The 137,108-nt window shown below is 31.3% G+C and overlaps 14 protein-coding genes, 1 non-coding gene and 1 pseudogene across 19 annotated transcripts; 3 read left to right on the forward strand and 13 right to left on the reverse strand.

Moving 5' to 3' along the window:
• Positions 1–4,648: 4,648 nt before the first annotated feature.
• On the reverse strand, positions 4,649–7,321 carry LOC114178385. The gene is made up of 3 exons (XM_028064251.1): positions 6,832–7,321; positions 5,095–5,233; positions 4,649–5,018 (listed from the first exon to the last, which is right to left on the reverse strand). Exons 1-3 carry the CDS (start codon positions 7,201–7,203, stop codon positions 4,834–4,836), a joined length of 696 nt encoding a protein of 231 aa, XP_027920052.1. The 5' UTR covers positions 7,204–7,321; the 3' UTR covers positions 4,649–4,833.
• Positions 7,322–7,907: 586 nt separating this feature from the next.
• On the reverse strand, positions 7,908–11,186 carry LOC114178386 (ras-related protein RABC1-like). 2 transcript variants are annotated; one of them, XM_028064253.1, is made up of 7 exons: positions 11,037–11,186; positions 10,777–10,921; positions 10,619–10,687; positions 10,318–10,383; positions 9,915–10,036; positions 8,665–8,793; positions 7,908–8,289 (listed from the first exon to the last, which is right to left on the reverse strand). In XM_028064253.1, the coding sequence occupies exons 2-7, from the start codon at positions 10,910–10,912 to the stop codon at positions 8,182–8,184; spliced, it is 630 nt and encodes a 209-aa protein (XP_027920054.1). In that variant the 5' UTR covers positions 10,913–10,921; positions 11,037–11,186; the 3' UTR covers positions 7,908–8,181. The 2 variants fall into 2 exon arrangements, with proteins under 2 accessions (XP_027920054.1, XP_027920053.1); XM_028064252.1 differs by having other exon boundaries at positions 10,777–10,948.
• Positions 11,187–13,008: 1,822 nt separating this feature from the next.
• On the reverse strand, positions 13,009–18,767 carry LOC114177783 (mitogen-activated protein kinase kinase kinase 3-like). The gene is made up of 11 exons (XM_028063305.1): positions 18,169–18,767; positions 17,055–17,381; positions 16,593–16,680; positions 16,370–16,432; positions 16,078–16,238; positions 15,916–15,991; positions 15,380–15,439; positions 15,163–15,270; positions 14,833–15,072; positions 13,704–13,807; positions 13,009–13,593 (listed from the first exon to the last, which is right to left on the reverse strand). The coding sequence occupies exons 1-11, from the start codon at positions 18,501–18,503 to the stop codon at positions 13,329–13,331; spliced, it is 1,827 nt and encodes a 608-aa protein (XP_027919106.1). The 5' UTR covers positions 18,504–18,767; the 3' UTR covers positions 13,009–13,328.
• A 6,653-nt stretch (positions 18,768–25,420) lies between these two features.
• On the reverse strand, positions 25,421–27,712 carry LOC114176149 (60S acidic ribosomal protein P0-like). Its single transcript, XM_028061088.1, has 3 exons — positions 27,181–27,712; positions 26,985–27,053; positions 25,421–25,927 (listed from the first exon to the last, which is right to left on the reverse strand). The coding sequence occupies exons 1-3, from the start codon at positions 27,424–27,426 to the stop codon at positions 25,676–25,678; spliced, it is 567 nt and encodes a 188-aa protein (XP_027916889.1). The 5' UTR covers positions 27,427–27,712; the 3' UTR covers positions 25,421–25,675.
• A 564-nt stretch (positions 27,713–28,276) lies between these two features.
• LOC114175828 (callose synthase 5-like) lies at positions 28,277–42,757 on the reverse strand. The gene is given in 40 exon segments (XM_028060645.1): positions 28,277–29,094; positions 29,290–29,475; positions 29,589–29,639; positions 29,893–30,690; positions 30,979–31,224; positions 31,226–31,397; positions 31,739–31,822; positions 31,897–32,012; positions 32,099–32,218; positions 32,301–32,412; positions 32,518–32,707; positions 33,099–33,167; positions 33,241–33,366; positions 33,438–33,547; positions 33,851–34,002; positions 34,113–34,230; positions 34,319–34,410; positions 34,893–35,016; positions 35,522–35,682; positions 35,754–35,838; positions 35,951–36,045; positions 36,127–36,249; positions 36,783–36,869; positions 36,975–37,024; positions 37,101–37,182; positions 37,281–37,341; positions 37,441–37,493; positions 39,169–39,503; positions 40,353–40,467; positions 40,551–40,676; positions 40,752–40,830; positions 40,917–40,993; positions 41,095–41,232; positions 41,371–41,497; positions 41,578–41,669; positions 41,869–41,961; positions 42,052–42,180; positions 42,263–42,373; positions 42,480–42,576; positions 42,666–42,757. Coding segments are annotated over 38 exon segments (5,220 nt in total). The 5' UTR covers positions 42,278–42,373; positions 42,480–42,576; positions 42,666–42,757; the 3' UTR covers positions 28,277–28,863.
• On the reverse strand, positions 33,090–33,170 carry LOC114180062. The gene has a single exon (XR_003603637.1). It is a non-coding gene; the product is annotated as a small nucleolar RNA J33 (small nucleolar RNA).
• Positions 42,758–46,713: 3,956 nt separating the features above from the next.
• Positions 46,714–48,212, reverse strand: LOC114177437. The gene is made up of 3 exons (XM_028062774.1): positions 47,977–48,212; positions 47,819–47,881; positions 46,714–47,123 (listed from the first exon to the last, which is right to left on the reverse strand). The coding sequence occupies exons 1-3, from the start codon at positions 48,064–48,066 to the stop codon at positions 46,953–46,955; spliced, it is 324 nt and encodes a 107-aa protein (XP_027918575.1). The 5' UTR covers positions 48,067–48,212; the 3' UTR covers positions 46,714–46,952.
• Positions 48,213–50,642: 2,430 nt separating this feature from the next.
• LOC114178734 (BTB/POZ domain-containing protein At2g13690-like) lies at positions 50,643–53,185 on the forward strand. Its single transcript, XM_028064793.1, has 2 exons — positions 50,643–51,386; positions 51,873–53,185. The coding sequence occupies exons 1-2, from the start codon at positions 50,808–50,810 to the stop codon at positions 52,803–52,805; spliced, it is 1,512 nt and encodes a 503-aa protein (XP_027920594.1). The 5' UTR covers positions 50,643–50,807; the 3' UTR covers positions 52,806–53,185.
• Positions 53,186–53,455: 270 nt separating this feature from the next.
• On the reverse strand, positions 53,456–56,694 carry LOC114178735 (NAC domain-containing protein 82-like). The gene is made up of 4 exons (XM_028064794.1): positions 56,034–56,694; positions 55,430–55,707; positions 54,710–55,054; positions 53,456–54,083 (listed from the first exon to the last, which is right to left on the reverse strand). Exons 1-4 carry the CDS (start codon positions 56,188–56,190, stop codon positions 53,856–53,858), a joined length of 1,008 nt encoding a protein of 335 aa, XP_027920595.1. The 5' UTR covers positions 56,191–56,694; the 3' UTR covers positions 53,456–53,855.
• Positions 56,695–58,132: 1,438 nt separating this feature from the next.
• LOC114178681 (phosphatidylinositol 4-kinase beta 1-like) lies at positions 58,133–71,776 on the reverse strand. Of its 3 annotated transcripts, XM_028064727.1 has the most exons (16): positions 69,726–71,775; positions 66,632–66,820; positions 66,450–66,498; positions 66,134–66,266; positions 65,546–66,035; positions 64,241–64,321; positions 64,046–64,165; positions 63,284–63,353; positions 62,226–62,323; positions 62,038–62,142; positions 61,068–61,121; positions 60,808–60,951; positions 60,639–60,692; positions 60,462–60,536; positions 59,040–59,123; positions 58,133–58,954 (listed from the first exon to the last, which is right to left on the reverse strand). In XM_028064727.1, exons 1-16 carry the CDS (start codon positions 71,214–71,216, stop codon positions 58,853–58,855), a joined length of 3,339 nt encoding a protein of 1,112 aa, XP_027920528.1. In that variant the 5' UTR covers positions 71,217–71,775; the 3' UTR covers positions 58,133–58,852. The 3 variants fall into 3 exon arrangements, 2 of the variants coding, with proteins under 2 accessions (XP_027920528.1, XP_027920530.1); XR_003603364.1 differs by lacking the exons at positions 58,133–58,954; positions 59,040–59,123; positions 60,462–60,536; ... (1 more) ...; positions 60,808–60,951; positions 61,068–61,121 and having other exon boundaries at positions 62,121–62,142; positions 63,284–63,324; positions 69,726–71,776; XM_028064729.1 differs by lacking the exons at positions 58,133–58,954; positions 59,040–59,123; positions 60,462–60,536; ... (4 more) ...; positions 62,226–62,323; positions 63,284–63,353 and adding an exon at positions 63,439–63,599 and having other exon boundaries at positions 69,726–71,776.
• Positions 71,777–76,693: 4,917 nt separating this feature from the next.
• On the reverse strand, positions 76,694–79,727 carry LOC114179573. The gene is made up of 5 exons (XM_028065963.1): positions 79,276–79,727; positions 78,629–79,130; positions 78,182–78,383; positions 77,452–77,943; positions 76,694–77,177 (listed from the first exon to the last, which is right to left on the reverse strand). Exons 1-5 carry the CDS (start codon positions 79,691–79,693, stop codon positions 76,830–76,832), a joined length of 1,962 nt encoding a protein of 653 aa, XP_027921764.1. The 5' UTR covers positions 79,694–79,727; the 3' UTR covers positions 76,694–76,829.
• Positions 79,728–81,911: 2,184 nt separating this feature from the next.
• Positions 81,912–86,294, reverse strand: LOC114177266. The gene is made up of 5 exons (XM_028062539.1): positions 85,788–86,294; positions 83,685–84,186; positions 83,368–83,569; positions 82,539–83,048; positions 81,912–82,442 (listed from the first exon to the last, which is right to left on the reverse strand). Exons 1-5 carry the CDS (start codon positions 86,194–86,196, stop codon positions 82,029–82,031), a joined length of 2,037 nt encoding a protein of 678 aa, XP_027918340.1. The 5' UTR covers positions 86,197–86,294; the 3' UTR covers positions 81,912–82,028.
• Positions 86,295–91,682: 5,388 nt separating this feature from the next.
• On the forward strand, positions 91,683–92,688 carry LOC114177364 (cell wall / vacuolar inhibitor of fructosidase 2-like). Its single transcript, XM_028062674.1, has one exon. It carries the CDS (start codon positions 91,765–91,767, stop codon positions 92,299–92,301), a length of 537 nt encoding a protein of 178 aa, XP_027918475.1. The 5' UTR covers positions 91,683–91,764; the 3' UTR covers positions 92,302–92,688.
• A 7,832-nt stretch (positions 92,689–100,520) lies between these two features.
• On the forward strand, positions 100,521–104,673 carry LOC114176304 (chromatin assembly factor 1 subunit FAS2). The gene is made up of 12 exons (XM_028061290.1): positions 100,521–100,881; positions 100,958–101,066; positions 101,289–101,315; positions 101,405–101,477; positions 101,924–102,027; positions 102,116–102,327; positions 102,416–102,512; positions 102,841–102,913; positions 103,027–103,124; positions 103,369–103,507; positions 103,603–103,703; positions 103,781–104,673. The coding sequence occupies exons 1-12, from the start codon at positions 100,717–100,719 to the stop codon at positions 104,275–104,277; spliced, it is 1,695 nt and encodes a 564-aa protein (XP_027917091.1). The 5' UTR covers positions 100,521–100,716; the 3' UTR covers positions 104,278–104,673.
• Positions 104,674–105,077: 404 nt separating this feature from the next.
• LOC114179092 (protein trichome berefringence-like 7) lies at positions 105,078–111,727 on the reverse strand. Of its 2 annotated transcripts, none has more exons than XM_028065305.1 (4): positions 110,651–111,727; positions 107,105–107,263; positions 106,542–106,852; positions 105,078–105,679 (listed from the first exon to the last, which is right to left on the reverse strand). In XM_028065305.1, exons 1-4 carry the CDS (start codon positions 111,478–111,480, stop codon positions 105,528–105,530), a joined length of 1,452 nt encoding a protein of 483 aa, XP_027921106.1. In that variant the 5' UTR covers positions 111,481–111,727; the 3' UTR covers positions 105,078–105,527. The 2 variants fall into 2 exon arrangements, with proteins under 2 accessions (XP_027921106.1, XP_027921107.1); XM_028065306.1 differs by having other exon boundaries at positions 105,176–105,608.
• A 10,276-nt stretch (positions 111,728–122,003) lies between these two features.
• Positions 122,004–123,595, reverse strand: LOC114179676 (annotated as a pseudogene).
• Between the last annotated feature and the right edge of the window lie 13,513 nt (positions 123,596–137,108).

Consider the following 137,108-nt stretch of genomic DNA (forward strand, 5'->3'; position numbering starts at 1 on the left):
ATTGAAATTTAATTATATATATATTAGATATATAGATACCCCAGTACTACAAATTACTTTCAACATTATTGAAGTTTTTTTCTTTGCTTTAATATTTATAGAAAGCTTCATTAAAGCGAGTGTAGTATCAAAAGTAATCTGTAGAACCACCTTTAGTTAGTCACGTAACCAATTACGCCATATAGTGTGATAGCATGTCGTTGCCCAATCATTTTTATTGTTTCTTATTTAACAATAAAATGCTGGGGTTTTTTGCTGTTGACACCTCTACTTCTGATGAAACTCACCCCTTAACCGTATTTTTTTAGCCCAAACAAGCTGAAAAACATTTCGTATAACCACCACCCATGCTTCTATTCTCACTCCCCGTTAACTTAAATAATTATCCCACTAAACTTAAATCCAAAACAAAACCACATACATAATATTAAATTAAGTCTAGATTTTTCAGTCTATAAAAATGGCTTATTTTTTCTTTCTAAATCTATATTTTAAAAAACTTGATATAACGTTATTTATGCATTGCGTGGTGTGAAGTTGTTGTAGACGTGTGTTCTTGAAACACGCAAGCATAATAAGATAATGAACAACTCAATCAGATGATGCAATAATCCTTTGTCCCTTTCATTGTATCTGTTACACACATCACTTTCAAAATTAAATATACAAATTCAAAACCAACTTCCCTACCACATACATCACTAACTTTATACAGTTTTCTGGTAAATTTATTTGGTCTTATTTCTTTATTGAGTCTAATATATTAATATTGATATATTAAAAGAACTCTTAATATACATTTAATAGTTTCTTATAATAAAATAATAGTTTAAATATATCCAGAAATATTATCTTCACCAACTAAAGATCAAAATATTTTAAAATATATATACCAATATATTTTGAAGAAATAGTAATCCATCAAATTTTGATATTTGTTAACCATCTGACGTCATAAAATGGTTCGGAAATTCTGCACCAATTCCTTTACCATGTCTTTTTTCCTGCATAACTGGCACCACGTAGGTAATGATGCTAGATTTATATTTATCCTTTACTTAGTATTAAAAATTTTAGATTTGTATATTATTGTTTTTTTATTTACTTTTGTTTTAATTAGTAATTTAATTTTTATATTTAACTTTTTAATTTTTAAATTTTTTTATTACATTTTTTATTTAATTGAGTGTCACTTTTTTAAATGATTAAATTGAGATTTTTATAAAAAACACTTAATGTATTATTTTCTTATAAATTAACGTTATCTAAAAAGGTCATATATTAAAATTTAAGTTTATGACGTATTAAATATAAATTTGTTACGTGTTAAAATTTAAATTATTTTCCAATCGAAAGAATTTAGATGTCAAAATTAGAAAATTTCCAAATATAACATAATCCAAATTTTAACACCCAACATATATAAATTTTAACACATAACACTTCAACTAATATTAATATTAATTAAATAGCAGATTGTATTAAATCTTTTTAAAAAGACGGTTAAAAAAATATAAAAGTTAAAACAAATCAAAGAATAATTAAACCTTTAATTTTAAACGTCTTTCTCTGTTTATATGGTATAAAATTTTAGGTTTAATTATATTTTTGTTTCCATTTTTATTCCAATATTTTAATTTGGTCTCTCTTTTTTAGAAATCTTTATTAGGTCTCTAATTTTGTTAAAATATATCACAGATTCGCTTTCTGTTAAGTTGTGGTAAACGTAGTTTGTGAACAGTGACCTGATATGGTAAGACAATGCTGAAATAGTGACAAGGACCATAAACGCCATAGAGAAATAAAAATTAGATTTAATATTCAAAATTCATTTTTGAAATTAGGGTTTATGTTCAAAAAATAGATGGGGGATTTTGATCGTTTCTCTTATTCAAAGTTTTATTAGGATTAGAGTGATTACGACAATATGCATACTAATAGTGTTATTTTTTTCCAATGGACTTTTTTGGAGGGTTAGCACTTGGTTTGATAACTGTAAATGAGATGAACCTTGTTTTGGTAATGCAAGACTTGATTTTTTTATTGACTTTGGATGAAGGATAGTGAAATCAGGGAACTACTACTGTTGTTACAATGTGTTGTGTTTGTTAAAGTTCTTAGGGAAAAATGATTGATCCTATTTTTTCACTTCACAAAAATGTGTTGGATTATTCTTTGAATTTTGAACACCCTTTTTTTAATCAAGTACAACGTTGATTTAGGATAAGATGAAATGACTTTAGTTAGTTACTTTGAAAAAGGTTACGTGATGACCAAATATTGAAATAGTTTTAGTCAAATAGAAGAATGAAATGGCTAAGTTATACTCACTGCTTTTCGGCAAGAATAATAATCATGTATGAATTATACTTTGAGAACCAACATAATCCACGAAATGGTAAACACTAAAGAATGAATTTTCGAGTGAACTATATGGTGCCTGAAGTTTAACTTGAAGGGTGCATGATACAACGCACTACTTCAAGCAAAATCGCATCTAAATGGTGACAGAATATTGTTAGCCTTTAATGTCTAGAAGACTCTTTGATAATCTCAACTAGGATGTCTCCAATGAGGAAACATGCTATAATAGCACTAATTACCCACCATCTAAATCTGATTTTTCCTTCTCAATCTCTCTAATACTTCGTACTATAACAGCAATCATCTAAGGAGTGGAGATCTTATCAATTCAATCAAAACATACTTAAATGATGTCCAGCTCAATCAAAACATACTTAAACCTAACATTGTAATCACCATCAACCTCTATGTAATCCCAATAAAACTTCAAATAAGAGAAACAATTAAAATCCTCAATCTGTCTTTTGAACATAAACCCTAATTTCAAAAATAAATTTTGAATATTAAATCAGATTTTTATTTCTTTGCACGTCATTATTAACTTTGACGTTTATGGTCTTTGTCAGTGCTTCAACACTGTCCAACTATGTCAGGTCACTGTTGATAAAGTGTTTCAGCATTGTCCAACTATGTCAGGTCAATGTTGATAAACAATGTTTACACAACATAACATAAAAGACATTTGTGATATATTTTAACAAAATTGAGGATCTAATTGGGACTTCTAAAAAAAAGAGACCAAATTAAAATTTTGGGATGAAAATGAAGACAAAAACATAATTAAACAAAAATTTTACTATTCTAACTTTTTCTTTTAGGATCTCACTAATAATTATGAAACCTCTCGCTAGAATATATGATATCATTATTATAGTAAGATGACATATATTATTTAACAAAAAATGTTAATATTATCAAAACAAAATATATATATATATATATATATATATATTATGAATTAAAATAGCAAAATTTTTATATTACATAAACTAAAATGATAAAATAAATATATGAATTATTTACATATTTTTATTTTATACCTAATTTTACATTGATTACGAATATTGTTGTTAATTAAACTAATTTAATGTTATCAATTTTATAAAAGAAAAAATGAATATATTTTTTAAATTGTCTTAAATCAAAATAATTAAAACGGTGTCCAAATTTAACATGATTTTTTAAAACTAAAAACATTAAATAAGAATAAAATTATTAAGACTATATATATATATATATATATATATATATATATATATATATATATATATATATATTCTCTGAACTAAAAAAAACTCAAATATATATAATGACAAAAGCTAACATCTATAAGTAAATTTCAAAACTATATCAATCATTCTTAATCATAACTCTAAAAATATCTTTGTTTAAATATCTACATCAAAAATAACTTAGACATTGTAGTTTTTTTTTTTTTGTAAAATCAAGAACATTAAACAAATTTAAGTAACACTATCCTTTTTAATCAATATGAAATTAGTTATAAAATCTAAGGACATGGTTCTTATGAGTATTAGAGAAGAGAGTTTAAAGTTGATGAAGAATGACAGTTACATTTTGAACTAAATTTTAAGGGTTATAAATAGAAAAGTAAATTATTTTATTCTCTAATTTCTAAAATATCAAATTCTTTAATTTTGTCTTACTTCTCTTTAAATTTTCTTAAAGATATTTTTTTTCTTAGTCTACAAGCTTGGGGATAGCTAATAGTAGACTTAATTCAACTAGAAAAAACTTTGTTTGGGATAAATTTTTCTATTCTCTTATGAAAATCGGTTTTTGAATCGGATTTTACACGTTTTAAATACACTTTGAAAACTTGAGACCAATTGAATAAATATAGGTTTGATTTGGAATATCAATGAAAGGAAAATATTTGAAACTGAAGAATGTTAAGCTTTGATTATTTGTAACTATTTTTTTATAGTAATATATATCACTCAAATGACAATTTGGTTACTAAAGTGAAGTGATATATATCATTAATTACAACGTATGAACACCCTAATCAAAATTATTGGTTGGCTTAAACCTTGTGCTTTTATGCCATTGTTTTGCATTATGCAGAGTTAACAATGTTATATTGAATCTAATTTGATCTGGTATTAGTATCAAACCTTTATATTATTATTGAAGCATGCACTTTGAAATATTAAAGAAATTTAATGATCATAATCATTATCTAAGAATTCTAACATTTTAAATAATGTCTCATCCTTGTCATTAGATGATAGCTTCTGAATTAGAAACAATGTCACAAATCTTGGGAAATACCTTTCTGTGCTGTATTGTAGGAAGCAGTGAGAGGATTTATATCAGTGTTCATTTACATTTCAGAACCAAAAGAGTTAAAATTCGAAAAATTAAACAAAGTTACATATTTGAAAAGTCATAAACTGATGAAGCCTTTATATTGGGTCAACCAAAACGTAAGAATATTGTGAGGTCTTAAGACAGTGTGATGAAGTGCTGCAGAGAACTGATCAAACTTGGAGGCCAGTGCTTTGTGTCTCTAACATATGAAAGGTCTGTAAAATGAGGATCAAGAAGAGTTGCAATGGCAAACTGGTTTTCAGCAAGCAAAGCGGCGTGCTTATCTGCATACAAGGCTGCTGCAAGAGCTGCATGTATTTCTGCAGGGGAGGTGTAGGATTAGAGAAAAGTGAGAATTTTTTCCATTTGCAGCATGCAAAAATCCTAGGAATATACCTGGATATCCTTTTAGAGATATTGAAACGTCCTCCATCTCTGCAATGGCTTCTTCTCTGTCACCAACTTCATACAGGGCCAATGCTCTTCCTACCCTTGCATACTCTGAGAATGCCAAGTCTTTGTAGCTTTCAACAACCTGAAAATAACAGGCTGGGAAGTATTTTAAGAAACATGACACAGTTCAAGGAAGAAGAAAATAAGTGAGAGAATCATGAAATTGTATTATTTGGAATGCATAGGGAGAAGTTTATACAAATGAGGGTTAATATACTAATAAGCCAACAATGCTAACCGACCTCTATCTCCACTAACTATATTTCTAATAATGTGTATCAGATTACTCCATTCCTTCAAGCCTGTGCAAATCACACTTTACCAGGTTTAGTAGGTGATGGAGGAAGGTACGCTAAACCTACCATTAACATAACAATACTGCATTTGTTTCAACCTAAACTCATCTAATTTCCAATTCTTGGTATAAAATTTGCACGATACTCGGTCTATTATGAGTAGTACTTCATAAAATTGAGACTGTGTGGTCCATTTGCCTTGCTTCCAATTCGATATCCTTTTTTTTTTTCTGTTCCAACATTAAAATTTGAATCTGTCAGGAGTGTAGTGATACCCCACAATGCCTACATAATGCAAGGGTTATATTTCAAAAACCACTGCGTAGCATGGCCTAGAGTGGCAGGTCAAATATAATATAACTATGAAGTTATGACTAACCCTTTACTTCTCTGTATCTCCGAATAAATAAAACTGGCTGGCATATTCAGTTTCCAAATTGAACCTAGAATAACCCAACCACATAATATCTGCCTTGCCTTCCATTTCCATGTGTATGTGAAGTGAAAGTAGTCTCATCTATTATTTCACTCTTCAAATTTACAAATATGGAGTTGTCATTCAGAGAATGCAAAAAAGTGACTGATTACATTTCATGTAAATGATGTGGCAAGTTGTAACCTAATGATCAATGTCACTTCTACGCTAACTAAACAACATGATCATACATAAACAATCAACAAAGTTGAACAATAAGAGGATAATTTTTAACTTTCAAAAAATAGTATTTGTTGTTGGTTTTAGCATTACTAGCTGCAAAACTTTACTGGGGATACCCTGATTTTTCGTTGAAATAGTTTATTTCTCAATTAAGGTTTTGATCAGCCAAGACAGATACAATTCAATCTTGCTGATCAAATAAAAAAGATACAACTCAATCTTAAAGAGAACACACACTTTCAGGGGAATCTCAATAAATGTTGTATTTTTCTCATTAAAAGAAGATAAATGAAGAACAGGAACAGTCCTATCATATCCATCAGCGAATTTTATGGAAAGCCTGAGACTCATCACTACTCTGGAATTCAAAAGGAACAACCTAAATGGAGTAATCTAAATTAGTTATCAAGAAGTACAGACATTCTACTCAATAAAACCTCTGTTGGTTCCTAGTTTTTTCAAAGAGTAAATAGTCTATACACTGTGCTATCTACTCAGAGATAATACCACAATATTGCTTCTGATAATGTATAGAAATTAAATAGTTTTCAAAACATAATTTGTTTTTATCCCTTCTTAGTGTGTAAGACAATAATAAAAAAAAGTAAAAAAATACCGGATAAATAACTTTTAAATGAATACAGATTAAATCTGAAGACGAACCCTAAGCCATATAATATTAGAATGAAAGAACATAAGGTAGCTAAATAAGTGCACTTTGATTACCTGAGAAAAGTAACCAAGAGCAGCAGTAAAGTCTCCCTGAGCCTGCAATTCCCTCCCTTTCTCCAACAAATCCACTGCTTGAGAGACTCTCTGTGAAACTGAAGCACTTGCTTCTCTTTCAGCAGCACTTAGAGGGTCATACATTGTGGCAGCGTACGAGGAAGAAGACCCATGTTGAAATTTATCAATTGCACCGTTACCATCACCAAAGCTGGGAACGGGAAGGAGAACGAAACTAGATAGGGGCAGAGAGAAGAGGAACAAACGCCTATTTGGAAGTTGAAGAACTCTGCTCTCAGAATTATAGATTCTGGTTTTGGGGTTCCGCAGAGGAAGATGGGAAATGGGTGCTCTGCTGCATGCACCCGCCATAGTTGTGTTGTGAGTTAGGAACCAAACTCTAATCTAAGGAATCTCAGAAACCATAACTGAAGTGAAGTGAATTATGCGCATGAGATCAGATATTTTGGACTCCTTATCAAATAAATATTCAATGGTTAACAAACGATTCAATCTTGTATTTATTTTACAAGTTGGTGGTGCCATTTCATTTTAGATATATTTCATTTACTCTATAAATATAGTGCTTTCTTAATCTATTGAATTGAGATTTATTTGTAAGTATTAATTTTGACTCCCCTACAGTTTACAATACGAGTATTAATATAAGTATTAAGTGACCAAAACTATGAAAAATCATATATATTCCGTTCAATTACAAATTACAGTGTAAAATAAATTTGATAGCTTTTATAATAATTAATTTTAAAATTATAAAAAAAAATCTGTATTAATTGGCAGTATAAAACTGTTGATATTATTGACTGATAAAAGTTATCTTTTATAATATAAATTTTAAGAAAACCAGTATAAAAGTAAATTTATTATGCATGTCAATTTTTATTAGATACCGATAAAATAAGAGTTTTACAATATAAATTCCTTTATTATTTATTCATTTTTAGAGTTTAATATACATGCCGTCTTTGCCAGGACATATTGCTCAAGCAAAGCCAGATCAACATTATATACAATTTATAGTGGAACCCTATATAAAAACTATCAGATCTACGACATTTTTTTTTTAATTTCCACGTCTATATGAGATTAAATTTCGGTCAGACAAACAAGAAATCCACAAAGAAATAAAACTGCAGACAACCAACCATCATCATTAGGTTACATCGAATATTCAAGACAAAGCAGGAACCTCAAAATAAAAAAATGGCTTCCTATGATCCTAGACAACCAGCAAAGTATGTTCAGATTCTTAAAATGGATGCAGAGCCCTTCTCTTTGAGATCCTCATTCTTAAAATGTAGGTGTTTTTAGTGAAATAGCTTCTTCAAATCAGCAACAACTACTTGTAGATGCGTCAGATTGGGGTGGCCTCTCCTTAAAAATGTTCTTTCGTACACCCTTTGAGCCATCAGCTAAAAGGCTAGGTGTATCGAGAATCTGCACACACACAAGGAAAACAAAGAACAAAGCAACGCCATGGTCACCATCAGCTATTGGTCATCACAATTCAGAAAATGCAATTCATTTCAACGTGTACCCTACAACCAAATTTTCTTTAGTTCTCAACCAGTGTCTATTATATCTATATATCGTCAGTCATTAAACTTGTGAAAAACTACTCTTTTTGTATCTAAAATATCTATATATCTAAATCAAACAGTTTTTGTTCAGACCACACACATAGAAAGGGTAAGGACAAAAATTACCATAGCCTTTTAAATAATGGTGACATTTTTACATGCATAATGAATTTGTGCAGAACACGGATTACTGCTCAAATGTTCGGAAATGGGTATGCGTCTCTTAGCATACCTTCAAAACAAGCTCTTCAAAGCATTGCTGAACATTAACTCGAGTTTTAGCACTGCATTCAATAAATAGGCAACCATATTCCCTGGCGAAGTCTATTCCCTCTTTCTTTGTCACAGCTCTATCACCCTCCTGAAAAACAAATATCACCATTATGCATATCCAAGCACTCTAATGGAAGGCAAGCATCAGTATAGAACAAGAAAAAATTAGGACATGTAGCTAACTCGAGATTTGCAAGAGCTTAAGCTAGATTAGTATAGCTAAGTGCCCAAGATGGGGTTCATGAAATTCAGGATCTGTATTTCAATAAATACCATAAAGAAGCAAGTTAATTAAAGTAGCCTCCTTATCTTGTTTTAGTACATTCTAAAACACTTTCCACTTATGATATCCAACAGTCATTTTTTGACATTACTTAGAAGAGCCAAAACCAAAAAACACATTAAATAAAGACAAGTACTTCAGATCAAAGAGCTCTCAAATCCCTTTGTAAATATGTAATAGAAACTTCTCTACAAAGATATGCTGACACCCTTCTATAATTTGATTAAGATCTAGCTTAACTTTACAAAATCAATTAGTAAAGTGAGATATGCAACCCTACACTAACTAGATGTCACTGGTTGTTGTGAGATATCCAACACACCTCTTCATACCGAAAACTAAATATCTTGAGTATGAAGTTTGAAGGACTGTCCCTCTGTGGCTGACCCTGATAGGAAGTCTTCCAGGAGTGAGTGACCCAATAAACTAACAACAATCTCCGAGATAAGCTCTTTATAATTTGAATTTTGGCCCCATTCAACTAATAGTCATATCATTGGTCGTTAAAAGATCTCTCACAACCCCTAATGGATGACAAGAAAAAAAAAAAAAAACTACGCTGTGTAATTGGAATGGAGGAAACTTTTGATTAAAACAAGGGTACTAACAACACATCATAGAACACAACGACTCCCACAAACAGAAAACAGTAGCAAAGGCTTTTGCCCCTTACCCTTGCAGAAAAACTCGACAATGAAAACAACAAAAACTGGTTCAAAGACATTTTATACATTAAACATAAATATGTTGAACATTAAACATAAATGTGTTGAAATATACTCGATGTTGTTTTCTGTGTAAAAATTTTCCCAATATTTGAATTGAATTGCAATACCAGAATACCATGGATTAGGAACAACTCACGCACGGAAATTCAACACTATATAATGGGAGCATACAATTGTAAACCTCTTAAATAAAGATACCTTGTCGACTTTGTTTCCGACAAGCATCTTGATGCAATCTGGATTTGTTGAATAAAGGTCTATTTCCTTTGCCCATATATCAGAAAGATTTGTAAATGTATCTCGCCGGGTTACATCATAAACTGCATCAGTTAGGGAACAAAATTAACAGCTAACCCAAAAGTCAAATTTCAACACTACATTAGCTTGGAAGTGGCACCTCCCGTCCAAAGAGCATCAAACACATCACACCTAATCAAATATCCAGCCATTTCATGGTGAACCAACAAATTAGAGAATGAAAATCCAACAAATATACATTGCGGTCCAGGTTCTCATTGAAGGTAAAGCACATTTTCACCAAGTCCAGTAAAAGCACAATTGGGGAAGAGGGAAAGCCAAAAGAAAGAAACGGGAAACTTGCCCATGATGATTCCTTGTGCCCCTCGGTAGTATGAACTTGTCAGTGTTCTGAATCTCTCCTGACCAGCTGCATTACATACATACATAAATATATAAATATATACATATAAATATATATATATATATATATATATATATATATACAAAAAAATATAGAGTCAGTCAAATAAGGTATTGGCCTCAATAACACTAACAAGGCAAAAATCCTCCATGACTGCCACGTCTAGAATTCAGCAGCACCAATAGGCAATAGCTTAAACAAAATGAAACAATAATTAACAAATAGCACTATATGTGAATACCAGTGTCCCAAATTGCAAGCTTAAGCGTTTTACCCTCCATCGTCACATATTTGACCTTAAAATCAACACCTGCAGGAGGCAGTATCAATTTAAATAAGATGCAAAGGTGCAAATAAATGGCTATTGTAATATACAAGTCAAAGGAGAAATAAAAGGACCAATAGTGGGGGAAAGATCTTCAAAAGCCTCAGTGGTGAAACTGAGAAGAAGACTACTCTTGCCAACCCCAGAATCTCCGATCATCAACAACTTGAACAAATAATCAAATTCTGGAGGCCCCGAACTCAAATCCATCGCATTTAACTGAATCAATCACACGCGTCAAGAACCCTTCATCGCCGACAGAATAAGAATATAAATTGATTTCAGTTCATGAAGAATAAAAAATGTATCGAGCAATTCCTCATTTGTAAATTACCTAACGAATGAAATCCAAATGAAAAAAGCAAATTGAAGAAGATAGGTTAGCCCGAGTGTCACGAGTCAGAAAGAAGAGGTGCGTGCAATGCAGTTTGTTTCTCCGAGTATCTCTTTCTGATTAAAAAAACCACCACTGTAGTGTATTTACTTCACCAACAAGCATCACAGAAATTGAAACGGCACTATTTATTTTTCTACTCACAAAAATTACACCATTTTTTTTAAACTTAAATAAAAAAAGACTTAATTTACTTTTTTACATCATAGAAATTGAAACGACACTATTTAAAAAATGACACTATTTTTTTAAAATTTAAAAGACTTCATTTATTTTTTTACTATAACTTTTATAATACTTAAAAGTATAACTCATAATTACTATTTAAATAAATAATATTTAATAGTTTGAATTGTCAATTTCTATAAATAAATGCTTATACATTAAGAATGTCCAAGTGGAATTATAAATACTATTTTCGAACCAAACTTCATTCGTTATACTAAAGCATAACTGGAATACTAAAATAAATTTAACTATTATCAATTTACAACGTGTAAATCAAATGTTAAAATAAAATAATTAATTATATACAAAATTTTAAATATTAAATTTAACTAAATCAAATAAAAGAAGAAAAAAGTCTAGATTGATAAGAACCATTCAAAATATTGAGATAATTCACTCTTAATTTTAAAGATATTTCACACATTACTATCATTTAGTTTATCATAAAAAAATAATTAAAAGTATATATAGAAAAATATAATCATTCAATCATAATTGATTAGTCAAAATCAATTATAGAAGTCTGTAGTTAATTTAAACATAGTCAAATCACATAAATAGCCTTAACAATTGACTATTCTAAGCAAGATAAAATTCCTTAATCTTATTACTACATTTAATTGATTATTTTTAAAACAATTGATGAAATGAACACATAAGTTTCAAAATCATTCAATGTAATAGATTATTAATTATAAAAACTAAAAATAATACATTATCTTGTAGAATAATCAACTACTTGTGTGTTCATAATTTAAAATAAGTTCTAAAAGTATAAAAGAAAGACACATATTTGTACATTTCGAACATGAATATATATATACACATTACTTATACATCATTCAACTTCACATACAAAAAGAAAAGTCCTCCATAGATTGACTTATGTGAAATGGTTTTAGGAATGCAAATGTTGGTTGCAGAAAAAACTAAAATTTATCCTCAGCCCAACTTATTCTTTATACAGTTTAAAACTTTACATATTTTAGCTTGATGCATAGTAGAACAACATAGTGTAATTTAATTTGATTGTTAATTGATTTTCTATATATACTATCATTTCAATTAAGTTTTAAATTTTCAAAGAAACAATTATAGCATGAAATAGTATTTGATTTATCTAAATATATTACCACTGCTGTTAAGTTTTAAATTAAAAAAAAAAAAAAAGTTATCACATAAAATGTTGCATAAGGAATAGTATATATATACTCAAAATTAATATAAGAAATTGCTAGTATATACAATAAACATTAATATTTATTTAATTCTTAAGTTAAAAAATTTTGAGTCTCACAACGTCTATTTTTATTTTTTACTCTTTTATTATAATACATGTGTATAATATTAAACGATTAGGAATATATAAAAATTTAACAAAGAATAGGAATTAGATTATTGTAGTATTCTGTGAAGAGAAAACAGTTTCTCAAGTTCAGTCACTTTACTATATATTTCATAACTAAATATCCTTACTTTTTTTTTACCATAAATTAAAAAGTTTAAATATATATTACAGAACAATTGGGTGAGATGATACTATCTTGATAGTCCTATACTACCAGTTTTTCAAAATATCAAATGAAGGTGAATCAGATCCGGTGATGCTAATGAGCTAATTTGTCCAAGCTCCCGTACATGCATCTAATCTTAAACAGAATGTCTATTTCAAACATGAAAAGAGTGGCTATAAAAGTTACTTTTTTTATTATTTTTTTTATTCTGCCATGAACTAGCATTATACAACATAAAGTTACTACAAATACAGTAAGACATGGGATTTACAATAATCAAGAAATTGTTACAAGCAGCAGAGTCTCCCCACCCCAATCCAATGCACCCAGAGCTTAGGGCCAGAATCATTTTTTTCTGTCATCTGGTTTTCATGTATAAAGAATGGACCAGAATCTTTTGGATAGTTTGTGCTTCAGAGTCCACAACAAGGTTCATCCACAGACCACTGGGGAGACATATTTTAGTCCTATAGCTATTTACAATTTCAACTCAAATGAGTCTCATTCTTGGAGATCCACCAGGTGGTGTATTGGCTTTGAACCGAGATGTTTCATTCCAAGGATCAAGAGTCAACGTGGCATTTGACCTTATGGGATACGAGCATGCGTCATTCAAAGTGTAACTACTTTGTCCCATTACTGTGTAAGCTGGATGAGGAGGAGAAAAGTAACAGCTCTGGTGCGTTGGCCCATACCGTCGCAATGGACTTGAAGAGGGAGATACCGGTAAAGATATGATCGTTCTTGTGTTATCTCTGAACAAGGGAATCACAAAAGAAATTCAGTCCATATATAACATAAAAATGATGATTGTATCAATATCTAAATTCGTTTCTTAACTATGATTAACAGGTGGATAGTTTACCTTGGACTTCTTAATGCACGTGGGGCTGCAAGAGCTGGCTTTGATGCATAATCCCCATCAAGCGAAGTTATACTTGTTCGGTTCGAATGGGACTCTAACACAGGCTGCAAACAGATAAAAATGATGAAAACGTTAACTCCAGTTCAAAATTTACTCAGAATGTTCAACTTTGAAACCACATCATTCAGGGCAAGAAATGTGTAAGAATCTGGACATCTTTATTTGTTTTTGTTAGAAACAGGCCGGACATGTTACAGGGAGGTAACATACAAGACAAAGAGTCCTTTTTGGGGTTTGTTCCCCAGATCAACTTCCAAAGGGACTTGGTGTATTCCTAAAAACGAGCATTCATGCTTCAAAATTTTACTAGAATTTGGACAAACTGATATGACAAGTTTATAAATCTACAAAATGAACCTTATCATAACTATTCGAGAAAGAAAAATCTTGACTCAAAAACTAGTGGGATCCTCCACATAATTCTGACTACATTTAAGTCCCCTGCCCAGTAATATATACTCCACTGCGATGGTATATTCATAATTTTCCTTTTCACTAAAAACAAAGTAATGCTTCCTTTGTTTATTGTCCACCTTCAACTTTTTCTGGAATTTCTGCCACACGAACTTAACCAATACATGTGATATGCATCAAAACAAGTCAACATCATTCAAAAGCAGGAAGAAGATCAAATTCCAAAGGAAATCTGTGTAGCCTAACTTATTTCGTAAACAAACACAACAATGATGTGGACAACCAATTAGGCGAGGTTAATTATACCACTTCAGTTACTTTACTTTAGAGTTTATTAGTACTATACATATGATGGAGTGGAGTACAAAATGTATCATGACTAAAAGACCTAAGCCAGCCAATAAATGATATCCTAACATTGAATCATGGTGATTTGGCTTATAGTAACCAGGTCAATTGATATATCAAATCAAGTAATTGTCCATCATCTTTACATATTATCAAATACTTTATAACATCTTGAGTCATCCAAACTTCAGGACAGTTGTAGCATGCCCGGAACTAGTATGTAAGAAGTAACACAACACATAAAAATACACACACACACACACACACACACACACACACACACATATATATATCCAAGACTATTTACCGGTGTCCGACTTCCATCAAGCATGTAAGGGAAAGCTTCTCTGGTTATGCTGACATTTGCAGCTTTTGTTGCTGATTGATCTTGAATGAAGGGGTGCTGGTCTAGTAACATTTGGGCCGTCGGGCGAGCCGATGGGTCTCTTTGTAAGCATAACTTGATGAAATTCTTTGCATCATTGGAGAGATGCTCAGGGATTTCAGGCATATCTTTGCTGTTCCCAATTTTAAATATGGCAGCTACCTGTTCAATCCATAACGAAAACAATTTTAGCCATTCATACTAATCAAACAGAATCATACAAGGCTAGTTCTGAAATATCCATTATCTTACCCCTTCATACTGATTCCATGGAGGTTTAGATGTTGCCATTTCAATAATTGTGCATCCCAAGCTCCATATATCAACCGGAAGACTATAGCCATTTGTATTCATCACAACCTGAAAGGGAAATATCATATAAAGTAGTTAAGGCGAGAAAGAAGGGAAAATATGCTGACTTCAAAAGAAATTTTAACATTGCAGAAGAGTAGCAAAAACAACTTATTACCTCAGGTGCCATCCAGTATGGACTTCCTTTGAATGAAAGCATCGAGGCAGAAGAATTTATCTGGTCAGAACCATAAAATGTAAGAGACAGTGCATTAGAAATGAATAAAGCATACAAAATCATTTTTCAAGCTCTCTAGATTATATTTCCTTTGTAGCAGTAAAATCTAATAGAAAATTATAAAACACTTCAGAGAAACAGAATTTGTGTTCAAGGGAGTGGATGCATTGTGTAAGGGTGAGATTCGTTCGTGTGGTGCTATGCCAACTCTCCTGCTCAATTCTAGAGACTGGGAGTGCACAAATGTGAGATGGAGCATGCACATCCAAGAGAGAGGAGAAGATGTCTCAGCTACTAGGAATCAGTAGACTTGCTACTTTTGACCTTGAGCATGCAAAATAATTTTAAGTAACAACTTTCACCTAATTTTACTATCACATGCATAGTTAATTATTTTTCTGACAAAACAGTAGATGCAGTTTACTTTTGAAGTGAGCTAGAACCAATTTGTTGTTGACAGGATAAGATGAACATACATGTTTAGCCATTCCAAAGTCGGCCAATTTAATTTCACCATTAGGATCAACTAGTATGTTTGCCCCTTTAATATCCCTGCCAAAAGGAAACTAAGCTGATAATATGAAAGAATAAAGAAGCTTAAACGCAATATTACAAATTCAGTAGGAATAGCCGATTACCTGTGTACGGTATTTCTTGCATGCAGATAGGCAAGTCCAGAGACAATCTGCCTGGTATAATTTTGAATAACAGGCTCCGTAAATGGACCATACTCCTGAAGTAATTTCTGGATGGAACCACCAGAGACAAATTCCAAATATACGGAAAGTGATTCTTCTACCTGAAAACGGAAAATCTATTAGTTGCATACATGTCGGTGAAATTCTTCACTTTTTCTTTTCTGAGTGCACACAGGAGTATTGGGTATATACATGTTTAAAATGGTTTTAAACTGTGAGTATAGTAGCCTACCAGTTCACTCCCATAGTATTGAACAATATTAGGGTGTGAAAGCTGATTTAGCAAATTTATCTCCTGCAATCAAATAGAGAATTTGTTACAACCTAGTGGACTATAAATAATATAATAATTAGACATATCAAAGCAAACACGAACACAACAGTGAAAAAGCTGCAAAATTGCTATATAACGTGTTAGAGCATCATGTTTAAATCTAGATAAAACATCAGATTACCTGATTAAGTTGTTTGAGGCACTCTCTTGATGTTTGATCATCAGATACAACCTTGACTTCTTTTATTGCACACATCTGTCCATTTTCACTGTCAAACGTAGGAAGTGGAATATAAATTGTTTCAGTAATTTGTACAGAATATGGACATTGGGGCAGAGAGTATGCATTCCAAAGGATCAATGATGAAATAACTTCTAAATATAGTAGCACAGTAATTGTAAATTTGAAAATCAAAGAAATAACAAATTCGTAATTTATTTATTATACTTTAAACTAAGCCATTAATTTCTCAATCCGTGGTAATAACTCTGTTTTGATTATTGGTACAAACATAGGGTAGCAAAACCAAAAATTCAAACACTGCAAATTATGCATGCCACAAAGCTGTTTCAGGTTAACCCAAAAGAGTATTGACGGTAAATTTCCTTTATTTGAAGGCTAAAAAATAATAAAGTTATTTACCTATTGAATCCCAGATACACATGCCCAAATGTTCCTCGTCCAAGAAGCTTTCCTTTTCTCCACTTGGACACATTGCTGGTGGCATTTTCCAACAGTCCATTTGGCCGTGTGATGGAATTGGAAAGCACAGAAGAAGGACTAGTTGGAGAACCAGGAGGAAGAGGCAACGGATGACATTCACTCCTTCCCTCGTCTTGCCTCCCCGTAGGAGAGTCAAGACTCAAAGCATGCAACCTTGGATGAAGCGGTGAGGTAGGACTAGTAGGTCCTCTTGACCCAGGACCAGGACTTTTTGACCTCACATTGAACCTCACCTCATCTTGTCCTCTGCACAATAAACAAAACATGAATTAGTTCAGCACCAGATTAGAAAAACACCATCCTAAACACTCCATATTCTCTCTGTTCCTCACACCATCAGCACGAAGAATCACAGACTACAATCTCAACCATTTGTCAAAGCCACATGGCTTACAATTCCTAACAACAAAGGTTTTCTAAATCGGTTTGTCGCAGTGATTTCATCCTCTAAGTTATGGGCTCTTTAAAACGGTATCAGCTTCATCTGTCGGCTATTTCCTACTCTGTCAAAGATTAGGACAAAAGTTGTAAACTATGATCACAACCATGATCCTAATATTGCAATAAAGTTCAGATAAATGCGACTGATACGACTACAATTGAGACACTGAAAAGCCTTAAAGTTGCAACTGAAACCGCGATCTCGACCACAATTTAAACCCCCCATAATAACTAGGAAGTTCAAAAATAGAAATAAGGCAGAGGGGGATCCAGTAGATAACTTTCTATCTTTGAACAAAATTTACCATACGTATATACACACGCATAAAGAACGAATAGTCACTTTTCAATCACAACCAAGAAAGAAAAGAAACAATCGTTAACAAAAATAACCAGCAATTTTATTTATTCCAATTTTAAAATAAAATAAAAAAGCAAAAGGCAGAGGAGAGAGAAAGGAAAGGGAATGGATCAGTAATCAGTAATCAGTGTACTTTATGCAATCAATGATGGGAAATGGTTACAGCACTACCACTCCTACCAAACACGGTGTCGAAAACCGAGGAAGGAAAGGAATCAGAAGCGGAAAAACCTGTTGGCATTAACGTGAGGCGAAATTGGGTGATCGTCGAAGGAGGTGGAGGAGCTGACGCTGGAACCCGACATCGAGAGAGATCCAAACGTTTGAATTTGATCGCTGTGACTGTGCGTGGGACGAGGCAACGGAACCCCTTTCAGCTTGTCGTCGAAGCTCTTCGGCTTCTTCTTGTCCCTCTTACTCTTGCTGACGTCACCCCTCCTAACGGCCACCGGAGATTTCAAGAAACTCAACTGAAAGCCGCCACGTGGCTCTTCCTCTTCCTCCTCCTCGGCCTCCTCGTGCTCCTCCTTGCTCTTGCTCCACTTCCTACTCCACCACGCCGGCATTCTAATCACGTTCCCAGATTTCTCAGAGAAAAGAAGGGTTTTTGTGCGATGATTTGTGAGTTATCAATAGAAGAACCAGAGAAAGGAGACACACCCGGTGGAGGTGGTGGTGGTGGTTGGATTAGAACAAGAAAGAGAATAGAAAATTAGAGTAATTATTAAGTGAGTGGATGCCATAAACGACCGTGTTTTGGTTTAAGTATAACCCGTGTGAGGTTTGGTTTGGTTTGGTGGAGGTAGTGTTATTGGTTTCTTTCTTTCGTTGTTTGTTATTATCTCGACATACAGGGACCAGTTTCAGTTCAGTTCAGTAACATCAAATGAATTACATTTACTCACATATATATATTTTCTTTATATGTCTGCATTTTCATTCTCACTATATTATTTCATTAAATTTAATTTAATATTTTATATTTCTATTGTAGTAACTCAAAATTAATTTATTTGTTTATTGAAGCAAAAGAAGAACAAGTTGGTATCAAATGGATTTGGATGGGGACAAATTAGGGGAGGTTGGATTTGGTATTGGTGTGGGTTTTGTTTATTTGTTTTGTTTGTTTTATTATGAAGGGGTTATGTTTCTCTTTATTTTATTTATTTATTTGATTTTCTTTGAAAGATCCAATCATAAAGTGCGAGTTGGCCATGAGAGATGTACACATATTTCATCTCACTCTCTCACTCACTTTAATGTGACAAATGTCTATGTACATGTAGTGTATCAAACACTCCATACCTTATTATTATTCAACTTTTAACCTTCATTTTTCGTCATTATTACAAACCAAGAACATGAAGCTCTACTACTATTTTTTATGTCTTATAAAGAAAAATATTTTTTTTTCCTAATTAACATTATGGGTAATTTTTGTTTAGAAGAATCGGAAATGTTTTTATGAGTGAGTGTGGTCTATTTTTGGAATATAATACATCCTCCTTGAGCGAAAAAAACGAAATGGAAAAGTCCGATTTTTATTCCAAAGAAAAAAAGTAGGATCTTTCTCTGAGAAACACATGTGGTAGCATTCGTGTCATCCCATGCACGTAACGTGAAACTAATTTAATAAAATATTATTTTGTTTAATAAAACTTTAAAAAGAAACAACACTTTAGATGTTACCCATGATGCCGCCTCAGACATATGGATAGCGTGATTGAAATCTCCAAGATTCATCTTTTGTGGAATGGGCGTTATTTATTCGGGAAAAAGTATGTAATACGTTGAAACAAATATTTATTCACAAAATATTTAATACCTTTAAAATTGCATAAAATTTTATATATTTTGTTCACTCAGTGAATTTATTAACATTAATAGTTAAATTATTTCTAGACGCACTACTAAGTTAGAGAAATTTTTTTATGAACATTAAAAAATTTTGGTTTTTTTCTCTAATAATCCGTTTAATCCCTTTTTGGTCGGAGGAAATTAATCGAAAGGAGAAAAAAGAAGACAACAATGAAAAATAGATGGAAAACGCGTTTAGTTTAAACATATAAAATATAAGGAAAGTAATATTTTTTTTAGTGAATTAAACATTTACATTTTTTACAAATATTTGTTTTAATAAATTTAAAAAATAAATAATCCATCATGTATACTAGTGTCTTGTCTCAAAAATCAAACTTATAATGTTGTTGTGGGCAAGCCACTGGACAAGACACATTGGACACCTATTCTAAATAATCTTGTAACTATTGCAAAATTTCAAAATATATAAATTAAACAATAGCTAAAAAAGACATACCTATCGATGCATTCCAATATTTGTAAATTACGTTTTGCTTTCATTTAAATTTTTAAAAATATTAAATATATTTCCTAAAAAACTTTTTATATCTTTGTTACAAACGGTAACATCCCATTTTTATAAACTACTTAGTATGTTACTTAATACCATAAAGTTTTATGAGTATACTTACTATAGATGAGTTGAATATCATTACAATCCTTAACCTAGTTAATCTTGTATCTCAAAATACATTCTAATAATAAACTCTTAAGTGAGCTAGAAGATTAATTCAACATTCAAAAAAAAAAACAAAAAAAAACTAGTCATCTAAACTGTCACTACTAGTTTCAATGTTCGAGTCCAGTTTGTGCTACTGTTACAATTAGTTCGTATTTTTGTACTCTCACATAATAAATCTACTTCAATACACTTTTACTCACCTTAGATTAGCATTTCTCCTTGAAAATAACTAATTTAACTTCTACATCACACCAATTTTTCACAAACAATCATACATAAACATAACTCAATTCAATCATCATTACAATTTGTGGTATTAAAAGAAAAACTATATAACAATTTATAAATCACTTCCAGAAAGAAAATATTTCACAAAACTACCGCCCAACACTAATTAACCATCGCACAACACCTGACATTACTTAAGTGTTGCCCAGAGAAAATCTCACAAATGACACAAGAAAAGTAGTGTTTGATGGTATTTAAGCAGTGCTAAGTGGTGAGGCCCCCAAGACACCTTGTTTACAAATTTTCGTAATGGCCCCCGACGGTGATATTCAATGTCCAACAATAATGCAATAGACACCTTAGTTTAAGGGGTTTTCACATCAATTTAGATGTTTCTCATTTATCTACAATTTACAATATTTTAAATATGAATTCAACATTCTATTTTGCAAACAATATGCCTCATTCATTACTAAATCATCCAAATTGATTCTCCCATCTATACTCTTACAAATCATTATAATTAATAATTCAACCATGTTACATCAAGAAAACTCATCAATCCTAACATGTTCCAAATCACAAATTCTAACCATGATATACATACCACAACAATATCAAGCAAATTCATAAATTTCTCTCCATAAACTTCACATTCTTTATTAACATAACTCTTTATATCATCAAATTCAGATTCTTAATTAATCACAATTCATACCACAATTTTTCTACACTAAATTATAAAGAAAGTAATTTATAAAAAAATTAGCTCCATTTATAAAATCCACCTAACACCGCTCTCCTCCCCTAAGCAAATTTGTATATATATAATCACTTTATCTCCACAACCAGATCAACAATTAAGACATAATTTTATGATCTCCACCGCAAAAAGTTTCATCAAGGAAGAAATGAGAATATACAATCAAGATTACCTAAACAAAATTGACCAAATATTTTAATAGAGTTTTTCGCATGTGTGATTTATGGTAATTGTGAGTTCTCACACGAACAATAATATATGAAAAATGATTTCTAATATATAATCACAAGAACTTAAAAAATATATATACTTAAATTTCAAAGAAATAAAACTAACATATTAAAAAATGTATTTAATGCTTTACAAATTTAGAGATGATCAATACATATTTTATTTGTATATATAATATATAATTAATTAATTTTCTATTTCTCCGATAATTAAGGGTTTGTTCACACAAGTAGACATATTTTTAAATATATCCTCTTAAAAAAATGCTAAAACAGTTTTACTTTAAAAAATATTAAGGTAAAGAGTAGTTAATTTGAAAATTTTTTGAAAATGAAGTTTGTCTCAATAAAAAACCATTGAATCTTAATTAAAACTAAAATTTCATGTTATTATATAGGGTGCGAGTGTTTTTTTAATACAATTCAGTCTTTTAATGTTCCGACAACTTTATAATGTGGCAATAACCACAGGCTTCTAATACACACAAAAAAAAAAGTACAACAAATTAATGAATTTATAATAACATTTAAAAAACATTGCTAAAACTTAGAACATAAAATTCATGAGTAGTGATATAAAAAAATGTATTGTTTTAGTTTTACGTTCCCACAAATCAACCAAAGTTATAAATTAGTCACTTGCAAGTGTAAACACGTGAAGAAACCATTTGCAAACATAATTAAAGTAACAAGTAATTTCCAATTTTGGAATTTAAACTCATTGAATCCACAATAAAATATTATAAAAAATTAATTAAACTCTGCAAGTACTATAAAAAAAATTGTAAGAGAATATACCTAATAAAACCAATAATTAATTATGTGTGAATTGTCATGTATAAACAAGTGACGTGTATGAAGGAATAAAATAACCTAATGGTAGAATAATGCTATTGAGATGTAATGTTTTCGAATTAAATTTGTCAACTTTGGTGTTGCGTTTTGCACACTTTATTTTGATTCTGAAGTTCAAAAGTGTGGGTCTTGATGAGCCTGAACCCACTTGGATTTATAATTTAATCTAATATGTTTTTTTTTTTTGCAAAAGTCAACTATAATGAAGTCAACCCATATCCACTTCAGATCTTAATGTTTGACGTAAAATATGTACCTAAATTAATGCTCTTTTGCACAATATTTCAACTTATGCCAAACTTTTAACATAGTTATTAGTGTTCTTTTTATAATTTTCTTTAATGTTATTTATTATAATGGAATTTTTGGACATCATTCCACTATTAATGTTAACTATTGAGCACTCACTTTGAATAGTGTATTGTGAGGACACATCATCTTTTAAAAAATGGAATAATAATGTGGGCGAATGTTTCACATACTATATTTGAGGATCACAACATATCATTGTCTTTGTTAAGTTATTAACACTTATAAATTTTTTATTAATATATAACAAAATAAAAATAATATTATTGTATAAAAATAAGTATAAATTTAATGAAGAAGAAGGGTGTGATGAGCCATTCTAGTTGTTAAATAGAGAAGTCCTTCACTGCCCTCTACTATATTAGGTTAATCTTTTTCGTTTTGAAAGGAATATGTCTAAAAGGCTAATAAACTTAATGTGATTTTCTTCTTATCACAACAATAGTTACTCTTTAAAAAACTAACCATATTGTGATGTAACAATTTTATAATATGTAAGAAAACATACAACTTTATTCAATAATCTTAAACTCAAATTTATAACCCTTATGCAATTTTAGAACGGAATATTGGACCAGGAAAGATATCAAATCCTTTGATATATATATATATATATATATATATATATATATATATATATATATATATATATATATATATATATATATATATATATATATATATATATATATATATATATATATGAGAAAATATTTATCTATATTAGATATAAAATTAATCGGGTTACTCATTCAATAACTTTTCCATGTAACTTTAATAAATTTAATCATTAAATTTTAAAATATTATCATAATAATATATATAGTTTCACATTTCACAACACTAGTAATTAGTCGTGTGTTGATGAAACACCATATTTGTTAGGATACTAATATAATTTGTATTGTATAAGAATAAGATCATCTCGACATACAACTAAAGTTACAATACATTGACAAAGATCATACTGGATTAAGTTAACCTAGTATCATTACAGCCCACACTTAAGGATAATAATACACCAATATAACATTATGATATGGTACTTATTGGAGTATCTAAACCTTTCTAAAATAGGAACACATTCCTAAAATAGAGACACCAAATGCAAATCAAGTTCATCGAGGTAATGACCCAAATAATAATGTATATAAAGGTGACATATTATTGGTAAATGTTTACTTTCCGATTAAGACATATACTTAACATCTTAGTCATATCATTGACTTGAGTATCAAAGTCTTATAGCTACCACACCTCAATTTGAGCTCAAGTCCACTCAGACAATGATACAAAAATAAAATCTTGTTTAACATTTTACTCATATACAAGAACACTTTTCTTGGTTTAGGAATAATGATGAATTGTCCGAGGAGGTACAATTTGAACAACTATTAACAAGCAAGATTTCAAAAAACCATACAAAAAAGAGAAGGTTTAAAGTCTTGATAAAATATTTCTTGAATCCTTTAACAAGATGTTGAATTTTCTATATGTAATTTTTTTTCCTGTATATGGTCTCTACCCATGACAAAAGTTCATGTTTAAGATACACCGAAATTAAAAAATCGTACTAACTTAGAATATCCTTTATTTTAAAGAAACTCCATGTAATGGTACTGTATTTTATATAAAAAATATCATTAATAGTTTGAATAAATTTGACAGATTTTCTACTTAAAATCTCAGTAAATTTAAAACTTTCATCAAGTTTGATTATAATAATTGGACATAAGTAAACTATATTTTTTTTAAAAAAAAAAACAATGTGTAAATATACAAATAATTAGTTTTCGGGAAAGAATAATAAATCTTGAATTTATAATAAATTGATTGGACTTTGTGACATTGATGGATAAACATTTTATTAAAATGAATTGGGTTGTAAGAATCAATAGGTAAAGGTCAAGTATCTTATTGCACAATTTTTTTACATTATACATATCTCTGGAAAAGTTATTGTAAGGACAGTAAAAATAAGAGATGTAAATGCAATTTAAAAATAATGAAGAGTGTTTCATTGGAATTCAAACAATGAATTCATATTAAATGAACTTTTAGCTCAGTATAACCAATCTGCACATAAATGGGATTGTGCATCAGTATCGATTTGATCTGTTTACTTCTTTTAGAAAAAGAAAACACAAATAAAATATTACATTTTTTAAGAAAAAAAAAAGTACATCAATAAACAGTAAACTATATACAAGTTTTCATATGGAATATTTTTTTGACAATAATAAGCATAATATGGAAGATTGAACATTTAATATTTAAAATATATAAATAAATTAAAATTATAAATAAAATGTGAGCGGTTCATCCTAACTAATCCTAGCCAATGCGAAAATCCAAGAATTGAATTGAGAATAGGAACATGAACATTTCTAATCATTATGTCTACCTTACACAGATATTTATGTATTCACAAATCCAAATTTAATGATAGAAGGTGACATAAAAATTATATATATATATATATATATATATATATATATATATATATATATATATATATATATATGATAACATCTCTGACTTGAAAGGATGAAATCATTCTGAGAAATCAACATAATAAAAATCAAATATGTTAATTAGTGACGCTTATCGACCATCACAAGAAGCTGTACTTACAAGATAAATTAATTAGCATGAAGATAACAAATATGTTGTCATATTCTTATTCAAAAAGATGATAAAATTTCTGGGTGAACTAAAAATCTACGTACCAGAAATCTCAGTTATCAAATTGAACCCTGGTAAAAATCATAGTAATACAAACCATGTGATCCAAATCAAAATACTTCGATCTCACAAGTTGCCAGCCAAAAGGAGAAGAGGAGACCATATACTTGTCATCAAGAACTGCCTTGATCTCATCATGAAACAATGTTGGTGTGGCTGAAATTTTGAGCATACAAGAAAAGGCTCAGAAACCTGCGAAGACTGCTGCTGATTACAACATGTGAGGCCCAAAGGTAACTGTCCAGATTGCATATAGGAACAATTGTGGTATGTGTCATGTGACATATACTTGGGGCACATTAGAATAGGTTGAACAACCTGCAGAATAGATAGTGAAAACATAAGGCTTTTGATCAGGAAGCCTTCTAATAAGTTCCTTGATAAGGAAGCAAATTTTCCAAATGTGCAAATGACTAATATTAATGTGATTATGTTAGAAGGTTAGTCAAATAAAGAGAGAAAAAATCTGAGATCTCCATCATGCTACTAAATACTAAATAAAAGATTATTTAACATAATGTTTAGTCCTAATGCAGAACATGGCACGCTCACATCAAAATTTTGGGCATATGGAACATTACTAAAAAGTTTATTTGCTGCAGCATGAAGCAAACTCATCCAACTTGAAAACAGAAGTGGTTAGCAAATGATGTAGCTAAATCTTAAAGAGTAGAATACACTGTAGAATCAACAAACAATGCTAGAAGATCAATACTTTTTTTAGCTGTCTCACCCTCTGTTTCCCATATTCCAAGAAATGGAATGAGACTGAAGGAAACTAAAAACTAAGGTGTATACATACATTCAAGATCGAACAGTTTTACATATACATCTTCGATGATGCAATGTATGAAGGACAACCAACTAGCAGAATCCTAATATGTGGACTTAGCAACATACAAAACTAAGCTGTAATAAAATGGCTTCTCTCTTATATGACTCCTAAGCAAATAACCAAAATTTTGATTGATAATCTCACTTAGACAATCAACTAAGAAAAATGGCAAAAAGAATCGCAGGTGTGCCATACAGGGATAGGGGTCTCAGTTTTTGCTTCTCCACAGATATTTTCCAGCATGGACTGCAATACAAGGCTAAAGGGTAACTCCCAAGAGATATACACAGTAGTTACTATTAACACAATTTTTCTCTTTTTTAAGGTGTATGTCTAAGTTGTTTACATAAGCTTAACTATCAGCTATGCGGTAAAAAATTGCCATTACTTAAACATAGATACTGTGGAAAGATTGAAAAAGGATTAAACTACTATAACAAACATTCCTTTTCAGTTTATTACACACATATACCTCAACAGTTACATAGCGGTAATTTAGAATATTATTGAAGATAAAATAAACAAAACATGTTACTTAACCTTGTACTTGGCAATCTGTTCGCTGACCTCCCTTATGTCACCTTTGGTGAAAATTAATGCCACATTTCCCTGATTAAGGAAACAAACTTAAACATTAAAACTATCTTCAAAATTGAACGAAATTGCTTCAATTTAACTACTATTATCAAAATTATTATCGAAATTGCTTCAAAATTATTTAAGGAAGCAAAGTTACCACAAGAAGGGGGACAAGGTTAAGGAAGGCCTTGTTGCCAGTCTTCTGGGCATCCAAGATGATAGAGCGTTTCATGAGGGAGTTATTTCCCATCACCACAACTGAATCAGCATGGAGTCCCCTCCGTATGCCCTGAAGCTGGTTTGAACCTACATTGTCAGATGAAACCACCAACACCTGACTGTACTCTCTTAGAAGCTTCAACATCTTTGCATCATAAGCTGCCTTTGCCAGTTTCCCCGCCATTGTTGTTGATCACTATAGCTATAGAAAAATGAGTGGGCACGCGGCGGCGCTTCTCCCGCGGCCTTGCGATTCAATCCCTCCCACTGGTGAGGGAGAATAAGCAGACAAACCACCACGGCAGCACCTCTCTCGGCGGCGCGTCTATTAGCGGCATCAACGTACCCGGTGGTAGTGGCCTCGACCCAGGCCTCTCTGCGAGTCTCTTCGTGAGGGGTGATGGGTGACAGCTCTAGGGTTTTCTTTGGAATTGTTTTTTGGCTGCCTATTCCTGCACCCATATTTTTTTTTCCAGCACCCTAAATACCTCTTAAAAGGTGAAATTCGAAAAAATAAATTATGAGTTCTGTATGTTTTTCATCCTTTTAAGTTTAAATAAAAAAAAAAATTAGTTACTCCAAAATTTGATTCAATTTATTATTTCAAATATTAAATTGCGTGAATTTAATTTTTTAATTCAATTTTGATAAATTCATTTAATATTTAAAATACGTTTTTCAATAAACATTAAAACAAAAATTACTTAAACTCTATAATTTCTTTTAAGCCTGTCTATACACGTAATTTATCGAAAAAAAACGCACCAATTACGTAAAAAGCACACAAATGAATGTATAAAAAAAGTTCCATGTCAAAGTGTTACTTTCCTAAAAGAAAAACACAGAGAAGAGTAGATCTTGAACATGAGATAAAAAACACAACGCTGGTGATAGAGAAAGAAGCTTATAAGTTATTTGGGCCTTGTAAAAATCATAATTTTTTCTTCAAAGATTTCATTTAGATATTATTTTACTACTGTTGTTTTGCCTACATTTGAAAGTTGTATTATCTATCTATAAGGTGCAATGCATGGTGAAGCGCAGAATTTTGGTTTATTTCACCTATTAGGGAAAAAGTTACATAATCGTAAAATAACATCCTAAAAATTTTACCATTGCCTAATATCCATTTCTGAAACTAAGACAGTAAAATCTGACATGGAGCCGAACCATATACCAGTTATTCCTTCCGTCAGAGTTATTCTAAAATTTTCACTATTGCCTACATGGTCTCAGCCAAATGTGACATACATATGTGTAACTACCGCTGTTTTCAGTTTCCAAAACAGCCAGAATAACGTGTCACGTGGTAGTACTCAAGAATTAATTGACTAGCTTCCTTTCACACAGTGGGGACCCCTGCCTGTGACTCATGGACCAAACATGCCACTGCTTGCTTCTCTAAGACCCTAACCAGTAATCTTGGAGTTTAATCTGTTTCGTTATAAGATCCAACTCAATGCTCTTCAGAATTCATGTAATTATCCAACACTATATCGAAGAATTGTTCTTATGTACAGTCTCCATCATAATTGCTGATTTTTTTTTTTGTATGCAGCAATATTCATCTCATCTTCCGTCTAGACTCTGTAACAAGATGACTGAAAAGGATTTAGTTGTCTTATTTATTCTTCTTACCACCAGCCAGAATGCGCTGGATTTGAAGCCCTCGGCTGAAAGCTTGATTGTATAGCAGTCGAGTTTGAAATTCTGAAACAAATGGGAACCAAGCCAATATGGCCACTGGTGCAAAGATAATCACTCCCATGACGTATTCATATCCTTTTGATAACGCTTTTATAGACCCCCACATTCTAATTGCCTTCACCAAGGGCTTGCATGCTTGACCTATCTGCTCGTATACAACACACCAGCCAAATCAGAAAGATGTATTTTTCATTGACAGATAACAGAAAAAGAAATCACGGGAACGTTTTGTTCGGGTCTAGTGTTTGCAGACACAATTAAGGTCAAGTTGTATGTTCAATATCATCAAATGAAAGAAATATACATCAAAACAAGAGGGAATGACTACTAAAAGAAGTACCTGTATAAATGCCCAACCTGTCGGCATAAAGGCTAGGAGGCTCACAAAGATGTCACTAACTGTGAGATTCAGTAGGGCAAACATCAAGACGAGAATGACAACAATTCCAATAAACAGAAACAATTTGAGGAGACGAAACATCAGTTGGAAATCTGCACTGAACGTCTTTCTACCCAAGGATATTATCTGGAGTTTCAGATGCAAAATTGCTACCAATTAATTAATAGAATAATTATTAAGATCAAGCATAAAGAAAAGGCCTCAACTCATAATGAACTGTCCGATCATTGAATACCGACCTTCAAGATGATTATGGCAACTACTACCACTAGCCAGGACAGACCATAAACCTGAGAGAAAAAATGCATGTTAAAGAGTTATTAGCTTATTCTTGTACACACCCGTGCCTTTTATTTCTTTTTCTTTCTTGTTTACCCAGGGAGGGTGATAAACAAATAAATTCTCTTCTGAGCAAGGAACTTCTTCATCTAAAACGTATATTAGAATATAGTATGGTAGGTGTGTGCAGTGACACCCTGAGGAGAAGATAAAAATGTTTGATGTGAAAATATGACGTATAGTTAAATATGAGAGCAAAATTACCGTGATGCTCTTATCAGATCTTGCCACATGAAGATGATATACAATCCCATACTGATAGATAAAGAAACGCAGGGCAAGAATGACCTCACAAATTTTCCCCCAGAGCCCAGTGTGCAGCAGATGCTCCTGTTCCTCATTCCACCACGATTCCCAGCTCTTGTTTGCAGGAACACCAATACCACCCTGACTATTTATCCATTTTGTCCAATCATCCCAATCCTCAACTATCTTCTGCCACTCAAATCCTGATGGATTAAAAAGGAATGGACTGAACAACCACGAACACACTAAAAACCACATCGATAATGAGAGAAGGCCATATGATACTGAATCAGGAGCTGCTGCTCCATAAAGCTTATAACATATAAGCAGCATAGCTAGCTCCATCCCTTTTACAAAGTGACTCCTGGAATACATCCTATAATTTTCCGCAAACCTTTCATGACGAACAACAAAACCACGCCCAGTTGCTCTGTACTTTGCCCCACCATGCAAGAGAGTGCGCCCAAAGTAGTGCATCTTAGTCCCTAGTGAAAAAGTGAAGAAAACGGGTGCTAGCTGCAGCTGCATTATTATGATCTCACTTAGAGCAGTTCTGAATCCTCTCTCAAGTCCAATTTCCATGACCATGGGAAGAGTCATCAGAATACCAATTTGAACAAGGGACTGGGAAGCCATTGCTGCCTTTAATGGATCATCTCCCTTCTTCCTGGCTAACTTAACTATAGCAGCCTCAAGTCCACTCACTGACAGGTAAAATTTGCCATACAGGAAAGCATAAACCGTGAGGGACACTATCTGTGAACAGCCGAAGAAAGCTTTAGTTCTAGATGCGGGAATATAAAGCACACAGGTTAAAACTCCCCAAAGACATTTAATCAAGACAAATTATATAGCTTCCATGTACAAAATGCCAGCTCATAGTGTCAAGTGACCAAATTGTCAGGAAATTTCCATATCCACTTGGATATTATTTTATACGATTATTATGCAAATTATAATAACAGTTTTCCTCAATAAACCTTATTGCTTTCTATAAAGATATTCAGTATTTATTTTGCTTAATCCTGAAGCATTAAGCATTACCATTGAGCTGAAATAAAATCCAATAGTTGTAAAATAAAATGATAGCATTCGGAAAAAGTCAAATCGATGCCCCAGTCGGTAGATATCCCTGCTTAGTGTCTGCTCTCCATTACCACATGCCACTTTTGCTTCAAAAAGAGAGATTTGATTGAGCCCTACATCTCTACCCTTTCCAACTTGGATGTATTCATGATGAGTAACATTTCCACGTCTTAGTGTTGAGTTGAATCCTGTATAGGAAAAGGCATTGATGCAGAGGTAGAAATATCAAATCACTGCCAAAAAACAATGAATCATCAATGTTACCAGCAAATATATCCTCGCTTAGGTTGATGCCACAAGAAGCCTTGCTGAATCCTCCACGAGTAAAATGGAAAATTCTATCAAAAACATCCGGATGCCCATAGTGGAAACGAATCCTACAGAATGTAAAAAAAAAAAAAAATCCATCATGTCAAAAAATGTGTATTCTGTATTGTAAATATTTTAAATCTCTCGCAACAGCGGCTAAACACAGAAAATAAAAATCCAATTGTATTGTCTCCAAAAGAATTAAGGAGGGGAGAAGCAGAAAACTCATCAGTAAGCAAAACTCAGAATAACTATGGTTTGAATAACCTGAGACTAGTTCTAAATATCTTGTATGCATTGCAATCTTAAATTAAAATGCTGCCTTAATTAACCATGTGTTTCTTGGGAATATCCTAATTTATGGAGGTCAACGGTATCATTCGAAACCAAAAAACAAATAAAAACTTACTTTAGCGTTCTAGCAAGAACTCTTTGGCCAATTGTGACAAAGCTAGTTTCTTGATTTGACATAAACCAGGCCAAGGAAGAGACACTGTAACAAGTGATAAAATTAAGTAGTATAGGATCTAAACACGGGAAAGGGTTAAGTAGAAAACAATTCATAACCTTCCAGTGAAAATATGCTCACGAACACCTAATATGGTGGGTGCGCGCAATCCATGATCCTCGTTAAATTCTTCCAAAAGGTTACGCATTTTCAGAGCTTCTTCTAAGTAATTATCCTAGAAGAAAATTCCAATAAACCAATTTTAACAGGACTGACCCATTATGTAATTTGTTTGAGCTTTCACATTTTATAATCTTTTACCTGGTTCATGTCGATAGTCTGAAGAGCTTCCCCTCTAGTAAAAATGATAGCATGGTTTTGGTTTTCTGGCTTTCCTTCTCCTAACTTTGCCGCTCCTGGAAGCTTTATTCGATATATTTCCTTCAAAGATACACAAAAACAATCATTTCTAAGGTACCACTAGTAATTAACCACCTCTTTCAAGACATTAACATGCATTTACTTGGTCAAGATTGTCCACAGCTTTGACCAATACAGAATAATAAACTTTATGCACTTGTCCATCTTCTCTTTCTTCATGTTCATCAATATATGCAACACGCAGTGAGGGATTGCTATAAATAAAGAACCAAATTAGATTTTTAAATTACGCAAACTAAGGGAAAATAAAAGCCAAATATATGCAAATAATTTAAATTTTATTTAACAAAAGAACATACTTAACCATCAGATTCAGGATATCAGTTGCACGGCGATCTCCACTACGCTTCTGATTCCCATAGTTCTGACATGTAGCAATGTATGTGAATTTCATGTCAGCCATAGCCTCTAAATTGTCATATAAGGATCTATGACTCTCTTTTCCTTCCGCAGATGGAACATCAATAGCTTTATAGCCGTCGAGTATCTCTGATCACAAGACAAAATAACATGCTATCATCTTAGCTGATAAAAACTCTTCTTTTTTCTGCCGCCCATGATTAATCTAAGACAAGTCTTTTTAATGGTATAGTAGCAAGAAAATGCTTGTTAAGAGTTGAAGGTATATATAAATAAGAAAAGACTAAGGCCAAATGTCATAAAAAACTATGAAGCGCAAAAACTCTCATAAAAGAAAGGGCTTGATCTTACCATTTTCAGAAGCCATGATTAATAAATATATGACAAGTATTTTTACTAGTATTGTAGCAAGGAAATGCTTGTTTAGAGTTGAATGTGTGTATAAATAAGAAAAGACTAAGGCAAAATGTCAGAAAAAATTATGAATCGCAAAAAATCCCATAAAAGGACTTGATCTTACCTTTTTCAGAAGCCATATCAAGAAATGCCTGGAGCTTTATTGCCCGCCTGTAGTACATCATTCCCCTAACTACATTACAAGAGGAAACAAATCAGTCTACCTGATCCAGCCTAAGGCAAGGGGAAAAGGAGTCAGTATATACCTGTCCTACAAAGAGTTTGTCCTCTTAATGAGGCCCAGTGACGTAGCTGTAATATATTCTCATCTTTCTCCCATACCTCGCTATCTTTCTTACAATCAAGTCGCTCCAAGAAGTTATTCCATTCGTCTGGCAACATTACTAAATTTTAGTCAGTCCATTCTCTATACAATTAAGTTATACTGTGAGCTATTACTAACCAGGGAATATCTTCTGAAGGTAATATATGATTGACACGCCATCTTCATTCTCAAACTCAATGTCATTCTTAGAATATACAGTCTCTTCACTGTAGTATGGAGTTAGGACACTGAAATAAAAGACAAAAAAGGCTATAATACACACGGACAGGACAGCTTCAAAATGCAGCACATTTTGAATTTTATGCATAAAAAAATTGTTCAGAAAAAAATCTTAAATAACTAAAAAAGATGTATTTTGCATCTACTGTATAAGATAGTAATCCTACAATAGTTGAAGTTATCAAATTCCGAAGAAAACATGTCATTTAATTTGAAAAATAAAAACATGCTATTCCTGCAGTTTATAATCTCTGTAAGGCATAACATGGGTATATCTTCGTGGTAATGCAATTAAGGAATCTGTACCACACCTGAATGAGAGCATTTTACGTACTCGAGGAGCACGTGGCATATCCATGAACAATGAATTGCTAAAGAATGCAACCCTTCTTCGTACTTCGGTGTTTATTGGAACATCAACAGCAGATTCTTTCACAGTCAAGAGTAGATAAAGACGTCTTATCTGAAACAACCACAATGATTCATTGGTTACGGAAGCCTCTAGATCATTGAATAAGAATATTAACTAAAAGACAAATAAAGAATTAAATTTTAAATTATATTACTAAGTACCTGTTCCTCCCATTGCGCTGTAACAACAGGCGGGAAACGTATAGCGGGGTTTCCCTCTGTACCAGCAAAAATTTGTTGTCCAGTGTCCTTGCTAATTTGATTAAGTTCTGCCAATTCGCTGATGAACATCAAACATAAAAAATCAGCCATTATTATATTCAATGAATACATATTAATATATTCCAATTACTGCTTTCAAGTTAAACCTGATTTCATTCACCATCATGTCGGTAACCACTTCTAACATGTCTTGCAGCAAGACCACCACAGTACCCTGCTGGGATGGATCTCCATTTTTCTGACAAGAAATCAGTGCGTGAGTTTCCTGATATAATATTTAAGTTTCAAGTACCTCATAAATCTGGATATTTATTGAGTCCCTGTTAAAAGATTACAAATGCCTAATATATTCTTTATATTGTTGTATAAGTATATAACCATTTGACTTTTGCATCTGTGGGATGACATGGCCGGTAATTCCATCTTTCCATTTTGAACTTGTCGATTAACTTGCTTCATTCCCTCCCCAATCTCCTCCAATTTTCCGGTCAACTCAATCTTGAAGAGGGAAAGAGCAAGTTGATTGGCGAGTTAGAGATGGGAAGACGGAGTAGCTATCTTGTTAATGGAAAAAAATCAAATAGGAGGATACATAGACAAAAGTAGAAATTATTTTACCAAATTTCTAAGTTACTTAAAACTTAATCAATCCTATGAAGACAAGGTAACATTCAAGAATATGAACAACAAATATATTTAGTTTTGTTTTGAATGACTCACCAAAAATTCCACAAGTTCCACGTACTTCTTACAAAGGGAAGGTAAATAGACCATACGGAAATTTGTAAGAAGAGTATTCTTTGAGATGTTGCTCTCGACTTCTTTAATGATGATGGAAATTATTCTGGTTCGTCACAATTGATTCAGAAATACTGATAAGAATTTAATTAAATTAAATTCACAGCTTCGATACTTCAATTATAAGTGCTGCTTAAGAAAACAGCAAACGGCTGATAAGAAATTTCATCTGTACTTCAATACGAAATTATGGATTAATAAAACTAATATTGATTAGGCAAGTTAGTGGCTAAATGTTGCTTTGTTCATTTATTTACAGTGTTATCAAGTAGCTCGTAAATATATATAAAATCTTGCTAGATTAAAAAAAGGAAAAAGATAAAAACATCTGAATGTAATAGCTATGCATGAAATTCTATAGGACTGATAGACTGCAAGAACAATTTTGAAGTCTTTGTACAAAAAAATATCTAATAAGGATAGAAGATTAATGAAATTGGGTCAAGTCTGTACCACTAAAAACGAAGTTAATCCATTAATCTTGAATGGCATTTCTGGCATGAAGTCTAAACTGAATTCAAACGCAACAACACAAGATGCCAAAAGGATACCTTTTTTCAGTTTCCCCTATCACCAAATCCTGTAAAAAATGTTTAAAGGATTCGTAGCATTCAATCACAGAACATTTCATATATTCATCTGCACATATGCGCTTCCAAAGGTCAGAGTCCCTCCCTCGAAACTGAGTTGCAATATCCAGTGCCACAGCAATCTATAAAGTTTTACAGTGTCAATCACAGAAACTGGTAATAAACGTGTGAATATTGAATGATATTAACCTACCTTCCCTGTAAGCAAAAATGGCGGCCACTGAATTATTTTCAGACAATGACCCAATGAGTAGGGAACTAGCAAAAGATCCATCTCCCTGGAGTCATGCAAAAATAGTTTAGTCCTAAATAGTTGATGGGCAAAAAAGTAAAAAGAGGGACGAGGAAGCATATAATCTAAGATAGAGCAAGATAGACTGAGGTCCTTTCCTATCACTTATGAGATCTTCCTCACGGAAACAACAAATAATCTCATTCCATATTTGGGCAAATTTGGCAGCTTCGGTCCTTTTGTTTGCAGAAATCTATACAAGCACGGAAACTAAAGTGAAGATGAATTAATGCAATATATTTAATGCACTTAGCAAAGAAAATGTGCTATCAACCTCAGCGAATTTCTTTGAGAAAGAGAATCTCTCTTTTCGCTTAATATCAGAAGGAACCAAGCATGTGTTGAATGCACCAGGCATTGAAAGAAACCGGGACCTTAGCATGACCAAGGTGTGTATCTATGGAATCAAATTAATAACACTAGTTAATTGTGAAATATGATAGACTTCATAATTGATAGAAGGGAAATGCTAGTAACACATTATTTCAGACTAAATGAAAAAGAAAATCTGATTTAGTTACAAATTGAAGACTCCATAACTTGATATAAGGGAAAAGCTAGTAACACATTATTTCAGACACTATAATATTGATTTAAATTTATTGGGACGTACAAAATTATGTGAGTTCCTTATTTAAAGGGTCTTCCTAATTATTTAAATTTCTTTAAACAATAAAGAATATACTAAAACTTAAAGAGTTATTGAAAAGTGTGTTGCTATCATTTCTGCTGTATAAAAATATAATAAATGAGGATCCAGTACTTTGCATCTAAAAGGATCCTATAAATTTCTTAACTTGATTAAATAGGTTTGAATTTCCCTAGGCTATATGCTTGTGCTTTACAAAAATTTAGAGAGTTAATAGAAAAATGGATGGCAAGTTCTTTTTGGACATGACATGCTAAAAATCAAATAAAAATTATGATGACCTCTCCTAGACGATCAAAGGCTCCAACAGCACCTCCGTACAAAGTTGAGAAGATTGCATACCAGATTTGAGTGTCCATGAAATAAACCTGAGTTGAAGAAGTAAATAATGAGATGTGAATACACTGAAATGACTGTACAAGAGAAAACAATCATACATTAAAATATAACCAACAGATATAAAATATACACACCAAAATTACAGGAGCCCAGAGTGCGATTACTGCACCATAGTTATTTCGAGCTGCATAGACTTGAAAATATTAGATCATCAATAAAAGCAAACAGCATTGCAAGCCATGAAAAGGAGAAGACACTACCGGTGGGAAAAAATTCATGCCATTCAAAATCGACACGCCGAATGCTCATTATGTCCCTTGTTGGTCTAACTAGAGGTTTAATCTGAAGATAGATACAACAGTTACAAAGATGCTCAATAAATTTATAAACCTAATTTATTAGGTACAAACTTGTAACTTACTAGTTACAAGATATTTTACCTGGACAAAAAAACTGAATAAAAATTTGCAAGTCAAAAGCAACAACCAGAATATAGTGTACCTGAAAGTCAAGAAAGAATTTAGATGATGGAAGTATATTCAAACGATAAATGAAGGAACAAAAAAACATATTATCAACACAGTGCTATGTAAATCATACTTCAGAAGAGTAAATTGACTTTCATGCATTCCTCTTCCAACATAGATGCTTGGCTGCATGGGGAGAAATGATCATTTATAAAATGGGAAAATATTACACAAAGAATGCAAATTATTGACATAAGTCCACAAAACAGATGCTTTTAGAAAACTAGTTAGTGCTACAACTCAGAAAAACTTTTTGAAGAGTTGAAGTCCATAACAATGGAGGGGGTTATGAAAAGACAAAGTAAACTATCAAACTATAAACGTTTAATGTCTTACTTGTCTACATGGGTGTAGAATGAATAAACGAGATGAATTGGATCTGGTGTAAGCCAAAGGTAGAAGAAAATAGTGATCAGACAAAAGTAAACCACCAAACTATGAAAGTTTAATGTTTTACCGGTCTTTGTGGGTGTAGAATGTATAAAAGACGAGATGAATTGGATCCGGTTTAAGCCAAAGTCAATGTTACAACACGGAGTAGTTTTTTATTTAATTAGTTTTTAACAGTATAGAAAGTACTTGTGGCTGCCTTAGTTGTGCATACCCCTAAGTAGCTTTAACAGTGACCTCTTTGGATTTGTCTCAATTGTAACCCCAAGGATAGTGTTCAGTTCTACATTGAGTAGTTCCTAAAGATACCACTAAAATAGAGCTCACAAAACTGGGACAATTCTCAACTTACAAAATTCTAATATAGTATCAAGTTTATCTTAGATCCACTGTCAGGCCACTTGTACTGCCATGCTCCGGACTAGAAGCCTTAGGTGTTGAGAGCAAGCGTTGCAAAGTCGTCTTAGTTGTTGTCACTCTTTGCTCGTGTAAGTTGTAGCCTCTTTGGCAGTTTCCTTATTAGTAGTCTCAGGGATTGATAGTATGTACTCTCACATAAACTAGAAATATGGCTTACAAAGAACCAAAAAAGTTTTGACAAGTCTTTTTGGAGTAAGATAAGTCAAATTCAAAGAGTTTCTAACATGTACATCAGCAGCAATAAAATTTATGTTACTCCAAAAATCGTTTTGAACGTTGATTTGCATTAGCATCAGTGTAATATATGCTTATTCTTTGATTAAAATCTGACACAAACAAATAACGTGATGGATTCTTACAATTCATCACTAGATAAAATTACATCTTATAGAGAGCTAGTGCATTTTATAGTCAAATATCTTAGGAAATAAAATAATAACGAAAAGTTAAAAGAAAAAAAAAAAAAAACTACTTAATGGGACTCCTAACATTGTTTACAACAATTTCCATTCTATCGAGGCATCACTCACCATATTAGTATTTAGATACACCTTAATTCAGCCTATAGGTCACCCTTTCCATAGCCCAATTCTCAATGAAGACACCAATTATTAAGACTTAAGCATAAGAAGAGAGTCCAACCAAAAAGACTAGTCCATTAGATGGGAGGGAGAACCTCAAGGCTTGTTGAAGTACTACATCAAATATAAACCCAATGTGAGACTCCTAGCAAATTGTGTATGATGTATGTATGTATGTAGTCTGTTTAGGAACTACAGCCTTTAGCTATATCCTCTTCAGCTTTTAACTCATATATATTAGTCATATCAATTAAATTGAATTAACCGAAACAAATGTTCCCTAAAATTTGCAATACTTTCAGAATAAACAATACTTAAAATCAAAAGAAGCTCTTAACCAACAGAGTCATTTAGCTTAAAATCATGAAGAGAAATACTTAGAGTCGCAAGTTTATAAGACACGTGAGTACCTGAGACCACCACAAGACAAATCTAACTATGTGCCAGTCTGAGTTTTCAATCCAACGCCTTAACATTGGGAAAAGAAACAGAATAGCTGCAAGTAAATTTGGAAGCAAATATAATATAACAGCCATTATGTAAAGTGGTGGAATGCCTTTTATTTGAGTGAAAAAGGGAAGAAACTGCTTCAGGCCCCCAGGTGCCTCCTTGAAGGAATTAACGTAGAAGAGTGGGAGAATGATAACCCAAAAAAGAGTGACGATGACTTTAAGAATATTTCTTAGCACATCAACAAATTTCCATCGATGATAGCCTGGAAAGTTCAGGATCAGGTCCAAGATACCTAAATAATATAAAGAGGAAAAGAAACGATAGTAAATTTCTATAACCAAGGAAGAAGATAAAAAGGACAATCAAAAAAGGGGTGAAAATATTAGAAAACTCGGGTCTACTTCAATACTTAGAAACGTAGGATAAATGGTGTAGAAAATAACACTTATCGTCCGTTTTTAGAAAGAATCATTATTAACTGCAGTATTATATAAATTGGGTAAATGAATTAGCAAGAAAAGAATGGTGAAATAAGCATAAAAGTAAAAGAAAACAATTTGTAAAAGAAATCTAAAAAAGTGAAGGTAAACATGGCAGATTGAATCTGCAAGGTCTTGATTTTTTTTCCTTGGCTGCAGGGTATTGATTGATCATCAGAATCATTACAAAAGTTTGAGGCATGAATATGAACACCAAATAACTTTGGACAGATGTAAATCCTCAAGGGAAGTGGCCTATTGATCTTATATAAATTGTCGTTACTGAATTATTTTCTAAAAAAAAAAAAACATAAAAACTAATGGGTACGACGTGCTGGGAACAACTCTTGCACCTGACTTGCCTAACAGGGAAATAGAGGCCAAGCATCATTTATTTAATGAGGAGGAAATAGTCATACCAAAAATTACAATAAAATATAATCATCACTGTCTTGCTTCTGATATGACTTATGAAGTTTGTATTGCTCGTGACATTTTCATGCAATTTCCTACAAATGATATGCCAATCTTTTGAACAAGTAGGAAAAAATATAAAAAACCACCAATATATGATCTTGCTACTAGAAATCCTGATGGTAGAGTGATCTTGCTACTAGTGATAAGTTACATTACAGAGAGCAACTTAAGTTGACATATCATACTTTGAAGCAAGCGCAGAATGGATGCTGTGATGAATATGCTTGAGAGATAATATAAAACTTCCCTCTGAAATATATTGGTTAGTGTAATCCCTTCCCAAGCAATAATGAGCATCACCTGTAATGTAAATGTTCAAGCCAATAACCACAAAGAAGGGGTGAACAATAGATATTAGCATTTTCTTTGCTTCAAATAAATACCTGCAAACCCAGTATAAAAAATGTCCACAGACGATCAAAGCTGCGGAAGAGGTGCCAGAATGATCGTGTCTCAACAAAATTTGATTTGACAGTTTTTTCAAAATTTCTTGGAGCACCCTTTCTTCCCTGGTAAGAAAGATATATAAATACTGAAAATAATTACATTACAATCATGCCAGTAGCTTCTTTTGATGTGGATACCTGTGACAAATCACTAGTTGATTTGAAGAATTCACCATCATCACGCATGGGCCATCCAAGAGAAAAGCAATCAGATGTCCTGCAACGAAAAATAGATATTGTAAAATAGAGATTAAGCAAACCAACAAATTCAATTTTAGTGATAAGATTATAAAGAAAAACAACCAGAAATACTCATTTAGATCATCGTAGTTGCACCATGCTGAGTGTGGAGCCTTTCCATGTCGACTCTTCTTGGCTTCCTAGATTAATCAACATGATTAATATCTCTACACAAAATCATTGTACAGGCATCATAGGTACCTGACGTTTTACGATGATATCATGAGAGACAAAATCTTACCCTTTCAATTACTCGGTACAAAGGAGTTATAATCTTGCACAGGAATGCCTCGTCATCACTACCATAGGAAGGCTTGATATTCTCACCAGTAACAATGCTGACATTTCCAGCCAATAAACCGTGGAGTTCATATGCCATCTGAGGTTATAGTTGGCCATAATTAGATTGCCAAAAGATAGAAATGAATTAAAAAGGACTAAAGGAAAAACAACTACATTGCATTTGAAAAAGCATTATACCACAAGATATTATGGATCGCATGGAAAGTATACTCACGTTGTGGAATATGTAGCACAGACACTCAGGCATGAAGCGAACGTTGGATGCTTCACCCCAGATAAGAAGATACAACCCCATATAAAGCAACTTTCGCTGCTGTGTCTCTTGCTGACCTTGAGGAAGTCTATGTGAAAAAACACCATAAGCATTTTTTGAACAAAATATTTGAATTTTACCACTAATGATGATATTGTTATTTCTCACCGTAAGCTGTGTTTTCGTCCTAGGAATTTGCACCACATCTTGTAATTCTTAAAAAGGTTTTTCATCACTGAATCTATAGCACGATCATCCAGCTGAATTGATAAAACCAAAAGGAAAACAAATGAAAACAAATATAACTTCTGGCCAGAAGTAGAGTAGAGTACTCCGACTGACAGCTATTGATAAAAAACACGGTAATGTATATTGGCAATAGTTTTCTTGATTATAGATTATCTTTATTTAGTCCATTACGCTTTGCCTAAATAGAAAAAGTGAGAGACAGATACATGCCAGGTTGAAAGGCTCGGGTTGAGGATGTAGCCTTATATGAGAGTTAGCAAGAAGCAAAATCAGATGCTCCCTCTGATTCCTGACATTATCCCTCTGTGTCCACAAATCAAACACATCAAAAATTTAAGTAGGTCAAACAACAATCTAGTAATTCACAAATCTTTTCATTCTCTTTGTACATACTTGAAAACCAAATATAGCTTTAAGCCAATCAAGCAAGTCTAAATCTTCAGTTTTCTGCCTCTGTGGCCCAGATGGATTAGGCCAGTTCAAGCCACGAGTGTTCCAAAGTGCAGAGACAGCAGCCTTGATCTAGTGAAAAATAAAGCCAAAAAATGTCAGTGCAATGTCAAATAAAACACATACTCCATATCAATATCTTGAGGCACAAAACCTCTTCAAATTGCATTATTGGCAAGGAAGCCCCAGCAGCATCCAGAGGAAGAATATTATAAGGCGTATAAATCTCCGTCTTCTCCTGGACATCTCTTGCTGCTGCAATAATCTGCGCATATAAATTGAATATTGAAAAAGGGGAACACAGCAAAATAAAACACCTATTGTTACAACAGAACAGAGTAGAAAATAAAGGGTTTAGAACCGAGACTAACCTCAGGAGCAACTTCTTCGACCTTCTCAGTCTTATTAACCGCACAGAGCACTTCATATAGAACCCCAGCAGTCTGGTAAGCTTTGCTGATTTGGGCTCTGCACGTGAATTTCGATTTCAAGGTCAGCGAGGGAATTCTTCATAGCAATTGTAAAACTTCACACATAACTAGCATGCATTTATTTACCTGTCTGCTTGCTCCTTCTGATCCAGAGTTCTGACATATTGTTCGTAGTATTGCTGATAATATGACTGAATTTCTCTTGCATCAGTCTTCTTAACCCGAGAAGCAAGACTATTTGGATTGTCCTGTTCCGAAAAAGTTAAATTTGAAAACGTAATAATAAGTATTTATTTATCAACTATTTATTTTGTAACTATTTTATATTAAAAAAATTCTTAAAAATATAACTTTTATGCTTTTATAGTAAATTTATAACTGAGTGAAAATTCTACTTTTGTGAGATCTTTAATATATAATAATTAAGTCATCAATTTTCTGTTTTTCATCTTTGTGATTTTTTTTTCAATTCTTTTAAGTGATTACTTTTTAATTTTAACCGTTTTTATATTTAACTATTTTTTTAAGTTAATTATTTTTTAAAATTAAATAAATAAAAATCATCTATAAATTAAATAGAAACTACCTATAATTAAATTGTAAAAAGAAATACATTGTGTATACATATGTATTGTTTTTATTTATTATATGATAAAATATTTACACTTTATAACATTTATTTTGTAAATTTTTCTAAAAAATATAATAAAATAGCATAATGTAAACAATTATGTTATAATTTGTAAAGTTATCTACAGTGAATTTTGTCGTGAGAAATTTAGTTAGTTTTTTGTAGATCTTATAAACTCTCTCTCATACACTTTCGATGTATATTAATTTTTTAACTTCTCAGAAATCTATGAAATAATGTAATGTAATTGTATAATACAATATGGCAAATTATGATAATATTATCAAAATTATATATAATAAAAGAATCTGAACAGTTTATAACTAGAACCTGCATGAGAACTTACCCTCTCCAATCGTTGTAGCAACAAGGTCTTGAACTGCCTAACACCACGCCCGCTAGAACTCTGGTCCAGCCTATGCGCTTTCTCAAAGGCAAAGAACCGACCTGCACATATTTATTTACATGGTTTAATTTTGCAACAATTGATTAGGCTGATAACAATAATAATCACAAAGCTATTGTTGATTATTCATTCGTACAGAGATAAGCAACCCTGGGACGCTCGCTCTCTATCTCATTGGCGACTCTGAGAATTGGCGAGATGGAGGCGAGTGATGAGGGCACAACTTCGTTGTCGAATACCTCCGAAGAAAATGTGGTGGTTGCGGCGCTTCTTGACGGACGCCGATTCAGTGTATGTTCCGCACTCGCCATTGTTTCTCTTCACCGCCTGTCTACATACACATTTCACCTCTCATTCATTCTTTTATGTATAACAACCAATAATAACGGTGAGATATAATTCAACGTTTGTACCTGTTCCGTAATGCCGGAAATTAAAGAATCGGAATCTTGGATCTCAGATGACGGTGGTGTAGGGTACTGCATCAATGAGCATTGTGAATAGAAGGAATTGAGAAGTGAGAGAAACAGAAATTAAGGTGAAGATTGAAAGAAAAAAAAATGAGCGAAAGAATGATCTAGAAGTATATATATGATAGGATAATGTGGGAGTGAGAATGTCTGGAAGAACATAGTTTCCGGATGTTAAGGGTAAGAGAAAAGAAGAAAAAGTGAGGAGAGGGAGTGAAAGAAGAGAAAGAAAGAGAATGGAATTTGAATTGAATGGAAGTCCGTTTTCCTCTTCTCGTCTGTTTCTGTCTAACCAATTTCATCAACCCTACTATATATATTACATGCCATCTGCTACTTGTACGGTTTGCTTTGAAACAATCTGCATGGATAGTCTATGTGATGCACACAAACTATATTTTTTATTTTACTTTAAAAATAAAATAAAAAAACTTTATTTTGTGAAATAAAAGTTTATGAAAATCATATACATGACTCCAAACTAAAATTTTATTTTACTTTGACATAACTATTTGTTCAATTATCAAAATTATTTAAATTAGTATTACATTTATATTTACAATATTATTTGTGATGATACTAGTTACCTTATCAAATATGATCTTTGTATACCTATTTTGGTTTTAGTTGTATAAGGGATGATCTGGGTTCTATACAATACAATAGTGATTGATATCAAATGAATGGGTGGATGATAATATATGTATAAGTATTTAATTAAACTATATTGAAGTGTAAATTATCACATTACATTCATGGAACAAAGTTAAGCTCCAACTTTTAGAAAATAATTGGATTTCAATCAACAAAGAAAAGGAACCATTTTGAAATGTTCATCAATAAAATCATGTGATTTAACCATTCTTAAACCATGTTTATAAAACTGTAGTCTTTTTCTACTTTTAGGCTACGATTTTTTACATGTGAATAAGTTTAGTATGATCTAAAATAAAAAATGTTGTAATAATCGTTAATTATGTTGCGATCTTTATTATTGTAAAAGTCTGCAAGCTCGACAAACATGTTAAAGTAGAGTATATAGTACTTGGTTCTTAATGGGTTGTTGTATTGCTTTAATTTTGATGAGAGTACAATTATATTTATGTAAAGGATCAATTTAGTTAGAAATATATATTTAATAATATATAAATTAATTATAATTATAATTATTAATTTTAAATTAATAATCATTGTAAATATTATTTTTTTCTTACTAATTTTTAGAAAAAATAAATTGCATTACATATGTTTGACTACACCTTGATAATTTGGATTAAGATGTACTTGACCTAAATGTATTAATACTTGTAAGGTATTGATTAAGACATCTTGACAATCAATTCATTAACAATGGTAAAAGATAATTAATTAAAGATAAAATCTAAAGTATAATTGTAGATTACTCAGTTTAATTAAGATAATTAATCATGTAGACTAAGACTTATCTAAGTGAAGATTCTTGATCATAATATAAATAGCACAATAAAAAAAGTAAATTAATTATATTTATTATTATAGAATTTATTATCATGTGACGTCCTTTGACGCAGTTGGCCACTAAGCAGCCCCGTCACCTCACTACCCTGGCACTCCTTAATGTGAGGCAGAAGAAAGGAAAATCTCTACACATGGTGGAGTTGGAGATCAAGAACCTTAATCATGAAGAGACCAAAACCCTTTGTTGACAATTTATGCATGATACCGACCAAGCATGAACGGACTGAGGTAGCAAGCTGCGAAATTCATGCAGATAAAGGAGATAAAAGAATATAAAAACAAAAGACTATACCGATTGAAGAAAAACACAATTTCAAATTCTCGTTCCTATATAATTATCATCACTTCATACACATAGATAGATAATTAAATATATTTTAGCGTTAAGAAAAATTACTTACTTTATCAAATGAGTTTCTTTAAATATTAAATTTAGCTAGTTCGTGTGTCATTCACTCCATTTATTTATGAGAAACTATAGGAACTATAGAGCCAAAAAAAATGATGGAAAACCACTTACATTTGTTTGAATATAATAGTGAATGAGAATGTTTTATAAACATCTTTAATCATTAATTTTTCTAAAATTAAACAAAAAATAAAATAAATTTTTTGTATGTAGAATTATATAGCGATGTTAACAGAAAATATTGACATACCATTAAAATAACATATACCAAATTATTTTTGTTAAACCTGTTAAAAGTTATACACATTAACCGGAATCAAAATAGTTAATTTTAAGAAAATTTAAACCAAATTTATGAGTCGCCAGATTTATTTTTATTCACTTTTTCTGTACTTCTATGTGGTGTATTTATGTGGAAAAAGACATAATTAGGTAAAGGTGGGAATAGTTTTTTATAAGTATTTTCAAGTGGATCTCTTACCAACTGTGTGTTGCACAGGTATAACTTTTCAGCCCTTATTCTAGATCATCTCAATTGTTAATTAATTCATCTCTCTTCCTTCTTCCAATCTTTGTCGGACACAGTACGAGGTTCTCCACTAACGATACCGAATTGCATTACAATATTATATGATATATATATATATATATATATATATATATATATATATATATATATATATATATAGCTTTCGGTTTTTGAAAGCTAACTAATCAAATTGACGAAGAGACAAATTGAATTGCTCCACTTGAACAAACCGTCCATAATTTTAAATATATATATATAATCGAGTTCCAATTATTTTACAACGCCTTGTCGTGTACTTAAACATGCAAGATGAGGCAGTTAAACAACCCAACACATTGGAAAAACATCCAATGGAAAAAGGAATAACGAATCAAATGAAATTGTTGGGAACCCAAAACTTCAACTCAAGATATGTACAATTTCTACAATTATTGCACAACTCAAAGTCAATTGAGTTGTTGAATTATTGTTCTAGAAAGGTGCTGATGCTATGTCCCTGAATGCTGCTGCTGGAGCTACTTGTGTTGTTGCGTCTTTGGAATTCATCAGTTCCAGTTCTTCACCCAAATCTATGTCTATGTCTATGTCCATTGTTGTGCCGGATCCTAAGCAGCAAGCGCCACTCACCACTGGTTGCAACCCCTGCCAATATTTAACAATTATGGTTCATCAATTAAAGAACAAAACAAAATGGAAGTTTATATTATCATTTCACCAATGCAAGTTTTAATTTTTCAGAAGATGGTGAGGAAAAATTCATGGAGATTCAATGAAATGAAACACATGAGTTAAACCTAGTTGGACACCACCTTAAACCACCTTCGATCTAAAAGAGGGTTGTGGGTCGACAAACGATTATCATCACTAATTAATAAGTACTACATTTTTGTTTAAGCTCTTAACCGAAAGTTTAAAGACAATAGCTAGTAGTTTTGTACAAGTAACTCCAACCTTTATGTATAATTGTTTAAATTTTCAAATTATTTATAAAAATTAAAGTATTAAATCCATTAATTAAGAATCACAATAAAACTGTATATATAGCATTAATTAGTAATATTTGCTGTGATTTGTCTACTTATACCCCTTCAACTTGCAATTGCCTTACAAAAACTATAAACTAACGCACGCACGTTTCTTTGCATGCCAAGAGCCGTAAATCTTCATGCAAACATAATCATAGAAGATTACCATTAAAAGAAAATTTCACACACGGAAACAAGATCCCAAGGTTTCATGCATGCGTGTCTTCAAATCATACTACTTAACATGTTTTCAACAATTGCAGAAAATATATAAAAAGGAGCAGAAGTGGATATACATATATATATATTTACCTCCGTGAAAATTCTGGAAGCTTCTTCTATGGTCTTTGTGTTCAATATATATATTGCCAGTTCCTGTTGAAATCCACCACACCAACATTAAATCAAATCATCCCATGTTGATGACGTGATATAGAAGAACAAAATGAAAGAAATGAACGGTGACTTACCCTAGCCGATTGAATTTGGTGGATATTGAGAGTTCTGGGTTCCCTTTCGATTGAAGAAGTCCTTCCAAGGGGTAACATGGGAGCCTCCATTTTTGTTGTTCTTGTTCCCTGATATATTATGGCAATGATACCCAAATGCAAAGCCGATCATAAAATGAGAAAAGCTTGTTACTTTGTGAATGGTGGTGTATATGGAAACAACAAAGGACGTTGAGGTGGGTGGCTTATATAGTGGAGGAACAGGAACAGGAACAGAGAAGGAAGAGAGACATTGATGGCGGTCTATTGTGACGGCACGCAACAACGTGGCGAGGGAGAAGGTGGGGTGCACGTGGCAGGGTGGATTCGTGGGTGATGATACAGATGGCACTCCCAAATGACGCTGTACGAATAGAGAAAATGGAAACACCTAGGTCATGCGAACGTGTTTTGTATGGTTTCTAAAAGTAGAAAACAGAGAGAAAATAGCGTGAGAATATGTTTGATTTTTTTGTTTTCTGCAGTTACGTGTTTGATGAGGGTTGACACTGGAAGAATCGGTGGGCGGTCACCGGCTTCGGCTTGGGCCACGTCGCTCGACGGAGGGTGATAAACGTGTACGCATGTGATTCTGTGAATCGTTGGGGATGGAGACGTAAGATTTGTTGGGCCCAAATTGAGGCCTACGATGCTGCATGCACGTGACTCTTTGATTTCCTTTGCTGGATTCATTCATAATAATATTCTATTCCCTTTGGGTCAATTATTCTGTGACTCGCTTTCCCATCCCTCTCAAACTTTCTCTTTCTTCTTCTTCTTTCTACCATTTTCACTTCCCAACTTTTCGTCAATATCAAAGGTTTGGGTATTTTATTGAAAATATAAATTAGGAAAAGATAAAAAGGCTTTAATATAATAGGGATCCCAGTTGGATCAAGGCCCGAGTCATGAGCCCAACAAGGGTACAATGATTAGCTCCCAAACTAGGCATCATATGGGTTCCTTACTATGGCACTCTGTTCCTATACTCCCCTATTAAACAGGGGAGTTTCTTCCTCCACCACCAATTATTTTTTTCACCACCCCCCAAAATTTAAAAAAATCTCCAAAATAGTCTGTAAAATGTTTTAAAACGGATTTCTAAATTCGGTTAATTTTATTTTTTAATTTTTATATATTTACTTATATATATATATATATTCTTTTATTTTTTAATATAAAATATTAAAAGAATAAATAAATAAAATTTAAACATCCGAATTTTATTTATGTTTTTAGTACTTCATATAAAAATAAAATAAATAAACAAATATATATATATATATATATATATATATTTTCAAATCCGATAATTACTTAAATTGGATTACGAAATTGGATTAAGAAAATTAACGAATTTCGAAATTTGGTCAAGATAATTACTAGATTTTGAAATCCATTTACGGCATTTGGAAATATATATGTTTTAATTTTATTTTTATATAAGACACTAAGAAAAAATAAATAAAAGATAAAAAAATTATATATTGGATGTTATACCCTTTTGACTAGAGCTTGGAATTTATGTGTGCTATTAATTTATTGTATGATGATGTTATGTTTTATGATTAGTTTGTCAAAAAATTTGTTGAAAATTAAAGTAAGTAGTTAGTTAAGTCACTACTCGTCTTCCTCCTGTTCTCACTAATCAGGACTCTTATCCAAAAGCTTTTTGTTTATTGTGACTTAGATGAGGGACATGTAATATTGATGCTGATTTTGGGTTATGCTAGTGTTGCCAACGAATAAAGTTGGGATTGTGATCATGAACTGAGAGGGGAGAGGAATAATATATATATATATATATATATATATATATATATATATATATAAAAGGATAAAACTTTGAAATAAGATAATACGAATTCAAGTATCTTTTAAGACAAAGAACTAACAACACAGTCGATGTTACAATAAAGTTAAATAGTAAATTAAGAATAATATAAAACTGAATTGTGTTATGTTAATTTTTAATTAATTTTATGTCTGTGACAAAATTCAACATTATAATAATGGTAGTTACCAGAAAAAAAAAGGAATATGAGAAAAACCCAAGTTAAATGATTATATTTAAAATTTGAGGATGAAATTATTTGTTTCCATCTTATTTGGTTGTTGACTAATACATATGGGAATTTGGCAAGTTCCATGGTTGGTGCTGCTTGTCTATGGCTTTATGCTGTTGGTGCCACTCACTCACAAACCCTTTTAACATTTTCCCAAAATGATGCTATGTTTCTTCATCATCACTTATCCTCTTGTCACTTTCTTATCACTCAAATACAAATGCAAATGCAATCATGTTAGGCCCCACTTCCTTTCTTTTTCCCTCTTAATCTTCCCAACTACCTTTCCTCAACCAATTATCACATCTTAATCCACATTATAATCCTTAAATATCTTCTCTTAACAAACTTTACAGACCTCAACAAAATTACCGATTATGAAAATGAAAATGTGATAGCAAAAATTTGGTAAAAAACCCTCTGTATGAGTGCAACGGTAGAGTGTACCTATATACCAGAAGAGGGCATGTGAGGTAATAAGAAAATGATAAATGCCACAACACAAACAAGGAAAAAATTAAAACCCAAAACTTGTATTAATGCAAGGGTCAAGTCTCAACTTATACAAATGAAGCTGAAAAAAGGAAAAAAAATAAAAGGAAAAACAAGTTATCCTCGTTTTCTTCACCCAAACACAAACTAAAAGAACAGTCCAATAAAGCATCGCCATTGTCGAGAAGAAACACAATACAACTTCACTATCTCTCTCTTACTCTGTCTCTCTCTCTCTAACCGGTGACTTGCCCAATGAAACGGTGGTCCCACCGGAAGCCTCGCCGGCGAGCGTGGTGCTGCTCGTTCGCAATCCCTCCCGCTAGTCCTGAACTCACTTCAATCTCAAAATCGCCTCACAGAGCGCAACCCTTTCCCAAACGCAGCGTTTCGGTCCCTAACTCTCCTCAGAGCGCCAAATCCGGGTTCCCCATCGTGGGCCGGATCGACCCGCGCCGGATCTTGTCGCCGGGAAGAGTCTCTCCCATTGACTCCGATCCCACCCCCTCCGTGTCGCAACTCCGATCCCCTAGCTTTCGCGCTCCCTCCCCGCCGACGGTGGCGGATGCCGCGGCGCTGGACGTGAAGCTAAAGCTGCGAGGCAAGAACGGGGGGAGCATGGTGATGGAGGTAGACTCAGAGGTTCTTGAAGCGAACTCGGAGGTGTTTGCGGGTTTGATAGCGGATTGCAAGAGAGGTGGGGGTGGAGCGACGATGGAGGTGGAGAACTTGGGTGTGTTCAGTGACACCATTGAGCTTATGTTTGAAGATGATGATTGCATCACAAAGAAGCTCATCAACGTTGGCGTTTTTCGCTCCATTGACATTTTAGAGGTTCCTATTTCTTCACCTTTTGATCTTTGTTCATTTTACTTACATTCGCGAGTTTTTCGTTTGACAAAATTACTCATTTTGTTGCGGCCGGTGGATAAAGGGGTTGTTTTAGTTTTATCATTGTTCTCGACTTCAAGATTTGAATATGTAATTGGTTTGGAGAAGAAATTTTACCAACATCGGAATCTTATCAAGTTGGAGTAGAATTGAAGAATCGTCCTGTCTCTTGAAAAAAACTTGCAATAAAGTTTTCCATGTTAACCATAAAACTTAGATATAAACATTTTAGTATAAAAGCTATCTAAAATTCTTTTAATTACAAAATGAATTTGAAGTCTAGAATCAGTTTCACTGTATGGAATCAAATATATGAATGCTGGTATTAGATTAGAATAGTTGATATTTCAATATTAGTTGGGATGATTGAACGTGCATAGAAAGTAGCACTTAATCTTTGGCTGAGGTTGACCTGATATATATTGCTAGGTTTCAGCAGGAATTATGTTCACTAAGGGCGTTCGGTGTTGTTTAAAGTACCTTGAGGCGGTTCCTTGGACTGAGGAGGAAGAAGAGAAACTGAGGAGCCTTTTCACAAGATTTGAGTTCGATGATGCAACAACAAGAGACATTTTGGGAAGACTGTACTTGCACGACTCAGTAGATTCGCGGCCAAACGTTGCACAACAACTTGTTCGATCTATCACCACTTCGGAGGATGCAAATGCCAGAAGTGAAATGAAGTCACTAGTGAAGGGTCTTCTTTGCAAAAGTTCTGTGTATGAGAAGAGCCATCTTGAGCTTAGCAAGGAGGATCTATTTACTGTTTGTGAGTCGTGTTTGAGTTCACTTATCAGTCTCTTTGAAGAGGCATCAGATAGTATGCGTACTGAAAGGGTGATTACAAAAGACACGAGCAAGCCTCTGATTGAGCGGATCTCAAGACAGGTTGATAACATCAACTGGTTGCTTGAAATTATGGTGGATGGGCAAGTGGCAGAGGACTTTGTGGATGTATGGGCAGGTCAGGAAAAGCTTCTTAAAATGCATGACGTTACCTCTCCTATGATAAGATATGAGCTCAGTAGAGTCTCAGCACTTCTATTTGTTGCTATGGGTACGAGAAAACTGCAATGCCCTTTGGAGGCTAGATCAGGGCTTCTCCAAGCGTGGTTTGGACCTATGCTGTTGGACTTTGGTTGGCTTCAAAGATGCAAGAAAGGGCTTGATATGAAGGCCTTGGAAGAGGCTATGGGGCAGACACTGCTTACTTTACCTTTAAAGCAGCAATATGTGCTGTTTATGGAATGGTTTCGGCATTTTTCAAGACATGGCACTGAGTGCCCAAATATGGGCAAGGCATTCCAAATTTGGTGGCGTAGATCTTTCTTAAGAGGCTCTGAGGCTGTTGAATCAAGATAGATGGTATCGTGATTTGTCTTTTCTAGTGTTTAGAGTTGGAATTAAGTGAGAGATTCTAATTTATTTGAACTGAATAACGAAGTTAAGTAGGATCATTACCTTGGCAACTGACTGGCATCAGATTTTCTAGATGTTTTCCTCTTTGTTGTTTGTCGACTGCGGTGAATTAAAACCTGAAGGCTTCTACTCTATCTCCTAGGATCGCTGCCCATGTTTTTCAACTTGATCGAGTCCACTTAGGTGTAAATGGAATAAGGATAGATTTTGCGGACAGAAAAGTGTAAATCTAGCTTCCCCCAAAGCCGCCGTGATTGCCAAGAATCTCAACAAATCAAGAGTTGTGCTGTATATTGTTTGCTCATAACTTATTTATTTCCTAACATGTGTACCTAACCATTTGCTGAGATTAGTTATGAGAAACAGGAACGGAGATGGCGAATGCCGCATTCGAGCTTTTAGAATGGGTAATTTGGAGCTAGAATTATAAAACTTGATGATAAAATCATTGAAATTTTTCTAAACACGATTATACCAGCTAATTATTGAATTAGTAACAAATCCACAACAGTTCTTACGGCAGATAGCAAGACCTTCGGAATTCAGTGTCTATCTCGAATACATCACGATAACAAATTTCAGAAGTGAACATGTTGAAATAAACAACTTCTATCATGAGAAAGAAATTCTAAAATGAAAAATGCAGACAATCCTTCACGGACTTAAGTGTCAAAATTCAAAGCGCGGAATAGCCTAAAACAGTGGCTTCAATATCTGATACCCAAATTGGGATCAAGTTCGCATTTGATCAATCAGACTTGAAATTGATTTCTTTTTCTCCTAATTTAAAAATAGAATACTTTTGGTCCCCAATTTATGATAGTATAGTTGATGATGAAGGACCAAAAAGACTATTTTCAAAATAAAACTTAGTCTCCATACATAGGAAACCAAAAAGATATTTAAATCTAAAACAATTATTTAAATGGCCATCTGGCTAGGTGCCAAAGGTCAGTCGCCAAAACAGCCCCTTTATTGCGTATATTGTTAAGTTTAAGGTTGTGTATTCGGCCAGACCAATGGGATGTCTAGATCAGATAACTGTAGGAAGTCCGAGCTCCAGACATCATCTGTGGTAACCATTCCGTTTGTGCTAAATTCAGCATTCTGGCCAGAGGAAATACCAGCATGATAAGCATCCCAGTAGGCATCCAAGCCCTCGAAAAATTCGGGTAAAGGTGGTACATCCCCAGCAATCTTTTTTGGATCATTATCAGCCTTCTGTTATCACACAAGAACAAAAATCAACATCAACCAAGGAATACACACAAGCATATTACATGACAAAGTGCATACATAGGCTAAAATGCAGATAAACAAACACTGAATTAAGCTAGTGGAAGGATAAAGTTTCAAATCTCATTGTTATCATCATTTCCAGAAAGATTGAAGGCATTTTAAAACAAAATTAAGAGGGGTAGGGCGACAAGCCCACCAGATTCTTTGATGACACTTGGCTCAAAAAGCAGAACACCTAGATAGACAGCTACGGCTTTTTGTATGTGGGCCTTAAAACCTTTAAAATATAACTTCTGAGAAGAGTATAAAACAAATTATAATACTAAAAAGAATGGTGTGTGCACAGAAAGCAAACCAGAGTGCATGTCTAATACAACATACCCAGGGCAACAAGAATATATTCACTTTCCACAGATATCTAGCATAAACCCATACACCACAATCAATTGATAAAATGACAACGGAATTATGAAGGCAATACAAGAGGATAGATACGGTCATAAACACTACAGAAAACAAGAAGTGCTGAAACATCACACAAAGAAAAAGAAACAGTATAGGCTTCCAGCATTTCCCAAAAGAACACAAACAAGAAATAAATACTAAACCTCAGACAATTTGTCACCATCTTCAGAAATATCGTTCATCCGTAAAATATCTTCATCATCATTGTTAACAACTTGATCATTTGGATCAGAAGGATCCGCTGTGCCAGGTACAGGCATTGATGTTGATAGACATGATGTATATCCACTAGCAGGGACGGGATTGTCCGTTGGGACAGAGGCATCGGATGTCATAGGCAAGATGGGAACTGGTGCTGTTGAAGCAGTACAAGGTATGTCCAGTTCTTCATCGTTCCACTCTTCCTCATTAAATGGTCTTGCATATTGCGCACCATTCCTGGGACCAAGACCTTCCTTTTCAAATACCTTGCAGACTACATAGGAATGCTATCACAAAAACACACCAGGAGAGCAATTAAAATACAAGATGTAAAAATCAGCAACTGAGTTTAAGAATGTGTGAAGGGCACCAAACTAAGTTATATAGAAATAGACAACAAATCTCTTAACAGGTACAAGGCAAAATATTGAATGCAACAGCAACACAGTAGGAGGCAGCATACAGCCACCCTAAATTAGAGCATTCATAGATACCAACAGTAGCAAGAATGATACCATACATCCTTATGTTACGTTCATTTACAATCAAAGGCACAACTTCTATAAACTTCCATATATCAAACAGTTAACAATAAACTGTAATAGAGCTCTTTTACAAAAAATATTTTAACAGTGCATAATAATCAAGCTGTAAAAGGATACCTGTGCAATTCCTTTGTCAGCAAGGTCCTTATCTTCAAGCCTATGCTCATGCATAACCCAATTGGTTCTTTCACCTTTCGGCGATTTACCCTTGTGAAATATCAGTGTTCTAATCATCCCCACCGTTTTATGATTGTGCTGAACAACTCTATCCCTCCCAGTAGCTTTCCAGTACCCAATTTCAGTAGCGCGCTTCATCCTACTCCCACTCCCATATTTCTTCTCCAGCGGGCAGAAGAAGTACCATTCCAATTCCCCAGTTCTTAGACAAGACTTAGCTGAAAAACAATCCACCAAAAAGTAAACTCATTAATTTCAAGCAAACAAAAGGACGCAGTCAATAGTCCTGATTGAATAAGCTCCTCCATAATCATTTACCAATTAAAAAAAAAAATAAGATTTCGAAATTAATTAAACTTTTTTCTATAAAAGCTAGAATCAACTTATGCACTTAGCTTTCATATAATCTCTCTATTTTCTCCAAATTACAGAAGTGCAGAGTTTGATTTAGCTCAATCATTTCACTTTTTTTACCCATAACTGTTTAGGAAGAAATTTTTTTCTAATTGAAGATTACACAACTAAGCTAAATTGGGGTATGTACCTGGCAGATCCCATGGAGCATATTTGTATATGTCAAGTTCAGCAATGGCACCACCAAAGAACTTTTTTCCCATCACTTTCCTTTTCAGAAAGTACACGACTAACTCGACACCAGAGGGGTGGAATCGAAACCCCGGTATCAATTTCGATACAGCCATCGAATCGAAAATAAAACACAACACAACACTTTCGTTTTTTTTTAGTTTACTTTTAAAATTTGAATGGAAACCTCGTGCGTGAACAACGATTACTAGTATTTGAGGAACGACGTGTGCAAGGAAGGAAAAGAAAAGAAAACCCTAAATGGTAGAGAGATGTGTCAAGTCCAGTGGCGAAAGCGGATCCTCGAGGAACAGCGAAGCCTTGCACGGTTAGTGAAACAGGAGCGGCGGCCGACGATGGATAAAGACACTCCAATTTCAAGGTAAAGAGACATCGGCGCGGTGAAACCCTAAATGGAAAATGGATCAATTCGAGAGAGGGAACGAGCGACGAAGCTCGGATGAGTATGTGAGGAAGAGAGAAGAGAGAGAGGAAGAAGAAAATTGAAGTTGCGATCGGATTTGGTACTAAGCGAGAAGGGTGAATTTTTGTAAGGGAATTAAGCTACTCTCTCTCTCTATATGTGTTTGGTCTGAAAATAGAATTGCAAGTGAGGGAGTGTTACTAGAGAGGGTGTAGTAGCATAGCAACCGCGTCCGGAACACGGTGAAGGTTCTGGACTCCTGGCCCAGCAAATACAACCAATAAGAAAAAACTTTTAATAAAATTAAAATTGATTACATGTAAATAAATTTTAAAGTGACGAATGTAAAAGAATTTTATTTTATTTTATCTATAATCATATATAAAAGAATTTTTTTTTCATATTTCAAAATATCAATTTTATCCTTTAAATATAATAATTTATTAAATTTTTAAAAATTAATTATTATTTTTATAAGTTTTTTATAAAATTGATTATTTATACTTTTTTTTATTTTTTTATTTATCAATAGTTATTCTTTTATTTATTCTGATATATTTCACTTTACTTTTAATAAATATAATTTTAATTTATATATTAACTTAATAATATTGTAATATTATTATCTACTAATATAATACCATACATATTTTAGTTTATATATTTACACTTTTCTTAAAATTTCTTGAGATAGGATGAAATTTTTTGGATACTATAATTTTTGTTTGAGTACAATGAATAATAATTTTCTAATGACTAAAAGTTTCTGTATATTTCTTTACAAAAATTAAAGTAATATTGTCTAAACTTGGAGTATGTCCGTATAATTTAATCCTTTTTTAATGTAATATAAATCATGTTAGTAAATTAAAAATGATTGAAAATGGGGTTTTTAAAGCAATTAATATATAGTAATATTATGTAATTGAAATTTTAAACTGCCATAATATTTAATTAAAATTAATAAAAAATACAATAGGGATTTATATATATTTAATAATAATGGGATATTATCTCTTTTTACAAGTTAATCTAACTTAGGCATTTTGACGTTTTTTTTAATAATTATCCCATCTAAGATTCTTTTATATACTAATATATATATATATATATATATATATATATATATATATTGATATTAATTTATTGCATAAATTTGGGACGTTTTGAATTTATTTATTTTTTTCTGATAAATGTTTATTAAGAGGATTTTCATTCACAATCGTAAGATACAATTTTACTGAATTTTGTGGATACTACGCAAGACTTGGATCAGAAGTTTTACGTTCTATTATTATATTTTATGAAATCATAATGGCAAAATTTCAAACAAATAAATTGATGCATGAAAAATAAAAACGGAATGAATAATATCAAGAATAAGACCCAGCTATGGTTACCATTTTAATAGTAAAAGATTTACTTAATATCTTCCCTATCTAAGTACCTATTTTCATTGCACTTGTCTCTTAAAAGCAGTTTTTAAGGGATGTAAATTTGGCCTTCCTTCCCTCGTATCAGAGTCAATTTTATTTAACTTTGAGAACCTAATTACGTAGAATTCTTATTTATAGAAGCTTGACAAACAAGATTTAAGCTTGTATTAATAATAATTATTTTCTAATTAAGACCACTTGCTGAAATTAAATTTGTAATAAGATATTCAAAAGTCAAGGTTTAGTTATATAACCCCTTGTTTTGGGTGCGTACCTGTACAGATCTAGATACAATGCCACCAAACCAGAAGAAGCATTTTATACGATTGATGTGAAGGTGAGACAAATTTTCACCAAAGGACATAATACAATCAATCATCTTTAAAGAATCTGGATCACAATTTTTAATGGTCACGTAATCAACTCTGAGAAGACAGACTCCGTTGAACATCTGAGAACGAGATCAGGAAAAATTACAGCGCAGATCGCTTACACATACACTGAGGCCTGTCCACCATTTCCTCCACAAGGTCAGTATCCGTTCAACACTTTTAACACACTTTCAGTTTACCCAACAATCATATTAAATGTGGTTTGTCCCGCTCAAATCACTGTACACTCTGCACTGTCCCTCTGCATTTAGGAGGCTAATGCAACTTCTCCAAGCAGCAGAGCTTCATATGATACGAAGGAAATGAAATAAAAAAGACCCAGCTTCAGTAAATATAGCCTGGTACACTATGATTTTGACGAGTTAGGATCTTCATGGGGGAAAAGAGGCTTCCCGTTCCCACTATTAATTCTTCCCTCTGTTGAAAACTTTAAAGCCATTTTACAGTGAACCAACCTTCCCCTTTAGCTAATTAATTACAAGGGTTGGCGTAAGAGGAAAGCAAGTGATCACCATGGCAAAGTATCTCATAGTATTCCATTCAAAACCCTCTGATAATAATCATACTGCCGGGTCCTCCAAGCATCCAGGCTGCTGCTGATGAGTGACAGCACCAAGGAGACACATTGCTGCCAAAAAGATAATAACCCTCTTAATAATCACACACCCAAAAACGTTTTACATTTAAGTAGGTACCATTACTAATATTGAAACCTCTTCAGTTAAACTGAGATGAAATCGCTTTCGTAGGTTCTGTATTGTCCGGGCACCACCTTTAAAACATGGGAAACCTGAATCCTGATTCCAACATTAACAAAAAAAAGAGAGATTCAGAGCAAATCCAACATGAATAGAAGTCAGGAAAGTCAGGAGAGTATTCTTGATCCACACACATGAAAAAACAGAAAAAAGTGAGGTAAGAGGCACTTAGTACTACATGTCTAGTTGAGAACAAAGACAAATCTTATCACTTGATATAAGAGAATCATGAAGATGAACCAGTCTAAAAGTTTACGATCAAACATCATTGAGAAAGAAAAAAAGCAACCACTCTTTTATGGAAAATTAAAGTATAGTAAGAAAGGAGGTTTTTTTCCTGCCTTAGTTCAATTTGGAACAGCATTATCAAGACATACAACCTCGATTCCAAAGCCATGTTCAAGAACAATCTTTCTCATTTTCTATCCCTGCCCATTGCTTAAAACAACTACTGTATTTCAGTAGGCCAACAGTATGGTAGATACCGGTCATCCACCAACTCCATACCAAATGACAACAAAATGTGGAAACATGTATCCTTTATTCACCAAGAATTTCTTGTTATAATTATTGTCCTCAATAATTTCAACACCAAACAAATACCTACCCTCCAATAGCAACAATTTCAATAGAAATTACTTGTAGAAAGTACAAATAGCATCACATCACCAGCTTTCTAAGAGAATATTTCCTTTTTTACTCTTCTTATTCCCACAGAAATGAATTTTATTCATTGTTTTAATTTTGCATATTAAAGTCGTCCGGTGATATGAAGAGATCCTTGAGCATTTCATTGTTCTAGTGGTCTCTCACTATACTCCAGGTTTTACCTAACTTAACTGTAATCAACAAAATTCACAGCAGAAATCATGTTAGCCAGCTGCTCTTTTGCATAGGATGTGAGTATTAACTTGTCCAGAAACACCATAAGCTACAAGCCTACACAACAGGAAGGACTGCAGTATTTAAAAGGTCAATCTGTCAGCAATTAGAGAGTTAGCTTGTTAGTTAATTGGTGGTACATATTTGTTTGATAGGCTGAGATAAAAATAATGAAGATCGATTGCCTATAAATAACAGAGGTGGAAAGAGAGGAGTATCTTGTCATCTGTGAGAGAATTGGAGCCTTTGGGCATTAGAGTTCAGAGTGTAAAGTTCTGCAAATTAGGCACCGTATTTGGGGGAGAACCCTTATTCTTTCTAACAAGAACCCAGGTTTCCATCATATATTGAGATATTTTCAGTCAGTACAGTTTGTGCGGTTGTTTGAAAAAGCATTATCTAAGTAACCTATTGTGTTGTTCGGGTAAGCTGGAAGTACAATCCCAACCAAACAGAACAGAGGCAGACTATAAATTATATGACCATTCATGTTACCTGCAACATCTCAACAAGAAGAATGATGCGCTCGGCATGCTTGCGGCAAGTAAGGAAGCCTTGAATGCATAAAACCTAAAATGTAAAGGACAAAGCAACATATAAAAAATTAGAGCTAACAATAGCATGTCATCTACAATCTCTCAGATAAAAATCAGAAGGAGTTTTCGTCAGCACCTTAAAGTAATCAAAGAACTCACTTGGAACACCCTCAGCATCAGAATCCATAACCTAGCACAATCCAATGTTGTGAACTTGTGATCATTGTAGATAGAAATATAATATATAATCAAATGGACATTTGAATATGGGGAGTATAATAGAAAGCAAACAAACTCAGTTTTACCTCAAGAAGTTCCCGAGTTAGTTTGAAAGGTGCACTTTCAAAGTTAACACCACCAGGTGAATTAGAGAGCATGAAGCCAAAATCAATATGTATGATATGACCTTCTTCATCCAATAGGAGGTTCCCATTATGCCTATCCTTTACCTAGATGACAAGAAATATAAAAGAGAAATTTGAACAAAAAACATCCAATGACAATCAACAGTATAGTGTTATCATTCAAATTGTCACTCAGCATCAATTACTAAGAACTTTCACACCTGCAGAAAGTAGCACACCAGGGAATATCCTGCCATACTTTCAACAAAGTTTCTCTGAAAGAAAGCAAAATTATCAGAATAAAACAGAATAACGGAAATGATATCATCTCCATTTTAAACATAAAAACAAGGTATTCTTCATCACGCACGTCAACATTAGCAAATTTATTAAACAAACAACTTTTAAAAAGTAATAATCCCTAAAAATTTAAACATTGAAACAAATGGTTGTAAACAGTTATTCCAGATTAAATAAAGGACAAGTACAAAGGTAAAGTAAGAAGCAACCAGACTGAACTGATCAAAACAAATAAGCTCTAGTACATCTCAGAAAAGGGTCCATGGATGTTAAGCCTAAAAGAAATCCGTTGCTTAACTAATGTTCCCTATAGCTACAAAACTGCAGACTGTCCCTAAAATTTTTTCTTTGCTTCAGTGCTAACAGATGTCCAGGAGATCTTGAATGTAAAGGAACTTCTTAAATAAATTTTTCGACAAAGCATTTTTCTTTACAGTGTCAGACAACGCTTTTTATTTTGTTTAAATAAAGATTTGTTGCAAAGAAAGAAAAGTAACACATAAAGGAGGCCAATAAATCCACCTGAGAAAAACTAACAAACAAGCAACCAACAAATGCTAGCAATACATTTTCAACACTCTTTCTGACAGAGTTTTATTGGGTGGTGAAATTCATGTGGATCCGACTCCCGTTTGGTGGTTTCCATTCCTAAATTAGTCACATTCACATGAAATTCCTAAGAGGAGAAAATCTGTTAGAAAGAGACTGTGTTGCCAGCACTTCTCCCAACAGAATAATTTATGTTCATATCTTTTCTTCATATGAAAGTTAAACAAAAAATAGTGCAAACATAGTTGATGTCTATATAATAAAATGTGAAATTAGAGTATTAACAATAGGATCAACAAGTTCAGTCTACAATAACTCAGTGCATCTGCATCTTTAAATTACCTGGGCAAGTTTAAAACTGGAAGAATTTTCTTCATACTTAGCACTGAAGAATTCACGTAAGCTTGAGATGTTGGGATATCTACTTTTGATAGAGTGTAGAGAAGCCTAGATAGCAGAAAAAAATTTTAATAAAAAAGGCGAAAATTTGGATATTTCAACACATTTAAATTGTGTGAGCATAGAATTACCGTATCTGGAATTGTTTCAATAATAGCTGTGTAAGAAGAAGTACACAGAACTTCATATGGTCGCAGCCAGAGGGGTAGGCCAGCTTCTTGGAAAATATCTGGCATCAAAGCCCAATGATTTTAAGCAATATGTAAGACACAGTTCAGTTCACATAATGGCTTAAACTCACATAACAATTCAGAACATAATGAAAATATGATCCAATATTTATCATCAGCAGCTGTTAGATGCATATAATCCAACTTGCTGTTTAGACAATTTCATTCATGCTATATAGTACACACTTCCACTAACAGCTACTGCATAAGAAACTGCAAACAAGTAGATTTATCAATTCTAGAATCACGCATCCAAGGCAGAATTTGTACTTAGATTATGAATGACACTATTATTATAAAAGAACCTTACATGACTTAGCAAATGAATGAGAATGAAATTTTTAAGGAATAGTTAATAGAACATGTTCTGATACTCAAAGATTAAAGGCTTCATTTAAATTCAGGGAAGCATGCGAAAAAAAGAAAATACAATAACTTGAACGGGAATTTTTGTTTAAGTTCGCCAGATCATATATAAAATAATAGCCTTATTTATTTGAAGTTAAACGAACTGTATTAGAAAAGAACCAGCTTTTTCAAAAAACTATATTTAAGGCTAGGTTTAGTTCAGTTCAGACATGTTTTTGCCCAGCCTTGGTAAAGGTGCATATCTAATAGATGTAAAACAATAGTAAACTTTCTGGTTCTCACAAAATAACACTTCCGTGTCATTCAGATCCTACTTAATCTAACTTCAAAGCAGGCAGAGGCAAAGTATAAACCAATGTTCTACTTAAAAAGGAAACTCAGCCTTATTTTCCTTTTTATCTTAATTGTTCCATTTAGACATAGATTTTAATCCTTTACTGATAATCCCATTTATACTTCATCATTGGGGAAACAAGAAAAGATAAAACAAATGAGAAAATCATTTTTGCAACATAATGAACATCGGCGGGAAAAGAACAATTAAATTATGCACATGAGGGTGGAAAAAAAGGTTCCGAAAGAGCACCTACCATAGAAGTGAGAAATAAGTTGAACAGCCAGATGCTCCTGCCTGCAATCATCACCACTCTTAACAATAACCTATGTGAAAAAAGGAAAATTGTGCCACCGTGCTCAAAATATTTGTAATATAAAGTAAAGCACAAATTCTGAAACAGAAAAAGTAAATAATTAATACGGATGAAAAGCCAGCCATGCTTATAAATACTACTAAATAATAATAAAAGACAACGAATCAAGTAACTATTTTATTACTAGAAGTATACAGACATTATTCAGAGCCCGCCCTTTTTCTTAGTAGTCGTCATAAGCCTTCAATCCTAAAATCTGTGACATTTTTTCCACCAAGGCAAGTGGAAAATTTCAGATTGTTGCTTCGTGGATATCAAGCGCTTTTTGAAAGCACAAATTATTAAGTGTGATTGTAAAAAAATTGTAAATAATTTGACTACAATCTATTTTATGTCCATGAGCCAAAGGACTCGATCTAAATTAAGAAAAAGTATGATCTATAACAACTCAACATTCATAACCGAGCACATTTATGAACATGTTACAAATCAATATTTCAACCATAAATTCATTAAGGAAATGAACACAATTTAACAAATGGTGCGACTTCCTATTATAGTAAAATAAATTGTTCAAAAGATACTTCAGTTGCTTCCTTTTTCTGGTTAAGCATAATATCCAGTATATATCTTCATGAGTTTTCAAAATAAGTATACACCAGCATATCAAGCAAATTAATTTGTTTGAAACTTGGCACTTACAGATCGCAAGTCCCAACCAGGTAACTTCCCATATATGGAAGCCTTGCATATCCTATCCTTCTTTGCCTCCCAAAGTTCACCGGACAAGGCATCGCTGGCTTTGGGAGTAATTCCATTAGCCTGTTGGAGGAATCATGTTACATATGACAACTACACATTCATGAGGTTAAGTGAAATTCAATAACTATGGCTCACCCTTGGTTGTGCATCAGATGAATCTTGACCGGCACCTTTCAAAGGAAGTCCAAGAGGTGCTTCCCCTTTTGCTGCCGCAGCCTACCAAAGGTTCAAATGTTGACAATAAAGACAAACAAAAGTCTTCCAATTAAAGAACTCTTGATGCATAATTACAAGGGAAAGATGAAATGTAGTAGTTATAAGTCCATTTTCCCAAATGGTTATTTGTTTCCTCATTGTAATCACAATGCTTGAAAATAATTTGTAACAGAGCGGTGAATGTCAAATAAATTAATTAACAAAGACATCAAAAAGAAAGAAGTGGTAAGATACAATCTCCAATCCCAACCAACATTTGTTTATAGTACATGCCAGGTTTTTAAAGGCAAAATCTTTCACTTAAAAGGTTTGTTTTAATAACACGCATCAGTAGTTTATGTTACCATCCTTTGTCCTGCATATTCTATAATTTAATATTGTCAGTTTTTGATTACGCTATATCTTATTTACGACATATATTACAGAATATCTTCTGTTTAAATCCACTTTTAGTCCCTATGGTTTTGTGAATATTCAATTCTGGTCCCTTTAAAAATTAAATTGCAAATTTGGTCATCCAGATTTCCAAAATAAAATTGTCACATATGGTGAACCTAAATATAAGAAAAGATAATTAACTTCATCATATTTAACGATATCATCCCTAAAACATCCTGCATTTGATTGTGATTGTACTTTCAACGACTCTTTAATCAAGTCAAGACAATTAAAATTAAATTATTTAACTGACTTTCTTAGTGAGTGTAAAATTAGTTATTTTTACTTATATTTGAGTTCCAAGAAAGTACATAATTTAAAAAGCAGCAAAACATCATCGACAGACAGGATTCATAACAGTTTCTTAATGAAGAGAGTAAGAAACAAAGGATGACAGCATGGTTGTTAAGGGAATATAAAAGAAGACTACAAAAAACAGGAAGATTTGCAAAGAAAGAATGATCACTGGATATCTACTGTAAGGGAGGAAAAAAAGTAAATGAATTTGGGTACTCCAAAGCACACAGTCCACTTTTATAACCAGTCCTGATTCACTTATTGACCCACCCACTAATGAAAAATAGAAATTAAACGATATTAATTCCTTTCATCATAGGCTAAAGTGCATGGAGGAACCAGATCACCAGATATATGATAAGTAATTTCTTAAGGAGACGTGGCTGACTTTCTCTAACAAATTAAGACTCAAAACCAGATTAGTAGAAGTTTAGACAAAAGTATTGTCAATAGCAACCATAATAACAGGGTAAAAGCACTCTAGCTGACCTTTACTTCCTCTATTGCCACCGTACTTGGAACACGGCGATGTTCCTTCCTCCGGGGAGGTGCTTGGTCCTCAATATCTTCCAATCTAACCCCAGGATCAGCTGTCAACACTACACGTACCCATTCCAAATCACTGCCACGTCCTGCTGCAGCTTTGTCAGACACACCATCTCTATGAATTGAAGCAGAACGCTGACTGCCACCATGTAGATCAACCACTTCAATTTGCTCTGGCTGACCATTTAACTGTGTTTCTGTGGAAAGATTCACACTAACAAATTTGATTTTTGCCTCAGATATATGAGTCATTGCCTGGTCAATTGCGTGAGCAGTTGAACTGGACATCCTATCATTGCTATTGCGATAAACCTCTTGTGCTGTCCGTAACGGATAAGCCCAGGGGGGTGGTCTTTGCATGAGCGCATCTCCATTTGCCAAAGGAATTCCCCCTTGAGAAAGTTTTTGAGAACTTGATGCCTCCTTAGAATTACTATACCAAACAATTGCAGGGAATGAAAAACGTCAAAAGAAAGCTTTTCACTTTACTATTATTCTTCACAATGTTGAGGAGTACTATCCATGTAATACCTTGGCATTTCACATCTCAAAACCTCTACACAGATCAGGAAAGGTGCTTTCTCCCTAGAATTCAAGAGAACAGCTTCATCTTCAGGTATGTTAAGCACACGATACATGCCCTTTCCCAATGGAAAACAAACACCTAAAAACATAAAATAAGCAAGAGTCATACAGAAGCAGGGAGATAATGAAATTTACTTAGCATAAGCAATTAAAAATGCAGCACAAAAATTCAGACCAACTCTTTGAAACATACAAAAGCATACATGAATCCATTATCATCAATAAACATCATTCAAATAATATAATAATGGGGAAGAAGTACCTCCAGTGTTCTGAACCTTCACTACATGTAGATTGATTTCCACAAGCGCCTAGAAATATGAGAATAACAAATAATGAGACAGAAAAGGAAACTTTAATAGAATACAAACATATTTCTGTGATCTGTCTTTAACTATGTTAACTAGACTGAGAAAGCATCAAGGAAAAATGTAAAGAAATAACCTCACGAAGAGCACTTTTGCGATCTTCAAGTGGAAATACATCCACTAACCCATACGACGTATCACATAATGACTGCACAAACTCCAATGAATCATGGTATGCCCCTTTCCGAAACTGAGATGGACTAATTGGTAATGGTGGCTTTGTGCTTGATTTTTCACTTTGCTGCGTTGGGGATCCAGGTTTCTTCTGCCAAAATAATAGGATAACCCCCAGAAGAGGCATAACAAAGTGATATATTAGAAATTATCCTGTCATAGATTAAAACTAATGAAACACAAAGGAGAAAATAAAAATAGATTTAATAATGCATTGATAATATAGTCGTACTCCTTGAACCTACGACTATAATTAGAGATTTCACAAAGATGGACCATTTCTAATGCCATGCAATATATCATGTTTATAGAATCCTACCATTGTTTATTTAAATCCATTTTACAACAAAAATATTTGGCTTATCCTTATCCCTCAAAGATGAACTCTGATAAAAGCTTAAACTTAAATTATTTGGAAAAAAGCTCACCAATGGCTTTACTATATCTCTATCACACTCCCTCAAGCACAAGTCATTAACTTAACTGCTGCGTAAATGTGCTGAAAATCAGTTTTTATTTTGAAGAACAACTCCAGCATGGATTGAACTTTCTAGCCATTTGATCATAGAGGATCTATTATCATGTTAAGGTCCAAGTCTCCAAAAAGCTTATGTTTTTAGGTAAGGCTCATGAATGAATTTAGTAAATATCTAACAACAACCTTACCATCTCATAAAAATATATTAGTTGAATCGAGCATGGAGTATGAGGCATTCCTAAAGCTTATGTTGATCACCTTACAATACCTCAGCTGGCCCCACAACTTAAGAGACTTCTTCGTGGTGAAACCCACCAAGTTGTGCAATGCCAACCGAGGCTTCATTGCTTCATCAACTACTTCTATCATCTCCTCCACAGACACCCCTGCTTCCTCCTCCTCCCCTCCTAACATCATCAAATTTTTATTCTTGCACACATGATTAGGGCCAAATTTTTCATCACAACAGAAATATTACTCCTTTCTAACTTTTTCTTGCACTTCCGCATGAGTCAGCCTCCATTATGGATTTCTTCCTCTAACAGTATTAGGAAAAATCTTATTATTAACGGAGGCTTGAGATGCAACAGTACTTGCCTCATAGTTCTTGTGTGCACCAGTTAACCATTCTTTCGTTCCAAATCTTGAACATGGTATGTTCGAAAAGATCCATGGCTTCCTTCTTGAACCTGACTCCTATTATTTACTGTCCAATTCATTTCTTCAATTCTACTTGATTTGTTTGTAGCTTCCAATAATATATGAGGTTCATACAACTTCAATTCTACTCCCACATCTTCTTTCAGCCCATTCATAACAATTCATATAAAATGTTGTTCTCTGAAACCTTCAAAAGAACCAAGAATATTTCTCAAACCTAGTGACAAACTCTTGCCCCAAATTATCTTCCTTCAATGCTCATAAGACTGAAAGGGATTACTCATAGATGCAGGTAGAAACCTCTCCAGTAATGACACCTTGAATTCTTCCCAACCTGGATCACCCTAACACATCGACCTATAATGCCACCATAACTGCTTCCATCTTTTTACCAAGTGCAACCATACAAAAATAACATTTAAGCTTTGTCTCCACCAAAAAACATTTTTTCTCCAAAAATGTTGGAACGTCAAGTTTCTGCCATTTATCTCTTCCACTTGAATCTGCTGTTAATTCATTTGCATCTATCTTATTTTGAGAATGTCTTATCCACAACCTCAACAACTTTTCCAACATTGATTTAATCCTCATTAGACGTGATTCTTGCTTTTGAAATCTTGCTGATATGGTTTATTGGTTCTCTTCCACAACTTTTTCAAAATTTTCAACTCATCCCTCCATTATGTTCTTTCTTTTACCCTTGTGCAACATCCACATAGCTCCTATCGTAGCTCTAATACCCATTGATTGAACTGGGATCAAATTTGGATCTAGAAAGCGTACCCAGAGAAACAAGAATGCCTTTATTGATCTTAAAGAACTCCTCACTCAGAAACAGTTCTCAGTTGAATTAGTCTCAAGCATTTCAAGAAACCTAAAACTTCCCACACAAAACTATACAATTTTCCTAACAAACTTCCCCTCTTAATAGTTTCAGCTCAACTAAATCACAGCTAAACCCATCTAACGATTACACATTTTAATTTTTCTTATTCTTTCTTTGATACAAGCATTTATGTAAGTTCTTGCCAAAGAACTTCCTGTCATGCACATCCTTGATCAAGATCAGCTAGGTAATCTTCTTACCAAGCCCTTTTCTTGTCACGCTTTTTGTTGTTAATGTCCAAACTCAAGGTATTATTGGCTTCCTCTTCTCAACCACCTTGAGCTTGGGGTGTATGAGTATATATTACTCTTTATTATAATATAACTGTCTACTGACAACTGTCACTAGTTAGATAGAGTTAGTTACAGTTCCAATGGTCAGTAGTAAGTCAGAGTTAGTTACAGGACAATTGTCACTAGTCCATTAGCATGTATAAATACCTTTCTGTACCTACTCAATGCAGCTGATTCAATAAAATGAAGAACTTTGATGGATTTTCTTTTAGCTTCTGTCAACACTATATGGAAGTTCAAAGAGGGCTACGATTTAAACATTGAAGGGCCAAAATATGAAAAATTAATGGGTTTCAACATTACAGTAATTTCATACGAGCTCACATTGTATATAAAAAGAGTCAACTGAAACAAATATGGAAACAAGGAAATTGTCAATTTTCCAAAGTAGAGGGGTTGACTGCTAGCAATAAAGCTAATAAAGATGTCAATACAAAATTTAAGCAATGTCTGAGTCTAAATGAACATTATAAAACAGACTTTCTATCAACAAATCACATAGAGCCATTATTATAAAACAGACTTTCTATCAACAAATCACATAGAGCCATTAAGCAACTTTTATTATTAAAACAAAATAATTAGGAATCTTTATATACGGGTTCCATTCACACTTTTTTGCTTTATATTAATTTCCTCAAAAAACTTAAATCAAATGATAAACAAATATTCAACAGACCTCTTTCTGTCTTTTTGGACCCAATAGCTCTGAATCTTCAATTGAACGGTCACGATCTCTGAACAATTTACGAAAAAAATTATCAGTACCTGGACTACTTTCAACTAAACCACCGTTATTGATGTTTGCATTGGCCATACTACTTTTAGCATCTTCTGGGTGCACACGAAATAATCTTTTGAACAAGGAAAACTCAGAAGACTCTTCTTCCTCACCGTTGGGAGTACCTTCTTCAATCTTATCATTTGTATCCTTCTTGTCCTCAAATTTATCCTTTAATAATTTCCGGAAAAACCCTTCTTTTTCATCCTCTTCAGCAGGTTTGGCACATTTCTCGTCAACATTAGTAGCTTCTCTGTTATCATTCCTATCACTCCCGTCCTTCCTATCTTCCGATTTCTCTCGGAACAACTTTCGAAAAAATCCCTCTTTATCTTCATATTCTATTGTTTTAGAGTATGCTCTGTCCTCAGAATCATTCTTGCTATCACGAAACAACCTCTTGAATAGTCCCTCCGAACTTGAAGCTACATCTTCATCTTCACTTCTACTGTCCCTTAAGAGTCTTCGGAAGAAACCATCCTTTTCTGAGTCTTCATCGTCACCTCTACTGTCCCTTAAGAACCTTTTAAAGAAATTATCTTTTTCAGACTCTTCATCATCTTTCGCAGATGACTTCCTAAACAGAAATGCATCACGAAATTTTTGGCCCAGTTCATCATCACCTTTGCTATCTCTCAAAAGCCTCTTGAAAAAACCATCCTTTTCAGAACCATCATCGTCTTTGTCCACTGACTTCCTAAAAAGTAACGCATCTCTAACCTTAGGGCCTGGCATAAACTTCTTAAATATCTTGTTCTCGTCTGGAGACATTGGTTTCCCATCCTCTTGCAAATTGTTTCCTGAGGACGGTGAAAATGATAAAGACTTCTGACCAGGTGGTGAGGATGTTAGTGACAACAAGCGATTTTTTGATGACAGTAACCTATTCAAAACTTGGCTCTTCCCTCCAGGACTTGGAGGTTCAGTTTGAGGCCTAATTAGAGGTGGCCACTCACCCATCAAGGTGGCAGCAATCTGACACTTCTCCTGAATCCTACTAATCCCTTCATTATCATCAGAGTCCTCAAGCTCTGCCAACAAGAACCAATGTACCTTCAAAGCAATTTTAAGCGACTTCGAGCACACATCTATCACATATTTATCCAAGGATGGACTAGGCTTGTGTATCATCATGTAACATATCTGGAACAAATAACTCTCAACACCTTGCAACGGAAGTGTATACATTCTATTGCAGAGATAATCACGCACCCCCGCGTGATCATGCTTATACAAGTAGCTAACAGCAATCCACTCGCAGAAGAACGCCGAGTCAAAGAACCTGATGAGCCACCCATTTTCACCAGACTCACCAGTCAGATTCGATCTTGATGCTATTTCCCGGGGTTCTTCAGTGTAACCAAGAGTCAAACCTAAAAACCTCACCATCCTCAATCTACTGTCATCAAAGAAACACCCTAATTCCAACTGGATCAAATTCAAAACAACTAAAGCAAGCTAATGCTACTGTCACTGGCTACCCTTGAAACATAAACCCTATAAATCCCTAAAACCTTAGTGAAAACCCTAATCCACTCACAAACCGATATTACCCTCTAGCAAATTGTGCAATTCGAATGACTAGTGCAAAACCAGAAACCAAGATACAGAGCAGAAGCCTTTGCACCAGTCAAGCGAACAAAATATCAGTGCAAAGCCTTCAATTTTCTATACACCGGAAACTGAAGCTACAGGTGAAACATTGAAGAGTTACCACGGAATTTGCCACTGGAGTTTGAATTGCAGGAAGTAAAGATACCGAAATTGCGATGGAAAAGTGAACCCGATTCTGTAGTTATTCGAGTGCGTGGAATTGAATCCAATATCTCAGCGGATCTTCGTAGCTTCTTCAAACGACGGCACCTTCTGGATGATTGTTGCGGTGACACCGCTGCTGAAGTGGAGGTCGTCGTTACTTTTTCAAGAGTGAATAGACGACAAAAATGAGGTGCTGCTCTAATAAAACATAAAAAATATAAAGAACAAATTCATCGTATAACGCGGCATTATTTTATATTATTAAAATTATTATTGTTATTATTATATTATGATATTATGATGATGAATGTTAAAATTTTAATTATGTAATTATAAAATTCTCGAATTTATGACATTCGTGATGATTTGTAAAGAAATGATTGATCAATTGTATTTGCATAGTCTGTTTACTTTATACTATTTTATATGATACACTTTTTAAACTTTATAATAAATAAAACTAGTATTTTTTTTAATTATTTATTTTAAAATTAAAAGTCTCAATTTTAAAAGTATTTTTATTTAAAAATATATATATATATATATATATATATATATATATATATATATATATATATATATATTCATCAAATATCACAACTTGACAGAACAAATGAACCTGACTATTTATTGAGGTCAGATTTCTATTTAATTTTTGGTGTTGACCATTAAAATACATTAATACTAATATTTTAAATTCTTTTTTTAATATGTTTTAAAACCTTAAGATCATCTTATCAATCTATTTTTGAAACACAAATAGGGATGGCAACGGGGCGGGGCGGGGACGGGTTTCACTATCCCATACCCATCCCCGCATAAAAAATTCATCCCATCCCCATACCCAAACCCAACGGGTATCAAACTTTTTTCCCATCCCCATCCCCACGGGTAACGGGTATAATCTCGTACCCATACTCGTACCCATGTTCTAACTACTTCAATATTAATTTTTATAAAAGAAAAAAAATTACGGTAAAGAAAACATAATATTATGAAATATTCAATATTAGGAGGATTTTCTTCGATGCCAAATACATTAAAATAAATTATAATTGTTTATATTTTATATTAGAATACCAAATAAAATTTCATGTGAACCAAAACATTTATTAAATTTGCAAACTACAACATTAATGAACTTAGTTGATAAAATTAAAAAATATTTCAAAAAAGTATAAAAGGAAAACAAATATTCAAATTAAAATATATTTTAAATGTTTGTTTACTTCAATTTTTTAAATTCTAATGAATCTCTTTTTTATACACTAATAAAAGTTATAATATATCACTTGATCAAAATGACACAAAGAACAAATATTCAAATTAAAATATATTTTAAATATTTGTTTACTTCAATTTTTTAAATTATAATGAATCTCTTTTTATACACTAATAAAAAGTTATAATACATCACTTGATCAAAATAACACAAAAAACAAATAATAAACATAATAATAAAATTTTGACATAGATTTTGTATCTTTTGAACTTCAATATATGTTGCATAGTGACAAAAAAATATTCATAGAAATTACATTAAATTTTTATATTGTAGTAAATAAAAGTTATTTATACAATTAAAGTAAAAAAAATTACAGTATGATTAATAGTGAGTTATAAAATAACAAATAATTAGATAGAATATATCGAAATATTTTATTCTACATGATGAAAATAAACAATAAATAAAAATATTAAAAAACTAACAAATGTGTGTTTTAGAAATAATTTGAGAGACTATCGAAAGAAATCGCACAAAGAAAATCAAATGTATAATTAAGGTATGATAAAATGAAAAAAACCTTAGAGAACTAATTATTAAATTATGTTTGAAGTGGTTAAAAATAAATAGAAATATCATTAGTGACCAAAAAATTTATCATTAAATTACAAATAAATTAGTAATTAAATTGGTCACTAAATCAAGTACCGATTCGATCATTGAATCAGTCACTAATTTAGACAATAAATCAACTACTACCACCAATGACGAAAAATAGTGACTGATATGGGTTACTGACTAAATCAATCACCATTTCATTTTTTCTTGTAGTGAATTATCATATACTATTCCTAAATATCATTATATATATATATATATATATATATATATATATATAATTTTAACCACTTCAAACAGAATTTAAAGTGAAACAATTACATTATGATATATTATTCTACATGATGAAAATAAAAACAATAAATAAAAATATTAAAAAACTAACAAATGTGTGTTTTAGAAATAATTTGAGAGACTATCGAAAAAAATCACACAAAGGAAATCAAATGTATAACTAAGGTATGATAAGACGAAAAATATCTCAGAGAACTAAGAAAACTTTTCAAATATCAACATATATACTTAATGGTTAAAAAATAACGAAAATTACTTTAATGAAACAAAAGAGTTCTTCAAATTAAACAAAAATTAATAATAATAATAATAATAATAATAAGTAAAGAATTTTTTTTATATTACCTTAAATTGAGAGTATAAACATTCTCATGTGAAAGGAAAATTTATAATAAATAAAAATATTAAAAAATAATATAAATATTCAAATGTAAGGCATAATTTTTTTTATTAAGATACATTATTTTAACATAATTACATAAAGGTTATGATAAGATAAAAAATATATTGGAGATGAGAATGAGTTTAATGACAAATGAAATAATTAAAAGAAATAAAAAATAGAATATATATATATATATATATATATATATATATATATATATATATATATATATATATATATATATATATATATATATATATATATATATATATATATATATATATGGGTTACTTGATTAATTGTGAATATTTTGATAATTTAAACGAGAATGAAGATATGGCGGGGACGGGTATATGTACATCCCCATACCCATCCCCATACCCAACTGAAAAAGTCGGGGATTCCCCATACCCATACCCAGTCAATGCGGGGATTTCCCGTCAAAACGGGGACGGGTTCGGGCAATACCCACGGAGACGGATTTATTTGCCATCTCTAAACACAACAGAAAAGTCCAAATAAACGTAACAAAAATCTAAATTCCTATTTTACTCCTTTGCAAACCGATACATTGTATTCATACTCATATTTACCTTTTTAGTATTTTAAACATTAATTAAGCATTTTTTTTAAATTGAAAAAACTATAATTAATAAAATATGATATTATTAAATATCTAATATTAAAATGATAAATATTTTATTATTTTAATATTAAAATAGTAAATTTTATAATTATATATTAAAAAGGAATATTAAATGATAATCGAATGGAATCAAATAATTATAAAAAAAATATCAAATATCATATAATTAAGTTATGAAACTAACAACTAAAAAAATAATAGCAAGAGTCTCATTATATCTCAAATAAAAATAATAGTAAAGCAATAAAATAGTAATAAAGCAAAACAGCTGGAAGCTTGTTGAGAAAAAAATCTCTTGAAACATATGGATCCAATAACATGAGGAAAACCCATAGTTTTAAAGTTAGAGAACCTTGGATTTTAAATGCGTAAAAATATATTCTCTCACAATTTTTTAATATATTTTCATGCCACTTTCAACACAATGTTATACTTTTTATTTCTTAATCGCTGTCCCCAATAAAAGTCCTTAAATAGTAAAATTAGTGATTATAAAAAATATGCGTATGAAATAAAAATCTAAAAAAATATACAATTAAAAAATATTATATTTTTAGTTAATTGTCTAAGTTTCAGTGTCGTTACGTAAAGTGTTATTTCGATGAACTAAATTATTTAAATTATAAATAATAGAATGTATTAAATTTTATGATTTACAATAGAGTTTGGCTAATAATAAATAATATATTATAAGAATATTTTTAACACAACTAAAAATAATATGTTAGGGAACATATAATAATCTATTTAAGTATGATATACATTGTTTCAATCTAGTATTGACTTAATGAGTTATTGATCTTTGATTTTGAAACTTAGAAATTTTTATTTGGAACACACATTATCTCTTAAATATAGTAGTTCATGAATAAAATAATATTATTAATAATAGATTTCATTAAATTTTAAATAATGAATAAATATAAATATTTTTAATTAAATTTTTATTTAAAGAATTTGTGTTTTAAGTGTTCAACAATATTTTTTCATTTCAATATTCTATGTTTAACTTTTGTTATTAATGAGATGGCGTGATAGATTCTTTTCGTTTTCGCTAATAATTGCTAATAATTACTTTTTCTTATCGATTAACACGTTTTCTTCATTCTCAAGACTTCCTCCACTTTACGAGTTTGTTAAGTTGGAAACAGAAAAATAAAAAATCACAGTGAAATACTTAAACAAATAAAAAAAATTAAACAATAGAGTAAAATTAATATAATCTTAGTGTTATATGAAAATTTCTAGTCCATTTTAAAAAGTTTAATAAAAACTTTCAAATTGCATTAATTTTTGAAAACTCAAATCAGTTAAAAAAATTAAAAAATCAACTTAATATTTTTTTGGTTAAATATATTTTTGTCTCTTAAGTTTCAGTAAAATTTGGAATTAGTCTCTCTTAGAAACTTTTGACGAATTTAGTTATACGTCTTTATAAATGTATGAATTTAGTCATCAGATTTTGTTAAGTTTATCTAACGTTTCAAAACGCACTTCATGATACTATTTGAATTGTTTACATCGTTTGACTCATTTTCGCTTAAATGTTAACTCAAATATTTTCATAAAACACGTTCCAAACTTCAAATAAGTTTAATAAAATTTGAGTAAAAAGACTAAATTCACGTATTTCTAAGGATGAATAATTAAATTAGTCAAAAGTTTTGATGAGAAACTAAATTCAGTGAAACTTAAGGGACCAATAACATATTTAACATGTTTTTTTTAACAAAATCAAAATCAAATGAATAATTATGGATTAATTTAATATAAAATCTTAAATTTGTAAGATTTTTAAATTTTAATCAAAACTTAATAATATTTAAGTAAGTATAATATAAAAAATTATTATAAAAATAAAAGAATATTGCTAAAGATCTCAATATTTAACTTAATAATTCTTCCTAGTAACCCACAAGAGTTGGTTGGAGTGATGCACATCGATCATTGTGTGAAAACAATGGAAAGTATCACGAAATATTTGTAAATAGAACAAATAATGTATGGTATGTATTCACTTCAAACAATGACATGGATAACTATTATTGTATTTAGAGTATCCATATATCATTTTACTTACACTCTGAAGCAGAAGATATTTGGATCGAGTTCCTCCTTGATTATTCCCTGAGAAGGGAAATTTGGAAGGCGAGTAGCAATGCATTTAGCCACCTCAAAGTTTGATTCGTTCCACCAAATACTATGAACACCAAAGTTGCAGTTTCCTTCACTGGTTAGTGCCTCAACTTTCTCTGTCTTCAATCTCCAGCTCCCATTTATCAAATTAAAGCTATAAAGGGGAAAGAAGCGTTGGCCATACACAGCTAAAAATTCTATGGCATTCAGAATGTACTCAAAATCCTCTTCACTCATGTAGTAAGGAAAACTAACTCTTGTCCACCCTGGTTTTACTCCAATGTAACCCTGTCAAAGTAACAAACAGTTTTGCTTTTCAGAACTTGCTTTGCCACTTCAATTTTCAAAACAGCTAAATGTGTTTTACATCATCAACTTTCACACTGAGTTTTAGTCAGTTCATATTCTATGCTTAGTATTATTGTGTTATCTACTATACCTTCAAAATATACTGATGAAAACAGTTCAGAAAAACTCAGTAGAAAAATTCAAATTTAGTTGTAGTGTCGATATTGTATAGTTGGAAACACAATATTTAAAGATATTGTGGATAATTTTTCACCTTTTCAACTGCTGATCTAATGGCAAGTGACTGAGACCTGTTGATGTGGAGCAATTGGTGGCCATAAGGTCCAGCACAAGCACACCCTCCACGAGCTTGGATTCCGAAGAGGTCATTGAGCAATGTTGCAACAAAAGGGCCATGAAGTGGTTTCCCTCTTTGGTTCCCTGTTTCTGCCCACAGATCAAGTTCACCTTCATTTTTCTGGTTACCATCACTCCATTCACCTGCTGAGGAACAATAGGTGGTGGAGTAGATCAGAAACGACAATATAGCTTGTCTCTTGGCCTTCAAGTTTCCTAGGACCTCAATGTTGGGGTTTGAACCAAGCCTCTTTAGTGCCTTGTTGATGTACATTTGCTCACTTTTTTCAATCTCTTCACAGCTTATGTATTCTTTCACCCAAAATGCCAATGCTGCTCTCACTGTCTGGATTATTGGAGGCGTGCCCCCACTTTCCCTTTCCTCTATGCTCTCCAGGTATAATGTTTCCTGCATTGATAACGTGATGATGATGATGATGATGGATGAAGTTTAAATGAACACAAGGTGAATATTGAAAGATCAATGTCTACATATTTTGAAGTATATTATTAGTTCTCTGTGGTTTTTGTTGGTGTTATTCTTCTAGCAGATCTTCAATGCAATATCTTATTATAGCTATTAGGGTTGCAATATACAATGAGAGAATAATACAATCCAAATTCCAAACATGAGAATGGAGATTTACCTGTTCGTTGAAGCCATTGACATAAGTCACGGTTCCACCTCCACAAGTTGACGGTGGAGAAGATCCTAGAAGATAAAGGGCCTTGTTCATGAGGAGAACCCCAGGAGAGTCAGGACCACCAAGAAACTTGTGTGGACTCAAGAACACTGCATCATACCCATCACTTTCCCCAGATCTCATGTCAATCTCCACGTATGGACCACTAAACAAACAACCAAAAACATTATCAAGTTTCCAAATTTTCCAACACACACACTCATGTACAACCAGAAATCATTGGATGTTTTACTCAAGTGTTCGATTCTCATTGATCTTCACTTAACATGTAGTTGAGTTTTAAACTTCACTAAATCTGTCACATGAAAATTGTACAGTACTATAAACATGTGGTGGTTTCAAACTATATGTAATAATTCTCCATTCTCACAATTCTATATATACAAGTACCTTGCTGCAAAATCAAAGCATGCAAAGGCTTTGTACTGATGAAGAAGCTGAGCAACTGCACGTGTATCTAGGTAGATTCCCGTGACATTGCTACAAGCTGAAAAAGATCCCAACATGGGCCTGTTGGTATCTTTGTAGGCCTCAATTTGTATCCTTAGAGCATCCATGTCAAGCAATCCTTGGTCGTCAAGATCAATCTCTACCACCTCAGCCAAACTTTGCCTCCAAGAAAGAAGGTTTGAATGGTGCTCATGCGGTCCCACAAAAACCACCCATCTTTCTTCTGTGTTCACACTCTTCAAAACCCTTTCCCTCATAACAGATGGCACAGTGATCCCCATCACTTCTTGCAGCCTCTTGATAGCTGCAGTTGTTCCCGAGCCACATAATATAAGTGCATCATCTTCCCCACCACCTAAACATTTCTTAATGTACTCACTTGCTTCGTGTACCATTTTTGTTGTCCTGCTTCCAACGTAGCTGTCGCATGTGTGCGTGTTACCTATGTGCACAAAAAGATAACAGATTAAAAGACATGTTTCCACATTCAAAATTCCAGTGTCTTCTATACTATTTACTCTTATAACAATCAGAGCTTATATATATATGAATGAGGGTGGTTTGATGGAATGATGTGAGTATCATACCATAGAAAGGAAGAACGTGATTGATAATGAAATTCTCGTTATAGTGAAGGCTGCGGCCAGAAGCAGTGTGGTCAGCATAGAGAACTTTTCTTTTTCCAAATGGGGAATCAAACTCTGCATGGTAACCAATGATTTGGGACCGCAACCAACGCAGTTTTTCCACCACTGATTCATTACACGGCAGACCCATCTCCACGAGCTTCTTGAAGGACTCAGAGTGGTTGCAAAAGTCATGAGATTTGTCCGATGTGGTTGTTTTGGATAACACAACATCGCTGTCGGTTTTTTCCTGGCCATGGCTTTGATCCAAGCATGGTTGGACTAACACAGGTTTCTCTGCCAACAAGGGGTGCTCCTCCCGCATTAGGTAGAAGAACTGAAAAGAATAGCGAATGATGTTGTTGATGTAACTCAGCATATAAGAAAAGGTGGCATAGAAGGATTCGAGAGAAGGCAAAAGAGTTTTGGACTTATATTTTGGTAAGAGATGGAGTTTCAGTGGGATTATATTATGGGCTGCACAAACCTGGTGGTGTTCGTTTTTATTGTGGATGCGTAAAATTCAGGTGCGAAACATAGTATTTGAACTTTAAGAATTATTTTAATAGAATGTATGGTTCCTTTCTTTTTGTTCCTGTTGGCTATGGGTGCATGGTAATGCTATATTTATTACCTTTTTTTGAACCAAGTAATAACCTTAATGATACGTTACCTTGTCTTATAATTTTGGGGAAAACGGTGATTCTTAGAGGTATAAAAGATTATTTTACTTTCTTGAATATTTTAAAATATGGATTGGATAAATTTTAGTTTGGGTTATAATAAATCAAATAGAAATCATTATTTTTTTATTCATTAAAAAAATGTTCATTCTTTAATATAAATGCATTCAATTTCAATAACTATTTTTTTTATTGATGGGTATATCCAATTCATTCATGAAAATACAACATTCGATTTTATATGTGGCAAATAAATATATATCTAATTATAAATACAAATAAAATTAGTTAAGTTGGTTAATTTAAAATAATAATAATAATATCATACATTGGAAATTCTTTTCAGAGATACATGTAAAGTTAAATGGTTTGAATCGCATTTATATTTAATGAGCCATAGTATTAGTGAGTCAATAAATACATCAACTTTAATGAAAAATTGGTAATTGCATTTAAGAGTAGTTATATATTTCTTATCTTTGGGAAAAAAAATATTTTTGTTTCCTTCATATAATACAAGACTCGAAATTGTATATTTTGGTAACTGTTATTTTATTCTTTTAAAATAATTTTTGAAAATTTAAATATTAAATTGTGAAAAAAAAATATAAATTAACTTTAATCCAATAAATATTAATTAAAGTATCCATTGAATCAAAAACTTAATATCTATAAAAGTAAATTAATAGATTTGATCTAATTCAATTTTTTTTTAATTAATAGATGAGTTGTTTTGCTATCCTTCAACTTTAGCTAATATATATTTGATAAAATTCAAAACTAATTAATCAGTCATTAACTGTTTATAAAAAAAGTAAATTAATAGATTTGTCAACTCAATTTTTTTTTTCAATGACTGGATGGATTGTTTGCTACCCTAGACTTTTAGCTTGTATGTTTGTTGAAACTTTGATATATTTTTATATTTTTGAGAACATTATTAATTTAGAAGGTAATTAATAAATTGAAGCTATTTAACGTCATCTTATATTTCTTATATAAATTTATTTTTAATTTTTTTTTTCAAAAAAGTAATTCTTATTTCACGGGACAACAGATATTTATCAAGTTTATGTTCAAAAAAAATTATATAAAATAAATAAAATATCTGTCGTGACGATTGTCCCCACAATCATCCATTTGCTTCCAACCTCTTGGGGAACCTATTTTTCCATGACGATATTCAGATAAATATTTTACAAAAGGCATCAGTATTTTGATAGCAGATTTTTTTATACATTTATTTAGTAATTTTTTTATTACTCTTCGAATTTTTATTATAAATACAAAATTTAATTTTTATATTAAAAATAGTTTATTTTTTAAAAATTGTCAATCTGTAGTAAAATAATGTCAAATATCTTTTTTCCTGAAATGCTTTAAAGAAAAAAAATCTTATAAATTAAAATCAATTTACATACAATTAAACATAATAATTAAGAAAATTTATATGAAAGAATTTATATAAACTAAATTATAAATTAAGTATAATTATAAACAGCTCAGTTTTTTTCTTTCTTTGTTTATTTATAAAGAAGTTTAAGCATAATTCGTTTACTTTTTTAATTGTTGAAAATGTTTATGAAAATTTATAATAAATAAGAATCAATAAATAAGAAAGAAAGAACAATATCATTGCAAGTTGGAGTATTAATTTAACCATGCCAAATAAATTACATGTTGTTTTTATGAAAGCAGAAGGGATTTTAATCAGTGAAAACTGATAATGGACTTCACACGTTGAAAATCTATCTAACTATAATTAATATCGAATGGCTTCTATTAATAATAGAAAAATAATTTTTTAACTACTAAATTTTGACAACTTTTTTTTTATAATATAAGGTGTCATATTCTAAGTGATTTTTCATTTTTTCATTTTTTTCATTCTCAATATTCCAAAACCTATCTTCATTATGAGTGATTATAGCCATGTATTAGTATCCAAATGATACACACTTTCCTTAAAACATCATTAAAACAAGTAGTGAAATATACATTAACGAATGCTAATTGATGTTTAGCAAATAATTAAAGTCTAAAATAGAGAACATTGGGATCTACATCTTCATGGAGTATGGCCTGAGAAGGGAACCTGGGGAGAAGAGTTGCAATATATTTTGCCATATCTAAGTATGATTTCCTTAACACACTAACTTGTTTGGTTCCAACGTTATATCCAACACCTGCTTTCACTGCTTTCAAATCATCTGCTTCATCAAGAGTTTTTCGAAAGTTGCAGTTATTTTGGTTGATCAGAGCCTGAAGTTGCTCTTTCTTCATTCTCCAACTGCCGTTTCTCAAATTGAAGCTGTACAAGGGAAGGAAGCGTTGGCCATAGTTTGCTACAAACTCTATCGCTGTTAAAATGAACTCAAATTCCTCCTCCTCCATGTAATACGGAAAACTAACTCTACTCCACCCAGGTTTTACTCCAACATAACCCTGTTCAAGTAATAAGCAATTTCAGTTTAAACATTGTTTACCCATTTGGTTCTTACAGTAATATGAATTTGGATTACTATAAGTGAGAGAATGTACCTGTTGAATTGCTGATCTAATAGCAAGAGATTGAGCTTTGTTGATACCGAGCAATTGGTGGCCATAAGGTCCAGCACAAGCACACCCTCCACGAGCTTGAATGCCAAATAGGTCACTTAGCAGTGTTGCAACAAAAGGGCCATGAAGAAGCTTACCTCTTTCGCTCTCTGTCTCTTTCCAAAAATTAACTTCTTCTCTTTGTTTTTCCTGTTTCTCTTGTAGCCATTTAATTCCCCAACCAGGTGACAAAGAGGTTTTGTTGGTTGTAGAATAAATGATAAATGACAATATGGCTTGTCTTTTGGTGCTCAAGTTTCCGAGAACCTCAATGTTTGGGTTTGACATTAGTCTCTTAAGTGCTTTCTTAATGTAAAGTTGTTCACGTTTCTCAATCTCTTTGTAGCTTATGTACTCTTTCACCCAAAACGCCAATGCTGCTCTCACTGTCTGGATTATAGGAGGGGTGCCCCCATTTTCTCTTTCCTCTATGTTCTCCAAGTACACTGTATCCTGCAATATATTATCAACACCCACATAAACTTTCAAACCATAATTAAGAAGCTTATTTTTCTTTCCATTTCAATTCATATGAATCAATAAAAAATCCTATCTCTAGAAAACGACAACAGGGATTGATTTATATAAACACGTTTTTATACACGAAATTGTGATACAGGAAATGAAATGATAAACAACCTGCGAAGACTTTTTGTTTTTCTTCTCCAATCAGGTTACGTGGGAAGACTAAATTTATGATTTGACTTTAAATGTTTTGTTTATGATTTGACTTTAAATATTTTGTTTATAATTTGAATACGTATATTATTACCTTTTCGTTGAAGCCGTTGACGTAATCCACAGTTCCACCTCCACAAGTTGATGGCGGCGAAGATCTTAATCGGTAGAGAGCATCGTTCATGAGCAGAATCCCAGGAGAGTCAGGACCACCGAGAAACTTGTGTGGACTCAGGAACACTGCGTCATACCCATCACTCTCCCCACACCTCATCTTTATTTCCACGTATGGACCACTATAAACAAACACATACATAGAATAATTTTTCATCAAATTCTAATGACTCGTGCTACCTACTGAGTTCATTAACATTGAAACACCATCAAAGGATGTCTATGATTCTAGCTTACCTCGCTGCAAAATCAAAGCATGCGAAGGCTTTGTATTGGTGAAGAAGGTGAGCGATTGCTCGTGTATCTGAGTGAATTCCCGTGACATTGCTACAAGCTGAGAAAGATCCTAACATGGGTCGATTGGTGTCTTTGTAGAACTCAAGTTTTAGCTTAAGAGCATCCATGTTTATCAAGCCTTGGTGATCAAGACCAATTTCTACCACCTCAGCCAAACTTTGCCTCCAAGAAAGGAGGTTGGAATGGTGTTCGTGAGGTCCAACGAAAACCACCCATCTTTCTTCTGTGCTGAGGCTCTTCAAAACCCTTTCCCTTAAGATTGAGGGTACTGTGATTCCCATAACTTCTTGCAGCCTCTTCATGGCTGCGGTGGAGCCAGAGCCACAGAAGATGAGTGCATCGTCTTTTCCGCCACCTAAGCATCTTTTAATGTACTTTCTTGCTTCCTCTACCATCTTTGTTGTCCTGCTTCCCACGTAACTGTCGCACGTGTGAGTGTTACCTGTGTACGCAGAAAATAAAAAGCACGAGTTTGAATGCATGTTCTTATAGTTCAAAATTCATCTATGATTGGCTAAGAAGAGAAGAACCAATTTTGTTTCAGATTTGGATTATGTGCAAGTCAAAAGAAACTAAACCCCTTCCTCTTTGAACAATCATGGTGGTTATATGTTCACACTAGTTTGAGAAACATAATCCACCTGATTTTTCAAGGGACAATTATTGAAAAAATATATATATAAACTACAGAGACATTTTTCTTATGATAATTCTTATAGGACCGTGTCACGTAAACGTTTTATATCTCTTACTTCAAAAAAAAAAAGTGAGTTTTTTTAACTTTAGTTTTTTTTTTCTTTTGCTTATAATTTAAGTTCTTGTTGTTTTCTCCTTAATGCATGGATATAAATAAATGTCGAAAGAGGAACGATTATTAGGGTTTTTTTTTCTCTTCTGTTGCTTTCACATCATGTTCCTTTTCTATAATTGGTGTTTAAAATCCGCTGATTATATCACTATTGTGAAAAACATAAATACCCCGAAGGATACATATATATTATATATATTGTGAGAGTACATCCTCGTCATCAAAAATTTCAACGTGAGAATATTGTTTCTTTATTATTTACACGTTATTTATAAATTTCAATGGAGACCACTATTAAATTAATATTAATGCACAAATTTATTAAATTATGTGATGACACAATAAATTTGACCTTGAAGTTGTGTATATTAAATCAACTTGATCAATTTCAATTATGATTGGCATTTCTTATCCTCCCTCCTTTACAAGTTATGTAAAAACTATTAGTTATACTACTATATCATAGTGTTATCGCGGCCAAACTCTAATATGTTAACATATTGTGTATGTATATTAATATTAATATTTATATTTATAGTTTAATATATACATTGTAATTTGAAAAAATTTATCACGAATACTTTGAACCAATACTACTTTTATACTTTTTGAAATGAACATTTAGCTTAATATATAAAAATAATCCAATTGTAAATAAAACTCGATAGTAATAATTCACCGAATACATGTACTTAATGAACCCTTCAATTTTTAGGTTGAGTTTATTACATCAAATGTTATTTTTAAAAGAGAAAACTCAAGCTACATTAGTTTTTTCAGAAGAAGAAAAATCAACATATGTTTTTAGAAGTAAATTAATTTATGCACCCGATTTCAAGAAGTTATAAAAATTATATTTACTTTATTTTGTAAACAAAATTATGAAAAAAAAATCATCTACACATTATATGTTTTTCTCTTTTTGCAAGTTGTACACAAAATTATGAAAAAAATTTAGATTTAACTATTTTTAGGTTCCTACAATTTAAGAAGAGTCAGATTTTATAATAGTAATTTTTCAAAGTAAAAAAAAAAAAAAAAACATCTTAACCCCTCAAACGAATTATCAAAAATACTAAATAATTTTATATTAGAAAAAATTTAGAAACTAAACTGATTTTAAAATTTTGAAACGGAAATTGGATTTGGGAAGAAACAAAAACGTGAGGGAGTTGAGATTTGATTTGAAAAAGATTGATGGATAAAGTAAAGATGAAGAAAGCGAACGCAGGTACCGTAGAAAGGAAGAAGATGATCGGCGATGAAGTTTTCGTTGTAGCGAAGACTACGAGCGGAAGCGGTGTGATCAGCATACACAACGATTCGTCTTCCAAACGGAGAATCAAACTCTGCACTATTACCAATGATCTGAGATCTTAACCATCGCAATTTTTCTTCAACGCATTCGTTACACGGCACTCCCATCTCCACCACCTTCTGAAAGGACGATTCCGATTCCGATTCCGATTCTGACTCTGAGTGCTTGCCCCATTCATGATGAAACCTAGTTTCTTCTCTGCTTGAATCACTTACCTGAGCATCTTTGCGTTTCTCTGATTTAGCAATGCGACGTGGTTTACGTAAACAACTATATGTAAGAATCATCTCCAGATGCATTTCCTGTGGCCAGTATCCAATCCACATCTAATCTATGCCTTTCTCTTTCACTTTTCTTCACTTCATCTCCAACCACTTTCAACATGCATGACTTCTTCTAATTCTGCAATAACAAAAGAGGTACATACATAATAAGTATGATGTATATATGGGTATGTATGTGGGTCAGGATCGAATTTCTTTATTGACCTGCATGATTAATTATTTTCTTATGTTATTGTAAGAAAATAATTAATAAATGATAAACGGTCTGCGGCCGCCACTATTACAGGTTCTCAATGGATTTGCTAGTATTGTTATCTTTTTCCGTAGTTCTAAATATTCCAAGTATATATTTACTGTTTTTTTTTTTTATGTTTTTTACTATACTTGTTAATAGCATTTTATCTTTTTGAAGACATTCAATATTATTTAAAATAGGAAGAGGACTCTTGAGAGGTTTATTCTCCTACAATTTATGAAGAAAGTATGAAACGAAAAGTAACTTACTATCTTAAAAATATGTAATATTTATGATCAGAAAAGTTGAAATTAAAATAAATTATAATTATTCATGTATAAATTCTTAAATAGCGGGATAGAATAACCGTGCATGGCTTTGAAATTTACACAGCAATGGATTTTTGAATTTTAATTACTGACAATTTGTTGGTAAATTATAATTTTAATGAATCTGATAATAAAATTTATTAATAAATTAAAAAATTTAATATTGATGAAATTTTTTTGTCTATAAATTTTACCAACAAAATGAACGTTAAAGTTTTAGTTTTGAACTTTGATCGTTTTATAGTTAAATCATTTGATAAATCTGTCGGAAAGGATTTTTTTTCGGTAGGTAAATTTATTGGTAATTAATTTTTTTAAAATTTTTCAATAAATTTGTTCGTAAAATAAGTATCAAATTTTCTGTTAAATCCAACAAAATAGGTTTATAAATTGAATATATATGAGTGAGTAAAATAAGAAGGAGGAGGAAGAAGATGGGGAGAAGAAGAGGAAATAAAAGAAGAAAAAAAAATAAGAAAAAGGAAAAGGAAAAATAAAAAAGAGAAGGAAGAAGATAAACTAAAGAATAATATTTACTACCCAAATATCTCACTAATTACTAATTAATATTTATGATAATTAGTCGTATATTTTTTTATGATTATCGATTGATATTTTAATTCATCAATAAAATTTATCAAAAAATATTTAAAATTTAAATTTTTTTTTTTTTAATTTGAAATGAAAACCAATTTTGATTTTATATCCAAATTCAAGAGTTAAAAATATATTTAAAATAATAATAATAATAATGTAAGTTTTGTCGTAACATCAAATAAAGATAAATACATTATTTAGAGAATCTCAATGATATGAACTCCATATGATTAGTTGAATCTCTTTATCAAGTTAAAAGTTGACGTGTCCCCAATTAATGGGTAACACTTAAACCTGAAAATTGAAGGCTATTTGTCACAACAGCTACCAAGTCGGCAACTACTTTTCAATTAATTAACAATTCAATATCTCTCTTTCTCTCTATTTTTTTATTATCAAAAATATATATTGCATTAAATAGGTATTAAATAGGTGCAAGTAGTACCAAACACAAACTGGTCAATCACGTTAAGGCCATAACATTGCTTAAAATTATGAAGTATATATTAACAGGTCAGAATTTTGTTGGATAATTCATGATCTTTTCATGAAATTCAATAAATTCCATGTTTTTTTTTTTCATGTTTGACGTTGTGCTTGTCTCTGACAATTGAAATAGGCACTATATATAGGATTTTTTAAATGGTTAAGTGCTTTTCGGACGTTAAATCTCATACTTTTTTAACAATTTCAAAACTTGTATGTATTAATGGCACAATAGAAAAACGGGCATGCATATCTTTGCGGAAGTTCCACTTCTTACGCTGTTGTTATCAACATGGACATAACAGATTGGGTCCATACCTCAGAGAAAAAAAAATAATGAATGTGCACTTAATACAAAGTAGTTGGTTAATTAATTATACTCACTCATAATGTCATATTCATGACACGTATCATTTATTGTATGGATTTTTTATGATTTGATTATTTAAGATATTAAAAATGATTTGAAAGTGAAAAAAAAAAAGATATTTAAAGCAATTTTAACTTCAATTATAGTGGAATCTTTTGGTTATAAAACTGATTTGAAAAATTACCAACTCTTTATATTGATTGACTCTACATTTTTTTAAATAATCTGAATAGTTAGAAATAGCTTAAGTTGAAATTTTTGTTAGGGTTAAATATGTCTTAATTTTCATTAAATTTTGAAATTAGTTCATTTCAAAACTTTAAACCAATTTAGTTCTTCGTCTTTCGAAATATGTGAATTTAATCCTTTTAATCAATTTTAGTTAAATTTATTTGACATTTCAAGCGTGTTTTATAATAGTATCTGACTTAATATTAAAGCAAAAATATGTCAAACAATATAAACAATTCAAATCTAAATATATACAGAACATCAAATAAACCTACCAAAATTTGAGTAAATAACTAAAGTCACATATTTTAAAAGATGGAGGACTAAATTGGTCTAAAATTTTAAAATAAATTAATTCTAAAATTTATTAAAAATTAAGGGACTAAAAATATATTTAAACTTTTTTTTTATTGTGTGTTGAACTTGAGGCTTTGTGGTGAAGACAATGTTTTTTGACTAGGTTATTGATTCTCTTTTTGGCACGAGTCAACTTTGAATGTTTGCAATGAGTCACATTCTGATACTAAAAATGGCTGTGGTTGTCTTTCATTACGCTACCAATGTTACCTTATATGTGGTTAGAAAAGTGTCACAAAATACAGTTTAAAGAGAAGATATATGTTGTATTCCCTAAGCAATAATTGAGAAAAGGAATTGAAGTCAATATCATTAATTCAACATGCAATGAATCATGTTGTGGGTACTGGTTAAGCATTTCTTTTTATTGTAAAATAATTTACTATAATCTTTAACATTATTTTCTGATACAACTAATTTATTACTATGATCATGATCGTGTGTATTTGGCTAAAGTAATTTGAGATTATATTTAGAAGAAAAGTTCAAAAAAAAAAAATTATAAGTCATGGTTTATCCAAATAAATTAAACTTAAAATTGTTTTTTTAATATAATATACAAGTGTGTCTAAATGAGATTTGTTAAACATATTATATTATTTACTATTAGACTGTCCACGTATATTATTTTCACACTGTTCAATTTTCGACATAAGAGATATCTATTAAAAACATATTAAAATCACATCAATAAAAAACTAAAAGATAAATAATAAATATATAAGATATATATGTTAAAAAACATATCATCTAAAAATTAAGTTCACAAGTCGACAAAAGAGGATATCAACTAAAAATTAAGTCCACAAAATTAAGTCGAGAAAGAGGATATGGAAAGTGGTATTCAAAGTTGGAGGAAAAACATTAAGGAAAAGAAGAGAGGGTGAGGAAGAAATGAAGAAGAGTAAGAAAGAAAAAAGTCAAATCATAATAATTACCAATAAATTTTACTGATAAATATTCGATTCTCGATAATTATCGATAAATTTTACTATTCATCGTAAATAAAATTTGTTACTGACATTTAACCAATAAATTTTTAACTGTCAATATTTCGATTATCGAATAATTTTTACTATTAATAACAGGGTATGTCAGTTTTCTTATCTACTTATATTTCTGTTTCTGGAAACTAGTGAATATATATATATATATATATATATATATATATATATATATAGGTATAGATAATTTAAGAAAATAATTAAATTTAAAAAATAATCAAATCGAAAAACTGTTAAATTTAAAAACGTTTGGTAAGTTATTATTTTAATTTAAATAAATAATTATTTCTCAAAAAGATAGAACTGAAAAATAAAATGTGAAAACCAAAATAGTGAATTTTCTTATAAAGGTATAGATAAACATAATATTATAGAACTAAAAATGTCAAAAATAAAAAGCCATAAAAACGTTTAAAAATATTTGTTTTCTTTATTTTTGATGTGCTGAAAAAAGTTATTATAATAAACACACAATTAAAACAGTACGGATAAAACCCTTAGTTTATTTAATTTCACCAACTCACGTGTATTATTTTCTTTTCTTGGGACGAGTAGTCCGCACAAGTTAAAGAATCAATGAACTTGATATAACTTAGATTGATTTTTTTTTGTTAAGTATCAAACATGATTAATTAAGTATTTTTGTTATCAATCTATTAATATCATATATTTATGAATATAAATCTAATTTTGTTTTATAATACACTTTGATGGATAATTTTTATAATATATTTTTATTTATTTGAATAAATAGTAAGTTATGAATTTTACATATTTTTATTATATTGGAGTTGTGTAAAATCATATTTTTCAAAAATACTCAAATATAGAAATAAAACAATTATAAAATACTTTCATGATTTTTATTTTCTATTCTTTGTTTTTGTTTTATTCGAAAACCATATAGACATGGATTAAGAGTTTAGATTATTGTTGGTTTCTAACCTTGACTTTTGGCTCTTGATGTATGGTAGAGGACCAACAAAGTCTTATGAAAAAAAGTCAGCATAAATACAACCATAAAACAACTCATTTATTTTTTCTCAACTTGTGCTATTTACGCTAGCCCCGCCCAAAGATATCATTGCTTTATAAGTAACTAACAAAACATGTGTGCTACGCGATATTCCTAGTTTATCACAAAAACATGGACCAAACCATCAATATTAGTGTTACATGCCACGACTCCCACATAGAATATTGCAAAACTTTGTTGTCGTCCCACTTCAAGCCGAAAAGTTAAGCAATTCGGTAATCATCGAAACGCAAGACAAACCCAACGTAAACGCGTTTCCGAACATTACTCTGCTTCTTGACCTTTTTGCCTCGATTATCGTTACAACTTTAACAGCATGTAATGGAAAACAGAGAAGATATAAAGAAGTTACAAACTTCGAAACAAAGAATACTTTTATATTTACTTTGAGTATTATTTCAAAAACTATATAACTAATGCCAACAATTTATAAAAAAAAAAAGTATATTTCTTTATGGTATGAAGAAGAAAAGAATACTAAATGAACTTTACTATTTTCACACTTATTCAGAATAATAGTAAATTTCATTTAGGTGTTTTCCTTTACGGAATTATCTTCATTCATATTTGTTGATAGTCATAAAGATAAGAGTTCTTGGTATGGAAACATTAAAAAGGATGGAGGTTGTTGAAATTTGGTTTTATTACATAACTCGTTAAGTAGAGTTATAGGTTTAAGTTGATCTTTACATTATTCTGAATTTAGTATTAACAAATTAGGTAAAACTCTAACCTCGCATTCACACATGGTGGGAAGAATAATTTAGTAGGGACACACCAACCGCAATCAGTGCAAACAGAATTAGTCTTTAGATCATTAAACTAAAGAAAATCTCAGGTAAGAACAGAGGGAAAATAAGTAAAACTCTAAGATAAGGTAGTAAAATTTGCACCTTCATTCTGTCCACTTATAAATATACCTATGATAATTCCTTACTTGCTGGGTTATTCTTTTTTCTACCATAATGATTTCCAAGATGTTCTTTTTTCTCCTCTTGCTAGCACACCTTCAACCAGAAGCATTGGTGAAAGGAGACGTGACTTTGATAAGGAAAACCTGCAAGAACACCAACTACTTCGATCTATGCTTCTCCTCCTTGAGATCCGATCCAAGTAGCAGCGACGCAGACCCAAAGGGCTTGGCTATGATCATGGTTGGGATTGGAATGGCCAATGCTACTTCCACTTCTCTCTATTTGTCCTCTCAGACTCAGTTGCTTGGCACTGCCAACGATTCCACCAAAAGGGTGGTGAAGGAGTGTGCAGAGAAGTACAGCTATGCCACCAATGCCCTCCAAGCTTGTGCACAGGATCTGGCTAATGGGGCATATGACTATGCTTCCATGCACATCGCTGCAGCTTCTGATTACCCCAATGTTTGTCACAACATGTTCAAACGTTACCAAGGTTTGGTTTATCCTCCTGAGTTGGCTCGTAGAGAGGATGGTTTGAAGCGTATATGCGATGTTGCTCTGGGGATTGTTCAGAATCTTGATTGCTAGGTTGGCATGTGAGCCACTTATTGTTACCTGGTGTTTGTTTATTTCTTTCAGTAGAAGTTGTTCTATGTAATTTATTGGACTATTTTGTATTTAGGGGTCCATTTTTAACTCGAATTTGTAAAAACGTTTCTCAATTTCTTTTTTTGAGAAACAGGGTAAGTCGTCGGGATGAAGGACGACATTCAAGGTGAAGTCGTCCTCCTTCCAGCCAGTTTCATATTTAAAAAAAAAAAAACAAAGTCGTTAGGGACGAGTTCGGTTTCTAGTCATGTCCACAGTGAAGTCGTCTTCATGGTTGACGACTTCATTTTTAGGTTTTTTTTTTTGAACAATAAGTGGTAAAAAAAATAATAAATTGGAATAAAAATAAAAATAAACATTAATATATTTTAACATTGATTAAAAATTAAAATACAATAATTAAATTAGTAGAAATTAATAAGACAATCATCTATGTCCTCCAATTCCACATGTTGGTCGTCTTCTAGGTTTGTTGGGTTGTCTTGGTGGTTGTTGTTGTTGTGGTTGATCATCATCATCATGATCATCATCTTCATCTTGATGACTTTGGGGATTTTGCGGATGGTGAACTGTTATGTGTGGCGATTAGGAAGGCATTGGCGGAGGATAAAATGACATTGATGATGAAGATCCTGCATAATGGGTAGATGGTGGTGTCATGGTTGTGGTGCCAAACATATGTGATGGACCAGCACCATAACTTGACTTATGCGGGAAGAAACCATATGAGGAAGGGATGTTTTGGAATGAGGTGTTTGATGGGTTGCTAAATTGAGGATGCGAATGTCCAAACATTTGACCCTGACCCATAGGCGACTGTCCCAAAAATTGGTAGGGATAATGTATAAAATCTGGAGAAGACTCAACATGACCAGTGTAGGGTTGTGAAGCAGGCTGGGAAGGTTCTTGTGACATATCATACTGTAAAATAAATAGCAGGGTTATTGCCATGAATTAGTATGCATGATAAACAGATGTACAACATTGTAGTAAAACTAACCTCATCGCCAGAAGATTTTGTCGATGGAGATATATAGCGGATTGTGTGGTTTGTGTACCACTGCATGTACAATGTTTGATCACGCAAATGGTCGTTTCCACTGAATGGTGTACATTGAATGATCCGATTTTGTCGATCATTCCAAATTGCAATCCACTGGTGATGATGTGCTACCCAATCTCTATCATTTCTCCCCCTCAAGTCATCCTTGTGAACCTGATTCAGGTTAACCGGGTCAGGCGGAATGTTTTGTCTTAAACCAAATTGACGCATGACCCTATCCGCCTTATGGATTTCTACTGTCGCGAAGCAAATTATAGGGATTGTTGCTCTGGACACTGGAGGGATGTCAACCACAATCAATCGACTAACTTCATTTTGAATGTAAGGCCTCCACAAGAACTAAAAAAAAATATTATAGACATTAATTTCAAATGTTAAAAAACAAACATCTTTTAATTACCTTAACTATTACCTGTCTTGTACGTATTTGATCAAATCTCAACTGAAATTCACTAACTGAAATTGAAACTGGATTTGTCCGATGCGTTAGGTTCATCCACCTAAAAACAAGTGTGCCCATTTCAAGTTAGTTAAATTACAAGAAAAAAAATAATTTAAAAGTTAGCTTTTACCTTCTTCAAACGGGGAAACCATCCTCATCAGCCACCTCATCATCACTTAAAGGCTGAAGTTGTGGAGTTATAGAAGTAATCCTCTCCCAAGCCCAACATTGTAACAAAATCATGCATCCACCAATATTTTCTTGGCTTAGGTGAATACCATGATTTAGGCCACGATATAGACAGGCCAAAACTGCAGACCCCCAACTATAATTCCTGACTACATTCAAGTCAGCTAGCTTAAGTAGATACATGACATGTACCCTAACTACAGGCGTGTCTGGCATTAAAATGCTTCCAATCAATGTTAGAATGTAAGCTCTCGCATATTGAGCAATAACATTATTGTTTCCATTTTGTGGAAGCTGTTGGAAAGTATTATTTAACCAAAATACTCTAATTGAGTTCCCTCTTACCACCGTCGGTGGTGGAATGACCCTTAGATGTTCATGGAAGGTGGAGAATATGTCTTCAACCGTAGTGGGACCAATGACCACATCTTTGTCTATCGGTAGGCCAAGGAGAACGGCTACATCCTTTAGTGTCACAATGGTCTCTCCATAGGGAAAATGAAATCTGTGAGTTTTTTATCTCCGCCTTTCTAATAAGGAAGTGATGAGGAAGTGGTTCACATCCATGTCTGGAGACTGGAATATACAAGGCGTTTTCGAATCCAGCCTATTGAATTAAATTTATCACACGTGGATCAATTATGTCTTAGTTGTTTAATATCCAAACTCCAGCTCTTCTCGGTCTAAGAACTTTTTCCCTCCCTTCCCATAAGTCGTGAGTGATATGTTTGTGCTGAAGTCGGAGTAGTGACATATCCCAAGGTTGGTGTCCATTTTGTGCCATGCTAAACGTGACAAGAAATCAGATTTCAAAGAGAAAATAAATTAACAAAAAAGTTAGAACATAAGTCAGGAAATTAATTGCAAAAAAAATTAAATGTTAAATAATGGTAACTAAAATACGTAAACCTCGAAAGTAGAAGCAACAAAATAAGTGTTGAAGTCTTGAATCCTCTCCCAATGCGCAAGTGGAAACTATTTTCTGCCAATTCAAGCACAACACAACAAACCAAAGTGATGAATTTGAACCAATGCTAGCATTTTATTGACGTGAATCTTCATCAATGTTGGTATCCAGCTGTCCTCATTCAATTATTTTTCAATGCATTGATTTTTTCGTTGAATGTGGTTGTAAGGACAATCAAATAAAAGCTTCAAAAGATGCCAAAGGTGCCACCAATTTAGACCATTGCATGCAAATTTTATATTGTGCATGGCATAGGGAGTAGGATGAATCTCTGAATTCCACTATTTACCCTGAATCACGTGGTGGAGTGCAGGCTCTCACAGTAAAAGCAAATAAATGCGTGCGCATGATAGTGTTAGTGATTTGGGGAAGGCGAAGTCGCCATCAATGTGGACGACATCCAATTGAAAGTCGTCATCAATGCGGACGACAACCAATTGATGTCGCTAGGCCACCTGACGACCAAAGTCGTCCTGACATGCACCAGTTTCAGTTAATTGAAGTCACTTGCATTAAATATGACTTCATTGAAATTTTTATGACAAAGTCGTTGATATTAATAGCAGTTTCTGTGCAGTAATAAATGTGTTAACTTTGAATGCGATTGTTACTGGGCACGAATTAGGGTTTTTGGATGCATAATTAATTATTCAATGCACACCTATTTTGAATCTCATATTTATTTATATTGCGTTCATTAACACCTATTTTACTAACCTGCGAGTTTCATTCAATATTTTCTTACCTTAATATTATTATTCATATGTTCACCAAATTTGCACACAATGGTCGATCAATCAATTCAATGTCCTGATATTTTGTCTGATTTTAGTGAAGATGAGATGGTTACCAACCAATACGCAATCCCTACAACGGATCACGGTGGCTCATCAAGTCACACCTCATTTGAAGCTTCAACTCCAATGAGTAAAAATTCACTATGTATCGACATGTCTTTTGACACAAACGAGACCATAGTGTCATATATCAAGCAATACCATATCGATAATGGTTATAGATTTGTGGTTGTTGAGAGCAAATCTAATAAATTTATATGTCAATGTGTCGACTACAAAAAAAGTTGTCTGTGGCGTTTACGGGCTGCTTATAGCAATCGGAGTTTCAATTGGGAAATTAGAAAGATTGACAGATCACGCACGTGTTTGTCAACCATGCAACCTGCAGATCATGTCAATCTTGATTCCAACCAAATTGGTTCTATTGTGATGATACCCGCAACCTCACTTACGTTTTAAAAATACTATATCTTAGAACTCTACAAAATTCTAGTTTCTTCATCTCTTTAACAAGTTTGAGGTGAGCTGAGTATAAAATTTGAATCTTTTGTCGATTATGAGTCAAAGTGGTTTCAATTCTCTCAATTAACGGATTATACAAGTTGAGTCATTTATGGTGAACTTATCGCAACTCACTTACATTCTAAAAATACTATATTTTTTAGCTAAAAGAAACCATAATATATATGTCTCTTTCACGCCTCTGAAGAACCCAAAGCAATATTCAGTCTTTGATTCACTGTCGCCATCACCACCTCTTTCACGACCGATGATTGTTTGATCTTCTCTCTATTAGATCTGGCCACATCTAATTTGGTACTACGCACTCCTTTGTTCTTCTCTACTGCTCTTTCACCACTCCTTTGTCCGTCTTCCTAGATTGTTTCTATGCATTTTTAAATAATAATATTAAAAATAATAATAGTAATATTATATAATAATAATAATAAATAATATATATATATATATATATATATATATATATAATAACATTGTTATATAATAATAATGAGATTATTATTATTATTATTACAAATAGTAACAATAATATATAAGAATAATAAAAATAATATTACTAATAATATTGTATTTATCAATAATATTAATTATAATAATATCTAATAATAATAATATACAGTAAAAATAACAATATAATAATATTATTAATAATATACTATATATATATATATATTATAAAACCAATAATCATATATAATAACAATAGTAATGTTATATAATAATAATAGATTGAAATGGTCCAAATATTTACTTACTATATAATTTTACTTAAATTAACACTTAGGAGAATATATTAAAATAGTTGAAGGAAAACACGGTACTTTAAATATTAAATACTAAATAGTTAAAAAAATAGTTGTTGGTTTCCATAATTTTTTAAAAAAACTGTAAAGTTTGAAATAATAGTTTTTAATCATTATAGAATATGTGATGAAATTTGTTTATGACATATGAAAATATTTTTTTTATTTTTCATGTTTCTAATACTTTAAATCTTTATATATTTAACATTAATAATTTTCTTACCGGATTAAAATTAAAATATTTTTATTTTATATAGATTAGAAATGTATGTAATTTTTCTTGAGAACGAGTTAAATGTTAAATGTTTTGGTTACTTACGAAAACTTCGTATCTTCAAACAGAAATCGGAAAAACAAAACAATGATGTCTTCTATGTTTAGTAGATATCGAGACATCGTGTATTCAGAAAGTTTGTTTTGGAAATCTCATTCCAAAAAATTTGTCCTAAAATATATTTCACATGTTTTTTTTTTATAATTATTTTGGAAGTCTCATTCCAAAATTCTCTTTAAAAAAATATGAAAAACTCATTCCAAAAAGGTTTTACAAATTTAATTCGAAAGTCACTCTTAAGAAAAAGTTAAATGAGTAGTTTGAAAATTTGAATAGATGCATGAAGAAATTGTGAGGGTGTTAGAAGAAAAAACCGAAAACACTATCAAAGGTCTTTTTTGGAATTCCAGAACATAAAGATGGTTGTATGATAACATTATTTTTCTTTTTAGACAGTAAAAGAGTTAAATAAGATGATAGTTTTTTTTTGAGTGAGTTAATTTTCTCTCCATTAAACTTTTTATTTAACTTTATAAAATTTGAAATAACTGTTTTTAGTCGTTTTAAAATATAAGAATTTTGATATTAGTTCTTAAAAATATTTTTCTTCATTTCATGTTTCTAAAACTTGAAATTTTATTAGTTATAGACTTAATAATTATATTTTTCACCGAACCAAAATTAGGACATGTTTATTTTTTAAGGATTGAAGACATATTTAATGTTTTTTAATAAATTGTAAAACTAATTTTATTTTTCATTCTTATATAAACTATATTGTTCTCAAATTTGAGACACAAAACAAAATGTATAATTATACAAATAAAAAGATTATTGGTAAAACATGTAATTGAATTGAAAGTTAAACATTCAATTATTTATGCTCATTCAACCAGAAAGACAGGATTTACTTAATATATAATTTTACTTAAATTAAACCAAGGAGAATAGATTGAAATGGTTGAATGAAAATGCGGTACTTTAAATATTAAATAGTAAGATTTAGTTTTGGTTTCTATGATTTTTTAAAAGTTCTGTAAAGTTTGAAGTAATGATTTTTAATAATATATGCTTAAATTTCTTTTTTAATGTATACAATTAAATTTCTAAAACTTGAAATTTTTAGTTAATTATAATATTTAACGTTCACATTTTTCTTACCTAACCAAAATTAACATTTTGTTTATTTTATAAGGATTAAAAATGTATATAATTTTTTTCTTGAGAATGAGTTAGTTAAATGTTCTGGTTACATAGGAAAACTTAATATCCCTTCAAGCAATTGAAAAAACAAAACTTAATGGTTTTTTTTAATGTCTAATAAATATTAAAACATCTTTATTGAAAATATAATATGTTTGGTAAATATTAAAACATCTTTATTAAAAATATCGTTCAGACCATCATAGATATAATATAAAATTTTTAAAATTTTAAATTTTAAATAAATTTTTTAATAATAAAAATGTAAAATTAATATTTTAAAAATATGAACTACAAAATAAAATATTAATTAAAGTATAAATCTAAGTTAATTTTTTTTCTTTAAAATACAAGTTGCACAAAGTTGTACAATTAGCTTTACAAATAAAAATTAAAACATTGTATGATTAGTTGTGCGAAATAAAAATTAAATCATTGTATGATTAGTTGTGCGATAATTATGCTTTATAGTTAAGCTAAAACAAGACATAAATCACGAGCATACTCAAATGATTTCAAATTTGAGTTGAGTTGACTATAAAAGTTAAATTCTTTGTCAATTATGAGTCAAAGTATTTTCAACTTACTCAATTCAATTCACATGTTATACAAGTTTGAGTCAGGTTATGGTGAGTTGACGCATAATCTACTTATGTTTTAAAATACTATATTTAGAATTAAGAAAAAATCCTAATTTTTTTGCCATTTTCACTCTATGTTTGAGCTGAGTTGAGTATAAAAATTAAACATTTTGTCAATTATAAATCAAAGTGGTTTTAACTCACTCAATGATTATATGAGTTTGAGTAAGGTTATGGTGAGCTGACTCGCAACTCAGTTACGGCTCAAAAGTACTACATTCCAGAACTTAAATAAACTAAGGGTGACAATGCGAATCAGGCTAACCTGTTTAGGCCTGTCCCGCATAAAAAATGTGGACTGAAAAGTCTGGTCTCTTTGGCATAAGTTATGGCTTGCGAGCCCATGAACCTTCTTTATTTTTTATAATAAAACTTTCAATGTTTAACAAATTGATAAACTTTAAGAAATTCACGAAATTAAGCAAAGACTTTGGAGAGTTGAATGATAAATTAATAATTCAACATTTTCATTGATCATATTCATATTTGTACTTTAAAATGCATAATGTATTCTTCAATTTTTAGTACATTCAAAAAAAAATAATAATAATACATCACACCTATTTTTTCCACTCATACCAAAATTTAGAATGTTTATGCAAGAGTCTTTAAGAAAGTAACAAATACACATAAGTGTATTTTTTTTTTTTGCAGGTCGAAGATCAACCCGCGCGGGCTGCAGGTTATACGGACCAGCGGGCTCAATATCTCAGCCCGTCATACCAAGTCCAGATTACCACCCCTAAAATAAACCCTAGTCTCTTTACCTCTTCCATACCTTTAAAGGACTCAAAGCAATATTCAGCCTTTGATTCTCCGCCGTCACTAGTATCTTTTCTGTCTATTAGATCTGACCACATCTGATTTGGTCCTAAGCTCCTTTGTCCTCCTGTGTTGCTCTTTGCTTTTTTCTCTGCTGCTCTTTCGCCACTCCTTTGTTGTTCCTACATGTCTTCTCCTCTTTTCTTGTCTACGGTTTGTAAGAAGGTTTGTAAGTTAATTATTATTTTTTAGTTTTAGATGAGTCAGTGAGTTGACCAACTTAATTGATAATTTAATCCATTGATTAAAACCAGTCACAAAATTTATGATTTCCCATAATTAGTTAAGTTGAGTTTATTTATTTTTAACCCTCCTGAAATTATATGTATAAATAGAGTTATTTGTGTTAAAATGATTCAACTAAAAATAAAATATCAAACAATTTTTACTTCATTCAACTTAGAACACAGTTTTACTTAAATCTCTCATATTCCAATATATATATATATTAAAATGGTGAAAAAAAAAAGACAATAAAGTTGACAAACATGCATGTAGTTTTTTTTAATCTGTTTGCTGATTTTAATGGTGCTGTCTTAAACAAAGTAAAGAAAGAGTTTGATATGATATAGTGTAGGTTAAAAAAAAAAATAGAGTGGTGTAGCTAGATTGCATTTCCCGCCAAACTAGAAGGGGAGCGCGAAACTCATTACTTCATTTTTTTCATTTTTTCCATGTTGCTTCTTCTTCTACATTCTAAACCTAAACCTTCGAATCGGAAGAAAATGAAGGGTGGCACGGTTCAGATTGTCTGGCACGAGAGAAAACCTGTCTTAACCCTCGATTTTCACCCTCTCTCCGCCACTCTCGCCACCGCCGGCGCCGATTTCGACATCAAGGTCTCTCTATTGCTCGCTTCACTTGTGATTAGGGTTAATTATTTGCTCAATTTTATTCGTTTTCTCGTGTTTGCAGTTTTGGTCGATAAAGCCCTCGGGCACGGAGAAGCTCCCCTTAGTTTCCTATCTCAGTAACCTCACTTATCATAGCTCTGCAGTGAATGTTATTCGCTTCTCATCTTCTGGTAATTTCAATACGCCCCTTATTTTTCCCCTCCTACAATCTTTATGTAACAAAATTTCATTGGATCAAGTATGTATCAAGTTAATTCACTCGCGTATACTTTCGTTATCACCGAAATGGAGCCGATTGATGAGATTTGCATTATTTTTCCTCGCTTATTGTGCTACAAGAAAGGGTGTGGAGATTTCTTTTAGTGACAACTTCTATTTCTGATTATTTTCAGGGGAATTGCTGGCCTCTGGTGCTGATGGTACGACCTTGGTTAATAAATTTTAGCTTTATAGTTAATGTAATGCGGCAATGATTTGTCTGAATCGGATTTTATTTTTCTTTATCCAGGAGGGGACCTGATAATATGGAAGCTAAATTCTTCCGATACTGGTCAGACATGGAAGGTTATGAAGATGTTACGGTAAGGCATTTGACTTGTCTAAACGAGCAGTTTCAATCACATAGTTTAAAAGCTGAAGATTGTAAAAAAGTTAAAAGAAAAACGAAAGGTTGTAGAACAGATTTTTCATATTTTAGCTGCCTGATGTTTGTCAAATTGAATTATACCACAATTTCCACAATTTATTCTGGCAGCGAGTGCCAAATTTGGGTTTATGCGTTTTCATTTGAAATATTGGTATTGAAGTAATTCTATTTATTTCTGGAAAAATACACGTGTTTGGAAAAAAAATGACCTTGTCTCAACAGATGAATTCGGAAAAAAAGGATTACAGGACACCATTAACTTCAGTTAAAAACCAAAGCTCCAGGAACCATCGTAAAGACCAATCACATTATTCTTTTCAGCATTCATGTTTTACTGCATTTATATATTTCTGGCTTATAAGGGATATTTTTATGCATTAGATCTCATCTCAAGGACATTTTGGACCTGCAATGGTCTTCCGATGCCAAATATATCATATCTGGATCAGTTGATAATTGTTGCATTATATGGGATGTTAACAAAGGTAAAAAAGAAAACACATTACTGTCTTTGATACACTTGAATCGTGGCACATGGCAGTTGATATGTTGTACATGATTCTTGTTTGCCAGGAACTAACCTTCAGACGTTGGATGCCCATGCGCACTATGTTCAGGGGGTTGCATGGGACCCTCTAGGGAAATATGCTTCTTCTCTTAGTTCTGATAGGACTTGCAGAATTTACATGAATAAGCCTCATAAATCAAAAGGCACTGAAAAAGTTAATTATGTTTGCCAGCAAGTCATTTCTAAGGCAGATCAGCCATTATTTAAAAATTCTCAGGTTAGCATATAATGGTGATATCAGTCTTTATTTGTATCATTTATGGTTGTAACATACTTGAACGTTAGGCTTGATTTTCTTAATGTAGGATACAAAAATTCACCTCTTCCACGACGAGACATTGCCATCTTTTTTCAGAAGATTAGCATGGTCTCCTGATGGTTCATTTTTAGTTGTGCCTGCAGGTATTAGCTTTGAGTTCGAGTTGATCTTGTTTCGATTAATCTTACTTTTTGTGCTACTTCTAAGAATGAGCTCTTGTTGAGATTTTTCTGGAATCTGGCCAGTTTTTGAAATTTTCGTAGTTTATTATCTTTTATTTTACAAGGAAGTGAATGAGTGTCGAAGTCAAAGACGAAATTTTTTAAATTTTCCCCTTGTTTTACTTGGCATAATTTAATTGCCTCTTATTGGTTGACTCATATTGGTATCTTTCTCTCACCCGAATTTCTGCACAGTATTTATTACATGCTCTGTTTCCTCTGGGTAACTTTATGTTTCCCCATATTTCAGGTTCTTACAAAACTAATACTGCATCTGAGGCTGTGAATGCGGCTTACATAATTTCTCGAAAAGATCTTTCTAGGTAAAATTTCCACTATTTTATCCTTTTCAAGTGCAGGAGACATTATGCAAGTTTTGATGAAAGTTACAGAAGTATGCGTTTTGATGTGTTTATTTATTTGACCTCATATACAGGCCTGCTAGACTGCTCCCCAGCACAAATAAAGCTGTTGTAGCGGTCCGGTTCTGTCCCATAATTTTTAAACTTCGGGGAACGAACTCTCTCGACTCAGGTATCTGTGTACTTGTTTTTAATGAACAACTATCATATTTAAATGGTTTTTAATCAAGCCAAATAACATTGTCCGATCTATACACTAATCCTCACCTACTGCTAGATTGTCTTCTTATAATTTACTTGTTTGAGTCGCATGGGAGTCGGCTTAAATCCTACACTTGCACTACCGATTAGTATTTACTTAAAATCATGCCCGTCTTGGAGAATTTCTTGCTCAAAGTGGTTTTTGTTTAGTGCAGTTGGGGTATTCAACCTCCCATATCGCATCATATTTGCCCTAGCCACTTTGAATTCGCTGTACATTTATGACACCGAGAGCATATCTCCGTTAGCTGTATTAGCTGGTCTTCACTATGCCGCAATAACAGATATTACCTGGTAACTTTTATTTGCTAGCAATTCCTTTTTAGGTTTGAGAATTATAATTTTTTAGGGAAAGGTTTGTTTATCTCTAACTGGTATTTGTTCACAAGGTCATCTGATGCTCGTTATCTGGCATTGTCATCACAAGATGGTTTCTGCTCTTTGGTAGAATTTGAAAATGACGAACTTGGATCACCTTACTCTTTATCTGGTAAGCTGCCATCATTTTTCTGCTGTCATCATCAAGAGTCCAATGTTTCTTAATTACCTTATTACATGTTTCTCTAGAAGGAAAAGTCGAGGAGGATAGTAAGAGTACTGTACAGACAGGCAATAACACTGCCACTGTACCAACTGGGAATTTTGGTGCAGTTCTATCAGAGAGCAAGGACATGGAATTAGAAGCGCGGGCTGGTGCGTCTGGGAATATAGGTGCTGCAATATCAGAAAACCAGAGCACTGTTACCCAAGAGAAGCCTGACAACATGGTCATCGAGGCAACTGGGAATGTTGAAGGGGTTATAGCCAATAGTAGGAAAAATGAAGCAGAAGAGAAAACCGATGACATGGTTATTGAAACAACTGGAAGAATTGGTGCTGCTGAATTAGATAGAAAAAGAAAAGCTGAACCAGAAGATAATGCAGCGAAACAGCCATGGAATTTGGGTACAGTTAGTTTTGGAGCTCAAGACAAGGCTGGGCAACAATTGTCCAGTTCGAAGAGTACACCCTTGTCTAATAAGCCAGCCAGGAAGCGTATTACTCCAATTGCCCTTGATCCATGATTTTTCAATTGCTGAGAAATTCCATCCATGTCCGTCTTTGTACATCTTTTTGTGCGCCATTTATTCGGAAGTCACACGTTTCCCCTTCGTCGTTTTCATTGTTTTTGACCTATTCTGTAATATAGGTTCCAATATCATAGTGAAAACAATCTTCATCTGGAGACTTCTCTGGACCTCTTTTTCTTCTCTTGTCCCATCATCAATGGTCGAAAGATTAAATAAGTGCAGGAATGGCAAAGGAAATTAATTGCGAAGTCAGGGTAGATGCGAAAGACAAGCATGACATATCGGTTACATGTATTTATAGATCAGGGATGTGTTTTATTTGCTTATTTTCGATAGGTACACTTAACTGCATAATTTTCTCAGCTTAAAAGAAAATTTTTTCTTCCGTAAGTTGTGCTTTACAAAGTTTCGTTAGAGATATGATTATATTAAATAATGAGATTTAATAGGATAATATGTTTTTTATTGTTTTGTTTCTTCATCATAAATAAAATGTGCATGTATAACTCACCATATTATATTTTTCTCAAATTTTCTCTTCTCAATATTGTAAAATAAAAGCAAACTGATATCCTTGTGGAATGTACACTACCTTTTATGGACGGTAATTGGATTTCTTTACCTTGTGCATCCATATTGTGCACCGTTTTTTTATTTTCCAAGGTTATCTAATATTCTAAAACATGTCGAGTTATCCATATTTACAATTGACTAGATGGGTCTCCAACCAATCTTTGATTGTTCCAAATGCAATGTATTGTGTAAAAAACATATAGATACGAACATGAAGTGTCTGAAATTCTGAATAGGGGTGATCCCGTGATTAATCCTGTCAAATGGTGCCGTTCCTCCATTTTTCACAAGGCCGATAGAAAAAGTGAGAAACAGCATCGATTTAAACACAAATCCATTTGAATAAAGCGCAATTACATAATTAAGACAGGGAATCTGAAAAAAAGAAATTGATTGATCTATACTCTCCTTCTCCTTAACTTTTTCCTATGCAGAACAGTATTGTCATGACTAAAACCAAAAATCATGACATGCAACTCAGACAATACCTTTACTGATATACAAAGAATTGGCAAATTAAATAATTACTTCCTGTTTAATTTGTTTTAACAAGTTGCTATGTGTAATTGGACCATACTTTTACAAAACCTGGTACAGTTGAGTGTTGAAGAAAACCATGGTCGATGGCAGAGTTCAAAATTGAAGAATGAGATGGCTTCAGATTTATGGTGTTAGAATCCGATCCATACTTCTTGGGAGGCATCAGAATTTGAGGTAGGCTTGCGACTACTAAGAGTGTTAGTCTCTCTAATCTGCACCATTAATAAAAACGATGAAGCCCTAGAAGGTATGAGAAAAGTATTCTCTCTCTGAGACATCCAACCTAAAAAAAGTCATATAACTAAATTACATGTATAACATCCGACCTAAACCAAAAGTTATAACTAAATTCATCCGACTTAAGGAAAAGGGGGAAAAATCTCTTTACTGCACGGCATATATATATGACAAGGGAAATTATGTTTTGGCAATTCTTCCTTTATATAGCATTAAATTGACTACTCTTTTACAATAATATAATAATAGTAACATCTAAGTTAATCAACGATGTTTAGACAAATAATTAAATGATTGTTGACTGGTTGTATGACTAATATTGATTATGAATATATGAGTACTCATGAGAATAGATACACTGATACTTCAAGTAGTGTATCCTTATCCTACCCATATCCATATTCGATATTTTAAAATACCTTACCAATACTTATCAATGAAGTATCTAATCCTAAAACAGTAATACTTTCATAATATTGGTCTGTCCGGGGATAGTGGATAGTGAACAAATACAATAATTTATAACTTTTTATGTTGACGTTTAGTACATTTAATTTTAATTTGGATTCACACAATAACAATCATATAATTATCATGTTTTTAAAAACTTCTGCACATTTTTCAATATACATATATTATATATCGCATCTTATTATTTTCAAAATAAGTGTATCCATGTATCAGATACATGTCGTATCCGTACATCATAGGTGGACAAAGATACTCTAACGCGCATAGGTCAACTCGAGGAATGTATGTCTAATTCCTAAACATATGGTGAGTGACTCAACAAATAAAAGTCATGCCAAGTTTGCACACTTTAGCCGGTCATGAATATGTTTAAATCAACCACATACTCCCGGGGAAAACTCAAAAATCAAAGTGTATTAGAAGATAACCGAACTTACCGAGTGATTCAATTTGTTGAAAAGGAATTTCAGATTCAGAAAAAAGTTGGGCCAGGATAATTTCATTCCACATATCAGGTACTCCAGGAAGACACCAGTGGCTACAATCTTGAATAGATGAATTGTCACTCCAATTACCAACATGTGCATCACTCCGGAAAGCAGACATAGAAGTAACATGGAGAGCATTTATAGGAAAAGTAACATTCTTTACAACGTCTAAAATTGTATCTGAAAACAAGCTTTGATCCTTTCCATCAGTTTCTAATGTTGGGTACTGGGTCACATTGCAAATTCTACGAGTAAGATCACTGCATCAACAATAAAGGCTGGATCAATAACTTTTGAAGTGAGATTTCAAAGATAAGAAATTCCAGTGCATGAATAAAAATTCCTATAAACTAAGCAAAGCTACACGTAAGTATATATTTGGGGTGGGAGGAATGATAGGACATAGTTCTTCTAACTTAAGGTTAAAAAGGTTTTACCAAGGAAAGGAATAATTTTAAGAGAAAAGATAGACATGCTTAAATAGAAAATCATGTTAACAGTAAAGTAGGTACCTCCAGTGAGATGGCTCAAAAGTCCTAAAGAAGATGCGTGTTCTATTTTTATTAATCTCTCTCTCAACCCATGATGCCCAAGTTTCAAGTGCTATTCTAAAGGCAGCAGGAATTGACATCCCAAGTTTAAGAGTGCTTCCAACCTGGAAATAACAGCCCCTGTTGAAAGAAAGAAGAGAACCATTTTACAAAGAAACACAAAAAAAAGATTTAAAAATATGAAAATGCAGATTCTGCCTAACAAATAGAAATCAAAAAGCAACTGAATGAACATTTAATGAATAATGAATCTGTTAGGCCTGATGGGGAAAATCAGGGTCAATAGGTTAATGAGTCAGATCAAAAGCCTAGAATCTGGAAGGTATATGTCAGATAAAAAACCTAGAGTCTGGCTTGACCTTTATAAAGCCTAATGTTTATAAGCCTATTTCATTACAAGGCTTTAAAACTGGGTAATAGACTTATGGGCTAAATGAACCAACCTATCACTGAAAAAAACCCATGATTCCTGTGTTAAACAGTCTATCACAAAACAGATTTATTGCTATAATAAACTACCTGCCTATCACACCAGTGATGGTTAAAACAACTGAACTTATCACATCTAACAAAATATTAAAACTAATTCAAGTAAGGAACATAATGGTTTAGATGTTACAGTAATGATGTAGTATTATATATTAAATATTAATATTTTATTAAGAATCATACATTTTAAAAACAGTCTGGTCATATGTTTACAACAGTTTTCTGCTTTTAATTGAGAAGCAAATGGAAGTTAATTTCAAAGTCTGACCACTGATACTTTCTGCATCAAAAGTAGATTCCATTCAATTTCCTTTACCTAACCCCCATCAATTAATTTCACCACTCCTAGGTTCAGACAATAAACACAATTCTGCTAATACAACATGTTCTGATCATGAGTTATATTCAATTTATACAAAATTATGCTTACAAAACAATAGCCACATGCTATTCTCATCCAACAGAAAAGCTGACAAAGAGCTTATACAGAGAGTTTGGAACATTCAAATGAGGATATGCATGTGGAAGCAAAATCTTTATTACGATGGTTTCAATGTCACCCAATTTTGCATGATATAACATAGGTTTTATTCACAAATGAAGTACTCTTGAATTTGATTTTAAAATATAGCAATTGCATAAAAAGAGGATAACTACAAATGAACTAAATTAACTACAAATATTAAAATAGATGTCAAGATGAGATAACTACGTTCTATCTGAAAATAGAATATGGACATAATGTAGTACATGTCTTAATCCAACCTGAAACTACCCACAATTCCCACTAACAGAGAGTGGTCTCAGGTTATGTAGTAAAATTCTTCCCTCCATCCTTCTCTCGTTTTAGAAAATGAGATATCTTTCCTAGAAAAGTCCAACTGTATTATTTAGATGGTAGTCATAATGGGAAAGTAAAAGGAATATGCAATTAAGCATATGGTTGAATTCAGTTTTTCTGATGAATTGCAAGGCTCCGAAGGTTTTGTAAAAGCAGTAAAATATGTGTAGATTAACAGAAGGTTAAGCCACACCAGTTAAAACTTTGTTAAGTTGAGTAAATTTTCTAAAAGTGGTATCAAATATATTTTAAGTTAGAAATTGAAAGAACAAAACATAGTCATGTGCCACACTAACAACAAGCAAAATTTCAAGTACAACTAGCCTCTATTCTCAAACAATGCGATGGCAAGAATCACAGTAATAATCTCCAGAGTCCAGGGATACAAATTAACTGGGTAAGGCAGCCTTCTGGGTTTTTTTTATTTATTTTCAATTGTATGGATTTTAACATTGAGAGGGTACACAAAGACCGCGAAGGATATTGGAAAAAAAATATTAAAATGGATATCATATTGAATAGCAAGTTTGAAAATTTTGGTTTTCAATCAAAGTGATCTGTACAGATGAGATGACTTCACCAACTGGAATAAGTTGGACATTGGTATGGCCATGAAGTGATGGGATCACAGACCAAAAGGAGCCCACACAAAGAGAAGTAGCTACAAGAAGTATGGTCAAAAATTAAGAAAGGGAGCAGAGAAGTCCAATAGATAAGGAGAGCTTCTAGGGGTGTCTTAACTAGAAGCAAGGCTAAGGAGCATGAGGAGGAGCTTCATCAAACCAACAAAGACATGACTAGTGTAGATATGAATAATAATACCTCTTTGTATACATACCTAGTAAGTATTATTTGGTGTTAATCCTCTCTTCTTAGGATCATAGGATTTGGTTAGCTTAGCCTAGTGTGCTTGTACTCTTCTTAGCATAGCTTTGTTTGGTTATAAGGTTGAAAAAGAAATGGGAAGGGATATCTTTGACCACAACCTCACACGCCTACCTTCTCCTATATAATGACAACTCTTGAGATAACTTTTAATGGAATGAAACTTGGGAATTTGGTGAAGAGTGTGATTCTTCTTCTTTTCTTGGAGAGCTCTATCTTAGGTGACATCCCATGTTGCGAACCTAAGTTTTGCTTGTGTCCAAAGAGAAGTGCCCCCTACCTTGTCAAAGTTCCCCAACTTTGTGCTTCCATCTTGAAGCCAATCTTGTTCTCAAAGGTAAACCTTTTTTTCTTGGTCTTTCCTTCTTTCTCTTAGTCTCTTTTGACCTATCTCTCTTTCTCTTGAGATCCTTGTTTAGCCATAGCATATCACACCTATCTATTTCAAGAATCATCACTCCTACACGTTACACAATTTGCCAACCCAAACTATACCAAGATTCAAGATTCAGGCCAAGCACATTGCCTTACCCATTCAATCCGCATCATAATCTGACAAGAGGTATCCAATTCCAATTAGTTTCAATTTAGAACTCCTCCTATCATCACCTTTAGCTTCCGCAACCAAGAACCAACCCTGTCCTTCCAAGAATCAAACCAAATCCATCTTGACGAACCAAGCACCACCTTTCCCTGCTTTTCTATAGTTTGACCGAATCATAACCTCACCAAAAAACAATCCAGAAAACCCACCTAAGTGCAAGGTTCTTTCTTCTCCTTCATCATCTAGTCCTTGAATTTGTAGTGGAAAGATCCACCAATCTTGCAAGCCTAACAAGGCTTCCATCATGAAGCAAATAAGAGAACAATAGCTACTATTGTGAACAATTAGGTTAACTGCTAAAAAAGCTTTGTATCACCAGGGACAAGCTTTTTCCCCCTTAAATAAAGGACAGAACTTAAATCAAGTTCCTTCTGTTCTTCTGAAATCAAACCAAGACATGATTTTTTTTTTAATGCAATATTTATTTAGTGAAGGCCATTTAATGCTGGGAAGGACATCCACATGTCACATTTGATTTGAGAACCTGATGACAAGGACATAAAGAACTTGATCTAAATTTTGTCCCAAAACAAAACCCACTGACAAACCAAATGATAAGAAAAACAGTGAAGGCTGAAAAGCATGGCAATGAAATTAGAATGAACTATAGTAGATATCCTCACAGTAACACATAGCAGCACTTGGGCAGCGGTTTAACATTAAAATGTGAAAGAGAAGGGAAACTTACATATCAAAAAGCTTAGATGGAACCCACCAATGCCCAGTATTGAATATCAGAATATCTGAATTCACCCACTGGTCACTTATATCATCCAACTTGTCCAATAAGAGTGTGGATTTGACCCTTTTTGGTGCATGTCTAGGCATCCTGCCCTGCTGCACCAGAAAAACCGAGCGAAAAAACTCAACGGTGAAATTGAAGGCACTGAACCGAACCCCCAAGAACCTGATCTTCTTTGTTATCTGATTCCGGTTCACTTCATAAACACCTCTCTTATCTTCAACACCAGCCATGAGCATGCAAACCAGAGACTCCCACTGAGTCCTACTCATTGAATCCCCGACAAAAACAATCCTTTTGCTTCTCAACATTTCCAACACACCGCGCACATCAAACCTTGGAATCTCACAACTCCTAGGCTTCCACCTCCATCCAAGATAATCCCTGTCACTCCTCCCATTCCCTACACAGTCGAATCCCCCTTCTACGAAAGGGCACTCTGTGGCATTATACAAGGGGTGATCTTGAACCCGCACCCAGCTTCCATCAAACACATCACAATCTCTAACTGATCCATTGTTGCGCTCAGATGAAAGAACTTGGACATTGGAAAACGCTTGGCTAAGGCTTGGAAGGACGTACATGTAGCCACCTACGGCTACAAAGAAGGAAAGGACAGAGGCAACGATGATAAGAACCTGAAACCTGAGAGAGACACATCCGAAGCGGTTGTTGTTTGTGTTGTTAAGACTGACTCTGGGACTTCCAATGGCGAGGGACCTTCGATTGAAGGAATAGGTTTTGTTGAAGGAAATGGTCCTATTCAGAGCACTCATTGTGACAGAACAGAGCCATCACGCTACGCAACCGATGAGTAAGTTGAAAGGGCAAATAGAGTGACCCAGATGAGAAAGATTCGATTTTGGAGAGAGAAGAAAGAAACCCAGATGCCAAAAATGGATAAAGTATGGAAATACAGAAAAATCAAAGTCCAAGGACAGAAGGAGAAGAGTTGTTGTGTACATTATTATGACATTGTTGGGCACACAACATAACATGTTTCATCGCAACTCCCTCAGTGGTGTTAGGTACTCTGAGACATTTAATCACTCTTTTCTTATTTTATTATATAGAAAATTGTGTAATTATGGGATAGGACCGTTTATTACAGAAGAAAAAACATTGGTCATTTCTATTAAGTATTTTTAACTTAATAAAAACACATGATTGCTATTTTAAAAAAACTTGAGTTTGTTTAACAAGCATTCCAATAACTTATCAATATTTGTGATGATTATTAATTATTGTAAGTATTTAGATTAATAATACTTTTTCATTCTAAATAAATAATTTGAAGATTCTGTTATATTGATTAAAATGTATTCAAAAAATAAAATTGAGTGAAAATATTTAAAAAAAACTTGAGTTTGTTTAACAAGCATTCCAATAACTTATCAATATTCGTGATGATTATTAATTATTGTAAGTATTTACATTAATAGTACTTTTTTCATTCTAAAAAAATAATTTGAAGATTCTGTTATATTGATTAAAATGTATTCAAAAAAAATTGAGTAAAAATATTTTAATTTTTTGAATAATTTCCAAATTATTTACTCTTTACTATATACGTGATAAAATTTTGTTCAATAAATAGTTTAGAAAGTAAAATATTTTTATAATGGAGACTAATGATAATACAAGAGTAAGAATTTATCGATCATGATTAGTATGGGTAGGAAACTTTAATTTTTATTTTTAAATACTTAATACTTACTAAAGAGAAATAAATAATATTTTTCCATAAATTAACGGTATCTTATCCGCGCATTAAAAAAAAAATAATTTTCTTATATACCAATTTGTATATAAATTAAATTTAGAGTTAAATATGTTTTTTTTCTTGAATTTTGGAATTAGTTTGTTCAAAATTTTAGATCAATTTAATCTTTTATATTTTGAAATATGTGAATTTAACCATTTTAATCAAATTTTGTTGAGTTTATTTGACATTTTAAGTATATTTGACTTAACATTAAATGTGTCAAAGAGTATAAACAATTCAAGTACAATCCTAAAATACATACCAAACATTAAATAAATCCAACAAAAATTGATTAAAAAAATTAAATACACAAATATTAAAAAATAAAAAATTAAATTGATCTAAAATTTTAAAATAAACTAATTTCAAAATTCAAACATAATTATATTTACCCCTTAAATTAATTTTATAGATATACGTAAATCTCACACCAGCTGTGCTGTGATCCCAACACATTTTATAATTAAAAAAATAAATGTAGTGGTGAGCAGATATGCTATGGCTGGAAAGTGGGCACCGCCATCTATGCTGGCATCATGGTTGACAATCAAATCTAAACACAATATTTACACACTAATCCATAACATCAATGTCGTCACAATTTTAGTTTACAAAAACCAATTAAATAACAAAGATCACACGATCACACATTATCTACTTGCACATAAGAATTTATCCCTAAAAATTAAAATTATTTTCTTTAATAAAATTATTAATGTAAATTAAAATTATAAAAATGTCTTAGCATAAAGAGACAAGTTGAAAGTCTAAAATATTACACATAATAATTAATCATTCTACTAATTAATTGATTGATGCAAAATAAGAAAGAAAAGGCAGAAAAAAATAACAAAGAAGATATAAGAGAACAAATTAAGAAAATAATTAAATTTTATTCTAATTTAAGAGGAATAAAACATTGTTTTTCTCTTGTTCTTTCATAGAATTTATGATAGAAAATGATACATTTGTTTTGCAATGAAAAAGAAAAGAAAAAGATTGGTTGGTCTAATATATTTAAACTGAGTTTGTCTAATTCTTCAAAAAAATGGAACCCAATTATAATTTTTAATAAATGGATTGAATTATTGACTTTAGGGTTGAGTTTTCTATTGAGATAATTGTTAAATTCTCCTCCCTAAATTAAGTCTTTTTATTTTATTTTTTATTATATCCCTTTTCCGAAACTAATTTCTGAATTATTTTTAATTTCAAAAATTAATTTTAAGAATGTATTAGATATTCTAACAATAAATTTTAAGAATTTAATAATTATTTCTGTAATTATTAGTATTTGTTGTATAAGTTTATTTGCTGCTTAATAAGCCAAGTATGGAAGCATTAGATAAACTCATAATACAAAGCATTATAGCTAAAAAAAAATGGAATTATTGATAGATAAAATTTGTTTTATTTGTTAATAATAACAAAATTTTTAACAAAGAAGTGATAACTAAAAATCTGAGTAAAATACCTGTCGATAAAAAATAAAGTTGACAGAAGAATATAAGAACCCAATTGTTAGGATATGGTTGCTAAGTAGGATGCTGGATTCCAAGGGCTGAATAAAATTTTTTGTTTAAGGTATTATTTTTACTTATTGGACTTCAAATTTGTGGTTTGCTTGTGTCATGATTAAGGTGTTTCATTCATGTAAATCTCATGTTTAAAATTAAAATTGTCCTCTTATTTCAACTCTCTCTAAATCATCTAAGAAATCATGTTTGTTTAAAAAGGTTTCAAGCCTTTTTTTTTTGGTTCTAAGCTTTTGTAGGATTATAATGATTCAGTCAAGAAGTTTTCTTTCTCTCCTGTTGGTTCATATATCCAATTCATAAATTCAAAGCATCCTTTGCACCTAAAACATTTAGAGGTTGTTAGAACTTAAATGTACCTATCACAACCTTTCCAAATACACTTTTTTTTAAGTCCAAATTCTCCATTAGTTTTTTTTTTTTTGTGTCTTTTAGTGGGTATTAAAAATATATTATGTTGGTATTTTAAATATCTTTTTTTAATATATTTTAAAACATCAAAATTAGTGGTAATCAGTGTATTATGGAGACACAGTAGAGGAACAACACAAAAAAAATCAGTAGAGAATCCAAATCCATTATTTCTTAAGGCTTAACTACACAACTTTTCTTAATTGCCAACAAAATTTTACCATGAATAAAATCAAAGTTACCAACGAATTTTAGAATTTTAATTATCTTATAAACCTTAGTTCGGAAGATTATGTTATATTTATATAATTTTATTATATATGGTTTAACAATCAATAAATTCTATTATTAGTTAATATCAATTATATTACCCATTGTTTTTAATATATGAAAAATAAATATTAGCATATCGTAACATAAAGATAGTAATATCGTTTCACACACATTTTAAGAATGATAGACAAATGATCTTTCATTGATACCAAGTACACAATTCTTTCTAAACACATATTTAAATATACCATATTTTGTATCTTAAATTAATTTTTCTAAGAGATTATACCATGAACCTTTCTGCTTATTCTGAAGATTATGATTATTTTTTTTACCTTTATGGTGTAATTTATACTTGATAATTATTAAACTGAGCAATTTTAAAAAAAAATTAACAATACAGGGAAGTCGTATTAGACTTATATGATTTTGAAAGAACAAGTCGTATGCCATGAGAACGACTTTACTGAGTTGTACATAGTAAATATGACTTTAGCATGATATTGATATTAATAGAGCAAAATATTTTATTATTTATTAAAAAAAATGAGGTCGTGTGAGTTGGACGATTTGGATAAGAAATTGTAATTCTGGTTAACGATTTCTTGAACATGTAAATTGAAGTTGTTGTGTACTCCTTTGGAATGTAGTTCACAACTTCAATGTTTTTTTATTTTTTAGTTGAAATGATAAATTTAGTTTTATTATGACTGATGTCTAATTATTTTTAAATGAGTTGTATTAAAATCACATGAAATAAAGAATGAAGACCTATTATTAAAAAATTAAAGAAAGAAGGAAAAAATATTATTAGAGAGAAAGAAAATAAATATTATCAGAAAAAATGATAAAACATATTATATTTTTAAGGATCAACCAAAAAATATTTTTTTCATCGACAAGATTGATAACAACACACAAAAAATAACAATAAGTAATTAACTAAACAATAAATAGCATCACAATAGAAGGTGAAATAAAACATTTTTTCTAAACTAACTTCTTGCACAAATACACGGGTTGCTTTTTTTTTTTTTTTTTCATTTGTTTATTTTCTTTTCTCATCGAACCCTCGCAATTTCTCCCTCCTATTTTTCTCTTAACACATGATGCAAATGATTGTATAATTTTAAATTGTATAATGGACCATAAATCTATAAATTAAAAATTATATTTTATTTTTCTTAATGGTTCACACTATGTATATATAATAAAAATAAAGGAAAATTTTCAACAAGTAACCAAGAAAAAGAAAAAAATGCTAATCCAAATCAAGGAAACCGCATAAAAGTAGGATGAAGCAAAAAATATTACGTTTTGCACGAGTAAGTCTATAAATGGAAAATCAAACACACCCTTTGACATGTAATGCAAATAGGTTATTAATTATTTCCAGCCTTATTCTAAGAAAAAGTATCAAGTTCTCTTTATACATATCTTATTGTGTTTAAATAAAAAATTATAACAAAAACAAAAATAGAATATATATATATATATATATATATATATATATATATATATATATATATAATTCAATAACATTTTAGTTTGCTATAAATGAATTTAATTTGTTTAAAAAAATTAAAGATAGATTCAAACTTGGCCAATTATTTGTTATAAAAACTTCTAAACTTAATTTGACTTTTTTTTAAAAGAAAATTGAGTTATTGTGTTATCTTTCTTTAATAGTTATTTTATATTATATCTTTTTATTTTGTCAAATTTGTCCTATTTTCTAAGCAAAGAGAAAATATATCTACATTAGTAATTAAAGACAGTTAGATAATATAATTTTTTATGTTAACATGTACAATGCATAATTACTACACTTTTCTAAATACAATAATAAACTAACAGTGTTTATGGAGAAATTTTTATGCAAAATAAAAAATAATTTATAAAAATTAAATATCATTATTTAAGACACTAGAGAAAGGTAGAAATTAGTAATTTAACTTTATAAAAGTCGAGTCTATTTTGTTTATATGATGTAAGTATATTTTAAGACTTAATCAAACTTTTTGTCATCTTATTAAAGACCATTTTGCAACAAAACTTTTATATGTGGCATAATTTATTTTTTTATAAGCTTTATTGTGGTACATATTTTGAGAACGGATATATGCACAAAAGGTAATTCATTTTCTCCTTTCTTTATTTTTATTGTCATATTTTTTATACTTTGGCTTACATCTTTCTATTATATTCTTCCTCTTTTCTGTTTTCTTTGGTTCCGATTTTATTTATCATTTTTTTACAATCAGATTGTATCAATTAGGCGGTAACAAAGGATAGAGCATACAATAAGTTCATTTTTAAACCATAATCTCTATATTTTTGAAATTCAATTATAGTTGTGATAATAACATTTTTGTTATTGGTTCTAGTAATTAAGACTTTTCGTTCTGTGAACTAATTTGACTTTCATTTGTGTTTTGGTTACTTTTGGTGACTTACTAAACTTTTAGAATTTTCAACTATATTTTTTGTTTTTCTCGAAGTTCAGGTAAATTTCAAGTAAAATGAGTCATTTTGAATCATAGTTTGAAATATTTTATCCATTGTATAATAAAGAAAAGTGTACTTTTTTTTTATGGTGATAAATCTCAATCTCTTACGATCTTAAAACACTTTGATCTTATCCACGAAGAGGAAAAAGAAGATTCCGCTTCCTTAACTTTTATTTGTTATTTTCTATTTCGTGAGATTAAGGTTGCTGGATACACTGATATTAATAAAGATAGAGAGAATATTCAAGTCCTCTTAAAACTACATTCTTATCAAATAGTTGTTAAATTACTCGTGTAATAACATATCAAAGAGTCTAGTAAGACATTAACTCTTTGTTAACTTGAATGGATAATAAGTTAATTTGCGAAGACGAATCAAAATCAAATTTTGTATTCCTTTTAACATTATTTAAATGAAAAAATAGAGATAGATTTGGAGAATAAATCTCAAATTTTATCGAGATAAATTTGAAGGACGAATCTTAAATTTCATCCTTTCAACTATGTAAAGATTTGAAGAAATTTAAACTGATTTTACTTTTATAATCTTTTTTTTGTTATATATATTATATATATAATAATAATGTATAACTAATGATAATATATATATATATATATATATATATATATATATATATATATATTTAAAATAACATATGTATATATAATAAAAATAATAAAAATAATAATATATATTTATATGCATATATAATTATAGTTATTAAAAATATATATATAATAATTATTAATAATATATATATATATATATATAATTAAAATATTATTAAAATTTAATAATTTTAACTTATTTAAATGTTATTTAATTTTATTTTTATCACAAGGTTAATTAGGTAAGTTTGAATTTTATCTATTATATTTATTTTTTTAATCTATCACATCACTTAAATTATTCATTAACTTTCACAAAATTTCTTTTCAAATTCATTCATTTTGATCCTTTAAATTCATTAAAAAAAAAACACACACATATCCATCCATTTAAATGCACACAAATTCATCTTCCCACTCTTTCAAATCCATTTTACCAAAGAAACACCCTAAAGACTTACATTATTGTTAAAGTTTTGTGCTTTTTTTCTCTCTTTATATATAATATTTTAATAATCTGAATAGCAATAACCATATGTTGACATCAAATAGGTCTATCTCACTCCATACTGACAAAGACACGTAAAAGAAATATATTAAATATAGTTTCTGAGAATATGGAGAGAAAATATGATGAGTAAAAATGGTGACTTTTATCTTTTTCATGCATACGAAAGTGCTTCATAAAGTAACAAATGTATAAGATTTTGTGCAACGTAAAGGAATGAACTTCATGCAGTCCAGTGGTGATGTTACGACAACGTTTTCCATTGGGTTTAGTTTTCTTTAAACCTTAAAACCTGTGTATGAATTGATTGAGTGAGTAGCAGGCTAAAAGGGGAATGGTATAGCATACTTTATAGTGGTAAGCACATGCACCGCCATGAGAGGAAAAGCCACTGACACAACCAGTAATCTAACTAACACCCACTCATTTTAGTGGCTGCAAAACACTCAATTATAACCATTCACTATCACATTTTTCTATTTCTTCTTCATCGTTATGAATGACCTAGTCACTGCTCTCTTAATGGACTTCAACATTTTACTTAACACTGCTTTCATTCATTCATTGTCTGCACACAAAAACACATATATCCACATGTCTTCACACAACCTCAGTCACAATATAAGTGAATGAACATATGAAAATCCAAATTCTGAACCTTATTCTGTTATGCAGTTTGTAGTTAACCCAACAAAAAACAGATATCCACATTAAAAACAAACATATATGTGTTTGTTTCTTAGAAATAATACAAGTTAAAATTAAGGATGATTTAGTTTTGACTCAAGGGAATTTTAACCACATCTAGGGCATTCTCTAAATATTTCTTTATGAATGTTTGAGAGATAAGAATGTGTAAAAGTTGATGTCAAGGCAATCTTTAATATAAAGAGTAATATTATGGACAACTTATTTTCCTTTATGTAGATTTTATTGTGTTATATAAATTTTAAGATAATTATGCAACTTCATGTTTACAAGTATAAGACCCACACTTTAATCATTTTTATTTATAATTTAAACTTCTTGAAATTTAAAATTGTTATTTTAAAATTTTATATCACCTAAACATTCTATTTCTTACATTATACACTGAGAGATATGTAAGTATTGGAGTTGATGTATATGTAAATGAAGTATACTATGGTGGAGATGTATGCATGAATTACATGAGACATTTCCTTCAATTGAGTAGTCATATTTCAAATATGGGAAACAGGGAAATGTGTGATTTTAGTTAGGATATATCTTCAGTATCTTATTAAAGGAAATCATGGTATATATTTTTCTTGTTGAAATATGTTGAGTATTAGGTTTAGTTCTTCTCCTTTAAGTAACAACATCATTTTGGCCATTCAAGTTTCTTGGTTAATTACTTTCTGTATTTTTTTAGATTAGGTCAATTATGTTTCTCTATTCTTTTTCTTCTAGACAAAGTGATCAGATTATGTTTTACTTAATTTTTTAGCTAGTTAAATAAATCACATTGTGTTCAACCTCATTCAAGTCAAAACTAACATAGAATATTTGACCACAAGTTTAAGAAAAATCTCAAAACTATCATTCTTCGAACCCTAATCATATATTATTCAAAATCATTTAAATTTTACTCAACATTCACTAAGTTTTTTAACCTATTACATATCCAAGAAATAATCATAAACCCAAATATTTTGCATAATTAGAAAATGAGAATTTGAGTTTATGAAAAAAAAAAGACAAAATCAGATTTTAATTTTAGAAATATAACTTAATTATTGTCTCCGAAATAAAATAGAAGTACAAACTTTCACATAGAGATTAAAAAAAATATATAGTTAAGCCTAAACACTTTTTTAATATCATGAAGCATGAGCTAAAAAAGACGGAGAGAAAACTGTGTTTGAAATAGAAGAATCTTTTAGGGTTAAAAAATCAAGTCATATGGAAATAATTATCCAAGCACTAGTCCTTTTTTCACAGTCTATAAACTGGTTTCGAGTACTTTTTTAGGTAATTAAATATTAACAAGAAGGTGTTAAGGGAACAAATAAGAAACATTTATTGAAAAAATATTTAATATATTACAATGCAAAATGATTTAATATTCATTTTTAGCATTTAAAAACTAACTAGTATGATATATATTTTTAGATAATAAATATTTTTCATGAGAGAGAATCCTATATTTAAGTCTTACAATATTTTATTTAAATAGAATGCTCTTATTATATCTTAACTTATTAATATCATTTTCAATAAAACCTGTGAAATATAATGCATGTAATAAGTTAAAACTAAAATTTTAGTGATTTTGAAATTAAATCTTAATTAGACCATACACTTTGATGTTTTCATTAAAGAAATACTTCAAAGTAACATGGTTGTCTTCTTATATTAAAATAATTGAGCAAGTTTGATTAGTATATATATATATACATCTAAGACCTAGACATCAAGATAAAGTGCGAGAGAGATAACATGTTTTACATATGTATCCAAATATATATATATATATATATATATATATATATATATATATATATATATATATATATATATATATATATATATATTCAAATCCATTACGCATTTTTTTCTCAACAAAGTAAATTATTAACTAAACTAAACAATAGATAAAATATCATTTGGCCTCAGTATACTTTGCTGGAAATATATACATAGAAAATGAGGCACGATCATGTGCATGCAAATGCAGGTTTTCCCCATACCCATACCAGCATCGAAATGTCCTTCTATTCTTATTCACTAAGAAAGAAGACATAAGTGGATAAAGATGATTGGATGAGGTAAAAATAAAAAAAGAAACAAAGCACATAAGGAGATGAAGAAGGTTTCTTTTTGGGTGCAAATATGAAAACCGTTAGGTTTTGAATCCATAATCCACATCTGTTTTAGTGTTTGATTTTATGGCACTGAAAAGAAAGAAGTGACTGTAGTATAAAGAAATTTACTAAGGACGTTAGTGATGAAAAAAGTTATAATTATAAACAAGAACACATTTAATATTTCAAAAGGTAAGAAAAGTAAATCAACACTTTAGTGTTAGATGCTTAAAATAACTTAAAGAAAGACATGACATATTTGATCACAGAGTAGCCTTAACAATGGTTAAGGATAGTAATATAAGACGATGCAAATGTCTGTGAAATATAGGTAGAATGAAAGAACTAAATATCTAAGCTGATAACTTGCTTTATTATATAAATCGAAAAACCATTGGAAAGAATGAGCTGCAATTAAAGGTTTACAAGAAATGCATGATCTAAAGTGGGATTTTCAGCTTTAGGTTATGATCTGTCTGGCCATGAGTTTTCTCTTTTGACCCCTTTAGGCATGAACATTATCAGATACACAAAACCTGTGATGACATCTGGTTAAGTTGTCTTGTTGGAGTAGAAATGAGTGTTGAGTGCGTGTGTGTATATGCGGCACACATGCCAATAAGCATGTATATATGTAATTATGCTCACAGAGAGAGAGAGAGAAAGGGCACAGAAAGTATTGATAGAGAGAGAGAGAGAGAGAGGGATAGCCAGAAATCAGTAATGTTCATTATTGAATATAGTTCCAAACGTCACAGTTGAATTTATTCCCGGAAGAGAGTCGGCCAAACAAACTTTCCGGCCAACACCCAAACTGGCATACACATTATTATTCTATTATATTTATATATATATATATATATATATATATATATATATATGGCTTTACGTAACGAAGCCAAGCGTTATGATTATTCTACAGAACCTTTAGTCAACAATATCCTAACAAACCTTTCTCTTCACACATGACCCTCCCCTAAAACATTACTCTACCTCCTCCTTCAACCTTTTCCTTTAGTTTCCCCAAACTCATCAACATACACTACCACTTCTCAATCATGCATAGACATACATAGATACATATACATATAAGCAATACAATAATTATATATGTAACCTAATTAATCAACAACCACTAATTATTCACTGATTACCTCGTGCTGGTTGAAGCTGGAGGAGCCGTCACAACCATGGCCATGGCCATGGCCGTCGAATCCGAGTCCCGCCGGCATGTCCATGGAGGAGGAAGAGGCCGTGGCGGCGGTTACGGCGGTGGAGCTGAGTAACAGGTTTGGTGCAAAAGACCAATCACAGGAAGGGGCTAATAGCAAGGTGCTGGCGTTTGTGGTGGCGAAACCAATGCATTGTGGTGGCTGGGAAGGGTGAGGAATGGATTGAAGCAACCTGATTTGTCTCTTGAGGAACTTAACATAGCGGATGGCTTCGTCAAGCATCGAAGCGGTGTCCATTTTGGTTCCCCGGGGACGAGTCTCTGGAGGATGCGGATTTTCTCGCTGATCCTCTCTCTCCTGTGGCGTGCAGCCACGCTCTGAGGGTCGTCGCTGATGCGAACGTTTCTTCTCTTCGGTTTACGGATGGTGGCGGGGTCGATGTCCACCGGTTGCATAGCAGCTATCTTGTACATCATCTCCTTCATGGCTCCCAGCTCTTCTTCCGGCTCCTCCTCTTCTTCCATGCTCTGAACACCCAGTATGTCTCCGAGGAACCCCGAGGAGGAGGAGGAGGGTGGTGCTACAACGGACGAGGTTGTCGAGGGGGGTGTTTGATGCATTTGAAGAAGGTTGGGGTTATGAGTGTGGGGGTAGTTGTTGGACCAAATCCCAGAAGCAAGAGGGTCTTGGACTTGGAGAATAATATGGTCATGATGTTGTTGTTGTTGTGGTTCGTTCGTTTCCATCTTTTCAAGATTCCAAGTGGTGTTCACATTTGTGAATGCAGTTGTGGTGGTGTTCTGGTTGGTGTCCATGTCGACCAAATCGACAGATATGAGAAATATGGGATGGGGCTAGCTGCTTCAGATCGGTGTGGTGTAGTTTAATTTGTTGGTTTTGTTAAAGATTAAAAAAAAAGGGGGGGAAGGAAATTAGAGAGAGGTAGCTAGGTAGCAGCATGAAGGAAGAAGAATAAACAGGGTTTGTTTAATTTTTGGTGTGATCATAGGACTTGAAATGAAAGGCCCTTATAAACGTAAAATGAAAGTAGCAGCAGTAGTGGTGCGTATAAGAGGATGACAGCTGTGTGGTTGAATTGAAGGAATAGAAGGTTAATTAGGCTTAGGCTTACCTTGAAGGGTGTGTGTGTGTGTGAGTTAACATGGTGTAGGGTGTTTGATGGGTGTAAAAGGTTGGTAGACCCTAGAGAGGGACCCCATGGAGGAGGGGAGGAGGAGGAGAGAAAGAGGGAGAGGGAGTATTAGGAACGGGTTTTTACTGAAAGGGGGACTCACTGCAAAAAGCATGTCCATGAATCAATAAAAACAACAAAAGGTGGTAAAGCAGATTAAAAGAGATCGATTCAATGCGCGCTTCTACCAAATACTATCAATGCTATCTATCTTACCCTTCACAATACCAAAACCTAGTTAATCCTCTGCACGGACTCAAAAACTTCTATATCACAATTAAATTAATTTAATTTAATTTCCATCATGGGATTAAAGTATCTGTGTCTTGTGTCTGCTTTGCTTTTCTTGTTAACAAAAAAGACCGAGTCAACAAAACCACGCCTTTGTTTTAACTCCTAAACCACTAACACAATCTACGATGATGTTATGAGTTTCATGTTAACTACTTTCAGTGTGTAAAATTACAAGTTCTCGAAACATAATTCAACTCGAAACAAGAGAATATTTGTTAAATGGATGTTGTTAATGAGGAAAATGTTAAGTCAAAGATCCAATTATTATTACTTGAGACATGATAAGACCTTTCCGGAAAATTGAGACGACCAAAAATGATGGTATGAAATTTAGATTAGATTAGGTTAAACTGGTATGAGGGATGACATGAGTGATAGCAGAAAGGTAACGGTGAAAAGAGTTGGACCTAGGAAAGAGAGTAGATTGGTTTCTCTCTCCAAATTGATTTTTGGGGCACTGAAATCCTAGGGCTGCTTCTCCTTTATTACCATTTTAATGTGCCTCTTGCCATTTGGTATATTCCAGTCTCCTTCAATTCCCTCAATTTCGGGATTCATCAACAGTTACATTGCCTCCTCAAACTCACACCCTTACAAATCCATAAATCAATCATTTTTATCTCATAATATTTTTTTTATTTATTTATCAGCAAACAAATATGACTATAATTTGGTGTTCTCTCTCTTTTATTTCTCAGTAGAAGTAAATTGCTTGCAAAAATAATGTTTTAATTTATCTGTTCTTTCGGTATTTCAAGATAAATTAATCACTATTTTGTGAATAACACACTTACCGAGAAAAGAGAAGAAACAATGGTGTGTAAAATGTGCAAGTAGTAATTAATGAGAGAGATAAATGACAAAGCTCGGAAAAAAAATGTACGATGACAAGTTTTTTCACTTCTACTATAAAAAGTTATACATTATTTTAATATACATGAAAAATTATCTGTTTATTTTGTTAATCCGTCAAACCAGTGTTCCATTTTCAACGGTTGAACTATCTTATCCTAAATGCCAGCAGTGATAGATAGGTATATGTATAATAGTTTGGAAGAATAAAGAATATTTAACTCATTCAAAATAAATAGTCTTCATTCGATGTGAATAATTGTAGCCGAATCAGCTTTTGAAGTTTAAATTTGGCCTAAAAAATAATTATTCAAGTTTGACTAGTTTATTCTGTTAAACTTAATTAAAGTTTGAGTTTGAGTTATTAAAAACATATTAAACTTGAGTTTATTTGTTTGGCACATTTATAATATAATATAATTATAGTTTTTGTTTTTATGAAAAGTTCAAATTATCTTTCATCTTTATTAATATAGTCTTTAAATTTTGTAATATTAATATGCTATTAAAAATATGTATAAACTTTTTTTATCAAAAAATAATTCATATATTAAAAAAAAAAGTTGTGTTTTACACAAACACAACTTAAAGTCAAGTTATCAAAGTTTAGAATCAACTCATTAAAATAATAAAATTTAATAAATAAAGATAATTTATTTATGTAACTTAGCTAAACGAGTAATTAACAAATTTAACTGAATAATTCAGAAATAGTTAGAAAAAAAAAATTCAATTCACAGCATCTAATTATTTCTTCAACTTCTTAACTTTTTTCACTATGATTTTGAGGCTGAAATAAAATTTGGAAGTTTTTCCAAACACTATTTTTATGCTAAATGGATTTGTGAATACAAGCTTTATTATTCTGCCGAAGAATTTAAGTTAACAATGCATATTCCAGGTAAAGTTCAGTTCCTTTTATTTTAACAAGAAAATTGCTATTTAAAGGTTAATATGTGCAAATTTTAAAATATTTAATCAGTATAAATATGTATATCTTAATAAAGTAATTTAACAAATTAATAATAACCAAGATATTGAGAAGAAGAACGCATAGATAAAAAGAGAAGGATAAGATCACTTATAATTATTAATAAAATTCTAGTTAGAAGAATGTGCAACGGTAAAAGAATAAAAATTGTAATACTTGTTCTGTAATTCACCGAAAATTTTTCATATTCCTATAATATTATATTCAGAAATATTATTTTCAAAAACATGTTTAATTAACATTTAGTAGTTTTAGATGAAAATAAAATAAAATTTATGTAATAAATTTTTGAAAAAAGTAACTGGAAGAAAGGTAAAAGAATGTAATATAGGAATGATTTATTATTGAAGACAAGTCTTTGAAATATGGTTAATTATCTGTACAGTAACCTTTATTCTCATTAAAATATGAGATATTCACTTATTTTCAAAACAGAATTGTGAGGGGTTGGAATTAGAGTAACTATTGAAAATATGAGTTTATCATACAAAGTAGGTTTCATTCGAAAAATGATGTGTAATGTTTAAGGCAATATAATGCTCTGAAATTAAATTTATACTTATGACTCGTAGGGAATGGTATTTATAAGTTTTTATTTTTGATATGTATACAGTATTATGTATAGTTTGGGACAATTCAATTATCTCCATTTAATATATTTATTTTTGCTGCTAAAAAAATAAAATAGAATCCAGTTAATATGTGAGAGTCTATTTATCTAAAAAATATTTTTATAAGCTTTTAATAAACATGAAAATATTTATTTCCATTTAGAAAAAAAATGACAAACCTTTATACATATTAGGTTACCATGCCAAAACAAATTTCACGTAGAAATGGTGGAGAAAAGATCAAAACTAAAAATAATTTAATCAATTATTTAAACTCTTATTCCCTTAAAAATCGAATAACTAAAAAATTAAATAATTTTTTAAAGATTTTTGTACAACGAATAAAAATTACAAGATAATAATATTCTTTAAAACAAACTAGTGAAAACAACTGTCCTGTATTTTTTTAATAAGTTATTTATTTTTAAAAAATAAATAAAAATAATAAATAATTATTCTAATTTAAAAATAGTTAAATTTAAATAAACGATAGTAAAATAGAAATATAAATATTTTAGTTCAAATTATAGTTACTTAAAAAATAAAATTTAAAAAGATATGTACAGAAAAAGATAACTCTTTATATATAAATATTGATAATATAATTAACAATTATTTGCATACGAAAGTTAATATCCAATATCATAATATATAATTGTTTTACCCAGAAAAGTGACAAAGAATTAACTTATTAAACAAAATTAACATACCCAGAAGATATTGTTATCCTTTTCTATCCAAGATGATTTTTTTTATTACTGTATACTTGTCACGAATGTCAAAACATTATTTATGCCAAACAACTCCTTAGAACACTAGTTAAACATTAATATATAGTTTTCTTTTTTGTTGAAAATCGTTGTAAAGTTATCATTAATTTTAAATGTTATACTTTTAATATAATTCTTTTATTTTATATTTTTAACTTTGCCCTTGTGAGAATAACTTCTAATTCTAAAGTGAAATACTTAATAAATAAATTTGCGATATTTCTTAAATTTTAAGAAATTAATGGACGTACAACTGTTATATATTGAAACAACGTAACTTGGAAATAATAAAATAAATGTTTAATTAGTCAGACACACTCTTGAAAATGTGTTCATCTAATTTCAACTTTTAAAAAAATAATATTTTAATCATGTCTTTTTCAAATAAAAATTACTAAAGTCTTTAACTTAATTCATGACTTTTAATATTAAATTTTAATATAAATATCAATACTTAGTTTTTTAAGTCATTTTAAATACCAATACCGATAACGATGTTAATAATTTTCTGCTGAAAATGACTTAATTGAGACATCTTTTCAAAAGTTAGAACTCAATTGACACCTTTTTAAAAATGGGTACTAAACTGACACATCTAAACGAAAGTGGGTACCATCCGACTAATTGAACCTAAAATAAAACATTTCGAGCTGGTCATATATTTTCACAACATTTCTTAATTTATAGATATAGCCTACCAAAAAAAAACTAGACAAATTAATTTGATAGTAAAATACTATTACATTGATTTTATTTAGGGTAGGATGTATATATTGTATTAAATGAGATATGAAAACTATATGCGAATATGTGAAGTTTTTCCAATTAATTGGTCATGTTTAAAAGAATAAATAATGAGTTTAATAAGATAAGTATTAACATATTTTTTATTTAATAAAATAAATAAATAAATTTTATTTAAACTCTATTAATCATTAAGATATTAAAAATATATTTCATTTTTTTTAATATTTACGTGTGATAATTACTAAAATAAAAAATATATGCTTTTAAATATTATTAATAGAGTTCAAGTAAAATAATAACATTAAAATTATTGTACTAAAATAATTGTTATTAATTTTATTATACTAAAACAAAAATATGTTAATATTTATTATTTTAACTCTTCTTATAATGTTTAATGTTTGAATCTATCCAATAAATGCTACCTATTAGAAAAGGTCAGACCCAACGACTACTGTACATTTTTTATGAAAATTTAGTTTCATATTAAATCTTTATCTGTTAGTTACAATAATAAATTTGAGTCATAAAGTGTAATTAAAAGTAAATTATTTCATTAAAGTTATAAGCTACTTTGATTACTTATAAATTAATTTTCGTATTACTTAATTATCTAGTTTATAAACTTTCAATTCTTCAAGATATAATTATATCTTGTAAGTTTTAGATACTTTTTTACCATTGTCATCACTTGATCATATAATTAATTATACATAAGATTAAGTCTCATTTTTTGGTATTATATATTAAAAAACCACCTAACTTTGCGTATTATAATGTCAATTTATAATAGAAAAATTTAATGGTCAATACCTTTTTTTTTTCTTTACACTTTACAAACAACCACTACTAAAAATTCTCATATTACATAAAAATTTTCTTGCAAATTTGTTAAAAGAATTTGTAAGATAAAACTTTTTCCTATTGTTTTTTTAAAGAATATTGATTGGTATATAATTTTTTCATGAGTAATTATTTTCTACAAAATTAAAAAATTCGCAAATATTTTCTACAAAATTTGTTGTAAAAAATATTTTATATAAAATATTTTACAAAAAAATTAGTAACAATTTTTTGTAATTATTTTTTATATTAAAATTTATAAATATTTCTTAAAAAAAAACATTAAAACAAAATAAAATAAAATATGATTTTTTTTAGCAGTGAGTCGTTCAAATTAATATACCATCATTTATCTTTTATATAAGAACCTTTTAAAGCTTGGGCCGTTACCTTTTATTATTCCCTCAAATTATCAATTATATTTTTTTTTACAAACTGTCCTCATGGACATGCAATGTTAATTTGCTTAAAAAAATTAAAAAAATTAGCATTAATAGTTTTATGTATAAAAAATATTGTTAACAATTTTAATATTTATTTATCTGTAGAAATTAAACACGAGTCAAATAATTGATAATAGCCCAAGCTGTATTATCTGATATCACAATCAATATTAGAGGCACAGTTAATTAAAAACGCTTCACAAATTTTGTTTTATGGTTCTAAGCATTGGATTGGAGTACCTAACGCAAGGTATAATTTGGTTGGGTATAAGAAGACAATTCCAAAGTTATAATTAATTTTAACATCACCCGAATGTGTCGTATATATATAATGAAGGATTAAAAACCATGGGTCATTAATGTCAAAATATATGATTGAAATACCAAATCATTGATGATGAGTATATTTAATGAGAAATTAGCCTATCACCAAATAATTTCGTGTTCTGGGAGCCAACCTAATCTTTGAAAAAGGAAGCTGATGCTGTATTTCCAAAAGTGGAAGGAAAATTAAAATTTGAAAAACCATATACGAACCCATTAATAATATCTGCCATTAACGCACCTTGAGCTCCTTCAATGTTGATGTCATTTTGTTCAATAAAAGAAAACCGCCCTCAACAAATTCAATGCCGATCAAAGGGAAAAAATTTAACAAAATATTTCGAAGACCAGTAAGGTTGATCGGTCATCGAAATTAAAGAGGCTTGACATCAAAACATGAATGTGCTTAGCTAGATTCAAACCTAATTAATGAAGCAATAATGGATGCATTTAAGGTTATAGAAACGATGGCGTCTGCAAATAATTCCAGGTTTTGAAGCAGCTGACAAATCTTTCTGTTTCTGGAGCAGGAAAATAGTTACGTTACTTCATATATATGTACATGAATTCAATTCTCAATTATTATATGTTGGGTCACGAAGCAATGAAGAGAGAAAAAAACAAAACAAAAAATCTAAATTGAGAAACATTGTGGTGCTATACGATGATTCTCGCAGTGTCTGTGTGTGTATGTTCTGTATTCATTGGCACAAGTGTAACAAGTTATTATGTGTAATGTTAGCAGCACTTAGAATGAGAAGTGAGAAGCAACAAAGTTATAGTGATATACGAAACCAAAGCATGTTACATGAGCTAAGGTTGATGCATCAGAGATTGTGGGGAACACAGCAGTGTGTGATGATGATTTGTTCTTGTGTTAATAATTTTTCAGAGTTCTCAAGTACAACAACACACACAAACTCACACACCTGCGCATGACTTTCACTGTGTCTATATATATTATAATTCTATGATGTTCTATGCGCATGCACAAAGCAATCATTTTGTGATGGCTACGCTTTCCTTCCTCATCCATCACACACTTAATTGCCTTTGCTCACAAAAACAAATCTTTCGCAGGTTTTCCTCCTTGCCTTTCGCTTTTCTCTTCCACCTTTCGCTTTCCTTCCTCACACTTATTAATTAATCCAGATTTCAGAGTGGGAAACAATAAGCATATAAAAATTTTCTCAATATATTAGTTATAAGGTGAGGAAGTGAGAGTGGATGAAAACATAATGTAAGATACGTAAACCCTAATTTCCTTTGCACACGTGAAGTATGAGTTGGTTCCATACTATTATATATACGTAAAGTAATTAGAATAGTTATTTTTTGTTTCCCAGTGGCTATGGTTGTTAGGAAATTATTGCGGCATCCATGTGAATGTACGTGCAGTGTTTGTATAAGGGGATGAAAAAGAAAAGAAAAAATGGTTGAGAGGGTATTTAATTATGATTTGGGGTATTGATGAAAGGTAATGATGAAGGTGGAGGGAGGTTAAAGAATGAGAGGAAGTGAAACTGAAAGTTATAAAAGAGTATATATAGGAAGGTAGTTGGCGTTGAAATTTTGGTTACCGTGGAAGGAAAAGAAGTAATGGAAGGGGAGAGTGAGGAAGTAATAAAAGGGGTTTCTGAAAATGTGAAAATTGGGAAGGGATTTAATGAAAGAGCATAAAAAGGGTGGGGAAATGGCGATGGAGAAGGATAGTGACTTTTTGGAATAGTTATGTATATAAGGAAGAAGAAAGATGTTTACGAGGAGGATTGGGTGAGATCTGACAGAAGGCCATACCAAAGAGAGTTAAAGGGTGTCATAGAATTCAACTCTTGCTCTTCAAAATGGCCTCCTCAGAGTCCGGACTATAGTGACTTGCTTAGAGTGAGGAATTTCACATTTCCTGTTTTGGAAAAAGGACTCAAAAGTGGTGCCATCCTTGTTGGGTTCAACAATGGTCTTCCGAAAGCTCTTCTTTCGAGTTCTATCCTAACCAATTTCCTCTGCTTTCGCAATTCCTCTTCTGCTTTTCTTCCAACCACACAACCATGCCTTCCGCACGGAACTTCTCCTTCCTTATAATTAACAACCACCACCCAAGCCATTACTGAAAGTGATTTGTCCTTCCCTCTCAACATTTTCATCTCTTTCGTTTCTTCATACATACATCATTCTCTCTCATGCTCTCTCCATTATTCAGATAACAATCAATAATACTACTCAACGATCGTACTCCCAAAAAACATCTCCTATCATCCATCACCCACTAACAATAATGCCACACTGTCACAACATTATCTATTAATCTCAATAATTACATCATACTTCAATCATCCGTCTTATTATAAATCCATCCACACGCCATCTTATGCAATCCTACATATTCAAATAATCAGACTCTCCGTATCAAGGCTTTTCTAATTTTTAACATTTTTAGTTTTTTTTTTCATATTCTTCTACAAAACAAAAATATGACATATGTTATTTTTTTTTATTTTTTGATTAATGTCTCGATCGAAAAGTTTTTTCGATTAACATTGATAAAAAAATAAACATGGTTATTAAATGTTGGACGAAAGTTTTCCTAGTTAACATTAAAAACAATATTAGTTAATTATTGACAAAGAATAATATATATATATATATATATATATATATATATATATATATCAACAATAAAAAAAATATCACTGCTAGAAAAAAGAATCACAACAGTCGTTAACTGAAAAAAAAAAATCTAATTCACAACTATAAGAAAAGTAGCATCTCCTTCATTGATACAAAATTATTACAGGATTGACCAATGTATTAAACTGTATAAATAATAAAGTGAAAAGTTTAAATAATTAAATTTCATAATTCGATTCAAAGCAAAAATATTAAATAATATATTAGAGATGGCAAATAAACCCGTGCCCGTGGGTATCACCCGAACCCGTCCCCGTTTTGACGGGGAATCCCCGCTTTGACTGGGTATGGGTATGGGTATGGGTAATACCCGAAATTTTCAACTGGGGATGGGGATGGGGATGTGAATATATATATACCCGCCCAAATACCCGTCCCCGCTTAAATTACTAAACTATTTATAATTTATTAAATAATCTAAAAAATATATATAAATAAATAATATATTTACACATAAAATATAATATAATATAATATAATATAATATAATATAATATAGTATATATACATATAAATAAAATATACTTTTATATATATATATATATATATATATATATATATTTACACATATACATGTAATATAATATAATATAATATAATATAATATAATATACATATAATATATATATACATAATAATATAATATAATATATATAATATATACGTATAAAACAAATTAATCATTTAACTAGTGAGATCTTTTATAAACAAATTTATAAAAATTTAAAAGAAATATATATATATATATATATATATATATATATATATATATATATATATATATATATATAAACATAAAATATCTACGCATATACATATAATATATATATATATATATATATATATATATATATATATATATATATATAACATATTTCTCATTCTCTTTGTTTTTTGTTATACACTTTGTTTACTCTCTCAATTGTCTGGTTTGTTTTTCAAGATTTAATTTTGAAGGTAATTTTTCTTCTTCTTATTACATAATTTTTACTCTCTGTACATGGTTATGTTCAAATAGGTGTTCCTCAATTTCATTCTATGAAATAATTTTTAGGTTACACATTTGATTATCTTTATTTATTTATTTATTTTCATGAAAATGTTTGTATGGTAATGATTTTGATCTGAAACTTAGTAGGATTCGTCAAATGTGCTATGATTTGGTTTTGGAATATCAATCAAAAAAGAATGAAACTTCTTCTTATAGAGCTACATCATTGGAGTTGGGAAAGGATGTTGATAATGATGCGAATGAATTTTTAGAGTTTATGGCAAAAAAGAAAAAAACTAGAACTACAGTTATGAAAACAGAGTTGGATTATTACTTGGAAGAAGATAATTTGTCGGTTACACAAGAATTTGATATCCTATCATGGTGGAAAACAAATGGGTTAAAGTTTCCAACCTTTCAAGCAATTGCAAGGGATGTTTTAGCTATTTCAATAACAACTGTAGCTTCTGAATCTGCTTTTAGTACTGGTGGTCAGATATTAACTTCTCACCGTAGTCGACTTCATCATATTACTATAGAGGCTTTGATGTGTACAAGAAGTTGGATATGGAACTCAAACCATCTAGGTAAGTTACTCAAATTTATTAATATTTTTTGTTAGTATTTTTTGTGAATTCTCATCTAATATTCTACATTTGGTGTTTGTAGGTGTTAAAAAATTAAAAGGAAAAGATGTTCTCATGAGTGAAAATGAATCTGATGAAGAAGGTACATTATATTCTAGTAATTAAAATTTTCAATTTCAATTATTATATCATATCTAATTTTTCATTTTTTTTCTATGTGTAGGTGGATCGAATGCAAATGAAACCACTGATCATTTGTAAAATTAATAAATATTTTGGTTATTATAAAATTTTAGTAATGTGTAATTTTTTAGCTTTTATATAATTATTTGAATTTTATTTAGTTGTTATTTGATACTTTAATTTGAGATTTATACTATTATAATATTTTTCTTAATATTTGACATCATGAAAATCAAAAAGAGTATGTTATTTTAATATTGAATATTTTGATAGTATCATGATTCCGTTGGTGTGATTTTTAAATTTTTTTTATAAAAAATATTTAATTGATATATGGAACAATAAAAAAATGGGTATGGGTATGGGTATAAGAAAATACCCGTTACCCGGTGGGGATGGGGATGGGTCAAAAGTTGTATACCCGTTGGGTTTGGGGATGGGGATGGGGATGAATTTTTATTATGGAGATGGGGATGGGATCATGATACCCGCCCCGCCCCGTTGCCATCCCTATAATATATACTTCTAATTCATTCTCTAACATTCACACATTTTGTAAATACTTATAATATCTTACCAACAAGTCTAAACTATTATATAACTATTATATTTTTGTGTCTTTTCACTTTTCTCATCTTTTCAATGATTTGATGTCTTATTATGTTATCTTACTTCCTTATTATCACAAAATTTTATATTTATTAATAGATGAATATAAGAACGCGAGATTAAGATAACAATCATGTCACTCAATTAAAAAAATATAAATATTTTATATTTTAATTAATAAAAAAATAATAAAAATTCAATTAAATATATGTAAATTTATGAGCAACTTAAAATTTAATTAAGATTAACCTAAATTATAAAAAAATTCTTGTCAACATCAATAAAAAAAGAATCTTAGTTGATATAAACCAAAAAGTAGTACTCAATGTTTTGGTTTTAAGACAAAAATTCGCAATCAAAATCACAATTAAAAACAAAAAACAAGAATTTAAAAATATTTAAATTTAAAATTCCTATTTTTTAAATTAAGTTTGAAATTCTCAAATTACATGTAACTCAATGAAATTTTATTAATTTACATAATATATTTTGTTATAAAATATTTCAAATATTTTATAAAAAAAATTACCTTTTAAAAATTCTTGATATGAAATTCCCTTATATTAATACTATGAAATGAACACTATATTTTGGTCTTTATTTATAAATTCATTATACACTTTATTCCTAATGTATAAAAACTATTTTATTTGATTAATACTTTATCATCTTCTTCTTTTATTGTCGATCTTTCTAAAGTAATAACAAAGTTTTAGCACGAAGCATCAGTTGGTGTAAGATGCAAAAATTTAGAAGGATCGCATCACTATATAGTGTAAGAAAAAAAATGTTCTAACTTATTCCTCGTGCGGGCTAAACTTTCTCTTCCATAACCCTAATTGGAAGAACTAATGCATGAAAACTTATTTAGAAACCTTACGAAGAAGAAATTTGGTGAATAGTTACTAAAGTGTGGGTATTACAAACTAATAAGAACTATGTTTTTGAAACAACATATATAAATATATATATATATATATATATATATATATATATATATATATATATATATATATATATATATATATATATATATGGTACAGTAAACATAAAAATATGTTTTGTTTAAACATTCACAGTTGTTATTAAATTAAATTTCCTATATTTTATTGATTGATACATTCCAAACAATTTTCGTGCATAAGCATTATATCATATATGAAAGACTTAAACTTTTTACATGAATTGAGGTATTTTATAATATTCTTTTATTTTTAAGCATTAAATCAAAAATAATTTCCTTTTGTTGTTGAAGGTAAATTTTCACTTCTAAAGTAAAACTTGAAGAATCACAAATTTGATCAAATAATGATTTCTTTAATTAAAATTAGTAGGTCCACACACATTTAGCTAACTAAGCACCTTTATATGAAAGTTGGGTTCACAAATGGTTAATTTATTTTTATTTTTTACGTAAGTTGAACAATGATAATTCCTACAACTAGACAGATATCATAAGGAATTCATTAATAAAAGACGGTAACAAATGTTACTGATGGGAAACACTCTTATTAACAACAAGCCACTAAATTGTGCAAAAAAAAAAAAAAAAAATTCAAGACACTAAATTAATTGTTGTTGCCAAAAAGTCTTCCAGCAATCAAACTTCATATTATTATGTGAATTTCATTCTTTTAATTAACGTGTTCCATGTTTTATTTGCTTAAATTGACCACATAAATTATATTGTAAAAAAGTTGAAAATAGTGTTTAAGTAATATATGTTTGCTGACTATTTTAGCAAATTTAAAATATCTTATATATTTTAGATCAATTGAATATATTTGTCTATTAAAACTTAAGAAAACGTTCAGAAAAGTATGTTTATTGATTAAAAATAAAAAGAGTGGATTTGATTATTAATAAAGCTTAAGACTGTGTTCGTTTCAATGGATACTACTGTTTAAATTGATTTGAAGATATGGATTAACATATAAATTGTTGTTTGTTTGAGGAAATGAACAAGGAAAAGCGCGGATGAATTTGAGAAAATACACCACAGTTCAATCTCACCACAAATGCGATGATTTGTACTAATATATCAAACTTTACATTTTTGTTCTCACATTTTATTATCATATAATACATTATTAATAATAATAATTATATTAATTATTAAATATTAAATATATATTATTAAATATTATTATAATTTATTATATATTATTATAATTAAAATATTTTTAAATTTTAACTTTTTAATTTATTCAATTGTAATTTTATTAAATTTTTATTATGAAGGGTATTTTTGTATATTTAAAAATTTTATCTATTAAATTTTTTCTAATCTATCATATCAATTAAATCATTCAGTAACTTTCATAAAATTTATTTTCAAATTCACTCATTTTACTCTCTAAATCAACTCAAAAATACACAAAATATTCGTTTCCTTAAATTCATACAAATTCATCTTTATATTTTCTCTTAAATCTATTCCTTCATCCGAATACATAGTCTAAAAAATACAATAAAAGATGAGAAAGAAAAGTGATATTGAATAAATAAATTAAAAACATATTGATGGTAATAAATTTTGGATATTTGTGTGGAGAGAGAGAGGAGGAGGCATGATATGATATGATTAGTGAATTAGCATCTTTGATCTGATAAAGTTAAAGTCAGAAACTCTCATTATTATACTCTTTTCACATGATAAGACGGTTCACAA

Source organism: Vigna unguiculata, chromosome 3 (assembly GCF_004118075.2).
Source record: "Vigna unguiculata cultivar IT97K-499-35 chromosome 3, ASM411807v1, whole genome shotgun sequence".
Lineage (NCBI taxonomy): Eukaryota > Viridiplantae > Streptophyta > Magnoliopsida > Fabales > Fabaceae > Vigna > Vigna unguiculata.

Bases quoted from the DNA above. Each gene is read 5' to 3' on its own strand.
- LOC114177437 (XM_028062774.1), bottom strand. From the start codon at position 48,066: ATGGAGGCTCCCATGTTACCCCTTGGAAGGACTTCTTCAATCGAAAGG. The intron at 47,882-47,976 runs GTAAGTCACCGT...GGATTTCAACAG, and splicing joins ACCAAATTCAATCGGCTAGG to GAACTGGCAATATATATATT. The intron at 47,124-47,818 runs GTAAATATATAT...AAATATTGGCAG, and splicing joins CTTCCAGAATTTTCACGGAG to GGGTTGCAACCAGTGGTGAG.
- LOC114177783 (XM_028063305.1), bottom strand. From the start codon at position 18,503: ATGCCGGCGTGGTGGAGTAGGAAGTGGAGCAAGAGCAAGGAGGAGCAC. The intron at 15,073-15,162 runs GTAAGATAATGG...TGGATTGAACAG, and splicing joins CATGGAATCAGTATGAAGGG to GTAGCTGCCATATTTAAAAT. The intron at 13,594-13,703 runs GTAAACTATCCA...TCCCTTGTTCAG, and splicing joins CGTGCATTAAGAAGTCCAAG to AGATAACACAAGAACGATCA.
- LOC114178735 (XM_028064794.1), bottom strand. From the start codon at position 56,190: ATGGCTGTATCGAAATTGATACCGGGGTTTCGATTCCACCCCTCTGGT. The intron at 55,708-56,033 runs GTACATACCCCA...ATTGTTTTTCAG, and splicing joins TGCTCCATGGGATCTGCCAG to CTAAGTCTTGTCTAAGAACT. The intron at 55,055-55,429 runs GTATCCTTTTAC...TTTTTGTGATAG, and splicing joins CTGACAAAGGAATTGCACAG to CATTCCTATGTAGTCTGCAA.
- LOC114178386 (XM_028064253.1), bottom strand. From the start codon at position 10,912: ATGGATTTGAGTTCGGGGCCTCCAGAATTTGATTATTTGTTCAAGTTG. The intron at 10,037-10,317 runs GCAAGTTTCCCG...TAACTGATGCAG, and splicing joins GGCACAAGGAATCATCATGG to TTTATGATGTAACCCGGCGA. The intron at 8,794-9,914 runs GTATCTTTATTT...TTTGTTTTTCAG, and splicing joins TCGGAAACAAAGTCGACAAG to GAGGGTGATAGAGCTGTGAC.
- LOC114177266 (XM_028062539.1), bottom strand. From the start codon at position 86,196: ATGTGGATTGGATACTGGCCACAGGAAATGCATCTGGAGATGATTCTT. The intron at 84,187-85,787 runs GTACCTGCGTTC...CTGCGTACACAG, and splicing joins TCATCTTCTTCCTTTCTACG to GTAACACTCACACGTGCGAC. The intron at 83,049-83,367 runs GTAATAATATAC...AATATATTGCAG, and splicing joins TCAACGGCTTCAACGAAAAG to GATACAGTGTACTTGGAGAA.
- LOC114179573 (XM_028065963.1), bottom strand. From the start codon at position 79,693: ATGCTGAGTTACATCAACAACATCATTCGCTATTCTTTTCAGTTCTTC. The intron at 78,384-78,628 runs GTACTTGTATAT...TTGTTTGTTTAG, and splicing joins TGCTTTGATTTTGCAGCAAG to TGGTCCATACGTGGAGATTG. The intron at 77,944-78,181 runs GTAAATCTCCAT...TTATCAATGCAG, and splicing joins TCAATGGCTTCAACGAACAG to GAAACATTATACCTGGAGAG.
- LOC114178734 (XM_028064793.1), top strand. From the start codon at position 50,808: ATGAAACGGTGGTCCCACCGGAAGCCTCGCCGGCGAGCGTGGTGCTGC. The intron at 51,387-51,872 runs GTTCCTATTTCT...ATATATTGCTAG, and splicing joins GCTCCATTGACATTTTAGAG to GTTTCAGCAGGAATTATGTT.
- LOC114177364 (XM_028062674.1), top strand. From the start codon at position 91,765: ATGATTTCCAAGATGTTCTTTTTTCTCCTCTTGCTAGCACACCTTCAA.
- LOC114179092 (XM_028065305.1), bottom strand. From the start codon at position 111,480: ATGAGTGCTCTGAATAGGACCATTTCCTTCAACAAAACCTATTCCTTC. The intron at 106,853-107,104 runs GTACCTACTTTA...TTGTTGATGCAG, and splicing joins TTTGAGCCATCTCACTGGAG to TGATCTTACTCGTAGAATTT. The intron at 105,680-106,541 runs GTAAGTTCGGTT...GACTTTTTTTAG, and splicing joins TCAACAAATTGAATCACTCG to GTTGGATGTCTCAGAGAGAG.
- LOC114178681 (XM_028064727.1), bottom strand. From the start codon at position 71,216: ATGGTGAGGTTTTTAGGTTTGACTCTTGGTTACACTGAAGAACCCCGG. The intron at 66,821-69,725 runs GTCTGTTGAATA...TTATTTTGGCAG, and splicing joins GTCCAAAAAGACAGAAAGAG to AAGAAACCTGGATCCCCAAC. The intron at 66,267-66,449 runs GTACTTCTTCCC...TTATGTTTTTAG, and splicing joins GAAGGTTCAGAACACTGGAG to GTGTTTGTTTTCCATTGGGA.
- LOC114176304 (XM_028061290.1), top strand. From the start codon at position 100,717: ATGTTGCTTCTTCTTCTACATTCTAAACCTAAACCTTCGAATCGGAAG. The intron at 102,328-102,415 runs GTTAGCATATAA...TTCTTAATGTAG, and splicing joins CATTATTTAAAAATTCTCAG to GATACAAAAATTCACCTCTT. The intron at 103,704-103,780 runs GTAAGCTGCCAT...ATGTTTCTCTAG, and splicing joins ATCACCTTACTCTTTATCTG to AAGGAAAAGTCGAGGAGGAT.
- LOC114176149 (XM_028061088.1), bottom strand. From the start codon at position 27,426: ATGGCGGGGAAACTGGCAAAGGCAGCTTATGATGCAAAGATGTTGAAG. The intron at 27,054-27,180 runs GTAACTTTGCTT...TTCCTTAATCAG, and splicing joins ACCTTGTCCCCCTTCTTGTG to GGAAATGTGGCATTAATTTT. The intron at 25,928-26,984 runs GTTAAGTAACAT...TCTATTCTGCAG, and splicing joins AACAGATTGCCAAGTACAAG to GTTGTTCAACCTATTCTAAT.
- LOC114178385 (XM_028064251.1), bottom strand. From the start codon at position 7,203: ATGGCGGGTGCATGCAGCAGAGCACCCATTTCCCATCTTCCTCTGCGG. The intron at 5,234-6,831 runs GTAATCAAAGTG...TGTTATTTTCAG, and splicing joins CTCTTGGTTACTTTTCTCAG to GTTGTTGAAAGCTACAAAGA. The intron at 5,019-5,094 runs GTATATTCCTAG...CCTCCCCTGCAG, and splicing joins ATCTCTAAAAGGATATCCAG to AAATACATGCAGCTCTTGCA.